At 42.2% G+C, this 129,059-nt stretch overlaps 4 protein-coding genes and 1 long non-coding RNA gene across 9 annotated transcripts; 4 read left to right on the top strand and 1 right to left on the bottom strand.

Annotated features, from left to right (window-relative positions):
• The first annotated feature begins 9,144 nt into the window (after positions 1-9,144).
• LOC115205256 (solute carrier family 25 member 43) lies at positions 9,145-17,504 on the top strand. Its single transcript, XM_029771033.1, has 5 exons — positions 9,145-9,788; positions 13,215-13,456; positions 13,835-14,007; positions 15,553-15,687; positions 16,156-17,504. Exons 1-5 carry the CDS (start codon positions 9,517-9,519, stop codon positions 16,357-16,359), a joined length of 1,026 nt encoding a protein of 341 aa, XP_029626893.1. The 5' UTR covers positions 9,145-9,516; the 3' UTR covers positions 16,360-17,504.
• A 1,075-nt stretch (positions 17,505-18,579) lies between these two features.
• Positions 18,580-21,316, top strand: LOC115205255 (ADP/ATP translocase 2). Its single transcript, XM_029771032.1, has 4 exons — positions 18,580-18,806; positions 19,967-20,450; positions 20,573-20,713; positions 20,847-21,316. The coding sequence occupies exons 1-4, from the start codon at positions 18,696-18,698 to the stop codon at positions 21,002-21,004; spliced, it is 894 nt and encodes a 297-aa protein (XP_029626892.1). The 5' UTR covers positions 18,580-18,695; the 3' UTR covers positions 21,005-21,316.
• Positions 21,317-33,991: 12,675 nt separating this feature from the next.
• Positions 33,992-52,567, top strand: LOC115205254 (uncharacterized). Of its 5 annotated transcripts, none has more exons than XM_029771026.1 (17): positions 33,992-34,582; positions 38,893-38,998; positions 41,211-41,424; positions 41,840-41,982; positions 43,758-43,920; positions 44,043-44,098; positions 44,300-44,475; positions 44,765-44,875; positions 45,026-45,151; positions 45,634-45,738; positions 45,834-45,983; positions 46,825-47,449; positions 49,492-49,555; positions 49,683-49,867; positions 49,999-50,087; positions 51,742-51,778; positions 52,471-52,567. In XM_029771026.1, exons 1-17 carry the CDS (start codon positions 34,394-34,396, stop codon positions 52,530-52,532), a joined length of 2,601 nt encoding a protein of 866 aa, XP_029626886.1. In that variant the 5' UTR covers positions 33,992-34,393; the 3' UTR covers positions 52,533-52,567. The 5 variants fall into 5 exon arrangements, with proteins under 5 accessions (XP_029626886.1, XP_029626887.1, XP_029626888.1 ...); XM_029771027.1 differs by having other exon boundaries at positions 51,742-51,795; XM_029771028.1 differs by lacking the exons at positions 46,825-47,449; positions 49,492-49,555; positions 49,683-49,867; positions 49,999-50,087.
• Positions 52,568-53,375: 808 nt separating this feature from the next.
• LOC115205253 (uncharacterized) lies at positions 53,376-124,179 on the top strand. Its single transcript, XR_003880565.1, has 4 exons — positions 53,376-53,601; positions 80,058-80,212; positions 119,167-119,263; positions 124,097-124,179. It is a non-coding gene; the product is annotated as an uncharacterized LOC115205253 (long non-coding RNA).
• LOC115205251 (transmembrane protein 121-like) lies at positions 83,673-88,784 on the bottom strand. Its single transcript, XM_029771025.1, has 2 exons — positions 88,057-88,784; positions 83,673-85,207 (listed from the first exon to the last, which is right to left on the bottom strand). Exon 2 carries the CDS (start codon positions 85,203-85,205, stop codon positions 84,141-84,143), a length of 1,065 nt encoding a protein of 354 aa, XP_029626885.1. The 5' UTR covers positions 85,206-85,207; positions 88,057-88,784; the 3' UTR covers positions 83,673-84,140.
• Positions 124,180-129,059: the final 4,880 nt, after the last annotated feature.

Raw genomic sequence — 129,059 nt, 5'->3', positions numbered from 1 at the left:
GTGTGGAGTCGTTTCAACAGACTCTTGGTGTGTGGAGCCGTTTCAACAGACTCGTGGTGTGTGGAGTTGTTTCAACAGACTCGTGGTGTGTGGAGTCGTTTCAACAGACTCGTGGTGTGTGGAGTCGTTTCAACAGACTCGTGGTGTGTGGAGTCGTTTCAACAGACTCGTGGTGTGTGGAGTCGTTTCAACAGACTCGTGGTGTGTGGAGTCGTTTCAACAGACTCGTGGAGTTGTTTCAACAGACTCGTGGTGTGTGGAGTCGTTTCAACAGACTCGTGGTGTGTGGAGTTGTTTCAACAGACTCGTGGTGTGTGGAGTCGTTTCAACAGACTCGTGGTGTGTGGAGTTGTTTCAACAGACTCCCGGTGTGTGGAGTCGTTTCAACAGACTCGTGGTGTGTGGAGTCGTTTCAACAGACTCGTGGTGTGTGGAGTCGTATCAACAGACTCGTGGTGTGTGGAGTCGTTTCAACAGACTCGTGGTGTGTGGAGTCGTTTCAACAGACTCGTGTGTGTGGAGTCGTTTCAACAGACTCTTGGTGTGTGGAGTCGTTTCAACAGACTCGTGGTGTGTGGAGTCGTTTCAACAGACTCGTGGTGTGTGGAGTCGTTTCAACAGACTCGTGGTGTGTGGAGTCGTTTCAACAGACTCGTGGTGTGTGGAGTCGTTTCAACAGACTCGTGGTGTGTGGAGTCGGCTCCTTCTTTTCCTTTTTCTTTTTCAAAATCCTCCATATAGTTTTTTTTGTCCACTTCATTTATACCGCTTCTTGAATTCAGTAAATGAGCAGTTCCTGTATTGATCACCAGTGCCTCTGAGTAGCAACAGCACCCTTTGCTGAGTGAATTGCTTTTGAAGACCTAAAAAACAGTGTAGTCATTGTTCATGCAGAGAAGTTAAACTAGACTGTATAAAGTCATGTGCATACTGTTTAACCATAATCCTTTTAGTGCATTGAGCCCCTAAAGAGTTTACCGTCACCCAGATTGTGTATTATGAGAGAGAAAGTTGTGTAAAACCTCCATCTCCTGAATTTGACCAGTGACCCACCCAACAGTCTGACCTATGTAACTGTTTGCTGTCTTCAGAGCCCTCAGAGTCCTTGTTTGTACCTGCCGTGTCGCTCTGCTCGTCCGCCCAGTTTGACACTCTGTAACCCCTTATCAGCCTCTCAGAGATCAAAGGCCCAGGGGGATTGTTCAGGCAATATCCCTCTCCTCCTTCCCTCCTCCCTTCTCAAGGCAGCCTCCCTCACAGCACTATGTTGACCTGAACTGCCCACACTGCTCCTGGTGGCACATTGGACTTTCCTCCTCTTATCAATATCAAGGGCTTGCCTGGATAAGGTAGGCTGCCTAAGGACAGAGTTAGCCAGTGAGGGGTGCTGTTTTCTACCCCTTACCTTTCTCAGCCTAATAGCTGGGCCTATTATTAATGTTATCTGAGAGGTTATCTTCGACTGCTAAGTCTGGTTGTATATTTTACACTCTATTAGTACTATTAGGGCTTGTGACATGTCTCTCACTTTGACCGTGCAGACTCCACTGTCACACTGCTGGGACCTATTGACCCAAGAGGTATTCAACCATTTAAGTTATGACCCACAGGTTTATTCAACCGTTAAGGTCATCCTGTCAGTGGTTGACCTCCTAAATGCTTTCAGAAAAGCATCCAAGTTATCCATGTTACTTGACCAGTACCTGTGTTCATACCTCTTCTCCTCAGTCTTACAAGGATTTAAATAGTTACTTTTCCCAGTAAGGTCACAACAGTCCATCTGGCTAACGTTGCATGTATTTATTGGCGTGCAGACAGCACAGTCAGACAGGGAGGACTTGTGACCAAAGTCACGACCTAGCCCTGCCCTGGATGAAGGAAATGGTCACGCTGCTCAAGCAGGTTGGGGAGAGTCTGAGGGGCTGGGCGGTCGAGCTCTAACAATGGGGGCTGCACACTCAGACTTTGGTCCACACAAAGGCCAGGGCAGACCCCTCCTCCCTGCTCACACATTGCAATAGAGCTGGAATTTCACACTGGCCTGTGAACAGCCATTCAATCAAACTACTGTTTAACCTGACTGACTTACACAGAAATCAAGATGAGTCTGGCGGGATGCGTTTAGGAAGGTGACCTCATCGACGATCCTCCTCCTCCCACCCCCGCAGCCTATACCCTATCCACTATCTCCGCTAAATGAATGAAAGGTTCAAAGAAGCCAGTTGTTTTGACCCTCTCTCTCCTTCTCTCTCTCCCTCTCTCTCTTTACTGCACCTGCTGTCTCGACCTCTGAATACTCGGCTATGAAAAGCCAACTGACATTTACTCCTGAGGTGCTGACCTGTGGTAGTGGTGGAGTAAGGGCCCGAGGGCACACAGTGTGTTGTGAAATCTGTGAATGTATTGTAATGTTTTTAAAATTGTATCAACTGTCTTAATTTTGCTGGACCCCAGGAAGAGTAGCTGCTGTCAAAACAGCAGCTAATGGGGATCCATAATAAATACAAATACAAATACCTGTTACACCATCTATAACCACTGTGATTATTATTTGACCCTGCTGGTCATCTATGAATGTTTGAATATCTTGAAGAACGGTCTGGCCTTAATGGCCATGTACTCTTATAATCTCCACCGGGCACAGCCAGAAGAGGACTGGCCACCCCTCAGAGCATGGATCCTCTCTGGGTTTCATCCTAGCTTCCTGCTTTTCTAGGGAGTTGTTCCTAACCACTGTGCTTTTACATCTGCAATGCTTGCTCTTTGGGGTTTTAAGCTGGGTTTCTGTATACGTACTTTGTGACATCTGCTGATTGATTGAGTTGTCATGGTAACTGAGTATCAGACAGGCAAAGAGTAGGGTACCTTATTCATTTAGTATAAAAGTATTGGCTGAACAGTCAAATGAGAGCTGTGGATACATAACTCGTCTGAATATGGCATCTACAGAGGCATGTACAATTGAAGTCGGAAGTTTACATACATCTCAGCCAAATAAACTCAGTTTTTCACAATTCCTGACATTTAATCCAAGTAAAAATTCCCTGTTTTAGGTCAGTTAGGATTACCACTTTATTTTAAGAATGTGAAATGTCAGAATAATAGTAGAGAGAATTATTTCTTTCAGCTTTTATTTCTTTCATCACATTCACCGTGGAACAGAAGTTCACATACACTCAATTAGTATTTGGTAGCATTGCCTTTAAATTGTTTAACTTGGGTCTAACGTTTCATGTAGCCTTCCACAAGCTTCCCACAATAAGTTGGGTGAATTTTGGCCCATTCCTCCTGACAGAGTTGGTGTAACTGAGTCAGGTTTGTAGGCCTCCTTGCTCGCACACGCTTTTTCAGTTCTGCCCACAAATTTTCTATGGGATTGAGGTCAGGGCTTTGTGATGGCTACTCCAATATCTTGACTTTGTTGTCCTTAAGCCATTTTGCCACAACTTTGGAAGTATGCTTGGGGTTATTGTCCATTTGGAAGACCCATTTGCGACCAAGCTTTAACTTCCTGACTGATGTCTTGAGATGTTGCTTCAATATATCCACATAATTTTCCTCCCTCATGATGCCATCTAATTTGTGAAGTGCACCAGTCCCTCGTGCAGCAAAGCACCCCCACAACATGATGCTGCCACCCCCGTGCTTCATGGTTGGGATGGTGCTATTCGGCTTGCAAGCCTCCCCTTTTTCCTCCAATCATAACGATGGTCGGAAACAATTGGAAACAATTGTTGGAAAAATTACTTGTGTCATGCACAAAGTAGAAACTATAATTTGTTAACAAGAAATTTGTGGAGTGGTTGAAAAACAAGTTTTAATGACTCCAACCTAAGTGTATGTAAACTTCTGACTTCAACTGTATGTACTCAACAGGACAGCCTTACATAGCTTGAGGTAAGTATAAGGGGGCCAATTGCACCCTAGGGAAAGATAGGCACCGCCAGACCCCTCGTCTGGGTCAACTGCCCTTTGGCCAGAGTTGTGGAGACACCACAAGGCCCCCATCTTCTCAATGGACTACTCCTCCTCTCTCTACCTGTCCATGGAATGGATCAAGGTGTGGGGCTGAACATCAAACAGGCCTGAGCCTTTGATGTGGATGGAAACACAAACACTGATTTGACAAGAGTCGTAACAGCTTATTTGTCCCCTTTAGTTATTCATGGGATCCTTGTTGAATGTCTATGCCTTCAAAGGGCTTGCTGCCATGGCTGGTTGTACAGTAGCCATGGTGGTTCTGAGAGGGCTCTGACCTGCTAGGTCGAGGAGGTCTGGGGGCAGGCCATCTGGCTTCCTGTTCCTTAGATTTGATATTGATTTATTGGTCGTACATGTGAAGATAGGAGGACACCAGCTGCCAGGAGGAGCCCAGAGCTGTTAGCTCTCCCCCTACCCAGCCTCCTCCTCACAGACAGACAATGGACTACCCCTTCATCTGCATCCTTGAAGTCACAGCCAAGTCTCAGAGTGTAGTGAGTTACACAGTAATACATTCTATCTAGTATTCTTCAAAAACAATATATGAATTGTTTTGCTTAATAGGCAAATGGACTCATTTCTTCAACCAGGAGAGGAAAACACTGTTTGACATGTAATTTCTCATTGAATGTTACCAAAACAAAATAAAACAAAAAAACGTTCAGGAAAGTCAGCCAAGGTTATATTTGATTTTAAAAAGCTATTACAGTTGAAGTCGGAAGTTTACATAGACCTTAGCCAAATACATTTAAACTCCGTTTTTCACAATTCCTGACATTTAATCCTAGCAAAAAATCCCTGTCTTAGGTCAGTTAGGATCACCACTTTATTTTAAGAATGTGAAATGTCATAATAGTAGAGAGAATTATTTATTTCAGCTTTCATTTCGTTCATCACATTCCCAGTGGGTCAGAAGTTTACATACACTCAATTAGTATTTGGTAGCATTGCCTTTAAATTGTTTAACTTGGGTCAAACATTTTTTCTTCCAGGTAGCCTCCCACAAGCTTCCCACAATAAGTTGAATGAATTTTGCCCAAACAGTTATATTTTTGTTTCATCAGACCAGAGGACATTTCTCCAAAAAGTACAATCTTTGTCTTCACGTGCAGTTGCAAACCGTAGTCTGGCGGTTTTGGAGCAGTGGCTTCTTCCTTGCTGAGCGGCCTTTCAGGTCATGTCGATATAGGACTCATTTTACTGTGGATATAGATAATTTTGTGCCTGTTTCCTCCAGCATCTTCACAAGGTCCTTTGCTATTGTTCTGGGATTGATTTGCACTTTTCACACCAAAGTACGTTCATCTCTAGGAGACAGAAAGTGTCTCCTTCCTGAGTGGTATGGCGGCTGCGTGGTCCCATAGTGTTTATACTTGCGTACTATTGTTTGTACAGATGAATGTGGTACCTTCAGGCGTTTGGAAATTGCTCCTAAGGATGAAACAGACTTGTGGAGGTTTACAATTCTTTTCTGAGGTCTTGGCTGATTTCTTTTGATTTTCCCATGATGTCAAGCAAAGAGGCACTGAGTTTGAAGGTAGGCCTTGAAATACATCCACAGGTACACCTCCAATTGACTCAAATGATGTCAATTAGCCTATCAGAAGTTTCTAAAGCCATGACATCATTTTCTGGAATTTTCCAAGCTGTTAAAAGGCAAAGTCAACGTAGTGTATGTGAACCTCTGACCCACTGGAATTGTGATACAGTGAATTATAAGTGAAATAATCTGTCTGTAAACAATTGTTGGAAAAATGTATTGTGTCATTCACAAAGTAGATGTCCTAACCGACTTGCCAAAACATAGTTTGTTAACAAGAAATTTGGGGAGAGGTTGAAAAACTAGTTTTAATGACTCCAACCTTAGGGTATGTAAACTTCCGACTTCAACTGTATACTTTGTATATTTATTAATATCCACTGGCTGATGTAAAATATCCTATATCTGAATTTGAACACTTCATTAATCACAACTGAATTGCAGTGGTGTGTGGGTCATTGCTAACAATCAGCGGTAAGCTTTCACAGTTAACCCATTACTGAAACCATTAATTTAAAAGCGGGCTTCTGTGCATAACAACTCTCTCTCCTTCCTGTGAAGTGGGTCAGAGTGTGTCCTGAGTCTCTCTACTGTAAACCGGAGGTGTTGACACAGTGCCTGGGTTATGCTTATCCCTCATCTCTCCCACTATTTCATCCCCCACCCCTCCCCACCCCTCCGTCCCCACCCCCCATCCTCCCTTTCCCACCCTCCCCAACACAGGCCTGTGATGTGGCTGTACATGATAATGAGGTGGGAACTGTATTGCAGTAGTCTCTGGACCTGGCACCAGTCTGTGAGGAGAAGGGGGAACCCAGGTCTGTTTGCACGAGCGCTGGTCACAGGTGCCCCCTACAGCCTAGTATAATTCCCCAGCAACATTCCAAACCACAGTTGCAGTTCCCCCAGCACTCCCACTTCAACGTGGAAGATCAAGAGTACATTTGCGCGTGACATGCATGGCATGACAATGCCCCACCCAGCCTCCTCCTGCTGCTATATATCAGGCCCTTGGACATGGAGACGGTGGAGAAAGAAAGGCTGGAGGCTCCTGCGCCTCAGAGGAGAGGAAATACCAATTCAGGGAGAAGGCTGGGCAAGCAGGAGGGCACAGGATAGAGCTACTGCTCTATTCCTGTCTCATACAAAGTGCTGTGGGTGATGACATTGTGATTGAAGGGGACAGTTGACACTGAGGTCCAGACAGCGTAGATCGTGTGGCAACACATACCTTGGGTGTCTTGTTAAATCGCTCAGGCAGCAAACTGATAAGATGCGGCACACACACGTGCACACTTCACACCACCTGTCTTTCAAGACGTCCAGCTCATTATCTTGTATTAGGAACCGCATGCATATGACAGTGAGATCAAAGGGGTCTTTCCTAGCACTTTCAAAGGAAGCACTGGGTCTTTTATTGCTCTTGGGACCAGGGGAAATTCTCATTCCCACTCTGACATTCTTCAATTAGAGAACGGTGACAGAGTTAAGAGGAGTCTTCTGAAACCGAGCGCCTTCGCACGCCTAGACGTTATTAGAGTGTTCAATTATTTTAAGCCTGACTCCTGTCTATCTCCAACAAAGGCAGTTACTGCATGTAGATATAAAAAGTGTTAACTTCAGAAATGCCTTTGGTGACTTGTTATCGGTTCCTGACCGAATATGATACATTATATTTAAGTCTACAAAGTTTCCATAGAAATATGAAACATTTTAATTAATTGATCATTCATAATCTAGGCCAATCCTCTTTTCCCCCATTTTCATCAAGATCAGTAGCTCAGCATTTAGTGGTAAAACCTCACCCGCCCGCCCACCCACCCACCCACCCACACCCTCCCCCACCTCGGTGAAGCCCCAGAGCAAGGAGGATCGAGAAGGGGGGAGAAACCTCTTTTGAACAGGCTGTCATTTCCTCTGGAGGGCTCTGTTATTCCAGTAGCCTTTGTGAATGAGCCAAGTGGCCACAGACAGGAGGTGGCTCTTCACAGGCAGCTGAGGTTGTCTGCCCAGCAGGGGAGGGAGGTGCTCCAAGCAGACAGACACAAGCAGAAAACAAACATGGGCCTTAACAGGAAAGGAACTACAAGATAGGAGAGAAGGAATTGATGAGAGAGGGGATACATGTATGGCTAACTTATAGATGTTTCAAAATAAATATGACAACGTATGTCATTCACATGTTAATCACTTTTCACCCTTAATTCAAAGCATTCCTACCTAAACCCAAATAAGAATTACTGAATGAGTAGGTGTGTCCAAACTTTTGACTGGTACTGTATATATGTATATATATTATAATTATTTTAATTACGTTTTTTATACTCCGGACTCCGACATTGCTCGTCCTAATATTTCTATATTTCTCAAATTCCATTCTTTTACTTTTAAGATTCGTGTGTATTGTTGTGTATTGTTAGATATTACTGCACTGTTGGAGCTAGGAACACAAGCATTTCCGCAATAACATCTGCTAAATATGTGTATGCGACAAAAAAAATGAATTTGACTTGATTTACCACTGCATAAAGTTACTGGGCTTAGACTACCCCCTAGTGGTCTTTACAATAAGTGGAATACTTGTAATAACTGATCATTAGTCGAAGCTGAACGGCTTCATCAACTATTTGTATCTGGTGAACAATGGAGTTTGTGGCTAATTTAAATAAACACAAATCATCCTCGAATTATTATTTGGAAGATATTTAAATCTATGAACCTCTTAGCTTGACAGATCTTTTTGAGGCAATTGGGGTCATGACTCATGCATAGGAGGCTGTAACATAAGTGAATAATTTATAAATAGGCCTATGACCTACTACTAGGTGCTCGTGCCTTTTTTTCATTATACCATATAGTAAAGTCAAAGACAGTACAGTATGAACATAAGATAAAACTGCTTCTACAATAGAAATACCTCATCACGCTTGTAGGCGATGTCATGGCAACGTTGGCGAGCGAAACTCATGCTTGGAAACACGTCATCCGGTCTAACGTTCGTCACGCGCCGAACTGCGCATGTGCATGCCGTCATATCGAACGCTCTACTTCGATGTACAGTAGTTTTTGACGAAAATACAAACTTGTCAGTTTTTCACTTTCACGAGATTGGAGAAATAATACGTTCAACGACATAATACATTGGCTCCAATCTAGGTTGTGCCTTTGCATTTCGATAAAATTAACACCATTTCATTTCTCAAATCCCGGGTTGGTCTGCTTGGTCTGTTTAGCAAGCGTTCCCAGATTTCTCGCGATGTTGCGCTTCTGGGTTTAGAAACTCTGCGGTAAAGTACAGTACGTTTTGGTCTCCCGAGTGGCGCAGCTGTCAAAGGCACTGCGTCACAGTGCTAGAAGCGTCACTACAGACCCTGGTTTGATTCCAGGCGGTATCACAACTGGCCGTGATTGTGAGTCCCATCGGGCGGCGGACAATTGGACTAGCGTTGTCCGGGTTAGGGTTTGGCTGAGTTAGGCCATCATTGTAAATACTAATTTGTTCTTAATTGACTTGCCTAGTTAAATAAAAAAATAAAAAACGTTAGTACATTAAATAGCCACCAGAGGACACACTTTTTCCTGGAAGAGAACCTTGATGTCCTCACGCCTGCCCAGTGCATTCAGTATCGGCCATGTCAGGTTGCTAGACAGAATACAGCTTTTGTCAAATGTGATGTAAAAAGTATGTTTGTTTTTTTGCATTTTAGCTAACCCTTAACCTTTTACAAATCGTAACTTAATTATCCTATCCTGCTGCGTAAATTCTCATGAACCTGATATAAAAAGTCAAATTTGACAAAAGCTTTATCCCTTCTAGACAAAACCCCCTCCCCTCAGACCAACGTGACAGGAATCAGAATTGCGGATGACGGTGCCACTGGGTCTTGTTTTCAGTTGGCCTTAGATAAACAAGCGGTGCTGCTGGTCCTACTGACAATCTACCGATGAGGTAGTAGAATCGGCTAGGGAAGTCGGTTACATACAGAACTAGAGTAATGGCAACAGTTAAACCAGATGACAGACTGACAAGTTCTCAGGGCTTTATGTGCGTTGGTTTTTCGGGAGTTTTCAGTAAAACTGTCACGTCGCCTCTGGAGTTGGTGAAAATCAAGAGTCAAGTAGGCACATTTCACTGTAAAAAAGGCTTTCTGCACAGCTTTCTTGTCGTCTACCAGAATGAAGGCCTACGAGGATTTTGGAAGGGAAACCTCGTCTCCTGTCTTCGCCTGTTTCCTTACAGCGCCGTCCATTTGGCAACATACAAACAGTGAGTGAATAAACAATGTGTTGTTTCTGAGTTATGATAAGTTTATTTTAGACAACTATCTATAACGTTAGAGCAGGTGTGGGCAATTGGTGTCCGTTATCCCCCCGCCAACACACCTGACTCAAACAATCAGTAGCTTAAGTTTTAGAATTTGATTATTCAGCTGTGTTTGCTAGGGGTGGAGAAAAAGTGCGACACAAATCGGGCCCCGAGGACAGGAGTTGCCCACCCCTGCGTTAGAACAAGCCGGATCAGCGCTGAGACACACGCATTTGACGCTCTCACGGCACACCTCTTATCTAACGCATTGAAAAGTACAGCTTTTATTAGTCCATTGTGTAGTCAGCGCTTTAACTGTGCTCCAAATCATTTTGAAATCCGAGCGCCTGCAATTTAAAATCACGAGTGGAATCTCAATGTCCTGTCTTGTCGCGGCACATTGAAGCATATGATTGGTCTAGTTATGTAAAGGATAAAGGGGATTGGATTCGCGTTTTAAAGAAACGCCCCTCAAGATTAAAGTGGAGTTGAATGGAGATAACGTTTTCCACTGAGTTTATAAAAATGTCAAGTTCAGTTGCGTTTTATGTACAATGTTGTCAGCAAAATTAGGTTGCTGTTACTCCCGTCCCTATTGCAGAATGCAGTCTTTTGACAGCATGTACTAGAGTCGATTTAATCCACTCTTGCATTAGTCCCCTCGTTTGGTTATTGGCATTTATGCTGTTACAACGAAAAAGCAGCAGAAAGACCTACAGTATGTTTTAGCAGGGAAGTTTGGTAGGGTGACCTGATTTGTAACTATGGAAATCATTTTGTTAGATTGTAAACCTAAATGTGTACATTTGATACTAGAGGGGGTACAATAAATAAAACAATTTGGGTAGAGTAGTGAAGGATTTATGTAAAATTTTATGAACTAGATTTTATTAGCTATTTACTTTATTTAGTCTGATCAGTGGAACAATTCTCATTCTTAACAAAGGGATAAAATATAGGGTAATTACTGTGCTTGTCAGCAAGAACATGGCTCTTATTCTCCATACTTAATTTATTATTCTACTTCTTCCCAATTTTTGCCAGAATAACCACATATTTGAAATCTGATATCCCTACTTGTTTCTTTGAAAGTTAATTATGAGGATATGGCTTCAAAAATGTATTCATTGACAGTTTTGACTAAATCATACAAAAAGCATTGGATATTAAATGCTACAGGAATTAAATATAATTTGACAATTTAGTATTGTGCAAATGCAAAGCAGAGATGGTAGGGGGACTCAACTCAAACGCATCATTTCCTGTCTATGTAGACTAAAATGATGGCAAAGATCTTCAACTATTATAGTAGGCATAAACCACATGAATATTGATATTCATTTGATTTTTCTTGAAGGTTGGATGATCTTGAGACATTGTTATAACAAGAACATTTTCAAACACCCAGCAAAATGTTTGTGTCCTGGTCCTGGTCTGATGAGTACAAATTAGAGATTTTTGGTTCCAACCTCCATGTCTTTGAGACGCAGAGTAGGTGAACGGATGATCTCTGCATGTGTGGTTCCCACCGTGAAGAATGGAGGAGGAGGGGTGATGGTGTGGCGGTGCTTTGCTGATAACACTGTCAGTGCTTTATTTAGAATTCAAGGCACACTTAACCAGCATGGCTACCACAGCATTCTGCAGCGATACGCCATCCCACCTGGTAAGTGCTTAGTGGGACTATCATTTGTTTTTCAACAGGACAAGGACTCAAAACACACCAGGCTGTGTAAGGGGTATTTGACCAAGAAGGAGAGTGATGGAATGCTGCGTCAGATGACCTGGCCTCCACAGTCCCTTGACCTCAACCCAATTGAGATGGTTAGGGATGAATTGGACCATAGAGTGAAGGAAAAGCAGCCAACAAGTACTCAGCATATGTGGGAACTCCTTCAAGACTGTTGGAAAAGCATTCCAGGTGAAGCTGGTTGAGAGTGCCAAGAGTGTGCAAAGCTGTCATCAAGGCAAAGGGTGGCTATTTTGAAGAATATTAAATATGTTTAACACTTTTTTGGGTTAGTACATGATTCCATATGTGTTATTTCATAGTTTTGATGTCTTCATTATTATTCTACAATGTAGAAAATAGTCCAAATAAAAACTCTTGAATGAGTAGGTGTGTCAACTTTAGGCTGGTACTGTATTTGCAAAGACTGATAGATTATATGATTACTTAGCTAGACGTAGTTTGAAATGAACACATCTGCGGAACCGGTATTATTGTTGCTCTACCGTGGAGCATTATAGTTAAATCCAACTCACTTCCGCTGTTTGTAGATTCCTTCTATTCTGACCAATCAGATGGTTTTGAAAACTCAGCCAACTATGGTGTCACTTCAGAGAAAAACACGCTGGTTTTAGTTGTGTAATCCCACTTGACCATTCCACTTGACATACCCAAATCTAAATGCTCAGGACCTAAAGCAAGGATATGCATATTCTTGATTCCATTTGAAAGGAAACACTGAGGTTTGTGGAAATGTGAAATTAATGTAGGAGAATATAACACATTAGAACTGGTAAAAGATAATACAAAGTAAAACCAAGAGATGCAAGGGAAGCCATAATGTATTATTCTAGCCCAGGTCACAATTAAAATTTTGGCCACTAAATGGCAGCAGTGTGTGCAACGTTTTAGACTGATCCAATGAACCATTGTATGTCTGTTTTGTATAAAGACTGCCCAAATGTGCCTAATTGGTTTAATAACTTCAAGTTCCTAACTGTGTACCTTCCTCAAACAATGGCATGGTATTCGTTCACTGTAATAGCTACTGTAAATTGGACAGTGCAGTTAGATTATCAAAAATGTAAGCTTTCTGCCCATATCAGATATGTCTATGTCCTGGGAAATGTTCTTGTTACTTACAACTTCATGCTAATCGCTTTAGCTTACGTTAGCTCAACCGTCCCGTGGGGGACCCACCGATCCTGTAGAGGTTCAGTAAGTCAGGTGTTAACAAAAGGCACATATGACATGGCACAAGGGGGAGCTCAGAACTAGTTTTTACCCTTAATTGTGTATATTACTGTATTTACACTTGGAATATCGCTTTTCAATAGCAAATGTTCACAAATCGCTGGAGAACGTCTTTAATATTCTGTTATGGTGGATTCTCAATGGAGAACGTGATATTTGCATAGTATGTTTACTCTCTATGAAAAATTAAAGCTGTTCTTGAATTAGATGCTCTGTTAGATATGTAACACAGTTACGATACTTCCAGAAATTATAGAAATAAGTATTGATAAACATGAAGCCATAATCATACATATATTCACTGGCTATACCTGCCTCACATGCATTGATGAAAGTAAATACATTTTCAAGATAAAAATGATTTTAGAACCAAAACGTTGACCTCTGTTTTTTTGGCTTTCCAGTATCGTCCACCTCCACATGGATGAATTGGGCTACATCTCTCAGTGGAGGGCCATTTTGGCTGGTGGGCTAGCTGGTGTAAGTGCTGCACTGGCCACGTACCCTCTGGAGGTGGCAGAGACACGCCTCATAGCTCAGAACTGCAGAGAGCCCACATACAGGGGGGTGGTCCACACGCTCTCCAAGATATACCAGACCGAAGGCCTTCGAACACTCTACAGTGGATTCTCTCTCACAGTCCTAGGTACACACGTCTGTATACTACAGGAATGTGGAGAAAGATCTTCCTAAGAAAAGCCACATAATGATTCAGTATAACTCAACGTTTCCCAAAATCGGTCCTGGGGACCTTAAGGGGTGTACGTTTTAGTTTTTTGTCCTAGTACTACAGAACTGATTCAAATAATCAACTCATCAAGCTTTTTAGTTTGGGAAATGCTGGTATAACTATAAAGTGTCCGGAGTCTGCTTACTTGTGAAACACCCTTTGCCCCTCTTACAACCTCTTGAGTTTTCATTGTTTTTAAATTTAGAACAGCCAAACAAATCATATTTATTTCAAGAGTTTATTTAGGTTGTTCTATGGGGCATGGCTAGTAACTGTGGATCTATTCTTCTGCAGGTGCGTTTCCCTTCTCCATTGGTTGCTATGCAGTCTACGTCAACTTGGATAAGCTGTGGCGGGAGCCCCAATTCCAGTTCACTCCACTACAGAACTTCATAAATGGCTGCTTAGCGGCAGGAATAGCTCAAACCTTCTCCTACCCCTTTGAAACTGTGAAAAGGAAAATGCAGGTAAGGGCCATTTTATGAGATGTAACCAGATTGGTAATACCACATCTGTCCATAAGGTGGCGGATTTGTACTGGTACCTCTTACCGGTACATACTGGTAGTAAAACACTTGTCCTTGATAAAATAGCCCTCGAGTGCATCTGTTTTTTTCTACTTTATAAACAAAATGCAACATAGAAGCTTAGAAATGATCCCCAAAATATAATTACACTTTCAGAGTTTCTAAAATAAGATTAGGAAGACAGTTTCTTTGTACACTTTATAAACAATAACTTACAAAAGTTATTGAAATGTAAGTTACCATAGTTTGAGCCCAAGTATAAGTTAATGTCTCTCCTCACGTGGCCTTCTCTCTATGTATAAGAGGGTTCAGTAGGACTTTTATGAAGGACAGAATACTACATCCGTTTTCATCAACGTGTTGTTAATGACCTCAAGGTGCTCCGGCAGCTGAGAATGTGAACGCTGTTCAGGGTCTGCCTGCAATATAGATAAGTTCTCTAAATATAGCTGGTAGCTATCACACAGTGGACAAGCACACTCCTAATTGAGAAGCCAATAAAACAAACTGAACCTCTCTTTAATCCCCTCTGCCTAGTTTCAGACATACAGAACCAACACAACTACATGTATTCAAATGAATCTAAGGCTGCAGCCACGAATAATTTTTATTCACATGTTGCATAGAAGTCTATCTGATGATTAGGGCAAAACAAGAAGTGTCAAGTAGAAACAGATGACACAACCCATAAGCGAGAATGTTTTTAAAGGAGCTTGCTTGAGGCATGGGTGCAGTTATTGTTTCACTCAGCAGCCAGTATAGCATTTCCTTAACAAACTCAGACTTTGAAATCTGTAAAGGACCTGTGACTGGGACTGTTGTCTTTGGGGGAAGTTCTTCTCTTGGATTGAAGTGCCCTCTAAAATGAGGATGCATCCAGTGCCGAGCCAGTTAAGTGGTTAATGCTTGACAAAGCGAGAGAACATTTTGTTTTGGGATGTGCATATATGGACATCCGGTGAGAATACTGCCTGAGACCACACCCACATTTGCTCAGTTCATTTGCTTATATCAAAATATTGAGTCATGCGACATCCAAGTTACAAATGTCCCTTAGCACAGATCCCTGGTCAGTTCGCGCAATTATCAAACATTTGAGGAATTTCCATTCATGGAATAATTCCATTCATTCCCTAGTTTCTTACTACTTGGATCACACACACGCTTTTATGAAGGTCAGTGCTATCCGGGATCCTTGGGACATCCGTACCATAAACCTTACCCTTACCATTTTCAATGTCAACTTCAATTGAAGTTGACATTTAAAATGGTAAAGGGGTAGGGATGTCCCAAAGATTCCAGATAGCACTGACCCTTTTATGGGTTGGTCCCAAATATCTGTCATTTATTGATCCTAAATGTATTTATATTGGTGCTCTCCGGGGTCACTTTCCTAGTAACTGGTCTAACTGTAAAACGCTCTCATTACATAATGAAGTGTCATAACTCCTCTAATCAGGAATTTTTGTCCTCGTTTATCGCCAGGCCCAGAATCCTCGGCTCCCGCATTACGGTGGGGCCGATGTCCACTTCACTGGAATGCTGGACTGCTTCAGGCAGGTGATCAGAAACAAGGGCATCCTGACGCTGTGGAGTGGCATCACGGCCAACATGGTCAAGGTATGACAACCTAAGTCATGTTCCCATTATTTATTTTTCCATTAGCCTATTATCGTACTGATTTCTTGTGCTCTAACCCCCACCCCTCTACTAGTCCTCCTCTGTCCTGTCTGCTGTAGAGATGGTAATATACAGTCAACACACCTATATCAAACCGAGGGAGAGATGCTTTGTTGGTAATTCACAAAAGGGATATTACAAGTTGGCTGACGTGGGTCTGTTTCTGGAACGGCATGCACTGCGCTCATTTTTCATCTCCAAATGGCTTTTCACGATGGCAGTGAAGTTGTTTGGTTTACTGGTGTAAAATCTCCTCTCATGAACAGTCTAACAATTCAATTGTGGACAAGATAATTATAACCAGGCCCTACCATCAGGGCAGATTCTAACCTACCTCTTCACATTCTATACAGAGATATTTCAAAAGCTATTGAGCCCACTGACATTTTCCCTGTTTTTCCTCCTTAGATTGTCCCTTACTTTGGCCTTCTCTTCAGCTGCTTTGAGATGTGCAAGCAGGTCTGTCTGTACCGCAACGGGTACATTGTGTCTCCATTGAGCTATAAGTTGGCACCAGGAGTGGACCAGAGCATGGGTCCCACTGAGGTAGAAGAGGTGAAACGGTACCTGAAGAATAGGAGTTTTCAGTCACAGCAAGGAAGTCGCTGGTAAAACTGGTGGAGCAAAAACGTCTGGATTTCTGAAGGGGATGATGATCATTAGTATAGGAAAGTGTCTGAATGATTGTGGAAAGGAGTCAGGAATATTTGTTGGAATGCTTCAATGCTTTGAAGATGACAATTTGGTTGATGTCAGGTCTTTTACAGCTTTGTGTTTGTGTATTAGCAACCATTTCAGAATCAGAGGTAGATCCATTGATATTTGAAAGTTGCAATGCAATCATAGGAATTGCACTTCTATACTTAACACATGGAAAAAACTAAGTTTGTTCAGCAATTCCTCATTCAGAGTTAAAGTATTATTTTTTTTTTATGAAAGAGTTTTTTGACAGTTCTCTGTGTTATAACTACAGTTTATTTATGCTTATGGGCTGCAGGTAGCCTAGAGGCTAAGAGCTTTGGGACAGTAAGCGAAAGGTTGCTGGTTTTAATCCCTGAGCTGCCGATGTGCCATTGAGCAAGGCACTTAACCCTAATTGCTCCTGTAAATCGCTCTTGAACAGTGTCTGCTAAATTACCATTTTTAAACGTTACGGCGCTGACCTGGTTCTAACAATGGTCTTGGCCTTACGTAATGGCCATGAAGTGGAACACAAAGCACAAACCTGTTTATAAAATGGAATTATCTTACAATGCAAATGAATGCTTTTTTTCATTATATTTGTAATGTAGTAATGACTATTTTAACAGACTTGGGTATATCATGTTTATGTGCCTCAAGGTTTCCTTTATTGATTATAGGGCTTATTTTGACAACTGTTTTAATTATGATTGGTAGTTATGTAATTATTCACACAAGTATCTGAGTCGAAGCCATTAATCAGTTGTTAACTTTCATAGCACATACTGTATCGTGTGTTGTGAACCTAGCAATAAAATTGTAACTGAAGCACTTCAGTGTCACTGAGAATTAAAGGGGAAAGGAAACACTAGGCTTTAGAATGCCAGTTCACTGTAACTCCTAAAGTGTTTCCATTCCCCTTTAAGATTACATGCATATGGTATGTAATACATTTGATGGATGAAACTATGCAAATGTATAATGAATTATTTTAGATTGAGATGATTCAGAATCATTGAAGTAAATTTTACTTGAACAGTCATTGTAATGCACAAATAAACTCATTTGCTAAGCAAGGTGGTGTGGCTGTCCTGAACATGGGTTGACAATGTATGGATGACAACACAAATTCCATTTGTACTTATACAAAGGAAATGAATGGAGCAATTTCTCCCTGAGTATCATATTTGTCAGGACACTACATTCAGAAGAATGTCTCTGATGGAAATGTTGAATACAGATTACAGAATGGGTGTACACATGTGGTTCTCTCCATGATTTCTATCTCAAAGGCTCTTAAAGGTGCACCCTACAGAGAACACCCTAGTCAGGAGACTGTAACCTGATCAGCTACTGTTCCCCCAGTGCGAGCTGACCCCACCACCTTATTACAGTAGGCCTGTAGACAGCAGAATTTCATTTTCCCAAAAGATGTAATGGATATTTGAGGAGCAGATACATATTTTTTTTTTGTCCCAAGGAAGTTTGATCACAGGACTGCCTATCATTGTCACTTTGTAGGACTGTAAGATAAGTTGTGTCAATGTCATAATATAACATATCAGATCTGCTTGACCATGGCATTTTATCTAAAAGGAATTTTGAGAAACTGCAGAGTCAAGGACATTTTAACCTGGTAGTGAATGGGATGACCTTTCCCCCTGTATCTAAGTGTCCTCTGGCTCTCACAGCTGATGATTAACACAGAGTAGTAGACAGGAGTTTCAGCTGCTCCAAGCTGCCATGCTTTTCACATGACCTTGGGTCCAGAACTCAACCTAAAGTTGGTAAGGCATAAGCAAGTTTTGATGAGTGTTATTCACTCCGCATCAATCACGTAGGCGTACTGCACCTACAACCTATTGAATGACATGAAAGCAAAAAGTACTATTTTAAACTTTGGATATAACTTTTATCACGTTTATTATTATAGGCCAACCTTTCATGTATGATATTAATTAAATGTTTATTTAGAAATACTTTTGAGCAGAGGCCAACAACGCAGTTTAATTGAAATCCACGAAGACTGGACAAATCTCATCTTTCAGCCGAGGGGACAATCATTAAAATAGGTTCCGCCCACTAAATCCACTAGCGCACCAATGGCAGGCCGCCTTCCAGCTCCCGTTTTGTCTCGCGAACACAGTGGTATTAAATCCTCTCTCAACTAAATGGATCGGCCATTTCGACTGAGCCGGTATACCCCAGCAGTCCTTTCGTTGAACGGGAAGGTTTCCGTGTAACAACGTCCTCGATAACAACCGAAAATGAATGAGACCGTCATCTCGTTCGGCAAGGACTTCTTGGCTGGTGGTATTTCCGCTGCCATCTCCAAAACAGCTGTAGCCCCTATTGAAAGAATCAAGCTGCTTCTTCAGGTAAGTTTGACTGGCTTTTCAGAAATGTAATGGACTGATGTTAGCCCTTGACTCTGCAGTTTTTCTCAAGATCACGATCTCCTTTCAAATAAAATGCAATACCCTTTCAGATCAAATGGCATGGTCAAACAGATTTATCAATTATCATGTCAGTTATAATAATATATCTAACGTTAATGTTATTAGTGACATTGACAGTAAGTTAACTAGTTAGCGAGCTCCTAACGTTAATTTAACTAATGACATTGGTGCGTTGCGAAGATGCGAGTGACCCTTCCATTTTGGTCCCTCTTCGCGTGCGGTGAGATCACTTGAGACTGTCAGTTCAGTAGTAGACCGGTGTCTTGGTATTTGGCTTAACTAGCTTGAAACTTACTTGTTGCCAAGGACTATTTCGCAACCACGCAAGTTAAGTTGACTTATAAGAGACACCGTGTTCGTCTTATGATCACTGTCATCCCTACTACTCAAATTTGTGTCCTTGCCCATTGTCATCAAATATGGCGCAGCTGGTAGTTACTAGGCCCTAGAAATGGCCAAGGTCGCAACAAACGGAGGCTTCATCCTGTGTGAACTGAGGCCTAGCGAGCACCAAGCTCGTGCGGAGGCGGGTCCTTCTGCATTGTGAATGTTGAACGGCGAGATGTGATTGGTGCTGACTAGTTCCTGGATTTTAGCTACTACTATCTATGTACCGGTATCCACAATGTTGCCCTAGGGGTGGCAGGTAGCCAAGCGGTTAGTGTTGGACCAGTAATCGGAAAGTCGCTTCTTCTAAAACCCGAGCCGACAAGGTGAAAGATCTGGTGTGCCCTTGAGCAAAGCACTTAAACCTAATTTGCTCCAGGGGTGACCCTGTAAAACACATTTAGCTCTGGTGTATGTGACAAAACATTTTGTTTGCCCATGTTTCATTACCATGAGAAGCATCGACAGGGGTGTTGGCTACTTGTCTTTGTTTATTTAGTTGGTAGTTGTCAACTTTGCTAAGAACATTGTGCAATGATTGAAGGGCACACAATGTGTTGAGCTCCCCATATAGCTAAGCCTTTTTGACATATTTGTCATTAAACAGTTTTCTTTTCTCTTCAAATGTTTTATATTTTGTAAATGTATAGTATAAGCAGAGGTGGGATTTTGATTTGTCTTTTTGATTACAGGTGCAACATGCTAGCAAACAGATCACCGTTGACAAGCAGTACAAGGGCATCATGGATTGCGTCGTCCGTATCCCCAAGGAGCAGGGCTTCCTGTCATTCTGGAGAGGGAACTTGGCCAACGTCATCAGATACTTCCCCACCCAGGCCCTCAACTTTGCATTCAAGGACAAATACAAGCAAATCTTCCTGGATGGCGTGGACAAGAAACAGTTCTGGAGATACTTCGCTGGTAACCTGGCCTCTGGCGGTGCTGCTGGAGCCACCTCCCTGTGTTTTGTGTACCCCCTCGACTTTGCCAGAACCCGACTGGCTGCTGATGTCGGTAAGGCTGGTGCTGGGCGTGAGTTCAACGGCCTGGGTGACTGCTTGAAGAAGATCTACAAGGCTGACGGTCTGAAGGGCCTGTACCAGGGCTTCTCCGTGTCTGTCCAGGGCATCATCATCTACAGAGCTTCTTACTTCGGCGTCTATGACACAGCCAAGGGTGAGTCCATTCACTGCTCTGAGCACAGGCCTCAATCATCATATTTGAGTAGAGGATCTGCAAGTGTCTGTTTCAAAGAACATTAGAGCCTGCTTTAATCCTTTTGTTTTTTTTCTCTGTAGGCATGCTGCCAGATCCAAAGAACGCAAGTATCCTTGTCAGCTGGGCCATCGCGCAGTCTGTGACTGCAGTCGCCGGTCTTACATCCTACCCCTTTGATACCGTCCGTCGTCGCATGATGATGCAGTCTGGGCGCAAAGGAGGTAATTGTAAACTTTTGAACACTTGTCAGTTTTATGTTGTCTTCAGTCATGCTATCCACCAACATTGAGCTACATCTTGTGCGTACCATTCAGCCAAGGCAGAGGTATGACCTATTTTCCATGTGTTTTGCAGGTGACATCATGTACACTGGCACCATTGACTGCTGGAAGAAGATCGCGAGGGATGAGGGTGGCAAGGCCTTCTTCAAAGGAGCCTGGTCCAATGTTCTCCGAGGCATGGGTGGTGCCTTTGTGCTAGTTTTGTACGATGAGTTGAAGAAGGTCCTCTAAACTGTTTTTGTCCACCATAAATGTTGTGAGATGTTTAAACTGTAACATATCTTGTACAGTTGGAAGGACGGTCAAATTCCACCTTGTTTATAGGGACCAACTAGTATGTCGGTGCTAGTTGTACTGGGAAAATCGGTTCTGCACTTTTTAATTGGCCCATTGTTTGTTTTGTTTGCCCCCTCACCAGAATGTCATTCCCATAAAACAAAGGTAACTATGCCAGATCTTTAAATATCAACCTGTTTCATCCAGATGGTCTGTTTTTTAGTCAATACTGTAACAATAAAGGCAACCTACTGAATGAACCTACAATTAGCTTTTTACTTTGTGTCTGGAAGTAGCAACCCTGAAGGGTGTGTAGTGATTCTCTTGGCTTCCCTTCAGTGTGGTTTCTCTTGGGAGCCAGCTGGTGTCTTATTCCTGGAGGTGTAACCTTACTCTCTGGGTTGTCCTCACAGGTTGTTGTTGGACTCCTGCCAAAGTCAGCTGACGAACTTGGACTGGCTCGGTGTAATCTATACAAACCGGTGATAAGGTTCCAAATACTGGCGACCTGAAAGAAAATGTTGCAGAGGGATTTATGACAAGTCGGTTGCTTAAGTCTTTACCTAATCAAAATGCATCTTTGAACGCAGTTTACAAATTAGTCAATTAAGTGGCATCCGGTGCTGAGGAATCCAGGATTACCTGGTGAAGTGGATTACGTCAGGCTTCTAAACATTTATCTCCCATCAAGCCTCTTCTGACTCGGAACTGGTGAGATGCTGGACCATAACGTGTGGCCAACTGTGTAGATTAACCAAAATAACAACCCTGCTCAAAGTTGTCCATTTTATTGTTTAACCTGTGAGTTTGGGTGCCAATCCACATTGTTTCTCTGCAGTGTTAATTCACTGGATCATACTGCAAACACCCTTTTCCCTTCAGACAAGATGGCAGGGTAACTTGTAATGGTGGAAAACCTGAATGGAATAAAGCACTACTAGGAAATAAAATCAGTGGGTGCTGACATGTTTGAACTCTTGAGACGTGGCTGAGATTCTTCCAGATATGTGATAGGAGCAGGTGTAAGGACCACTTGGTGCCTCTCCAAACTCGCGTCATCAAGAAGAGTACAGATGCTCCTTTCCCTTTTTTATATCAACTACACTGTTACATCAGTGCTGGCTGCAATATATTAGGTCATAATCCCTGTCCTTGGGATACCTTCACTAGTGTAGAGGAGACAACTACTGAAGTAGGCCTGTCACGAACTCTGTAGGTGTATTGTGTCTAGGATGCTCTTCAATGGCAGACACCCTTAATTTAGCTCACGATGCCTCAGATTACATGTGCTTTACCCAGCAGGGTATGAAGTATCTGTAATCTTCCTAACTCCTGCGTGGGACTTTTAGGATGTAATCCTTTGCATCAGGGTCTTTGCTATTCGGGATCCTTGGGACATCCCTAGCCAGTTGACGTTTAAAATGGTTAGGTTAGGGCACATGTCAAACTCATTCCATGGAGGGCCAAGTGTCTGCGGGTTTTCACTCCTCCCTTGTAATTAATTAAGGTCACCAATTTAGTAAGGAAATCCCCTCACCTGGTTGCTGGTCTTAATTGAAAGGAGAAAAAAATAAAACTCGCAGACTCTAGGCCCTCTATGGAATGAGTTTGACACCCCTGGGTCAGAGTAGGGACATCCCAAGGATTCCAGATAGCACTAACCATTGCGTCAGTGTCACGCCAGAAATGGTCTGGACTGGTGATCTACCTACAACTTTGGCTGGTAACTTTAATGTTTCAGCATGTCCTTTCCACCTCTGCGTCATTACAACTGAATTAGGAGGCATTAGTGAGTCACTTAGTAGTGGGGCTCAGTGGCATTCAGGCAGATTTATGCTGTGTCCACGTGAGTCATTAAGCAGACATCCATTTGAGGTCATAGGAGAGAGCTCAGACTGGCACCCTTTCAGTGCCACACCTTTGGACTGATGTGTCATTTTTTTGCCCATGTCCCAATTTGAAAGATGTCATTAAAATAAAAAGGGACAAAGGCCAATATTACAATTACTCACAATATTAGTCTGTTTTCAGGTTTGGAGTGTTATTATTTACTGATCACATTTTTCAAAAGGTGAAACTGGTTTGATCTGCCCTTAACTGGTGTAAAACCAATGTCAAAGAACATATCGTGCAGATGGATTACATGGTTTTAGCAGATTACTCATCACCACTGGGGGCATGCGCCGGAATCCATTCCTGACTGCGCTGCTGTTTCATAATCCTGTCCTTGCCTGGTGAATGACGTAATAGGCTACACACCCCAAATCCAGCCGCGTCTCTGCTTAGTCAGTGATATGAAAGTAATGTGATTATTGGACGGCAACATTGAGTTCAAATCGGGGCCGGTTTTCCCGATAGTGAAGAAATGTAGGTTTACCAGTGGTTTAATGATGCATCTTTCCCAAAACACCACGCAGAGAGAACGGTCGCTAACTGCATAGTTGGAACATGTGTCGATAGTGAAAGGATCAAAAGAAAGGACGCTGCTCTCGGATCAGCTTTCTCCATTCATCATTTTCCTTAACGTTAGAATTATTTCACAATACTGACGACGGATCAGTTCCTAGAGAGATATTACTGCCTACGGTTGCACATTTTAAAGTGGATTATTATAATGTTTACCCAATGATGTGCCAAATCCAATGAAAATATAATGCGTACCCAATGATGTGCCAAATTGGTGATTTAGTTCATTTTCATTGGTTAGTAAGTATTATAATAAACCGCCTCAATATTTGCAAGTGTAGGTGGTAATATCTCTCTAGGTGCTGATCCGTCAGTTGCTCATTTAGGCAATGCTTATTTCATATTATAATTATATTCCATATTTTAAATGGTATTTGGGATCTGTATTTATTTTTATACACTGTTGTTTAACCACCACCAGTGTGATTTATGGTTCACCTGCCAGTCGTAGAAATGCATAGAGTGCCATCCTGTGGTGAATGTATGTTACTAGCATTTTATCTATCCTTTGCACACTGTTGGCATAGCACCAAAGCGTGGGTCACCAACAACATACACGTAAATGATGGATCAAATGCGTTCCTTGACATGTCTACACAAATCTATAGTGGTTAATAAATTACATTCCATGAGGGAAACATTTTTTTTTATCCAAACATGATTTACATAATTTGATTACAAAGTCTCATATGGCAAAGAAACTTAAACAATGTTTTTTTGTTTATAATAAAGTAAAAGTTGTGCTAGTGGGGTATCTTATTGAGAAAGGCATAGTTGAAGTTTGACAGATTCCCTGGATTTGAACTTGTGTCCACAACAATACATTGATTGCAGCCACAAAGCATACAATTTCTTTTTAAAACATGGCTATTTTGGTTGGCCTGGGGAATGAGTGGCCTCCTTCAGGTGTCCAGAAACTGCACTTGTACAACAATGTTCTTGTAGCCATGACAAGTAATTGTTTTCATGGGTCAGCCTGTCTATAGAAGAGGAGGCTGGTGGAAGGCGCTATAGGAGGAAGGGCTTATTCTAATGGCTTGAATGGAATCAATGGAATCGTATCAAACAGATCAAACATATGGAAACCACATGTTTGACCTCGTTCCATTTATTCCATTCCAGCCATTACAATGAGCCCATCCTGCTATAGCTCCTCCCACCAGCAACATCTGGTCCATAAATCAGACCAGTGTCCACCTCAGGCAGCACATCCTGAACAAGCTCTGTCTCAGGTCTGTGTTTGGCACTACACTTGCAACTTGCGGACCAACTGGCATGTGTCTTCACTGACATTTTCAACCTCTCACTGACCGAGTCTGTAATAGCTACATGTTTCAAACAGACCACCATAGTCCCTGTGCCAAAGAAAGCGAAGGTAACCTGCCTAAATGATTACCGCCCCGTAGCATTCACGTCGGTAGACATGAAGTGCTTTGAAAGGCTGGTCATGGTTCACATCAAAACCATAATGCCAGAAACCCTAGACCCACTACAGTTCGCATACTGCCCCAACAGATCCACAGATGATGCAGTCTCAATCGCACTCCACACTGCCCTTTCCCACCTGAACAAAAATAACACCTATGTGAGAATGCTGTTCATTGACTACAGCTCAGCGTTCAACACCATAGTGCCCACAAAGTTCATCACTAAGCTAAGGACCCTGGGACTAAACACCTCCCTCTGCAACTGGATCCTGGACTTCCTGACGCTCCACCCCCAGGTGGTAAGGTAGGCAACAACACATCTGCTACGTTGATCCTCAATACTGGGGCCCCTCAGGGGTGCGTGGTTAGTCCTCTTCTATACTCCCTGTTCACCCACAACTGCATGGTCAATTATGACTCCAACACCATCATTAAGTTTGCTGATGACACAACAGTGGTAGGCCTGATCACCAACGATGAGACAGCCTATAGGGAGGTCAAAGACCTGGCAGTGTGGTGACAACAACCTCTCCCTCAATGTCAGCAAGACAAAGGAGCTGATCGTGGACTACAGGAAAAGGAGGGCCGAACAGGCACCCATTAACATCGACGGGGCTGAAGTGTAGAGGGTCGACCGTTTCAAGTTCCTTGGTGTCCACATCACCAACGAACTATCATGGTCCAAACACACCAACACAGTTGTGAAGAGAGCACAACAACACCTTACCCCCTCAGGAGACTGAAAAGATTTGGCATGGGTCCCCAGATCCTCAAAAAGTTCTACAGCTGCACCATCGAGAGCATCCTGACCGGTTGCATCACCGCCTGGTATGGCAACTGCTCGGCATCTGGCCGAAAGGCGCTTCAGAGGGTAGTGCGTACGGCCCAGTACGTCACTGGGGCCAAGCTTCCTGACATCCAGGATCTATATACTAGGAGGTGTCAGAGGAAGGCCCCAAAAATTGTCAAAGACACCCAAGTCATAGACTGTTAACTCTGCTAGCGCAGGCAAGCTGTAAGACTGCTGAACAATTAATCAAATGGCCACCCCTGACTATATACATTGACACCCCCCTTTTTTTTTTTTACACTGCTGCTACTCGCTGTTTATTATCTATGCATAGTCACTTTAACCCTACCTACATGTATAAATTACCTTGACTAACCTATACCCCCGCTCATTGACTCGGTACCCCCTGTATATAGCCTCGTTATTATTATTTTATTGAGTTACTGTCAGGTGCGTCGTAAAAGGTGGACCAAATCGCAGCGGGTATATGCATACTCATCTTCCTTAATTAGAAGAAAAAAACAAAACACAAAAACAACGACGAAAAACAGTCCTGTAAGGCTCACAGCTATACACGGAACAACTACCCACAAAACCCATGGAAAAACACCCCTACTAAATAGGACCTTCAATTAGAGGCAATGAGGAACAGCTGCCTCCAATTGAAGGTCAACCCAATAAATAAACATAGAAATAGAAGAACTAGAACAAACAGAGAAATATATTAACATAGAACATAACCCAAAAAAACCAGAAACACAAAAAACCCGAAACACACCCCTGCCACGTCCTGACCAACTACAATAACAAAATGACCCCTTTACTGGTCAGGACGTGACAGTACCCCCCCCCCCCCCAAAGGTGCAGACCCCAAATGCACCTGAATTTTTTTTTTACCAAAACAATAAACCCAAACTAAAGGGAGGGAAGGGAGGGTGGCCACCGTCACCGACGGTTCCTGTGCAAACACCCCTCCTTCCCCAAACACCCCCCTACGGAGGTGGCTCTGGTTCTGGCCCTAGTCCCCAACCTAACCGCTGAAGGCTCCGGGCTGAGGAGCGACTCTGGCTGCGCCGGACTGGCGGGGCGACTCGGGCTGCGCCGGACTGGCGGGGCGACCTGGGCTGCGCCGGACTGTGGGACGTCGTCGGAAGCTCTGGACAGGGCACTGTCGCCGGAAGTTCTGGCGGGGCACTGTCGCCGGAAGCTCTGGACGGAGACTGCGTATTAAAGGCCTGGTGCGTGGGGCTGGCTTTTGGAGGCTCCAGACTAGGGACGCGCACCACAGAGCTAGTGCGAGGAGCAGGAACAGGACGTACTGGACTGGGCAGGTGCACTAAAGGCCTGGTGCGTGGGGCTGGCTTTGTAGGCACCAGACTAGGGACGCACACCACAGGGCTAGTGCGAGGAGCAGGAACAGGACGTACTGGACTGGGCAGGTGCACTAAAGGCCTGGTGCGTGGGGCTGGCTTTGGAGGTGCCAGACTGGTGACACACAACTCAAGGCTAGTGCGAGGAACAGGAACTGGATACACGGGGCCTTGACTACACACTGGCGGTCTAGAGCGCACAACCTGCACAACCCGTTCTGGCTGGATTGTTACCGTAGCCCGGCATGGGCGGAGTGCTGGCACAGGGCGAACTGGGCTGTGCTGAGGCATGATGGCTGCCGTGCGTATTTCCGCATAGCTCAGTGCCTTCATGATCCGTTGCTCCCCATAATAAGCACGGGGAGTTGGCTCAGGTCTACGACCTGACTTAGCCATACTACCCGTGTGCCCCTCAAATTTTTTTGGGGGGGGGCTGCCTCTTGTACTTGCCCATCCTTGCGTATAGCGCCTCGTAATGGCGCCGCTTCGCCTTAGCTGCCTCCAGCTCCTCCTTAGGGCGCCGGTACTCCCCCGCCTGGTGGCATGGTCCTGCCCCATCCAGGATCTCCTCCCAAGTCCATGACTCTTTATAGCTCCTCTGCTGCTCCTTCCTCCGCTGCTTGGTCCTGGTTTGGTGGGTAGTTCTGTCATAAGTTTCATCGTCTGAGGAGTAAGAAATATCGGACCAATACGCAGCGTGGTAAGTGTCCATACTTAACTTTTATTTTTTTAAACGTGAACACTAAACAAAACAAGAAAAACTAACGACAGTCCTGTAAGGCTCACAGCTTTACACGGAACAACTACCCACAAAACCCATTGAAAAACACCCCTACTAAGTAGGACCTTCAATTAGAGGCAACGAGGAACAGCTGCCTCCAATTGAAGGTCAACCCAATAAACTAAACATAGAAATAGAAGAACTAGAACAAACATATAAATATATTAACATAGAACATAACCCAAAAAACCCTGAAACACACAAAACAAACACACCACTGCCACGTCCTGACCAACTACAATAACAAAATGACCCCTTTACTGGTCAGGATGTGACAGTTACTTTTTATTTTATCTTTTACTTTAGTGTATTTAGTAAATATTTTCATAACTCTATTTCTTGAACTGGTTAAGGGCTTGTAAATAATCATTTAACAGGTAATGTTGTATTCGGTGCATGTGACAGATAAAATTTGATTTGATCCACCTATGTGTGGTACAATTGATGCACTCAACCATGAACCCCTGGATTAAGCCCATCTGTTCATAGTTTGTGGAGAGGCGAATGGTATTAAATGTTTTTCTATTTACATTTTTTGCATTGGCCTCTGGAAAAATGTGGTGCATGCTTCCTAAGGTTTTGTCCCTTTTCAGTCGTTTGAAATGTTTTTGTATTTTGACAAATTTAAGCAAGCTCAGTTGATCCAATGATGGGCTATAGACAAAAGTGTGCAACTGCAACCCTTAATTCGGGGCATTCCTGCATCTGCATGAACGCCCGCCCCCCCTCGAGCATCCCATTGGTTTCTGAATGAACGCCCGGAATGAAGGGCTGCAATTTTTCGCCCCTGCTTAGACAGTGTCCTTCGCTCCTGCCTGCCGAACACCTGCCCTCACTGTCATTAAAAGAACTGCGGGTAAATCAGTGCCCGACAGGCGGGGGTGAAGGACATTGTCCGCTAGCAAAGCAAGCGGAAGACTGGGGCAAAACCGTGTGTGAGCTAACTAGCTAGTTAACAACAGTGTGTGCTTGCTTGCTAGTTAGCTAGCACACGGTCGTCGCCTCCGCCTGCTGTGTACTGGAGAAAACCGTGCCTGACAGGTGGGGGCGAAGGACACAGTCTTCCGGTCGTCCATGCCTCACACTAGCACAGCATACAGAAGACTAGGGCAACACTGTGTACTAGCTAGCTTGATAGTTACCGACACAGTCTGCTTGCTAATTAACTAGCACACGTCATCCCCACCTTCTGCCTGATGTGTACCATTGTCCTCCTTAGGACAGGCTGGCTAAGCTAGCACACAGTGTACTTTGCTCCTGCCTGCCGATCAACTGCCCTCGCCGTTGTTAACAGAACTGCGGGAAAACAGTGCCCGACAGGCGTGGGCGAAGGACACTACCAGTGAATAGAGCCTAGCCCCCGCCCCTTCTGTGGGGTTTATTGGCGGTTGGCATCCAACGTTATTGTGGATTAATGACACCTATTGTACTGGAGCGCCACCGCCTCACGCCTGTCCTAATTTTATTTAATAAAATGTTTTACTTAGGGGGTAGATCAGCTTTAATATTGCAGATAGATTCTAACTTCCATCAATGTAATTGTCTACCTCATGTACAACCACCCATATATATATATATAAAAAGTATATACAGTACCAGTCAAAAGTTTGGACACACCTACTCATTCCAGGGTTTTTCTTTATTTTGACTATTTTGCCAGATGGTCCTAAGGAGGAGAACATGACGCACCCCACTCATATCTTTCCCAGACACAGGCAGGAACCAAGGATTGCTTATGACACAAAGACTGTTTCTTCACAAAGTCAAATTTCCTTCACATTCCATCCTTTTAACACTTGTGTGATAATAATCATTACATTTTAAGGTAAGCATTAGATTTTAACTTCAATATCCTATTTCTATTAAAGTAAGGGAAATCAACACATAAAACCAGAACTTCATAATTTCAGGCCCTTCATTCTGGGTTATACAATGTAATTAGTATGGTAATATTATCATCATAATAAAGGTTATACTTCTATTAATGAAAGTGAATTCATCAAAAATACACACACATACACAACATGTTAAGTAACATTGTTTAGACAAACTAAGAAAAAAAACACGCTGCAGCCCATTTGGCAATTTGGGATCCCCAACTTCCGAACAGGGATTCCAACCAAGTCGTAGGTGTCCACTCTGGTTGTGGGGAATTATTCTTAGCAACAGCGGCAATGTATTCGGTGAGATCAGTCATATCAGAAGAGTGATCTGGGACAAAAGTGTAGCTTTCATTGCTAATTATTGCACAAGTGCCCCCTTGACCTGCTAAAAGATAGTCAAGAGCCTCTCTGTTTTGCTGAGCCAATTTACGTAATTCTTTTAGCATTTCCAATTTTCTCTATGTCTCTAGAGATCACTTGAATTTGGTCTAGGGCACATGCATATTGACTTTCACAGGGAAGAGAGAGAGGACACATGTTATAACAGTTTCACACCAACCTTGCTACAATCTAATGGCTCTCCTCATAATTTAGGGACATAGCTCTGTCACTAGAAGCCACGCCTTTCCAAATCATAATTATAACTATTGATAAGTTATCCAACCCAAATTTAGAATGACAGTCCTTAGTGCTTCACGTTGGTTCTATCACTTTACTTTAAAACCCTCAACTTAGTACACGCCTATACTGGCAGAATGTACATTTACATTTACATACAGTATATTCATCTTATATTTCAAGCATGAACTATTCTCATCACTTCCGGTAATGACATATTGGTATCTCAATGCACTCTTAGTCTAAATTACTTTACATTTTGCAGTGTGCAGACCTCCACAATCAACCTGATACCTCAAATATTTTGGGGGGGATAAGCCTAAATCAATTACGGGCACGGTTGACCACCCCCCTTCCTCCGGGTACTTATCCTTCTGGCATTTCTTCATTTTATTCTTCAAATAGTGTTTCAATTCGTCCTCCCCATTGCACATGTTCAAAGTGGATGGCCCTTGATAATGTCTCTCACCTGAGCCACCACTGTCCTTTACAGTCCATTAAGTCTTGTCTATTTTCCTACCAGTACAGCAAGTTTGGACGGGATCTCTCTCTCCATGCTCACTCCACGTGGAGTCATGTCGCACTCCTGAGCGAAAAGGCATGAGAGAAAAGGCAGTTGATAGCTTCGACTGGATGCTGTGTACAGGTTGCTGGCTTGGACTCAGGTCTCACGGTAGAAGTGGTGAAGGACCATACTGAACGCCATTGTCGCCATTACTTAAGCCGGTTGAGGTTCACACTGTTCTTGGTCAAATTATCCCTTCCATGCATCTAGATACCATCTGGGGCCACCTTCACCCATAACCCAGAGAGAGGACAGACCAGAACAACAGTTTAGTTTAGGGCATTTCTGATTCAGGAAATCCAGACAAATTATTTACAATATGACAAATTATTACTACTACCTGATTGAGTAAATCCAGAGAAACGATTTACTGTATGACAAATTATTATTACTACCAATATTCTTAATACAGTTTTCTAAAACAAATGTCAAAGAGAATAACAACACACAGTTGAAACCATTTTTTTATACTCCCCTATCATCTTGGCGATCTCACCACAGAGTTACAGGGTCAGGGAGTTAGAGGGCTAATCCTTAGGGAGAAATCCTGACTACACTGTCAGATATTTATTTACAATTCAAGGCACACTTAAACAGCATGGCTACCACAGCATTCTGCAGCGATATGCCATCCCATCTGGTTTGCGCTTAGTGGGACTATCATTTGTTTTTCAACAGGACAATGACCCAACACACCTCCAGGCTGTGTAAGGGCTATTTGACCATGACGGAGAGTAATAGACTGCTGCGTCAGATGACCTGGCCTCCACGATCACCCGATCTCAACCCAATTGAGGTGGTTTGGGATGAGTTGGACCACAGAGTGAAGGAAAAGCAGCCAACAAGTGCTCAGCATGTGTGGGAACTCCTTCAAGACTGTTGGAAAAGCATTCCAGGTGAAGCTGGTTTAGAGAATGCCAAGACTGTGTAAAGCTGTCATCAAGGCAAAGGGTGGCTATTTTGAAGGATCTCAAATATCAAATCAAATTTATTTATATAGCCCTTCTTACATCAGCTGATATCTCAAAGTGCTGTACAGAAACCCAGCCTAAAACCCCAAACAGCAAGCAATGTTTGTTTAACTTTGTTTAACTTTTTGGGTTACTATATGATTCCATATGTGTTATTTCATAGTTTTGATGTCTTCACTATTATTCTACAATGTAGAAAATAGTAAAAAAATAAATAAAGAAAAACCCTTGAATGAGTATGTGTGTGTCACGTCCTGACCCTAGTAAGATGTACTTTTCTATAGTAGAGTAGGTCAGGGCGTGACAGGGGGTGTTTTGGGTTTTTCTATGTTTTCTATGTTTTAGTTCTAGTTTTTCTATTTCTATGTTGGGGTTGTTTGGGTTGATCTCCAATTGGAGGCAGCTGATTCTCGTTGCCTCTGATTGGAGATCATATTTAAGTAGGGGTTTTTCTTCCTGGGTTTTTGTGGGTAGTTGTTTTCCGTTTTGTCTGTAGTACCTGACGGAACTGTTTTGTTGTTTTCTGTTTTAAGTGTATTCATTAAAGGAAATATGAGCCCTTCACACGCTGCGCCTTGGTCCCCTCTATACGACCCACGTTACAGTGTGTCCAAACTTTTGACTGGTACTGTAAATAACACCCTGTATTCAAAAACACCTTGTGTTATTTGTAGTGGCTGCAGACCACAAAAACACTTCTCTTCTAAATGCCTACAGACAGCTGTCAGCGGGGCTTTCCATGGTACTGTTACGCCCTAACTCTAATCTTCTCATAAAACTAGTGAATAGCCTTCTCTCTATAAGACTATGGGTACCTTTTTATGCATTACTCGCCTTAAATGTATTTTTTATCATTTATTTTTATACAGATTCATTGAAATTGACTTACTGGAATCAGTTGCCGTTCCGCAATTGTTTACGGATGATGTGTCTCCTCCTGGGCAGCTCACAGTAAGGGTCTGGTCTGGGTGGGTCTCATCCTCTTTTGGTCAGACAGGAATTTCCCCCACGCTTTATAAAATGTGCTTCCGGTTTTCCTCGCAGACCACCACTGGAAAGCTCCGCAGGCAGAATCAATCGTCCTATTCGTGACGCCAAAATGTTCCATCCATTCCAATAAAGCAAGGTGGGCAAGTCCAGATATTCGCTACACTCGCAATAACATCTGCTAAAGACTTGTATGTGACCAATACATTTACATTTTTTCGATTGTCCTTCACAGTTCCATTGATGTATTTAAAACCGTATTATAATCTGCCACCATAATAATAGTCTTGTATTACTTAAAGGTTTGATCAATTAGTATATATGTATATACGTGTATATCCATCAACTTGGGGATCGTTTTGGACAATTTGCACATTCTGATGAAAATTGTTGTTAATTAATATCATCACCCCTTTTGAATTTCTTTGCCCATGGGAGAAGTATATTTCACCCCCCCCCCTTTTCTTATTATCTGCTAAGCCATTACAATTATAACTGGCTATACTTATTTCACCATTTACCATAATGAGATACAAGTTTCAATTCCATTTATCATAAGATATGTTTGTAAGCTTACCATTAAAAAGTCATGACTGAGTGTCCATATAGCTGTTCCATGATATTTGCATTGCTACGAAGTAAGCCTCCAATTGTTCTCTACTTTTGCATATACTAAAACCTCCTCCCATCCCAAGTTGGGTTGTCATTCCAGTGACTGGTACACCACCCCATCCCCCCGGATCCCAGGGCCCCCGAGAGACTGGGACCCATCCTTCAAAAAGAGCACACAGTGCCACCCACAGAACGCCTGTCCTAACTTAATAATGGACCAATAAAAGAATAAAGAGGGGTTTCTGCAGATGCAGGAATGCCCACATGCAGGAACGCCCCCAAATTGCGGTCCTCAATTGCACCCTTCTCCCAACAGATGGCCTGCCATACCATAATCAGTTGCATACCCAACCAAAAAAACTCACTCTGACCAGAGCCCTCATATACAGCCAAAGCAGTAGGTGGCGGCATGCACCTATAGCATTTGTTTGCCGACAGCCATAATATCAAAGAAGAAGACCCCGTACTGTAGGTGGCGGCAATATGGAATGTTTTTTTTAGTTTTTCTTATTCAATACCCCGTGCAGCTGGTGGCGGTAATGCACCATTAACATTGGATGCCAACCGTCGTTAAACCCCATCGAAGACGAAGAAGAAGAAGAAGAAGAAGAAGAAGTGGTGGCGGCGGCAATACACCAGTATGTGTAGTCTGCCATAAAACTTTGAAGAAGAAGAAGCGCACGAGCACTTCTCAGGGTGTTTAATTATTTTCTTTTAATGTTTTATCAAGACAAGCAAGTTGAAAATGACCTTTGCCTTTCCTCTATGAAGGAATGTTTTTATAGATGAAGATCTAGACTAAAACGTTGAATAGCTAACTGAATGGAAACTTAATAGTTGAATGAATGAGACTGGCGTCTTGAAAAGATAGAACATGTACCTGTTGCACTTCTCTATTGCCATCATTCTTGGGTTTGTGTGGTATTTATTTGACCGCGGACAAGTAGCGGCTCAAATTGTTTTATGTTTACTATTTTGGCAATCAACCCCAAATGTTTTAATAAAGACCAGACGGGAAAGCGGCACTCAGACAGACGATGTGGTTGAAGAAGATTTATTCCAGGTAATTTAAATATTCTATGCATTTGTTATGACTGACGATTCAATTGCGGTAAGGTGTTACTTTTTCATCTGCAGAGATCATCATTGCTACAATGTAACGCTCATAATGAGATTCAATGTGACAGGGCAAGTGAGCCATGCACGTTACTTTGTTTCTGTCATTTTGTAAACAAATGTAACCAGTTTATGAATAATGTCAGTGATGTCAATGTTCACTCATTAATACCACCAAACATTTTAATATTTCAACTGAATGCCTGTCTGCAATCTAGTAAGTCGTTAGCCAATGAAACATTACTGTTGTAGTAGTTGTGGGGTCAAATGAAACGTATAAAATTATAATGGAAAGTTATTGACACGGACCTCCTCATGTCCTATATATAGCTGGTGGCAAATTGCCCATATTTTTACAAGTGGAGGGGAAAATAAGGTGATACATGGGTGATGAAAGGAGCGTTATGATAACAACCGCGAAATAATGGTGTGTCCCCTAGCCCAGTAATCCTTGTACCATCTAAATCGCTGTGAAATATATTTTCAATAACACCACCTGTTTTAAGCTGGTGGGCGGTTTTGCTCCACCAGCTTCAAACATCTGTGAAAACTATTTTGCGATTTAGATGGTACAATGCTTCCCTACTCGATTCAGTGCTTGTTTTTTTTAATTTTTTACATGAACTGAAATTGAGCGAACAGTATTTTAGCAACCAGGAAATGACAGAGCGATTTTTGCTAAATAACACAACCACAAAGTCAGAACATTTTTGACAACAGATGCCGCTCCAGAGAATATTGATAAAAGTCCCCTTGTCTGAGAGATTTACATGGTTATCAAAATGTCACACCAGGGTAAACCTAGAAGAAACACAGCCCTTATTTTATGTGTTTGTAAAATCTCCTATGGGAAAAATGAATGGTGAAAACCGATTGGAATCATTTAAATCTTTGACCGCTAGGTTTTATGGGTGTTAATGACACCTCCACTGTTGGGCTTTATTAGCGCCCGATATATTATGGACAAATAAAAAATGCTATGCATAGCACCTTTTTAACTTAGCTAAGTGTAGTGGATTGACACCTGGTAATAGACTTGCGGAAATGTAATTTCATCATGGGTCCCTGATATGTACTACACAGAAATGCATAATTATGGATACGGAAGTCGTTCTCTTCACTGTGATGTATCCAAAACTTCTACCTGTTACGCAAAGGTACAAATATGCAATATCCTTCTTTGCCTATTTGGGTATTATTCTACAGACTGGTTATTATTTTAAAGCTGCACTATGCAGAAATCTCTCCGTCATTTCCTGGTTGCTAAAATCCAAACAGTTTCTTTTAATTTAAGTTTATGTGACAAAACAAGCAAGTATAGTGTAGAGAATCATTGTACTCCAAACTGCTGTAAAATATATTTTTCATAACCAAAAATATCGTATTTTCAGCAGTTTGAAGCTGGTGTACAACAACGAAAGTAAAATAAGCAAAACGAAACTTAACCTGTTTAGGATAGGGGACAGTATTTTCACGGCCGGATAAAAAACGTACCCGATTTAATCTGGTTATTACTCCTGCCCAGAAACTAGAATATGCATATAATTGTTTGATTTGGATAGAAAACACCCTAAAGTTTCTAAAACTGTTTGAATGGTGTCTGTGAGTATAACAGAACTCATATGGCAGGCCAAAACCTGAGAAGATTCTATACAGGAAGTGCCCTCTCTGACCATTTCTTGGCCTTCTATAGCCTCTTTATCGAAAACAGAGGATCTCTGCTGTAATGTGACATTTTCTAAGGCTCCCATAGGCTCTCAGAAGGCGCCAGAACGGGGAATGATGACTCTGCAGTCCCTGGCTGAAAAACAGTAGCGCATTTGGATAGTAGTCGATCTGAGAACAATGAAACGGGTGCGCGCGTGCACGTGAAGAGTCCATTTTACATTTTCAGTCTTTGAACGAAAACGACGTCTCCCGGTCGGAATATTATCGCTATTTTACGAGAAAAATCGCATAAATATTTATTTTAAACAGCGTTTGACATGCTTCGAAGTACGGTAATGGAATATTTTGACATTTTTTGTCACCATACGCGCCGACACGTCACTCTTCGGATAGTGTCTTGAACGCAAGAACAAAACGCCGCTATTTGGATATAACTATGGATTATTTGGAACCAAAACAACATTGGGTGTAAAGTAGAAGTCCTGGGAGTGCATTCTGACGAAGAACAGCAAAGGTAATCCAATTTTTCTTATAGTAAATCTGAGTTTGGTGAGTGCCAAACCTTGATGGGTGTCAAAATAGCTAGCCATGATGGCCGGGCTATGTACTCAGAATATTGCAAGATGTGCTTTCACCGAAAAGCTATTTTAAAATCTGACATAGCGATTGCATAAAGGAGTTCTGTATCTATAATTCTTAAAATAATTGTTATGTTTTTTGTGAACGTTTATCGTGAGTAATTTAGTAAATTCACCGGAAGTTTCGGTGGGTATGCTAGTTCTGAACGTCACATGCTAATGTAAAAAGCTGTTTTTTGATATAAATATGAACTTGATTGAACAAAACATGCATGTATTGTATAACATAATGTCCTAGGAGTGTCATCTGATGAAGATCATCAAAGGTTAGTGCTGCATTTAGCTGTGGTTTTGGTTTTTGTGAAATTATATGCTAGCTTGAAAAATGGGTGTGTGATTATTTCTGGCTGGGTACTCTCCTGACATAATCTAATGTTTTGCTTTTGTTGTAAAGCCTTTTTGAAATCGGACAATGTGGTTAGATAAAGGAGAGTCTTGTCTTTAAAATGGTGTAAAATAGTCATATGTTTGAAAAATTGAAGTTTTGGGATTTTTGAGGAGTTTGTAATTCGCGCCACGCCCTATCATTGGATATTGGAGCGGTGTTCTGCTAGCGGAACATCTAGATGTAAGATTAAGAATGGGAAGCATAGAAATAGCACACACAGAACAGATCTACCGCTTCTTAAACTTGCTTTCAATGAGAATGACGGATGTATAACATACATTTCTATGTGAATTTGGTCAGGTTGCCCAAAAAGTTACATATTGCAGGTTTATTTGAGCTCTGCCACCAAACAAGAACAAATGATGTTGGTCCGGACTGGGCCAAATCTTAACCTATAATAGACTATCATGTTTCACAAGTCTTAACATCAAAGTAAAGCTCAGTAGGGTATTGTAGAGTACAGTACATTATAGTGTATTCAACTGAAGTGTGCTCTACTGTGCACTGTACTGAACTCTATTCTACTCTACTGAACTCTACTCTATTGTACTATACAGTGGTGCCCAAACTTGTGAAACATAGACATCTATGGTTGCTTCAGATTTCCCGAACCAAATCTGAACCTATCATGGACGTCTATGTTAGGGCCAAATTTATGCTGGTCCAGGCGTCTGTGGGTGTTGAAATCTGCTTGTCAACATCCATCAGGCGTTGACTACTGTGATTTCCCATTGTAGCTCAATTGCAGAGATTCCGTTACCGATTTTTTTCGAAATTCTGTTAGCGATTTGGTAACAGAATTTCTAGTTTTAATCATTTAATAAATTATCAACAAAATTGATATCAGTGACAACACTATAACTAATTGATAGGTCTACCTTGTTACTTCTGTGAACTTTCATTATCATCCCTCATGACGGAGAGAAATTAGAAAATATCTTGAAGGTATGTGGGTTTTTGGTAACAGAATTAAGGCACAAGGCAACATGTCTTAAACATACGGAAGGCAGAAAAAAATGTTACTAAACTAAATATGTGTTGATTTTAATTGACAGCGGTCTTTACTTCAACATTGTAGTGTTTGATCACAGGAGGTTGGTGGCACCTTAATTAAAGGGAACAGGCTCGTGGTAATGACTAGAGCGGAATAGCTGGAATGGTATCAAACACATCAAACGCATAGTTTCCATGTGTTTGATGCAATTCCATATGCTCTGTTGCAGCCATTATTATGAGCCAGGCTCCCCTCAGCAGCCTCCACTGGTTTTGATGTATTTCTAATACCTTTTAACCTTTTTTTTCCTGGTCGATGTTTTCTAGACCCCTTTTTAAAATCAGTTTTAGAAGAAGTCAATCTGACACCCAGTCATTTGACACCCAATTTCACATATTAGTGCTCATGGGTCCTTTTACATGGAAAATGAACTTATGCTGTCTTTCTACTTAATCTACATGGTAAGGAATGAATGATGTCCAAACACTATAATCACCTCTTTACTGTGCCCTGTACTGTACTCTTTATTGTACTGAACTTTACTGTAATGTATCTGAATTGTCTTACAGGAAACCACTGACCATTTAGGTTGTGATGTGACTGATACAACAAGCACTAAAGCTGAAACATCACAGGAGAGACAGTTTCCCCATGTGAAGAGGTCTCTTCAGCAAGGTGTGCAATTTTGCTCTGCATAATTTGAGATCCTGCCAGAATGTTCCTAGACATTTTTTGTAAGTAATCCTGTCAGGCTTTCTGCCAGGGTAAGAGATTTGTAAAGCGGAGTCTATTGTTAAGATCAAGGACGAATAACGAAAACATTTTGAGCCAATATTCTGCCCTTTTCCTTAGTGTACTTGGTCAGCCAAATGTAGTTCTTCTGTATTCTGTGACACAGTTGAATAGGATAGCAAATGCAGCTGCAGACATATCTCATGTTACATGATCTGGGGCTTGTGTGACAAAGATGTTGAGGCAATAGACACAAAAATAACTCTTTCAATGTGCTGTGCTGTGGATTATGGAAAGCGGGTGGTGCGTTACCAAGCTCTGCTTGTAAATGGAACGAGTTGGTTGGCATATTTTGTATAAGGCATGCTCAGACCGGTTTGGACTGTTTTCTGTCGGGAAGTGTTTTTGAAAATCCTGCTAAAATGAATTTCCCAGCTCACTTCAACCTACACTTATAAATAAATCATAAGTACAAAATGTAGCCTTTCACTTACAATACTCAGGGCTCGTTTGAAGTGCATTCAGAAAGTATTCAGATCCCTTCACTTTTTCCACATTTTGTTACGTTACAGCCTTATTTTAAAATTGGAATAAATAATTTCCCCCCCTCAAACTACACACAATTCACCATAATGACAAAGCAAAAACAGGTTTTTAGAAATTGTTGCAAATGTATATAAAAAAAACCCTGCAATATCACATTTACATAAGTATTCAGACACTTTACTCAGTACTTTGTTGAAGCACCTTTGGCAGCAGTTACAGCCTCGGCTGTTCTTGGGTATGATGCTACAAGCTTGGCACACCTGTATTTGGGGAGTTAATCCCATTCTTCTCTGCAGATCCTCTCAAGCTCTGTCAGGTTAGATGGGGAGCGTAGATGCACAGCTATTTTCAGGTCTCTCGAGAGATGTTCAAGTCTGGGCTCTGGCTGGGCCACTCAATGACATTCAGAGACTTGTCCCGAAGCCACTCCTGCGCTGTCTTGGCTGTGTGCTTAGGGTTGTTGTCTTGTTGGAAGGTGAACCTTCACCCCAGTCTGAGGTCCTGAGTGCTCTGGAGCAGGTTTTCATCAAGGACTTTGCTCCATTCATCTTTCCCTCGATCCTAACTAGTCTCCCTGCCGCTGAAAAACATCCCCATACACTGCCACCTCCATGTGTCACCGTAGGGATGGTATTGGCCAGGTGATGAGTGGTGCCTGGTTTCCTCCAGACATGACACTTGGCATTCAGGCCAAAGACACTTGGTTTCATCAGACCAGAGAATCTTATTTCTCATGGTCTTAGAGTCCTTTAGGTTCCTTTTGCCAAACTCCAAGCGGGCTGTCATGTGCCTTTTACTGAAGAGTGGCCTCCGTCTGGCCACTCTACCATAAAGGCCTGATTGGTGGAGTGCTGCAGAGATTGGTTGTCCTTCTGGAAGGTTTTCCCATCTCCACAGAGGAACTCTGGAGCTCTGTCAGAGTGACCATCGGGTTCTTGGTCACCTCCCTGACTAAGGCCCTTCTCGCCGATTGCTCAGTTTGGCCGGGCGGCCAGCTCTAGGAAGAGTCTTGGTGGTTCCAAACTTCTATTTAAGAATGGAGGCCACCATGTTCTTGGGGACCTTCAATGCTGCATATTTTTTTTGGGTACCCTTCCCCAGATCTGTGCCTCGACACAATCCTGTATCGGAGCTCAAGCTACAATTCCTTCGACCTCGCTGCTTGATTTTTGCTCTGCAATGCACTGTCAACTGTGGGACCTTTTTATATAGACAGGTGTGTGCCATTCCAAATCATGTCCAATCAATTGAATTTACCACAGGTGGACTCCAAGTTGTAGAAACATCTCAAGGATGATCATTGGAAACCAAATGAACCTAAACCAAATTTTGAGTTACGCAAATAAGGTATTTCTGTTTTTTATTTTTAATACATTTGCAAAAATGTCTATAAACCAGTTTTGGCTTCGTCATTATGGGGTATTGTGTGTAGATTGATGAGGGATAAACAATAAAATAATCACATTTAGAATAAGGCTGTAATGTAACAAAATGTGGAAAAAGTGAAAGGGTCTGAATACTTTCCGAATGCGCTGTAAATGTATTATTTTTTTTTGTCTTCGTCAACTATTTTGCCTTTGTGTTGATTTTGAGTGTGCGTTTTCTCCAGTGTTTGAGTGTGCCTACGCCCAGCTAGTCCTCCCCTGGTACAGCGTCCCTGAGCCCTGTGACAGTCAGCTCCTGCACCAGGTGCTGTGGAGGGAGTTTGACCAAGTCATCGATCAAGTCATCAGCAAAGGCAAAGACTTTGACGTCTGTGCTGCAAGTGTGGGCTGCATTCGCATCCTGACCCAGCACCTCCATAATGCCAAACAGTCTCATAGGTAATACAGCTCTCCTGAAGTCGCTAGTAGAATATCAATAGAAGCCATAGATTATGTCATCACCCATATTGAGTTGCCGTTCTACAGCTGTATCGCTTACCTATACTGTTGAAGTGGTTTATGTATATTTGATTGTTTTGGATAAATCATTAACATCTGCAGTTCGGCATTTCAAACTTTTTTATTGGGTGTAATGCACTTTGACCTAGGGTACTATGCAAGTTGTCACATGATGGAAGAATGGCCTGTATTACGTATTGCAGGGATAGAATGTCTCGCTTATCAATGTGTTATGCTCTGTCATAATATCATCAATCTAGGTATTATTGCTCACTTTGTCATTATTCCAAATAGACTATTTTTATTAATTTTGTCTGTCTGTTTTGTTCTCTCTCTCTCTCTGTGTGTGTGTCAGAAAACCATTGTTCCGCTCTAGAGGAGAGGAGGTTGAAGTTCTCCGAGTGTTCTCTGAAGTACTGGTGCGAAACCTTTTACCCCAGTCCCTATGGGGACTGGCAGTCAGCCACTGTGCCTTAAATGAGATAGTTGCCTTAAAAGGTAAGCCCCACAATATAGGCCTATCAGTGCCTTTTGTATTCTCTCAGCACATTGCTGAAGTTTTGAAAAAAGAACAAATTAGCATGAAATCATTATGTTTCTTATCATGATGAGTAAAGGATAGAGGTTAGAAATACTGCACATACCATGCTGTAACTAAACTAGGGCTCTCCTTAGAGGAAAGCTAACATACTGTGTTATTGAAACCTGCAGATAATGTAGAACAACACATTTCACTGCACCTATGTGACAATAAAACATATATATTTTTTAATAATGATCACAGGAGCCAGTGAAACGGCTTGGATAATTTACATTTATGGCTTTGTAATGGTAAGAGTTTTTACTGTTGTAGATAAAACATTTAACTTCTGCACCTGTAACCTTAATTGAGTCTCAATAATGTTCAGTGAAACTTGACCGTTAACACCATTTTGTTTTGTTGCCTGGGAGACGTGGATACTGGAGGTGGACATTGGTATAAAAGTGAAACAAGTTGGAAAGGCTCTCCGTAAGGGTCTGTTATTCTGAGCCTAAGTGTGTCTGCTTTTTGCCTATGTATACTGAGCAAAAATAGAAATGCTACAATTTCAAAGATTTTACTGGGTTACGGTTCATATAAGGAAATCAGTCAAATGAAATAAATTCATTAGGCCCTAATTTATGGATTTCACATGACTGGGAATAAAGATATGCATCTGTTGGTCACAGATACCTTAAACAAAATGTAGGGGCGTGGATCAGAAAACTAGTCAGTATCTGGTGTGTCCACCATTTGCCTCATGCAGCGTGACGCATCCCCTTCACATAGAGTTGATCAGGCTTTTGATTGTGGCCTGTGGAAGGTTGTTCTCTTCAATGGCTGTGCAAAGTTGCTTGGTATTGGTGGGAACTGGAACTCGCTGTCGTACACCTCGATCCAGAGCATCCCAAACATTCTCAATGGCAGACATGTCTGGTGAGTATGCAGGCCATGAAAGAACTGGGACATTTTCAGCTTCCAGGAATGATGTACAGATCCTTGCGACATGGGGTAGTGCATTATCATGCTGAAACATGAGGTAATCGCGGCGGATGAATGGCACGACAATGGGCCTCAGGATCTCGTCATGACATCTCTGTGCATTTAAATTGCCATCGATAAAATGCAATTGGGTTCATTGTCTGTAACTTATGTCTGCCCATACCATAACCCCACCGCCACCATTGGGCACTCTTTCCACAATGTTGACATCAGCAAACCGCTCGCCCACACGAGTTTGCGGTTGTGAATCCAGTTGGACGTATTGCCAAATTCTCTAAAACAACGTTGGAGGCGGCTTATGTTAGAGAAATGTACATTTAATTATATGGCAACAGCTCTATTGGACATTCCTGCAGTCAGTATGCCAATTGCACGCTCCCTCAATTTGAGACATCTGTGTCATTGTGTTATGTGAGACAACTGCACATTTTAGAGTGGCCTTTTATTGTCCCCAGCACAAGGTGCATCTGTGTAATGACCATTCTGTTTAATCAGCTGTTTGAAATGCCACACCAGTCAGGTGGATTGATTATCTTAGCAAAGGAGAAATGCTCACTAACAGGGATGTAAAAAATTTGTGCACAAGATTTAAGAGAAATAAGCTTCCCAAATAAGATATTTTATTTCAGCTCATGAAACATGGGGCAGTTTATATTTTTGTTTAGTATTTATTGAACATGGTTTTGTCCCACTACCATGTGGTTTTACTCTGTAGTCAGTATCACATTGACTTTGTCATCCATGCCCTCAGCACTGGACCTGCTGGTGCGGTGGCTCTCAGACCCTGACAACCTCAACCAGCTGGTGGTGAGTCAGCTGGATGGAGCGACCCGTAAGAGCTCTGTGGAGGAGCTGTGTGAGTCCCACTCTGACAGGGCCTCTCCCGTCTCCCTGGAGAGCCAGGCCAGTGGAGCGTGAGTGGACCTTTTCCTACCAGGCCGCCTCTCTTGTCTTTAATAAACACGCTTCAGTGCTGCAAGGGTGCAGAGAACACAGAAATAAATTGTGCTTTGGTTTTGTTTGGTGGCCATTTTAGGATGCAGGAAGAAACAGAGGATGCTCAAACCAGTGACAGCAAGTCCAAAAAGAAAGGTGAGGGTATTTGTGTATTTGAAACCATCACTAAGCTAATTAAAATGTCCAGTTTATTCTGTGTGACCCATGATGATTTTTTTCATGTTTGTTTTCTTTCTCCTGCCTTAAAGTTATCATAGTTGCAGTCAACTTGTGACATAGAAAAGGGCCATGAAAATTGTCGACACTTAGCTAATCAGATATGTGTGGTTTATCCAGCCAACAAATTGAAGGAAGGCTGGTCTAAATTCCTTGACAAGATGAGATTGAAGAAGGCTAAAAGGGAGAAGATGAAGAAAAGGGAGCAGGCGCTGGTTGTCACGGCCATGTCTATCCAGGGTCGTCCATCAAACGAAAATGAAGGGAGTAGCCGGAACCAGCAGGACTCTGACAGCGTAAGGACACTGCACCAGAAAGAGCGGCTCTGCAGTCATCACTGCACTATTCACCCTGTTCTAGTCTTTTTTTTATAGCAATTCTATTGATTTCTAAAGACAGTGCATACATACAGACAGTACATGTTTTGCCATCTATCCAATAGAAGATTATTTCATATTATTTCTGAATGTCCTCTCTCCTCCCCAAACATTGTTCTATTTATAGTCTGGTAACATTAAGTATCAAACTGAGGATGAAATATAACACAGCTGACATTTTTATTTTGTCATTGGTTTGTTTCACCAGGAGGACAGTGATCTGGAGAGCTACTGGAACAGTGTACAAGAGGATATGATGGAATTCAAGCTGTCGTATGAGCTGTGGCGGGTTGGCCACTGGGCTGTCAGCGTCCCTTGTGTAAGTCACTAATCGCACACAAGTCACTGGAATGCTTTGAATGCAACTACTGTTAGTTATGAAACTGAACTGTGTGAAGACATGTCCTTGGTCATTCTGTTACCTGTTTGTGCCAGAATGGTGTGTAAAGTAAGATGTTACTGTCTGTAGGTGGAGAGGGAAAACGAGGAACTGTGTTTTACAGTTCACCTGGAGGAGAGGGACAACCCTGAAAATCTTCACTGGAACGTGAGGAAGACCCAAACAGACATCATCCACTTCCGCAACCTATGGCAGGTTAGGGAATTATGAAGAGGGAGATTGCATTGCTGCTATTGTGTTGCACAAGGTACCATTTCACTATGTAACCTCATGGCCAATGAAATGAGGTAAAGCCACTATGCTGTTTGGTATTGAATTCAGTGTAAAAGGTTTTTGAGAAATGAGACCAATGGTAACTTCCTTATTTTGTTGGGTCTCAAGATGACAAAACCACAGCACTGTTGTCAAAACAGACCGCTGCAGGACTTGTGAATGTAACAGATACCGTACTGTTTCATTTATCTCTGACATCTTATGGATGTTGCACAATTAGATACAACCATTGCTAATAGTCTGAGTGTATAGTCTCTTTTGACACTGGTCTCCCTTTTGCATCCTCAATATGGGTCCAGATTTACATTTGAGTCATTTAGCAGACGCTCTTATCTACAGATCATACAATTTATCTTTTATTATTATTTTTCCCTTGTTTGGATTGTTTTTTTTGTTTTTTTTAGGACTCTGCTACTTTACCCTCCCTATACATGTTAGAGGAGAGCACTGAGGTGAACATCAATGAGGATTTCAAAGAAGCCAGGAAGTCCATCAAGCTCTTCTTACAGGTACACTGGCACACTTCATGCATGAGCATAAATGCACGAGCATAAATGCACACAGATAGGTGATCTGATATGATAAAAGTAAATGTCCTCTCCAGGAGCTGGTGTCTGATGTTCTAGTGGGCCACACTCAGCCAGTATTTCAGTTTCTGTGTCCTCTGGAAAAGCTGCTGGTTGAAGAGGATCATGTGTGGGGCCTCTTCAGTGGCCTGGCCTACTTCCTGACTCCGGGCCAAGAGGAAGATGAGGTAGGCATTTTAATAACCTGTTGAGCAAGGCCTGCAAGCCAGGTCGTCTTGTATCATGTCAGTGTCACCACAAATGGCAAATGATGCCCTCTGCTTGTGGATTAAGAAACCAAACCAGTAGTGACTCTCCAGCAGTCGGTCAATATTTGTGATAGTGTTTCAATGCACGACTTTCAAAGACATTTGGAAGTAAGTATTTGGGTATTTATATATATTTTTTAAGCTAAATACCTGGCCTCCCGAGTGGCACAGTGGTCTAAGGCACTGCATCGCGGTGCCAGAGGTGTCACTACAGACATTTGTTCGAGCCCAGGCTGTGTCGCAGCCGGCCGCAACTTTGGTCGCCAGTTGTACGGTGTTTCCTCTGACACATTGGTGCGGCTGGCTTCCGGGTTAAGCGAGCAGTGTGTCAAGAAGCAGTGCGGCTTGGCGGGGTCGTGTTTTGGACGATACATGGCTCTCGACCTTCGCCTCTCCCGAGTCCGTAAGGGAGTTGCAGCGATGGGACAAGACTGGAACTACCAATTGGATACCACGAAATTGGGGAGAAAAAAGGGGTAAAAAGTTTAAGAAAAACAAAATACCATGTATTTTCAAATACTCTCGTGCATTTGAACGTAGGTCTGTTTGGTATTTGAAATAATGTATTTGGAAATATTTTCTAATAGTAGGGTTTTTATGGGAAATGATTAGAAAATACTTTCAAATACCTCAAACAGAAGTAGTAGCTAGTTGATTTGGGCCACATTATTTAAACATACTCATACCAAAAACAAGAATTTTAATAATCAAATGTACATGTATGTGAACCCAGGTCTGCAATGCACAATGAATTTTTCAGGACAAGCACAACAGCCTTGGAAGAGGGACCAAACCAGATGATTCCAACACAACGGAGGCTGCAGAACCAACTGCAACTGAGAACCTGGATGGCGATACAAGGGATGACCTGGCCCGGGGCCCATGTATCATCATCTCCCAATGTGATGAGTATTCTCCTTCAGAACCCAGTTCCATTGAGTGCTGCAGAGATGACGAGCCCGAACCAATAGAGAAATCTGACATTTTGGTTAAAGCAGACAAAACCGAGGAATCTGAGAAACCCATAACTTCCCAACTAAAGATGGCAATCAAAGGACTATCTAGATCAGAGGAGTGTCTGGCCCAAACAAAATCAGACACACCTGAAGACCAGACTGACTCTTTCTGTAGACTGCGACGTTCCAGTGAAAATGGAGGCTCGCAATTTTACCTCGCTGACAGTCCATCACATCCTTTCGGTGGAAAGTCGAATAAAAAGGAGAAACTCACTTTCAAAATGTCAGGAGGTATCCCCAGGAGTAAAGGAAATGAAATGGGGAGTCAGCCAAAATTAGAAGACTCACGGTGTTTGAAAAAGGAACAATCCAGCTGGGAGCAAATGGAAGCAACCAAAGCCCTTTTTGATTTGTTGAAAGCAATATCTGGTTAGTTCTAACTTCCTAATTTGTTTGAAATTGTATCCTGGGTTCAAGTCCAGGCTCTGTCGCAGCCGGCCGCGACTGGGAGACCCATGGGGTGGCGCACAATTGGCCCAGCGTTGTCCTGGTTAGGAGAGGGTTTGGCCGGTAGGGATGTCCTTGTCCCATCGCGCACTAGCGACTCCTGTGGCGGGCCGGGCGCAGTGCACGCTGACACGGTTGCCAGGTGACTGTTTCCTCTGACACATTGATGTGGCTGGCATCCGGGTTAAGTAGGCATTGTGTCAAGAAGCAGTGCGGCATGGTTGGGTTGTGTTTCGGAGGACGCACGGCTCTCGACCTTCGCCTCTCCCGAGTCCGTACGGGAGTTGCAGCGATGAGACAAGACTAACTACCAATTGGACATCACGAAATTGGGGAGAAACATGAGGTTATCTTTTTTTTATATAATAAAAAATAAAAAATGATAAACTGAACAAAAATATAAATGCAATGTGTTGGTTTCATGAGCTGAAATAAATGCTCCCAGAAATGTTCTATATGCACAAAAAGGTTATTTTTCTCTCAAATTTGTTTACTACCCTGTTAGTGAATATTTCTCCTTTGCCAAGATAATCAATCCACCTGACAGGTGTGGCATTTCAAGAAGCTGATTAAACAGTATGGTCATTACACAGGTGCACCTTGTGAGAAGACAATTAAAGGCCACTTTAAAATGTGTCGTTTCGTCACACAACACAGTGCCACAGATGTCAACATTTTTGAGGGAGTGAGCAATTGGCATGCTGACTGCAGGAATGTCCACCAGAGCTGTTGCCAGAGAATTTAATGTTAACTTCTCTACCATAAGCTGCCTCCAATGTCATTTTAGAGAATTTGGCAGTGCGTCTAAGCGGCCTCACAACCGAAGACCACTTGTAATCACACCAGCCCAGGACCTTCACATCTGGCTTTTTCACCCGTCTGAGACCAGCCACCCAGACAGCTGATGAAACTGTAGTTTTGCACAACTGAAGAAATTATGCACAAACTGTCTGAAACATCTCAGGGAAGCTCATCTGCGTGCTTGTCGTCCTCACCAGGGTCTTGATTTGACTGCAGTTCAGCATCGTAACTGACTTCAGGGGGCAAATACTCACCTTCGAATGGCCACTGGCAAGCTGGAGAAGTGTGCTCTTCACAGATGAATCCTGGTTTCAACTGTACCGGGCAGATGGCAGACAACATGTATTGTGTCGTGTGGGTGTGTTTGCTGATGTCAACGTTGTGAACAGAGTGCCCCATGGTGGGGTTATGGTATGTGTATGCATATGCATTGGACAATGAACACAATTAGCATTTTATCAATGACGATTTGAATGCACAGAGATACCATGATGAGATCCTGAGGCCCATTGTTGTGCCATTCATCCGCTGCCATCACCTCATGTTTCAGCATTATAATGAATGGCCCCATGTTGCAAGGATCTGTACATAATTCCTGGAACATGAAAATGTCCCAGTTCTACCATGGCCTGCATACTTACCAGACGTGTCACCCACTGAGCAGCTTTGGGATGCTCTGGACCGACGTGTATGTGTTCCAGTTCCCGCTAATATCAAGCAACTTCGCACAGCCATTGAAAAGGAGTGGGGCAACATTCCACAGGCCACAATCAACAGCCTGATCAACTGTATGTGAAAGAGATGTGTCGTACTGTATGAGGCAAATGGTGGTCACACCAGATACTGACTGGGTTTCTGATCCACACCCCTATTTTATTTTTATTTTTAATGAAGGTGTCTGTGACCAACAGATGCATATCTGTATTCCCAGTCATGTTAAATCCATACATTAGGACCTAATGAATTTATTTCAATTGACTGATTTCTTATATGAACTGTAACTCAGTAAAAAAAAAAGAATTGGTGCATGTTGCGTTTATATTTTTGTTCAATGTAATTTTAGATGTTTATATTTTAATTAAAGAGTCACCTTTTGAGGATGGTTATGAATATTAATTACATTTAATAGTATGTAATAATCAGCGCCCTACTTTGCCCTCCAGGCAATTCCATCCTTCTGAACATATTTGATGCGATTCTGAAACCCGTCATGCCGATATTGAAAAAGTAAGAACTGTGAAATATTGTCCCATTTTTCCACTGCAGTCCTGGTTCGTCATACTGACAGAGTAATAGGATGATCTACATTTGTCCTTTTGAGAATCCCAGCATGACGTTCTATAATATTCTCTAGGAAAGTGAACCGCTTCTTGAATAATATGAACCCAACGGAAGCACAGATTGCCTCCTATATCGACAACCTGCGTGAGAATCAGTGGCCCGAGGGCTTGCCGGAGATGACTTGCCCCATACCCCATCGCAGCAGTGAGGAGAAGCATGAGACCAAAGACAGAGCTCACCACCTCATCAATGCCAGATGTACGTGATATACACAGTGTTTTGTTTTTTTTGTTCTTGTTCTATCTAAATGTTTGGAATTTTGCTTTTCATGCTTGGACAGAAATTTGAGAAGTTTTTCACAGTTCACTAACCACATGATCTCATTTTAGATTCAAACTATTTAATCTTGAAGAAGACAGATATGGAGACAGTGTTTAAGCTCTTCCAGGACTGTGAAGAAAACAAGAAGCTGATCTATGTGCGTATCTAGCCTCTTGAGTTTCTGTAGAGAGCACTGGAAGAGAGAACTCTGACGTCAAGATCCTAATGTCCTCTCATCAATGTTGCAGTTCTGTCTCTCTATATTTGATATCTGTCGAATGTCCTAAAAATATACAGTACCAGTCAAATGTTTAGACACCTACTCATTCCAGGGTTTTTCTTTATTTTTACTATTTTCTACACTGTAGAATAGTAGTGAAGACATCAAAACTATGAAATAACACATAGAATCATGTAGTAACCAAAAAAGTGTTAAACAAATCTAAATATTTTAGATTCTTCAAAGTAGCATTGATGACAGCTTTGTACACTCTTGGCATTCTCTCAATCAGCTTCACCTGGAATGCTTTTCCAACAGTGTTGAAGCAGTTCCCACACATGCTGAGCACTTGTTGGCTGCTTTTCCTTCACTCTGTGGTTCAACTCATCCCAAACCATCTCAATTGGGTTGAGGTCGGGTGATTGTGGAGGCCAGGTCATCTGATGCAGCACTCCATCACTCTCCTTGGTCAAATAGCCCTTACACAGCTTGGAGGTGTGTTGGGTCATTGTCCTGTTGAAAAACAAATGATAGTCCCACTAAGCGCTAACTAGATGGGATGGCGTATCCCTGCAGAATGCTGTGGTAGCCATGCTGGTTAAGTGTGCCTTGAATTTTAAATGAATTACATTCAGTGTCACCAGCAAAGCACCATCACACCACCTCCTCCATGCTTCACGACTGGAACCACACATGCGGAGCTCGTCCGTTCACCTACTCTACATCTCACAAAGAACCAAAAATCTAAACTTTGGACAGATTTCCACCGGTCTAATGTCCATTGCTCGTGTTTCTTGGCCCAAACAAGTCTCTTCTTCTTACTGGTGTCCTTCGGTAGTGGTTTCTTTGCAGCAATTCGACCAGGAAGGCCTGATTTCACGCAGTCTCCTCTAAACAGTTGATGTTGATGTCTGTTACTTGAACTCTGTGAAGCATTTATTTGGGCTGCAATCTGAGGTACGGTTAACTCTAATGAACTTATCCTCTGCAGCAGAGGTAACTCTGGGTCTTCCTTTCCTGTGGCGGTCCTTTGCGAGCCAGTTTCATCATAGCGCTTGATGTTTTTTGCGACTGCATTTAAAGAAACAATCAAAGTTCTTGAAATTTTCCGGATTGACTGACCGTCATGTCTTAAAGTACTGATGGACTGCCATTTGTCTTGCCATAATATGGACTTGGTCTTTTACCAAATAGGGCTATCTTCTGTATACCACCCCTACCATGTCACAACACAGCTGATTGGCTCAAATGCATTAGGAAGGAAAGAAATTCCACAAATGAACTTTTAACAAGGCACACCTGTTAATTGAAATGCATTCCAGGTTGAGAGAATGCCAAGAGTGTGCAAAGCTGTCATCGAGGCAAAGGTTGGCTACTTTATAAAATATATTTTGATTTGTTTAACACTTTTTTTGCGTTAATGCATGATTCCATATGTGTTATTTCATAGTGTTGACGTCTTCACTATTATTCTATAATGTAAAACAAAACTTGAATGAGTGGGTGTCCAAACTTTTGACTGGTACTGTATGTCTAGACTGTCTTGTACAGTTATGTTGATTCATCTTTTGCTTCTCTTTATTTTCAATAGATGCTGCTTTCATTCCTGTTGAGAGAGCTTCTGCCAGGTGAGGATGCCCTTAATGTGAGTGCCATAACCCTGCAGAAAGTGAATGTCAACTAACTCATTTTTAGATGTTCTCTGGTGAATCATGCTTTTAAATTATCTTTTGTTCAGTGAACTGTCATTCTGACGTTTTAGAAAATGTTAATATTTATTTGATTGGTTGTCAGGCCTTACAACAATCCCATTTAGTAGCATTTAATCCATATGACTACACTTGGAGTATTATAATAAATACATCTTATGATACATTTCCAGGAAAATCTATTTTACCTCATGCATTAAACATTCTGTGAATCATGCCTATTATTTAAAATGTATCATATGTTGACTATGAAATAAGTTGATCTTGATTATGTATTTAGCAACATGGACAAATTAATGTGTGGTTATTCAAGTTCAAATGTCCTTTACCAGTGTAGAAAATGTAAATATTTGCTATCGAGATGGTAACAATGTCAAACTCAGAGGGACCATAAATGCACTTCTATTTCGATGGGTTGAAGGAAAAACTTTACTGGTAGGAACAAAGACCACTGTGAATAAAATGTTCAAGTTTTGTCCAAAACGTTTATGATCACGATCAGTTGATGGGGAGATGTGTTAAATGATCAGAAGCATTTGACTGAAGTTGTTCATATTGTATTTGGTTTGGAGAATAGCCAGTAATTACACATGCCTTTATCTGTGCTTTAGGTTTTACCATGACTTGCGAAGCAACTGAATGTGACGATGTTGGTGTCGATGTGCCTTCTTAATAAAGTCATTTAGGTTTTTCTTGCTTTTTTTGACATATGCCTGTTATGCTTTCATTTTTTAAATTTAACTAGGCAAGTCGGTTAACAAATTCTTATTTACAATGACAGCCTAGGAACAGTGGGTTAACTGCCTTGTTCAGGGGCAGAAGGACTGATTTTTACCTTGTCAGCTCGGGGATTCGATCTAGCAACCTTTCGGTTACTGGCCCAACGCTCTAAACACTAGGCTACCTGCTGCCCCTTTAGATTGTGTGGTAAGTATTTTCTGTTTTCTGAATATGGATTCATCCTAATCCAATGGGATTACTGAATTTTAACTGTCTTTCTCTATGTTGATCATTATTAAAGTTCACAGACAAAAAAAAAAGATAATTAAAGTGGCAATATGTAACTTTTTGGGTGACCTGACTAAATTTACATAAATGTGAGCTATAGATTTATCATTCTACTTGAAAGCGAAACGATTTCGGCATAGTGCAGTTTTAAGAGATTAATTTGGATTTTGTAGCTATGCTTAAAGATACCCAAGATAATAGATGCTGGTGGGAGGAGCTATAACACAGACTGATTGTAATGGCTGGAATGGAATTCTTGGAACTGAGTCAAATGTGGTTTCCATATGTTTGTTTTTGATAACTTTCTAATTATTCCATTCCAGCAATTACAATGAGCCTATTCTCCTATCAAATTGTATTAGTCACATACACGTGTTTAGCAAATGTTATTGGGGATGTAGCGAAATACTTGTGTTTCTAGCCTCAACAGTGCAGTAATATCTATAATTATATCCTATAGTTCTTTTTTGAATGAGAAGGTATATGAAAATACTTATATATTCTTGATTTGATAGCACGTATTGTTGAGCTCAGTGATCATGCTCAGCTCAAAGTAACACGTTTAGCGTTCCTCTGCTCTGCTGAATGCTCTTGCCTGCAATGCTATCCTTCAGTTTCCCTCCAACACATTGGGTGGCAGCATTGTTGGTGTTTCAGGTTAATTCAAAATGGCTGCGCCCTGAGCATTAGGTAAAGTGTGAAGGTGTCTGCTTTGGGCATTGAATAACGGAAAGGTACGGTAAAGGATATATTTTTTCTTTCTTACATCCGTGTCTGCTAGCTAGCTTAGTCTTTGCAGTTTGTTTTAATGTGTATACGATTTACATAACGTTAGTTAGCTAACGCTAGCTCCTATTCTGCAATGTAGCTAGTACGAGCTCACACTAACTAGCAAAAAGAGGATATTAGTTAAATGTTGTGTGCGTCTTTGCACAGATGCTCAAACTGTATTGTAATCATCTTTCTATGGTCGGTGTCGTGTGTCGGACAGAAAGTAGAGGGACCACCGTGTTTCAGTTGCTTTGACGAGTAGCTAAGTGCACGGTTTGCCAATCAAATAAAACACAACACTTTACAGACGTCAAATCTTCTATCGCCGTGACGTCACTCGAACTCTCCAGTACCTTAATGTACTAGTTATGTCTTCCGTCTATGAAGAGCTGAAGGGAATACAGAATGGCATTTGCACAATAACGAACCACCTCTCCCCGTCCTCAGTAACTGCCCCTGTCTTTTTTCCTTCATTCTGTACTCATCTGATAACACTGGCAATCGTTGATGCCTATTGGGAATGAGCTTTTCTCTGCTTCCATGCTCATTCTCATCAGTGTAAATGAGGAAAAGGAGACGAGGAAGCCTGGGGTGTTTCCATTAGTCGGATTCCATTGCAAAACATTTGGTCTGTTAAACGTTTTGCAACAGAAACCGTTTAACTTTTTAGGAACCAAACGAAACGGGGACGGACCTACCTGAATTTGTCCTATAGAAACTCGTTTTCTTTGCTAAACGTTTTCCGTTTGGAGTAAACGGTTTCACGTGAAAAACATTTTGCAACAGAATCCGGCTAATGAATACACCCATAATGTGCACCCCTATTTATAATATTAAGTCTGAACAGGACCCCATTGGCTTGTTCAGGTAATTGAAACAACATGCACAGCGTTGCAGATGCCAGCTGGAGCTGCCCCTGAGGCCTCATTTATAACCGTTGAGTAAATTTCGCACTAAACTTCTGCGTGCACCTTTTCAGAAAAGTCTGCGCACCTACCAAAATATTGAGATTTATAAACTTGGCGCACGCCATTCATACGCATGTTTCCCGTAATAAATCAGACATGTTGTAAAACTGTGTGCGTGGGAATGAGCATTGATACTCCACCTTTGATGGTGACAACGGCCTTTATTTGCGGTATAATTTGGAACTATTGACTTTATGCCATGACACGCAAAATACGAATTAAATATTTCCAGTACCTACACATTTTGCTGTGGTACAGTTTGCATAACATTTTATTTCACCCATGTACACACAATATCCCAGAATGACAGGGAAAACATGTTTATAGACATTTAGCAAATATATTTTGAAAGAAATACAAATCTCATTTACATAAGTTTTCACACCCCTGAGTCAGAACTTTGTAGAAGCACCTTTGGCAGCGATTACAGCTAAGTCTTTCAGGGTAAGTCTCTATGAGCTTACCACGTCTTTCAAAATTGTTCAAGCTCTGTCAAATTGGTTGTTGATCATTGCTAGACTACAATTTTCAGGTCTTGCTATAGATTTTAATGTAGATTTTAAGTCAACTGTAACTCGGCCACTTGTCCTTGTGTTTTAGGTTACTGTCTTGCTGAAACATGAATTAATCTCCCAGTGTCTGGTGTAAAGCAGACTGAACCAGGTTTTCCTCTAGGATTTTGCTTGTACTTAGCTCCATTCAGTTTTTTTTTTTATCCTGAAAAAATTCCTGGTCCTTAACGATTACAATCATACCCATAACATGATGCAGCCACCACTATGCTTGAAAATGTGGAGAGTGGCACTCAGTAATGTGTTTTTTATTGGATTTGACCCAAACATTTTGTATTCAGGACAAAAGAGGGAATTGCTTTGCCACATTTTTGCAGTATTACTTTAGTGCCTTGTTACAAACATGATGCATTTTGGGGATTTAAAAAAATGATGTACAGGCTTCCTCCTTCACCCTGTCAATTAGTATTGTGGAGTAACTACAATGTTGTTAGAGCTTAAATGGCTGTGATAGTTTTAACCTAACTGTTTTAGTCACCATTGGCCTCATGTTGAAATCCCTGAGCGGTTTCCTTCCTCTTCGGCAATTGAGTTAGGAAGGACACCTGTGTCTTTGTAGTGACCGGGTGTATTAATGCACTATCCAAAGTGTAATTTAATAAATTCACCATGCTCAAAGGGTTATTCAATGTCTGCTTTTTATTTTATGTTCACCCAACTACCAATAGGTGCAAGTCTTTGATAGGCATTGGAAAACCTCCCAGGTCTTTGTGGTTGAATCTGTTTTAAATTCACTGCTCGACTGAGGCTCTTTACAGGTAATTGTATGTGTGGGGTAAAAACATTTTAGGTAGTTGTTAAAAAAAAGTCATGTTAAACACTTATTGAGTCCATGCAACTTGTTAAGAACATTTTTACTCCTGAACTTATTTACGCTTGCGATTACAGAGTATGAAAATGTATTGACTTAAGACATTTCCACTTTTTATGGGGTAGTGTGTGTGAATCTTTAGCAGTAATTTATGCTGTATCTGGATGAGGGCCGTTTTCTCTTTCAAAAACTGACAATGGAAAATGTCGTGGACCTGTTAGCAGAACGTTTGAATTCAATGTTTTGCATCGACTATTCCCCCCCAACCTAAATATAATGGATTGCCCGCGAATTCTGAAACATTGTAGGCGACTCCAAAAAAATGCTATTAGAGTACTTACAATAGCATACATAGCCCTAGTTCAATGTATACTGAACAAAAATACAGTATAAATGCAACGAGCAGCAATTTAAAAGATTTTACTGAGTTACAGTTCATAGAAGGAAATCAGTCAATTGAAATAAATTCATTCGGCCATATATGGATTTCACATGACTGGGCAGGGGCGCAGCCATGGGTGGGCCTCGGAGGGCATAGGCCTACCCATTGGGGAGCCAGGCCCAGCCTGGTCTGTGGTTGTTTTGAGTACGGTTGGACGTACTGCCAAATTCTTTAAAACAACATTGGAGGCGGCTTATTATGGAGAAATTAACGTTAAATTATCTGGCAATGGCTCTGGTGAACATTCCTGCAGTCAGCATGCCAATTGCATGCTCCCTCAACTTCAGTGGTGGCGTGTGACAAAACTGCAAATTTTAGTGGCCTTTTATTGTCCCCAGCACATGATGCACCTGTGTAATGATCATGCAGTGTTAATCAGCTTCTTGATATGCCACAGCTGTCAGGTGGATGGATTATCTTGGCAAAGGAGAAATGCTCACAAACCGGGATGTAAACACAATGTTACAGAAATATATATTTTTTTTGCGTATGGAACATTTCTGGGATCTTTTATTTCAGCTCATAAAACACGGGGCCAACACTGTACATGTTACTTTTGGTCATGTAGTGTATAAATGCATGTTAACACCTGCTCATCGAACATCTCATTCCAAAATCATGGGCATTAATATGGAGTTGGTCCCCTGCCTTTTGCTGCTATAACAGCCGGCAGTTATGTGGGAAGGCTTTCCACTAGATGTTGGAACATTGCTGTGGGGACTCGCTTCCATTCAGCAACAAGAACATTAGTGAGGTCGGGCACTGATGTTGGGTCATTAGGCCTGGCTCGCAGTTGGCGTTCCAATTCATCCCAAAGTTGTTTGATGGGGTTGAGGTCAGGGCTATGTGCAGGCCAGTCAAGTTCTTTACACTGATCTCGACAAACCATTTCTGTATGTACCTCGCTTTGTGCACAGAATTGTCAGTGCTGTAGAGTAAAGATTTCCCTTCACTGGAACTAAGGGGCCTTGCCCGAACCATGAGAACCAGACCATTATTCCTCCAAACTTTACACTTGGCACTATGCATTCGGGGGGTAGAATTCTCCTGGCATCCGTCAAACCCAGATTCATCCATCTGACTGCCAGATGGTGAAGCGTGATTCATTACTCCAGAGAACGTGTTTCCACTGCTCCAGAGTCCAATGGTGGCAAGCTTTTTACCGCTCCAGCCAATGCTTGGCATTGCGCATGGTGATTTTAGGCTTGTGTGGAGCTGCTCGACTATGGAAACCAATTTCATGAAGCTCCTGACGAACAGTTCTTGTGTTAACGTTACTTCCAGAGGTAGTTTGGAACTCTAGTGAGTTGCAACCGAGGACAGACGATTTTTACGCGCTGCGTGCTTCAGCACTCAGCGGTCCCGTTCTGTGAGCTTGTTCTGTGAGCTCAACCACTTCGCGGCTGAGCCGTTGTTGCTCTTAGACATTTCCACTTCACAATAACAGCACTTACAGTTGAAAGTCACTGAGCTCTTCAGTAAAGCCATTCTACTGCCAATGTTTGTCTATGGAGTTTGCATGGCTGTGTGCTCAATTTGATACATGTCAGCAATGGGTGCGGCTGAATCCACTAACTTTTTGAACGGATGTCCACGTATTTTTGTGTGTGTGATATATATATATATATATATATAGTGTATTTTTGTTCAGTGTAGATAAGCTGTTAAATTCGACTGTATATCAGTATTTATAAACTGCGCTGCCTATGATATTAAATTTGGAAGTAAATATAGGCTAGACCTATTTACTAGGCTACTAGGGTCCAATTAAATGAGAGATGCATATGGTAATTTGTTGAAGGCTATGGCTTCTTTGGGAATGTGAACCCATCACAGCCAGAAAAGGTGAGGAATATATTCTGCAATGGTTATGAAAATGAAAGGAAAAAGATTCCTATGTCTAATTATTTTAGATTTTCGCTCTTCCCACTAGTGGTAAATTGCTGCGTTCTTGTTTTTTTTGTATGAATAAGCTTTAGAACCCCATTTTGCACAAAGTACTTACTTTCCAGCTTGCAATACAATATTTCAACCACTAGCAGATGTGAGTACTTATGGTCTAAAGTTTGCTGTGAGGTGAGCACATTCTCATATCAAGTAAAATTTGTATAAATGGCAACTTTTGCATGAACTGGCGCACACACACATTTTGGGGTATATTTGTACTTAAGCATGGTTTATAAATGAGGCCCCTGGAAATGATCAGAGGCCCGTCAGCCCAGTTTCTAGCTAGTCTATTAACAGCAGCTGCCTGACATGATCACTATTTTGAGATTTCAGCTTTATCAATATTAGAGGTCGGCCGATTATGCTTTTTCAACGCCGGTACCGATTGTTGGAGGACCAAAAAAAGCCGCTACCGATTAATTGGCCAATTGTTTGTAATTTTTTTTTTATTATTATTTTTTTTTTTTTTTACAATTTTTTTTAATATATTTATTTTTATATATCATTTTTTCAAATTTATTTAGATTTGTTGGGGGGGGACTTATTTTTTTACAATTTTTTAAATGTATTTGTAATAATGACAATTACAACAATACTGAATGAACACTTATTTTAACTTAATATAATACATCAAAATCAATTTAGCCTCAAATAAAATGAAACATGTCCAATTTGGTTTAAATAATGCAAAAACAAAGTGTTGGAGAAGAAAGTAAATGTGCATTATGTGCCATGTAAGAAAGCTAACGTTTAAGTTCCTTGCTCAGAACATGAGAACATATGAAAGCTGGTGGTTCCTTTTAACATGAGTCTTCAATATTCCCAGGTAAGAAGTTTTAGGTTGTAGTTTATTATAGGACTATTTCTCTCTATACGATTTGTATTTCATATACCTTTGACTATTGGATGTTCTTATAGGCACTTTAGTATTGCCAGTGTAACAGTATCGCTTCCGTCCCTCTCCTTGCTCCTACCTGGGCTCGAACCAGGAACACATCGACAACAGCCACCCTCGAAGCAGCGTTACCCATGTAGAGCAAGGGAAACAACTACTCCAAGTCTCAGAACGAGTGAAATTTGAAACGCTATTAGCGCGCACCCGGCTAACTAGCTAGCCATTTCACATCGGTTACACCAGCCTAATCTTGGGAGTTGACAGGCTTGCAATCATAAACAGCGCAATGCATTGCGAAGAGCTGCTGGCAAAATGCAGTAAAGTGCTGTTTTGAATGAATGCTTACGAGCCTGCTGCTGCCTACCACCGCTCAGTCAGACTGCTCTATCAAATCATAGAATTATTTATAACATAATAACACACAGAAATACGAGCCTTAGGTCATTAATATGGTCAAATCCGGAAACTATCACCTTTTATTCTTTCAGTGAAATACGGAACCGTTCCGTATTTTATCTAACGGGTGGCATCCCTAAGTCTAAATATTCCTGTTACATTGCACTTCAATGTTATGTCATAATTATGTAAAATTCTGGCAAATTAGTTCAGGCGGCCCAAACTGCTGCATATACCCTGGCTCTGTTGCAGAGGTGACACATTTTCCCTAGTTAAAAGAAAGCAGGCAATATTAACTAAATATGCAGGTTTAAAAATATATACTTGTGTATTGATTTTAAGAAAGACATTGATGTTTATGGTTAGGTACAAGTTGGAGCAACCTTTTTCGCGAATGCGCAACGCAGGACAGGCTAGATAACTACACATGGTTGATGATATTACTAGTTTAACTAGTGATTATGATTATTTTTTTTATAAGAAGTTTAATGCTAGCTAGCAACTTACCATGGCTTCTTACTGCATTCGCATAACAGGCAGGCTCCTCGTGGAGTGCAATGTAAAGCAGATGGTTAGAGTGTTGGACTAGTTAACCGTAAGGTTGCAAGATTGAATCCCCAAGCTGACAAGGTAAAAATCTGTCGTTCTGCCCCCGAACAAGGCAGTTAACCCACCGTTCCTAGGCCGTCATTGAAAATAAGAATGTGTTCTTAACTGACTTGCCTAGTTAAAAAATATTTATAAAACCCCCTCCCCCCAAAAAACGGCAAATCGGTGGCCAAAAATACCGATTGTTATGAAAACTTGAATTCGGCCCTAATTAATCGGCCATTCCGATTAATCGGTCGACCTCTAATCAGTATTAAGTTTGGACTTGGTAGAGTGATCTACTGTATAGCCTTGTCTAGACATTGTCAGTTAGCATTTTGTGAGCATTTCTCCAAGACTTTACTTATTGAGTTCTTTGTCTGGCCTTCAGAATGCCTGACACATGACGGCAATCGATATTCAGCTACGGGGCTGCGGAGTTTTAAGGACTGAATGCTAATGTGTGAAAAATGCAAACCCGAATAGTTGTCTTCTAACTAGACATTATAAGACATTTATACCATAATAGTTTGACAATATCAAGGCCTTACAGCATATGCTAGGTGCCATCTCATTTGTTTTACATGGCAGATTTGTTTCAGATAGACGATGCCATCTGTGTCAAATAGCTGTCTGTTTTCAGTTGAGTGTGGAAAACCGCTGTGCAAAATTTGGAGTTGACATGGATAGACCATGGCAGCTCTGGTCACTATTTCAATGTAATTTCCTGTCCTAGACAGGAAATGCTTATTTAGGTTCCACAAAATGGCGCTGACAGAGATGGTCGCCTCGCTTCAGGTCCTTAGAAAACTATGGAGTTATTTTTTTTTTTTATATATATTATTTCTTACATTGTTAGCCCAGAAAATCTTAAGTGTTATTACATACAGCCGGGAAGAACTATTGGATATAAAAGCGATGTCAACTTACCATCATTACGACCAGGAATACGACTTTCCCGAAGCTGATCCTTTGTTCGGCACCCCCACCCTGGACAAGCAATCTTATCCCAGAGGCCGACCCAAAACAACGCGGTCGCCGTAGGAGAGACAGACGGAGCGCCTACTGGTCAGGCTCAGAACGGGAGCACACCATGCTCCACTTCCGAGCATATTACTCGCCAATGTCCAGTCCCTAGACAACAAGGTGGACGAAATTAGGGCACAAGTTGCCTTCCAGAGAGACATCAGAGATTGTAACATTCTCCGTTTCACAGAAACATGGCTCACTCGGGATATGTTGTCAGTCGGTACAGCCACCCGGTTTCTTCACGCATCGCGCCGACAGAAACAAACATCTCTCTGGTAAGAAGAAGGATGGGGGTGTATGCCTTATGATTAACGACTCATGTTGTAATCACAACATACAGGAACTCAAGTCCTTTTGTTCACCTGACCTAGAATTCCTTACAATGAAATGCCGACCGCGTTATCTCCCAAGAGAATTCTCTTCAATTATAGTCACAGCCGCCCCAAAACCGCCATAAAAAAGCCAGACTACGGTTTGCAACTGCACATGGGGACAAAGATCGTACTTTTTGGAGAAATGTCCTCTGGTCTGATGAAACAAAAATAGAACTGTTTGGTCATAATGACCATCGTTATGTTTGGAGGAAAAAGGGGGAGGCTTGCAAGCCGAAGAACACCATCCCAAACGTGAAGTACGGGGTTGGCAGCATCATGTTATGCGGGTGCTTTGCTACAGGAGGGTCTGTACACTTCACAAAATAGATGACATCATGAAGGAAAATGATGTGGATATATTGAAGAATCAGGGCTCCGGGCAACCGAGCGGAAATGGAGGAAAACTCGCCTCCCTGCGGACCTGGCATCCTTTCACTCCCTCCTCTCTACATTTTCCTCTTCTGTTTCTGCTGCTAAAGCCACTTTCTACCACTCTAAATTCCAAGCATCTGCCTCTAACCCTAGGAAGCTCTTTGCCACCTTCTCCTCCCTCCTGAACCCTCCTCCCTCTCTGCGGATGACTTCGTCAAACATTTTGAAAAGAAGGTTGACGACATCCGATCCTCGTTTGATAAGTCAAACGACACCGCTGGTCCTGCTCACACTGCCCTACCCTGTGCTTTGACCTCTTTCTCCCCCCTCTCGCCAGATGAAATCTCGCATCTTGTGACGGCCGGCCGCCCAACAACCTGCCCGCTTGACCCTATCCTCTCTTCTCCAGACCTTCTCCCTTACCTCACCTCGCTCATCAACTCATCCTTGACCGCTGGCTACGTCACTTCCGTCTTCAAGAGAGCGAAAGTTGCACCCCTTCTGAAAAAACCTACACTCGATCCCTCCGATGTCAACAACTACAGACCAGTATCCCTTCTTTCTTTTCTCTCCAAAACTCTTGAACGTGCCGTCCTTGGCCAGCTCTCTTGCTATCTCTCTCAGAATGACCTTCTTGATCCAAATCAGCCAGGTTTCAAGACTGGTCATTCAACTGAGACTGCTCTTCTCTGTGTCACGGAGGCTCTCCGCACTGCTAAAGCTAACTCTCTCTCCTCTGCTCTCATCCTTCTAGACCTATCTGCTGCCTTTGATACTGTGAACCACCAGATCCTCCTCTCCACCCTCTCTGAGTTGGGCATCTCCGGCGCGGCCCACGCTTGGATTGCGTCCTACCTGACAGGTCGCTCCTACCAGGTGGTGTGGCGAGAATCTGTCTCCGCACCACGTGCTCTCACCACTGGTGTCCCCCAGGGCTCTGTTCTAGGCCCTCTCCTATTCTCGCTATACACCGTCACTTGGCTCTGTCATATCTTCACATGGTCTCTCCTATCATTGCTATGCAGACGACACACAATTAATCTTCTCCTTTCCCCCTTCTGATAACCAGGTGGCGAATCGCATCTCTGCATGTCTGGCAGACATATCAGTGTGGATGACGGATCACCACCTCAAGCTGAACCTCGGCAAGACGGAGCTGCTTTTCCTCCCGGGGAAGGACTGCCCGTTCCATGATCTCGCCATCACGGTTGACAACTCCATTGTGTCCTCCTCCCAGAGTGCTAAGAACCTTGGCGTGACCCTGGACAACACCCTGTCATTCTCCACTAACATCAAGGCGGTGACCCGATCCTGTAGGTTCATGCTCTACAACATTCGCAGAGTACGACCCTGCCTCACACAGGAAGCGGCACAGGTCCTAATCCAGGCACTTGTCATCTCCCGTCTGGATTACTGCAACTCGCTGTTTGCTGGGCTTATTGTGGGAAGCTTGTGAAAGGCTACATGAAACCTTTGACCCAAGTTAAACAATTTAAAGGCAATGCTACCAAATACTAATTGAGTGTATGTAAACTGCTGACCCACTGGGAATGTGATGAAAGAAATAAAAGCTGAAATCCTTCTCTCTACTATTCTGACATTTCACATTCTTAAAATAAAGTGGTAATCCTAACTGACCAAACACAGGGAATTTTTACTAGGATTAAATGTCAGGAATTGTGAAACTGAGTTTAAATGTATTTGGCTAAGGTATATGTAAACTTCCGACTTCAACTGTATATTCTGTATTCTTCACCATCTACTGCATCTTGCCTATGCCACACACCATCGCTCAGCCATATATTTATTTGTACATATTCTTATTCATCCCCGTGTGTGTGTGTGTGTGTGTGTGTGTGTGTGGGAGTCGTTGTGTATTTGTTAGATTGCTTGTTAGATATTACTGCATAGTCGGAACTAGAAGCACAAGCATTTCACTACACTTGCGTTAACATTTGCTAACCATGTGTTTGTGACCAATAAAATTTGATTTGATCTCTGAAAAATAAAGGCTACTTATAAATCTTCACGAATTGGTTATGGGAATTTCCATGTGGAGTTGATAAACATCAACACATAGGGCACTGACACCTGTCAGTGGAGCTAGCTAGCATGATAGCTAACCTCATCTACACAGATGGAGCATTAAGACATGTTTCACCGGATGTATAAATGTGAAGCATCCGCTTGACGTTTCCACTCACTACCAAATATGGTGTTGAGAGGAAGCCCAGTGGCCAGCAGTTGTAGATTTTTATTTATTTAACCTTTATTTAACTAGGCTAGTCAGTTAAGAACAAATTCTTACATACAATGCCGGCCTACCAAAAGGCCTCCTACGGGGACGGGGCATGGGATTAAAAAATAAATACAATATCAATTTAGGACAAAACACACAACACAATGAGAGACAACACAACACTACATAAATAGTTTTGCCATCATTCTGCAAATGTTCTCATCGACAAAACATTTGATCTCAATACAGTTGTCTGTTCCCAAAACTAAAATCTGTTACGCACAGAGTGGACTGTTTTTTTTTTTTAGACTTTACTCTTTGCCAAAGTTATTGCACAAGTGCACTTCACAGATTAGGCGTTCCCTAATGGAAATATACAAATATATGTTAGAATGCGCCAATAGGATCTCACCAGCTCATGCTTGGCTCTGCCCCCCTCCTTGCTTGTTCTGCCCACTATGACTAATTTGTTCCATTGGAAGACCACACCCTGTTGTTCTTTGGTTAGTTATGAACATGTTTGATGTCTAGCTAGCTAATGTAATGTTGCTGTTTTTGTTTTAACTACACTATATTCAAAAGATTAGCCAGCTGGCTCTATGGCTGGTTCTGTCATAAGAATTAATTTAGGGAAAACCTCGCTCCAGATGGAAACCACTGGCCTATTTAAATATATATATATTTTTTAAAATCTTTTATCTAACTAGGCAAATCAGTTAAGAACAAATTCTGATTTACAATGACTGCCTACCAAAAGGCCTCCTGCGGGACGGGGGCCTGGGAATAAAATAAATAAATATAGGGCAAAATGCATCACAACGAGAGACAACACAACACTACATAAAGAGAGACCTGCCTAAGACGACAACATAGCAAGGCAGCAACACATGAAGACACAGCATGATAGCAACACAACAACATGGTACAAACATTATTGGGCACAGTCAACAGCACAAAGATCAAGAAGGTAGGGACAACAATACATCACACAAATCAGCCACAACTGTCAGTGTCCACAATTGAGTCTTTGAATGAAAAGATTGCGATAAAACTGTCCAGTTTGAGTGTTTGTTGCAGCTCTTTCCAGTCGCTAGCTGCAGCGAACTGAAAAGAGGAATGAACCAGGGATGTGTGTGCTTTGGGGACCTTTAACAGAATGTGACTGGCAGAACGGGTGTTGTATGTGGAGGATGAGGGCTGCAGTAGATATCTCAGATAAGGGGGAGTGAGGTCTAAGAGGGTTTTTTAAATAAGCATTAACCAGTGGGTCTTGCGACAGGTATACAGAGATGACCAGTTTACAGAGGAGTATAGAGTACAGTGATGTGTCCTATAAGGAGCATTGGTGGCAAATCTGATGGCCGAATGGTAAATAACATCTAGCCTCTCGAGCACCATTACCTGCTGATCTATAAATGATGTCTCCGTAATCTAGCATGGGTAGGATGGTCATCTGAATCAGGGTTAGTTTGGCAGCTGGGGTGAAAGAGGAGCGACTACGATAGAGGAAACCAAGTTTAGATTTAACTTTAGCCTGCAGCTTTGATATGTGCTGAGAGAAAGACAGTGGACCGTCTAGCTGTACTTATATGAGGTGACTACCTCAAGCCCTAAACCCTCAGAGGTAGTAATAACACCTGTGGAAGGAGGGGCAATCTTCTTACCAAACCACATGACCTTTGTTTTGGAGGTGTTCAGAACAAGGTTAAGGGTAGAGAAAGCTTGTTGGACACTAAGAAAGCTTTGTTGTAGAGCCTTGGGGTACTCCCTTGGTGACAGGCAGTGGTTGAGACAGCAGATTTTCTGACTTTATACACTGCACTCTTTGAGAGAGGTAGTTAGCTAACCAGGCCAAAGACCCCTCAGAGACACTAATCCTCCTTCGCCGACCCACAAGAATGGAATGGTCTACCGTATCAAAAGCTTTGGCCAAGTCCATAAAAATAGCCGCACAATATTGCAATGGTGACATCATTGACGACCTTTAAGGTTGCAGTGACACATCCATAACCTGAGTGGGAACCAGATTGCATACCAGAGGTGGGACCAAGTCATTGTTTTTCAAGTCACAAGTAAGTCTCAAGTCTTAGCAGTCAAGTCCCATGTCAAAGACAGGCAAGTCCGAGTTGTCTCAAGTCCTAAACAAGTCATAATGTGCTCTTCACCAAATGTAATACCATTTTATATTTAACAAGAGTAATAGTATATTACATTATGCAAATCATGAATGCTTCTAAAAATATATATTTATTACTTTCCAAATGAACGTTATATTTCCATGGAAATACATGGGTAGCCATGAGAAAAAGACATCAATATGACAACAAAAAAACTAAATATTGTTGTGTGCTCTCTCTCTCTCCAGGTATACTCTAGACACCTAAAACAATCCTGCCATAAAGTTACAATCGTTTATTAAAAGGTACATCAAAACAACTGATACTGAACTTCAAGTAGGCCTACAATTTGAACACTGGCCTGAATGTCTGAGAAAAAAAATACAGATCCCAAAGATGGAAGATAACATGGAGACTACGTTTGTGTAATGCATAAAGTTTCATTTTTTTCTCTTATTTCAGGGCCCTATGATGCATTGCATTTGCAAAAGACCAAATTGGATAAAAGTCTGTCAGTCATTTGTGCGCGATGAGGCCGCAGTATGATGCCACCATGGCTGAAGACATGCTCCACCGGAGCACTGGAGACAGGCACTGCCAAGACCTTGATTGCCACTCGGGACAGTGAAGGAAGAGCCTTCCTGTTCATTGCCCAGAACAAGATGGCATTCTGTCCTTCACATATGTCAAGGTAGTGACTTAACTGTAGTGCTTGGAGTGGTCCCAGCAGTTTTCTTCTGCCTCTTACAGTATGCTGCAAACAGCCCTTCTTCTTGTCCAAGACTATGGTCCTCTCGCTCTTCCTCATCAACAAGAGGCACAGCTTGCTCAGTCCCTGTAGCATCTTGCAGAATCAGTTCTGGCAAAACATGTAAAAGCAGAAACAAAAAGGCCGGTATTGGCGATGCAGTGGGTTAAACTGAAAGTATTATTGTTGCAGTCAATTTGATTAAATTATGAGAAGTTACATTAAACTCAATATTTACCTTTCACTCTTTGTGCCACCTCCTCCTTGACCATCACATGGTGCTCCACCCACATCAGAGAAAAAGCCGGCTCCAAGGCAGCTGCTTTGAGGTAGACTGGGTATGAAAAGGGGGTGGTGATTCCATCTTGTGTCCTGGTCATTTTCACATTGATGAAGATTCCGAGAAATCTTTTGTTCAGTGATGCCTGGAGACTTCTGACCAGGCCGCTCAGGAAATGGACTTGAGGCTTCCGCTGCTCCAGGTGGTGATTCAGGGACAGGACCGAGGGAACAACAGAACTGATTGTGACTATCTTCTCCCCCTGTGTCATATCTGTTGCTTCTCCAAATGGCTTCAGGATGTCCACCAACTCCTTCAACTTATTCCACTCCCGTACTGTGAACAACAACTCCTTGTGCCCAGCCTTTTCTAGAACATGACTGAGTTTTCTATGGTCACATTGGATAACTGCCTTCACTTGTCTGTGTTGAGTTCCATCTTGTGTTGACAGCAGCAGGGATGCCTCTTTCCCCAAATTCAGCCTCAAACACCTCTTTGAATGTTGTGCTTGTATATAGCAGTGAGCAGATTTTCGATAACTTTGAAAGAGAAGGAGTCATCACTTTTCTTTCTTTTCAAGCCATCTCCCACCACCAGCTGGAGAGTGTTGGCAAAACACTGCAAGCACTGTTTTTTTTGCAATAGCAGCATCAACTGTTTGCTGGTCTTCCAGGGTTAGCTCATTCCAGAGCTCTGGGTCATCAAGGTGATCTTACATTTACATTACATTTTAGTCATTTAGCAGACGCTCTTATCCAGAGCGACTTACAGTAGTGAATGCATACATTTAATTTCATGCATTTTTTTTGTACTGGCCCCCCGTGGGAATCGAACCCACAACCCTGGCGTTGCACACACCATGCTCTAACAACTGAGCCTTCATCTTCTTGTTCAATGGGGAAGCACACCGTGAATGCTTTTCTTATGTTCGCAGCATTGTCACTAATGATATAGTCCAATTTATCTTTAATGCTGTACTCACCACATATGGCCTCAAATTGCTCACAGATTCTTTCGGCCATGTGTGGGCCTTTTGAAGCGGTCACAGGCCAAGAGATTGGACTTGAGCTGTATCCTCTCGCCATCTTTCTCCATACAGTTCACAGTGACACCAAGGATCCCCCTCGTCTTTCGGTCGGACCAAATGTCCACTGTGACTGAAACGTGGTTTGTCTTCAGTTTTGAACGTCTCTCTGTAGCGAGGTTCTCTACTTTTTGATGTCAATGTTCTACGACACACTGGGCTGTACTTGCTGTCAACCACTGACAGAAAGTGACAAACTCTTGTTTTCCACAATAGACAGGCAAGTTGCAATCGATAACCTGGTCGGACAGTATTGCATTGTTGAAAGCTTTCTGCTGTTGATGATTCATGCTGTGCTGCCCTACACGGGTCTCCATGAACTGTGAGATTGGAGACTTGTGGTTCACTTAAGACACATTTGTTCATCTGGTTTTGTTCAAATCTGTAAGCATATAAAAAATAAAAAAAATTGAGCGGGGCAGTAGCAATCTTGGGTGTAATGATCGCATTCCCGCACTGGCTGGCTGACTGTATGGAGGCTCATTGATTTAACGTTATGTTAGCCTACATGCTATACTAGCAAAGTTAGATATAGCTGTCGGCTATATTAGCCACAACTTACCATTCTTGGTGCAGCTTCAAATGTCAAACAAAGTTGGAAGTTGTTGCGCCTCACTCTGTATTTTCTTCCCGCATGTTTTGCAAGTTGCAATCTGTTTTTTGTTGGCTACTGCGTAGTCTGTATATCCAAAAATAATCATTTTGGGTATCATCTTGCTAATGGTTCAATCTGAACTCACCCGCTGACGTTCCTCTGCACTGCCACGCTCAACTTTTTCTCTGCTGGCACAATTTTATTGGCTGCTGTCCGATTCAAACTTAAATCTGTTACATGAAGAGTTGATGCGCTGCACACTTTTTCTTTAATAGCATAATTTTTTATATTTGGCCTTGCGGAGGGTGTCAGGTCGAGTCATAAGGCTCAAGTCCAAGTCAAGTCACGAGTCATTGGTGTTAAAGTCAAAGTTGAGTTGCAAGTCATCATATTTGGGACTCGAGTCCAAACCTCTGGAGAATACTATAGACATCAAGAAAGCCAGTCAGTTGATTATTGACAAGTTTTTCCAACACTTTTGATAAACAGGGAAAAATAGAAATAGGCCTATAACAGTTAGGATCAGCTTGATCTCCCCCTTTATTTAAAGGATGAACTGTGGCTGCCTTCCAAGCAATGGGAACCTCCCCAGAAAGGAGAGAGTGGCTTGGCGTTGATAGGGGCAGCAACCTTAAAGAAGAAAGTGTCTAATCCATCTGACCCAGATGTTTTTTTGGGGTCAAGTTTAAGGAGCTCCTTTAGCACCTCGGACTCAGTGACTGCCCGCAGGGAGGAACTTTGTAGCGGGGCAGGGTGAGAAGCATCGGGGATAGTTGCATGAGAAGGGGTGGGAGATGAGGAAATGTTGGACGTGCAAGGAGGCATGGCTGAGTCAAATAGGAATCCTGACTTAAAATGAAGTGGTGATTTTAAAGAGCTCAGCCATGTGCTTCTTGTCAGTAACAACCACATCATCAACATTAAGGGACATGGGCAGCTGTGAGGAAGAGGGTTTATTCTCCAGGTCTTTAACCGTTTTCCAGAACTTGGGGATAGATCCACAGAGGGAGAACTGCTCCTTTGAGTAACTAACTTTGGCCTTCCGGATAGCGTGAGTGCACTTATTTCTCATTTGCCTGAATGAGAGCCAGTTCATGAAGGAAGGCTTGCTCATTAAAGGTTTTTAGCAAGCGTCTATGACAAATCAGGACAGGTAGTTTGAGCAGCCATTACGAACACAGGCTGTAAAACAATGATCACTAAGGTCATTACAGGAAACACCAGACTGATACCTATCAGGATTATCTTTGACTTCGCCATCAATTGTCATCTGAAGTTTTGGCGTCTTCCATAAATTGTGGCTGTGAATCCGCCATATAAATAGTTAGAAAGAATAAGATGACCCTCCGCCCGGAAATTTGTATAACTATTGAAAGATGGCGTATATGCATTTTCTGTTGTTATGGAAACAGTGCAGCCTCTGGTAGGTAGGCGGCTGGCAGGCTTCGGCTGCGGTACAGCAAAGCCAAGTGCTTATGGTTGAAGTGAAATGATAGGCTACAAGTCATTGCTCATGACCATGCATGCTGCAAATTACATGTAACTATAAATTCCATGAATGTTCTTTCGGGGTGCATTTTCTTTATCCGGATAGACACTTGTGGTTTCTAGCTAACGTTACCCCAATCAAAGCAGTGGTGCGTGTAGTGAAGAAATGTTAGTGGTCAAAACCATTGCTCTGTGGGCAATGGGGGGGAGCAGGTTAACAAAATGCTATCATATCACACAATTATACCATTTATAAAATGGTCATATACACTCATTGGCAAGTTTATTAGGTACACCACCCCGTTGAGGAGTGGAAAAACATTGCCTGGTCCGATGAATCCTGGTTCCTGTTGCGTCATGCTGATGACAGAGTCAGGATTTTGTGTAAACAGTATGAGTCCATGGCCCCATCCTGCGTGATGTCAATTGTATAGGCTGGTGGCGTAATGGTGTGGGGAATGTATTCCTGGCACACGTTAGGGTCCCTTAATACCAATTTAGCAATGTCTGAATGCCACACCGTATCTGAAAGTCGTTGCTGACCAGGTGCATCCTTTCATGGCTACATGGGGGTCCGACTCGTTACTAGATGGGTGTGCTTAATAAACTGGCCACTTGAGTTTTTATTTTTATATATATATATATATATATATATATATATATATTTTTTTTTTAGTACCTCTTAAGGATCGGCCCCTTTTTAAATTTTCGCCTAAAATGACTTATCCAAATCTAAATGCCTGTAGCTCAGGCCCTGAAGCAAGGATATGCATATTCTTGGTACCATTTGAAAGGAAACAGTTTGAAGTTTGTGTAAATGTTAAAGGAATGTAGGAGAATATAACGCATTAGATCTGGTAAAAGGCAATAAAAAAAACAACCGTTCTTTTGTATTTTCTTTACCATCATCTTTGAAATGCAAGAGAAAGGCCATCATGTATTATTCCAGCCCAGGTGCAATTTAGATTTTGGCCAATAGATGGCAGCAGTGTATGTGGAAAGTTTTAGACTGATCCAATGAACCATTGTATTTCTGATCAAAATGTTGTATCAAGACTGCCCAAATGTGCCTAATTTGTTTATTAATAACTTTTCATGTTCGAAACTGTGCACTCTCCTCAAACAATTGCATGGTATTCTTTCACTGTAATAGCTGCTGTAAATTGGACAGTGCAGTTGGATTAACAAGAATTTAAGTTTTCTGCCAATATCAGATATGTCCATGTCCTGGGAAATGTTCTTGTTACTTACAAACTCATGCTAATCGCATTAGCCTACATTAGCTCAACCGTCCCGCAGCGGACCCACCAGTCCTTTAGAAGTTTTAGCTAGGCAAGCCAGTTAAGAACACATTTTTATTTACAATGACTTCCTACCCCGGCCAAACCCTAACCCGGACTATGCTGGGCCAATTGTGCACCGCCCTATGGGACTCCCAATCACGGCTGGTTGTGACACAGCCTGGAATCGAACCAGGGTCTATAGTGACACCTCTAGCACTGAGATACAGTGCCTTAGACAGCTAAGCCACTATGGAGTGTGTGTATACATTATATAAATAGACTAGCAAAAAATAATAAGTGAACATTGACAAATGTTCGGGTAAAAAATAAGTGGAGGTGCAAAAACACAAGTTTCACCCCTGTTTTTCATTTTCTCCAGGCAGCCAAGTGAACACAAGGCTTTAGCTCATCTCAGTTGTGAAGAGGAATAACTTTGCCGCTGTTTCTGATTAACGTTTAAATTAAAACCCAGCCCTGAAATGAAATTTAGGTTGAAAAATAATTTGTATGCCGTATCATAGGAAAAGACACTGCATTCACACGGATTTGCAATGAAGTGGGCAGTTCAGATTTCTCACTTCATGCCCAAATATATCATACTTTGACTAAAACGAAGACTCATTGATTTAAACCGTTGTGAAACCTCATGGGTAAGCTCTGGCCATAGTCTTTCAGTTTGAAAAGGTGAATTTGTAAGTCAAATTTTCTCTGTGAACGTGTCGGCTTTAAGTATGACATGTTTAACTTTGTTCTTTTCTTCATCTTGTCCATGTTCCTATCAGTATTGATCAGAACTTCAAGACCTCCTTAGCATTTGATTGACGGGCTAAACTATATTAATCTCATTCAGACCTATGGTGTGATTCATTGGGGTTCTATTGACTTTGGTGGTGACAATTCATTGCTCGGCATAACATCACAATGTTTGACAGAGGACATGTAAGGCCTCTGTCCCTTGACTGATTACTAAGGCTGAGGGTACAAGGCCCCGAGCCTCTGGGTGTTTGCAGAAATGTCTTCAAATGATGTCCCAATTTAACTGTTGTTCAATAAGAGGTTGATGCTTTCTTTTGTGACCGGTGTTTGGCTAGGAAAAGAAAGTCGATTCCTAATTTGTTATTGATTATCCAGTCTCAAGTGTTTTAGCATGCTCATCAATGGTAGGTTGGCTCTAGAAGCACAGCAGGTGCAAAAATAGCAGTACACATATCACCTTCAAATAATGTATCAGCTACATATCTCTAGAGAATATTGAGTTACAAAGAGGGGTATGATTTAGGAATGCAAAATGCAGTATTGTGAAATGTTGTTGCTGTTATCTAGGTCAGTGCTTCACGAGCCCTCTGTGCTTGGCCTTCTGATGAACAATTTAATTTTTAGCGGGAACTGCTGTTTTCATTATTCATACTCGGGCTTGGGTCGTGGTGCATTAAAGCATGACACGGTCACTTCCTCACACTGCTAATGTTATTCCCGAACTCTCATATTTGGAGTACTAACTCCACATTTGATGCCATTTCAAATTATTGTCTAGTGTATTTTACCATAATTCCACATCTTGCCTTGCATGTCTGCGTTTGTGTTAGGATGATGGTCCATTTATAAAAAAATAAAACATAAAAAAGGAATATAACTCTAAGGTAGCTTGTCAGTTTCTGCAGTTTTTTGTTAATTTATTTTAATTTCTCTGTGCTTTTTCTTTGATCGTTGCTTTTTTCCCCCACCTGAAATTGGGCAGATTACCTTGCTCATCTATGAATACTGGACTCCTCTCTTTCTGACTCGCTCCCTAATCAATTTCAACTGCTACATGATTATTTTACAGTGGAATTACACGTTATGGGAGTAATATGAAATTGACTGCCGAAAGGTAGTGGCTGACCTGAGGGACATTTTCAAGGGCTAGAGTAGAGTTCTTAAAACCCAAATAATATTTGTGTTGCCCCACGCCTAGCGACCCAGTTTTAATTCCGTTAACATTCTTACTAAACCCCATAATTGCTTTTCATTTAAGGACATTTCCGTGGATAAGTCAACCTAGACATCCACAAATAAAGTTAGCATTTTCCAAATGAAACCACGTTCATAATTGTCCTTAAGGTACAGTTAGAATTCAGGCTTTATTTTAAATGTTTAAGTTGGATATTTTATGGATTTTGACCATTAATTAAAGAGTAGGAAACTTTCTATGTAAAGCTGGCTTTCATCAATGTTATAATATGGTCTATAATTGTTTTCTCTTTTTTTTTCAGCAAAATGTTCATTCACCACATTTTGTGTGCTTGTTCTGAAATGTATTCATCAGACCTTTACTGAAGCAACTGAAAAGATTATTTTGGGAAATGTATCCTGAAATGAATTATAATTTCTCATACGTGGCAGTACTAGATAAGTATCAACGATTTGGGAATAGTCCTGCAGAGTCTTTTTAAACTGAAAGCCCCACAAAATATATTGACTTCATCCAGTGTCCAGAAAAGTGGATTGGTAGTGTACAGCACATGTACAGGGGGTTGAAATTAGGGACTCCCTTAACAAAGATGAGCAATAATGACTGTATAAAATAAATGATTCCAATACTGAGCTATATTGTATGCTCAATTGTTGGGAAATTATATGTGGTTATACTAATACAATTGCTCAGAAAGAGATTTTGTTTAATAGGTAATACTTTTGTCCCTCAAAGGTAGGGGTCAAAATTATTAACACCCCTAAAAGTTGAAAAGTAGTCAAGTTTAGTATTTGGTCCCATATTCCTATAACGCAATGACTACATCCATACAGAGGGTCAAAGATCATACACTCAAGACATGCTAATCTCCCCTGTTATTGGTAATGGTGAGAGATTAGCATGTCTTGGGGGGTATGATCTTTGAACCTCTAACTTTCTCACTCATCCGTAATCATGGTAGCATCCACATTAATGTAGAGGTGTTTAGAAATAGCCTGTCTATAATAAAAGTGACTCCAAAATGACACTATTTTTCATTTCTATTGGGCACAAATGATCTGAAACACAATCAAAACAAGCTGCAAATGCTTCCAGCAAGTTTGTAGTCACACACTTGATGTAGTCATTGCATGCTACTGTAGGAATATGGGACCAAATACTAAACATTTTCTTATTTTCTAATAATCCTTTAGGGGTGACCCCTACATTTTTGAGGAAAAGTATTATTTGTTAAACAAAATCTCTTACTCTGAGCAATTGCTTTAGTATGAAATAATATAATTTATGGAAAAGAATGGGAAAATTATATCTCAGTATTTGAATTATTTTATACAGTCATTATTGCTCATCTTTATCAAGGGTGTGAATAATTTAGGATCCCACTGTATATTGTCTAATTTGTGTAATTTGCTACAATATTTCAGAAAAATCGTCATGCAAAAAAGTCGTATTTGTGTCTAGCTTCAACTGGTAAAGGTTCATTTTTATATGTATAAAGATAGAAAAAGAAATACCTGTAAGGGTGTGGTGTATGGCCTTGTATACTATTCCGGCTACCTGTAATTATGCAATCCTAGGTACTATACCATCTGCTGACCATTTTAAAAACCTTCCAAATGACAAATGTGTTATGATATATTTTGACCAAGACATTTGAATGTCCATTGCTTTTGAAATTGCTATCCATGGTTTGATCTAAGACTTACAACCTCAGACTTTTGCTAATGTGTTCAGTCTCCCCAAAAAGCCTATCCGTTTCATGTAACGTCTATAATGCTTATTATTTGCTTAATTTCTCCAATATTTAGAAGTCTGCTTATTTGGGTATACTGTACACAGTGCCTTCAGAAAGAATTCACACCCCTTGACTTTTTCCACATTTGGTTGTCTTACAGCCTGAATTGAAAATTGATTAAATAACAAAAAAATGTGACTGGCCTCCATGACAAAGTGGCATTATGTCGTTTGAAGTTTTTACAAATTAATAAAAAATTAAAAGCTTAAATATCTTGAGTCAAGTATTCAACCCGTTTGTCATGGCAAGACTAAATAAGTTCTGGAGTAATAACGTGCATAATAAGTTACACGGACACACAGTGTGCAATAATAGTGTATAACAGAATTGTTTAATGCCTACCTCATCTCTGTACCCCACACATACAATTATCTTTAAGGTCCTTCAGTCGAGCAGTGAATTTCCAACACCGATTCAATCATAAATCATAATCTCCGCTATGTAATCTGGTTTCAGAGCTGGTCATGGGTGCACCTCAGCCACGCTCAAAGTCCTAAACGACATCTTAACCGCCATCGATAAGAAACAATACTGTGCAGCCGTATTCATTGACCTGGCCAAGGCTTTCGACTCTGTCAATCACCACATCCTCATCGGCAGACTCAACAGCCTTGGTTTCTCAAATGATTGCCTCGCCTGGTTCACCAACTACTTCTCTGATAGAGTTCAGTGTGTCAAATCGGAGGGCCTATTGTCCGGGCCTCTGGCAGTCTCTATGGGGGTGCCACAGGGTTCAATTCTTGGGCCGACTCTTTTCTCTGTATACATCAATGATGTCGCTCCTGCTGATGGTGAGTCTCTGATCCACCTCTACACAGTTGACACCATTCTGTATACCTCTGGTCCTTCGTTGGACACTGTATTAACTAACCTCCAGAGAAGCTTCAATGCCATACAACTCTCCTTCCGTGGCCTCCAACTGCTCTTAAATACAAGTAAAACTAAATGCAGGCTCTTCAACCGATCGCTGCCTGCACCTGCCCGCCCGTCCAGCATCACTACTCTGGACGGTTCTGACTTAGAATATGTGGACAACTACAAATACCTAGGTGTCTGGTTAGACTGTAAACTCTCCTTCCAGACTCACATCAAACATCTCCAATCCAAAGTTAAATCTAGAATTGGCTTCCTATTTCGTAACAAAGCATCTTTCACTCATGCTGCCAAACATATACCATCGTAAAACTGACCATCTTACCGATCCTCGACTTCGGCGATGTCATTTACAAAATAGCCTCCAATACCCTACTCAATAAATTGGATGCAGTCTATCACAGTGCCATCCGATTTGTCACCAAAGCCCCATATACTACCCACCACTGCGACCTGTACTCTCTCGTTGGCTGGCCCTCGCTTCATACTCGTCGCCAAACCCACTGGCTCCAGGTCATCTACAAGACCCTGCTAGGTAAAGTTCCCCCTTATCTCAGCTCGCTGGTCACCATAGCAGCACCCACCTGTAGCACGCGCTCCAGCAGGTATATCTCTCTGGTCACCCCCAAAGCCAATTCCTCCTTCGGCCACCTCTCCTTCCAGTTCTCTGCTGCCAATGACTGGCACGAACTACAAAAATCTCTAAAACTGGAAACACTTATCTCTCTCACTAGCTTTAAGCACCAGCTGTCAGAGCAGCTCACAGATTACTGCACCTGTACATAGCCCATCTATAATTTAGCCCAAACAACTACCTCTTCCCCTACTGTATTTTTTCATTTATTCATTTTGCTCCTTTGCACCCCATTATTTCTATTTCTACTTTGCACTTTCTTCCACTGCAAATCTACCATTCCAGTGTTTTACTTGCTATATTGTATTTACTTTGCCACCATGGCCTTTTTTGCCTTTACCTCCCTTATCTCACCTCATTTGCTCACTTTGTATATAGACTTATTTTTCTACTATATTATTGACTGTATGTTTGTTTTACTCCATGTGTAACTCTGTGTTGTTGTATGTGTCAAACTGCTTGCTTTATCTTGGCCAGGTCGCAATTGTAAATGAGAACTTGTTCTCAACTTGCCTACCTGGTTAAATAAAGGTGAAATAAAAAATAAAGACCAGGAAGGTTTTCCCAATACCTCGCAAAGAAGGGCACCGATTGGTAGATAAAAAAAATCTAGCTATCTATCTATCTATCTATCTATCTATCTATCTATCTCGTCTGTCCTCTGTTGCAACACTCACTACAAAGTTCCAAATTACCTCTGGAAGCAACGTCAGCATAATAACTGTTTGTCGGGAACTTCATGAAATAGGTTTCCATGGCCGAGCAGCCACACACAATCCTAAAATCACCATGCGCAATGCCAACGTTGGCTGGAGTGGTGTAAAGCTCGCCGCCATTGGACTCTGGAGCAGTGGAAACACGTTCTCTGGGGTGACGAATCACGCATCACGAATCACTCACTACAAAGTGTTTCGGCCATGGAAACCGATTTCATGAAGCTCACGACAAACAGTTATTGTGCTGACGTTGCTTCCAGAGGTAATTTGGAACTTTGTAGTGAGTGATTCGTGATTCGTCACTCCAGAGAACGTGTTTCCACTGCTCCAGAGTCCTACTGGCAGTCAGACGGACCAATCTGGGTTTGGTGGATGCTAGGAGAACGCTACCTGCCCCAATGCAAAGTGCCAACGGTAAAATTTGGTGGTGGAGGAATAATGGTCTGGGGCTGTTTTTCATGGTTTGGGCTAGGCCCCTTAGTTCCAGTGAAGGGAAATCTTAACGCTACAGCATACAATGATAATTACATTCTACACGATTCTGTGCTTCCAACATTGCGGCAACAGTTTGGGGAAGACCCTTTCCTGTTTCAGCATGACAATGCTCCCGTGCACAAAGCGAGGTCCATACAGACATGGTTTGTTGAGATCGGTGTGGAAGAACTTGACTGGCCTGCGCAGAGCCCTGACCTCAACCCCATCGAATACCTTTGGGATGAAATGGAATGCCGACTGCGAGCCAGGCCTAATTGTCCAACATCAGTGCCCGACCTCACTAATTCTCTTGTGGCTGAATGGAACCAAATCCCGCAACACTTCCAACATTAGTGGAAAGCCTTCCCAGAAGAGTGGAGGCTGTTATAGCAGCAAAGGGGAGGGTTCAACTCCATATTAATGCCCATTATTTTGGAATGAGATGTTTGTCGAGCAGGTGTCCACATACTCTTGGTCATGTAGTGTATATTAGTGGGTTTTTTTTTTCAAATGTTTAGAATTTTTCTTCCACTTTGACATGAGAGTATTTTGTGTAGACTGTTGACAAGAAGACAATTAAATCCATTTAATCCCACTTTGTAACACAACAGAATGTGGAAGAAGTCAATGGATGTGAATACTTTCTGAAGGCACGGTACACTTCCCTCAAGGGGTACTATGGACACACATCAGAGTTTCATTTCTATTTTGTCTAACCATTCCGTGAGACATTAAAGTTTAGATTTTGCGTGCAAATGTAAAGTCCATAACGCTGAAATTGCCCTTAAACAAACCCAGCTGCAGTACATAGAACGACAACTTCTCATTGGTAACTTCTACTTTGGATCACCAAAAGTGCCAGGCTGTGTCTTTTTTAGATTGTCTGCTCTTGTTGATCTCATTTTTTGCCCAAACGGAATTGTTTTTACGTCTCCTCTCCACTCCTTCGAAGTTCTAACTTTTATTGAATGCAGGTCTCACCCAATTTCACCCGGCTAAACCTTAGCTCCCTACTTGTCTCTTGTGTACACCCATTGATCTTTGGGTTTTACACCTGTGGTCTTTTCCAAGTGGGTATTACAGTCTACAGGCTTGCTATTTATGTGTTCTGGCTCTTTCTGCGAAGCAGGGCAAAGAGTTCAGCTCACTCTCCCCACTCCACTAATTGACTGGTAATTTGGTAAATGCATTTGAAGGTGGAATGAAAAGGAAGACCCTTCTCTGCCCTTACTGTAGAGTGACGATGCTTATCCACCTGACCTTGCCTTGGCTAGGTTCCAAATGACCCCTTAACCTCTGCTGATGGGATCAGTACAGAGACACATGATGGTAATGAGTCATACAGCTTACTATGGTTCTATACTGTGTACTGATTTCGGTGGTGGTATCAGATTAGATACAGTGGAGACATTTGGACTGCAACCCATGTTTCATCTCAGAATCCCTAAATCCAGCCAGTACCAAGGGTCCTTCTCCCAAGGCCTTGCTTTTCCCCCAGACACACTGATCCACACAACGCCCTCCGGGTGACTTGCAGTGAGATCGAAGGCAAATTATTTTTGAAATTACTAGACTGCTATGAAGTAGAAACCCTCGGGCTAAACCTGGGTGTCTTCTATCGATTAGACTGTGTGATATTTTAATGAGCCCATCATGTTTGTAAATGAGTTGTTTTAAGGTGATGTCTTTTGAAGCTAATAGCTTTTTCTGCTCAAATGTCTTACACTGTAGTCTCTCTCTCCTTACAGACGGACGGATAGGCGGCGTTCCATACAGAACGGGATGTCCAAGATGTCTCCAAGGCCGTGAAGAAGGTGGACATGGGGGGGGGGGCTTGATCCAGGCTATCATGAGGTTAGGACAGGCGACTCCCGGACCTCCTCTGGGTCCTGTCCTGGGACAGGTAAACTTACTGCTCAGACTCCACTTCCTGTCTCTCCTATTCTATTTCCCTTCATACAAGAAGAGAAACTCTGTCAGATTCTTAACATGTCTTCTCTTGAATGTCTTGGAGTGTCAAGCTCTTGTGCATCAGTTGGCGGTTGCTCTTGAAATATACTTTGGAAGTTCCTGCCAAAAAAGAAAGTGTTGGGTCCTTTTGAGGGCTGAGCTATGATGAATGATTTAGACTTCCTTCGGTTAAGTTTCTCCCTCTCCCACACTGTGGGGGGTTGGAGAGCTTAGGAAAATATGCCTTTGTGTGGTAGAGAGCGCAGTAATGAGGTGGGATGAGTTGCATCCAGGCAAAGCCGAGCCGTATGTTTGTCTAAAGGTACCCTCTTAGCGGTTTCGTATGCCATATGTCAGTGTTGCGGCACGCCATGCCAGTGTGTTTTTCTTTGCCTCTCTCTTTGCTCCCTTGCTCCATCAAGCGCTGAGTGAGTGTGTGTGTGTGTGTGTGTGTGTGTGTGTGTGTGTGTGTGTGTGTGTGTGTGTGTGTGTGTGTGTGGTAAACGGTAAATGAGTGCCAGTCGGCAGCCACTAGGCTTTAGGCACCGGCCTCGGCCCTTAAATTTCCCTCTCTCCTCTTCCCTTGCCCTTCTGACTAACCGCCCCTGACAGGGAGAGCGCAGAGAGGTAGGCTGTCGGCTGCGGGGCAAATTTAAACAAACGAGAGAAATAAAAGGGGACGCAAGATACAAAAGGGAAGAACTGACAGCTTTGGTGGGGGAGAATAATTACAGTCCATAGTGAAATTGGCACACTCCAATGAAGGACAAGAATGGAGGGGTGGAGGGGAGGAAAAAGAGCGGGACCACTAATATCTCTTCAGGACCTCAGGAAGATGATGAGGATTGTACATGGGGCTTAACAGGTGTAACAAATTCAAGAAAGTAGTAATTTTCTGCAGCTGTTGCCGATGCAGTTACTGCTTTTTATATCAGAAATATGAGAGACGTTGGCCAACTGGGAGTGCATCCAGAATGCGTAGTTTAGAAATGGAATGGGAGTGAGGGAGCGAGAGATGAAAGAGAGAGAGAGCGAAGCGGACTCCCGGTCTACTGAACTGAACAGATCCCCGACGTTTCCCCGTCTCTCTCAAAACTACAGAGAAACTCCCTGGAGGAATGGCTTTACTGGTAACTGTGTGTGTGTGTGTGTGTGTGTGTTTAGTCTCTTAGCGCATCCTGTAAATCAAGCATAAAGCTGTGTGTATAAGCTCTTAGCATTTAGACAAATGGGTCCCAATTTCAGTGAATAGGAGCATTAATGGTTAGAGGAGGCAGAAGCGGTGCGGAGTGCATTAGGAACCACTGATGGAGATTGAATAGACCCTTTCCTAGCCTAAAAACAGCACTTCCTCTCTCTCACACTAGTGCTGAGCGATTAGTGCTTTTTGAGGTCGGTTTTGGTTCGATCATTTAAATAAAATAAAAAAGTTGTAAAAAATGAATTACGAAATCATGATGTTACTATGATTTCAGAGCTTATTAATGGAACTTCCAAAGCCCCAAATGGTGAGCATTCAAAATATTGAAAATATTCTATTGTCTCTGATCAGGTAGACCTCAATAGGTAGACCTCCCACCTGTAGCACTCGCTCCAGCAGGTATATCTCTCTGGTCACCCCCAAAGCCAATTCCTCCTTTGGCCGCCTCTCCTTCCAGTTCTCTGCTGCCAATGACTGGCACGAACTACAAAAATCTCTGAAACTGGAAACACTTATCTCCCTCACTAGCTTTAAGCACCAGCTGTCAGAGCAGCTCATAGATCACTGCACCTGTACATAGCCCATCTATAATTTAGCCCAAACAACTACCTCTTCCCCTATTGTATTTATTTATTTATTTTGCTCCTTTGCACCCCATTATTTCTATTTCTACTTTGCACTTTCTTCCTCTACAAATCTACCATTCCAGTGTTTTACTTGCTATATTGTATTTACTTTACCACCATGGCCTTTTTTGCCTTTACCTCCCTTATCTCACCTCATTTTCTCACATTGTATATAGACTTAGATTTCTACTGTATTATTGACTGTATGTTTGTTTTACTCCATGTGTAACTCTGTGTTGTTGTATGTGTCGAACTGCTTTGCTTTATCTTGGCCAGGTCGCAATTGTAAATGAGAACTTGTTCTCAACTTGCCTACCTGGTTAAATAAAGGTGAAATCAAAAAAATGAAAAATAGGAAATTACTATGACATACAATATTTCAGTTGTTTATATTACTTTTGTTTTATTTGACTGCTTTATTCTTTTTAATTCCTTTCATTTTTAATCTCATCTCTGCTCAGGCAATAGCAGTCAGCCAGCCAGGCCATCTGTTATGTTCTCCTCATACTGGACTGTCTTTAGTCATCCTATTTTAGCCTGCCTAAGTATGCTACAGAGCTGTCTGACAATCATTTTACTACTTCTTCAAAGTAGATGAGGCATACTTTCCTGAACTGTCTCTGTCCCTCTCCTCGTTGTGTACATTCCTCTCTCATACGGTCTGTGTATATCTAACATAACGTAGCAGGCGTAAAACTGTATCCGTCCAGAGATCTGTATATAATGGTGATATGCTCATGTCGCCGCCCAAACAAGGGGTGGTGTTGTCCCAAAGGCGGGAAGGCAGGTTGCAAGTTTAGCTTCAAAATAAGCCCATAGAAATGCATTGGGCTGAGTTTGGCGAGTGAAATAAATTGCCGCAGTGGATTATGGTCAGTGTAGTTAATTACCACATTTCTGTGCTGAACTAAGTTAAATATTTGCTTAGTGAACACTACAACACCCTTCAGCCTAGCATCCCACATAGTTCTTGACTCGATTTCTTTCGTGAATGATTTGAGAAACAGCGTGTTGGGCTCACACAAAAAAATACATGGAATTCAAGTAATTGAACTGATGTCGCTCAATTAGTTGTTTAATAATTGAAAAAAATATATGATGATTAATTGCTCAGCACACACACACACACACACACACACACACACTTTAGCACATCTGCAGGCTTTAAGGTTTCGACAGTGAAGCCGGACCAGCAGCCAGACGGCTGGCTGAAGGATCACTGCACGCCTATCAGGCAGGTGCTGCTAGTCTAATTGTGATAAATGATAGCTGTTCCGCTGTCTGTCACTCTCTCTTCGCACATTGCACCGCCTGCCTCAGATGTGTGGCGGGCTTCACCCCAGCAGCTCCCGATCCATAACATCGGCCCGTATCTTCAACAAAGAAATGCTGAAGTTTTCACTGAATATGTAAAGGGTAGACACATTTGCTTTGATGCAGTGGATGTTTTGAAAGTTAGTGCCATCTAGTATATCCCTGAGGCCCTCTAACTGTGAATGGTCAGCCTCTGATCCTGTCTTCTCCAATGTTGTGGTGACAGCCTGCCAATACCCTCCCGCACATGGCCAATAAAGTGTCCGAGCCTGTGAGTATGAAACACTTTATTACAGTTTAGAAGCTGTCCTGGAGGTGTAGCTGACGAGAGCTGTGGAAGAGCTTTCACAGTACACACACTGACTCACACCATGGTAATATGTCTGAGTGGAACCAGTACTGAGGATTGTAGCTCCTTGAAAAGCGAGGCACTTCTTCGCTGTACATCTCTCACTCCGCCCCAGCCCTGAGCCTTCTCTCTCCCTCAGATAACCAAATACTACAGGCTGCCAGGACCCAGGGGTGGATAAATCCTCCCTTTAACCAAAGTGAGCTAATTGAATGAGTTACTGATGTGATTGCCTTCGCTGGTTCACAGAGCATGGGGTGTACGTGTTGTTTTTAGTTTGTTCGTCTGTGTGAGGCCAACGGTCTTCACTCTTCAGTGCTAAATGCTTCCCTGACTGGGGAGTTCCGATAGCTTGGCTTCAGCTGTTAAGCTGTCTCAGTCTGGACAGTTTCTAGAGTTCATGGGAGATGAAGGAAGGGCCCAGAGAGGTCTCTGTGGGATCCAGACTGACGTGTGACACGGAGTGGCCGTGGCTGTGGGAGCGGGACATTGTGTGGTCGCGAGAGGGCGGCCTGGGGGTGGTTTTGCCTTGGGCTTGGACTTCTGTCTGCTCTGAGCTCTGGGTTGCCAGGGTGGAGTCCATACTTGACTCTACTCCCGCCCCGGCCCCCATCCCTGTCCCCCTGCTCCCACCCTGCTTGTGCCTCTCCCAGGCAGAGCTCAGCTTCACAGCCAGGGCCAGTAGGTTCTTCCCCAGGAACACTGTAGAGACCCGGGGGTCCCTGTACCACAGCATGCCTGTGCCCCTGAGGGCCATTGTGAACACGTTGATGGTGACCAGGCTAAGCCAGGGGTACAGGGCCTCCTTACGGGGCCCCCTCTGTCCCGGCAGGGCAGCGGCCCCCAACTCTGTGAGGGCCACGCAGGGCAGCAGCAGCAGCAGGGCGTAGCAATAGAAGAACACGAGGCCTTCGGCCCACAGGGGCACCCCCAGGTCAGTGGCCCCTGTGTGGGCTTCCCACAGCCCGGCCTGCAGGTCCAGAACATCCAGCAGGTCCACCACCACCCAGAGCAGCCTCCCCCGCACTTCCTGCTTCCTCCGCAGGGGCGTCATGTTGTCAGCCCCAGTCAGGATGAGGAACAGGGAGGGCAGGCAGACCGACAGCAACAAGGTGAGCGTCTTCCTGGCCAGGGGGTCGGGCGGTCGGCGTTCCGTCCGGTAGTTCTGGCAGACAAAGAAGAGTTTGAGCTGGAGCAGGGACAGGAAGAGGAACCAGAGTGCGTTGGCAAAGCCTCGGCGAGGCGAGCGCGCTTCAGACACCACTCCCGCCGACACGAAACGCAGAGCCAGCAGGAAGCCCAGGTCACCTAGCAACACAGCGGTGCACGGCCACACGCCGGGCCCGGCCTTGCCACGGGCTCCCAGCATGCTCTGCTCCAGCAGGTAGAGGTCGACCACTGCCATGGTGCTCACCGTGACCAGGGTTGATACGCACACCTGGGGCGTAGGCACCATGCCTGGGAGAAGAACACAGAAACATCACAAAGCTGAGAGAAGGGAAATAATACAAAATAGAGGAACTGTTTTGTTCCCGTCTAGACTCTGACCTCATTAATTTACCAAAGTGAATTTCACTTGCATGATAGACAAAAGCTTTCTTCACGACTCGTGTCACCTTAAGTGATGCTAGTCATTCTTTTTTGCTTGTTGCTATGGATAAAGATAATTTTGCTGGCAGTTCAGCAGTGAGCTTTGGGTCAGAGATCGTTCTTCCTGGTCATACATCCTGAGGAGAGGTGTTAGTTCTCACTCCTCTGCGGCTTTTTCATTGAAATTAAGCTCTTCAACTATGAGTTTCATTCAACCCCTCCCGGACACCTTGGCTAAAACTCTTGAGTATTACCCAGGTTTCCTTCCATGGTGTTTTGCTTGGGTGGTCTTACCTTATTCATTATTAATTAATTGTGTTAAAGTGCAGTAAATCTTTTTTTCCCCCCTTCCTGTTTACTCGGCCTGTTTGATTCTCATTGTTGCTGCCTGCCGCAGTCTTAAATTGGCAGAAAATTGCCTTCTCATTTGGGCCGAATATTAATAACGTCTCTTATTAATATTTGTTCTGAGATGTTTTTGACGGTAATTGCTTGTGTGTTCATGAACACACGTGTGTGTGTGTGTGTGTGTCTGTAATCCATTCTAATTGGCTAATTTTGTGCCATATTTCAGCAGTGAACAGTATAAAACCCCAGTGTTGATTGGGAGTGTGAAATTATCAGACTTTACGGTGAAATCAAACATGCCTTTCCTTATCGTATTGAGGAGCCAGGAGAGCTGAGGGGTGTCGGCCATCTGACTAGCACGGCCGAGGGTGTCAACCCCTCCGTGAGATCTGGCATTTTAATATGAAATCATTACCACCTCAGATATCCCATAATGGCAACATTTGAGTGTGTGATCGAGCAAAACGATTGTGGGCTCCGCGGCCATAAGGGAACAAATGAACAGAGCTAATAACGTGTGTTTATGTCTGCTTCTGACTGACGACAGGCATCAATCTTTTCAATGCACCACTCATCTGAGCCCTGTCATCCACTGAGCGAGAGGGACTGTCAAAGGGTCGGCAGGAGAGGCTTGGGAGAGGGGATTGAAAGTAAGAGATATGCTCTTGGCTGTCTACATGCCTAATAAAGTATTACTGCATGATGGTAATAGTTCATAAATTAACTCTGCTTGGAGAGAGTTGGAGGGGAGATGAGATGAAAGCCAAAAGTGATGAAGAGGAAGCTGCAGACAGAAAGATGTTGACGCAGGCAGCTAAAAAAGACACGGCATCTTACGCCTGCTCTGTGTATGAATAGATTTAAATGTATTCATCACCAGGGATCAGAAGAAATTAAACACTTTAATATCTGGAACAGAGGAGTGAAAAATGGATGGGTGAGGAAAAGACCTAGACTAACTGACTAATCCTCCTAGGGGCATGGTGAGGAAACGAAGAGGAGGGGCACAAATGTCAGCTTCACTAATATCTGATTATCATACAGGGCTTTTTTTGTTTCACTGCGACCTGATTATCAGTGCTGGAATTGAATGGATTCTAGTGTACCAATCCGTTGACTGTGAGAATATTGGAATTGAAAATGGTGTTTTATCTGAACAAACCCCCCCTCCCCCAACTGCAGTCAGTGGAAGGAGAAAGGTAGTCTGCCAACCCAGACAGTGTGTGTTTGCCTTTCTCATTCCCAACACGCCTGTTGGCAATTCTATATGCGTCTTAAATTGTACCCTGGAACCTTGGCGTTCCTCTGTCAGCCTGTGTTTGTGTTGTGACGGCTTGTCAACGCACATTGATTTTGTTCTGAGTGAGCGGCCCAGATGACTGCCGTATGTCCACTCTGCTCATCCATAATGACCAAATTCATCATCCCCGTCATTAGAAAGGCGTACTGTAACTGACAGGCTGATTCAGGGGATCCCACTGCAAGTGTAAGGAACGGGCCTGTAAAGGTGGACAGGTAAACATTTTGTTTGTGATTTTTCAGCCGAAGGTGTACAAGGACAAAAAGACTTCCTTCTTGTTTGTTATGCGTGACGTGTGCATTGTGAAGAAATAAGTGTTTTCGCCAATCACCCAGGTAATCTGTTATGGCTTTCAAATGAGCTCCCTTACACACACGGAGACACACACACCTCGTCTGTTTGCCTCTCTAATATTGGTGGTCTGCCAGGTGCGCTGGGAGGCAGGTAAGAGGAAGATTAATTGCTCTAGACTTATAATTCATATAAAAACATCCCTTGGATATTTGTCTTAATACAATCTAAATCCAATGTAATCTTACCCAGCAGGAGGGGAGATGGCTAGACTGGGCTAAGTTGTACAAGGAAAGGGTATATAGGGCTATGTGTGTGAGAGAGAGAAAAAGGGATTTGTCTTCAATTAAACTAAATTCATTTATGGAGGTAAACCCTGGAGGGGAAAAAAACGTCCAACTAATGGAATAGTATTGGCAAATCGTGTCTCATCCAGGTGACCGAGTTGCCGTCCAGCAGTAACATCTGAAGTCTCGAGGCATTTGTAGCCTATGGGAACAGCTATTACATGTGTAGGGGTTGGATAGGTATTGGAGCTTGTACCTCAAATTGATTCCCCCCCCCCCCAAAAAAAATGATAATTTCAACAGAAATCTGTTTTAAATGCCCTCTCTATGGCCGATTGTATCTACCATTTATGTTGGAGCCACACACTTAACACCTAGTCACTCATTTATTTATGGTACATTTTAATGGTGCACCACCTGTTACATAATCACACTTTATTCATACGTGCATACATAATTCAACTCTTTCAAAGTGATGGATAGCTAGTTACCCAAAGCATGCGTTCTTCGCTGCTCCTCTTGGCTTGGTTGAGATCCACGTCGCCTATTAGTCGAACTCGAACGGTCCCTGGATAAACATTAAAGGCCAAAATGTATAATCTGTGACTCCTAAATTAGTCTTCACATCGGTTGCTTTGTGTTAGTCCTATAATGCTGTGTGTCTGTCGGAATATTTGAATAAACTCCCACTCTGCTATGACGATCTTATCGTACTGATAAAATAGGGGGAAAGTAATTGTCCATCTTCGAGTTTGTAAGATTTAAAACGTCAAGCCGCTTTTTCGGTCATCAGATAATCGTGTCATTTTGCACAGTTATCCCACTGTCATCGTGGGCGCAGAGTTCTCCATCTCTTGGTATGTTCGCATTGAATTTGACACCTTGGCTCTCCGGTCTGGCAGCCGAAGATCCAGTTATTCGGGAAGGAGCTGTGCGGGCTTGTTCGCCGGGCTCGGTCTTCTGTGAGCTGTCGAAGTAGCTCAGAAGTAGACGGCTGCTTGACTCGGAAAGATGATCAGGAATAGACGGCCAGATAAGTATCGACAGTAAGGCAAACCTCGAGGACACGAGAGAGAAACATGAGGAAACTCGCCGCTAGAGTTTATGATTGCGGTGTTAATTTGTAGGCAGGTTACATACTCTCGGCTCCCCGCCTCGTCCTCTCTCACTGGGTGAGTTCGTTTTGCATCGCCCGGTGCCCCGTGTGGGCGGAGTAAAAAAAAAATAAAAAAATCAGACCATTCCATTGGTCCTTAAGTGAAATCATAACACACCGAGGGCACCGCTGCATAAATGTAGCTGCCCACAGTTATGTCCATCGGTTATGGTAATCATCATTATGCCACTTTGATGAAAACTAGCGTAATGGATTGGTGTTACATGGAAGTAGGTTACAGCCTTTATTGCCCTTCCAGTGCCGCCCTCAATGAAATATATACGGAATGCACTCAGATATACGGCGCCAAGTAGAGCGAGAGATGCCTGTAGCCTATGGACACATCTCAAAGCACAGATGTTACTACTTTAATTAGACCCCTTCTGTTTCTTACCGTCTTTAGTTCCACAACAAAACCATCCTGTTTCTTGTTGTACTGTAGATTTAACAGTCCCAGCCGGCTGCCTTATGGCCTAAAGGGTTTAGGAATGCGCGGGGTTTTGATGTTTGACATTATTTTGATAGTCAAGGAGCATGCATTGCTTCACCTTGTCATTGTGTGTTCCGTTAAGTGGATGCATATGCATATCAATCTCCACCTTCTTAGCGTTACATCTAAACTCAAAGGCTCTCTCATTTAACCATCTCCCTTTTTTTATTATCTCGTCTCTGTGTGTGAGAAAGGGGAAGGAGAGTCATCATTCTTGTCACAATCAGCTTCTCGCTCCACTGGCTTCCAGAGGTTTTCCATTCCCTTGGTTCAATTTGTTTGTTTTTCTCTCAGCCCTCCTCTTTCTCTCCCTTCTCATGCCTTCCAGTTTCATTCTCTCTGTCTCTCTTCTGCCTTTTTTTCCTTTGGTTCCCTGTGGGTGTGGTTGAAGGTCAGTCTGCACTGGCTCTCTTTCAGCATGAAAAGGGGGAGCAGACATAACGGGAGAGAGAGGGGGACAGAGGGAGGGAGAAAGGGAAGGCAGACTGTCCACAGCACTGCACAGTCATCGCTTTCCCTCCTAAACATGAGTGGGTAGGAAGTTTGGAAGGACGTGGGGTAAGAGACCGTCCAAGAATGATAAGGACTGATTGGTTCCAAGCTGATGTCCACCAGTGGCAGAGGCCAACCACCACAGAGCCAGAATAGAATAGCAATCTCCTCTCCACCATCTGCTCTCACCAGTCTCCTTTCCGTCACATGTATCAGAGCTCTACCCTCTGCTGCTATTCATGCACTGCTTTACCTACCACACTGAATAATTTAGTTTAATGTGGCAATTGGAATGCTTTCTAAATTGCACAAATGAGAAAGTCACTTTAATAACTCTACCTACATGTACATACTACCTCAACTAACCGGTGCCCCCGCACATTGACTCTGTACCGGCACCCCCCTGTATGTTATTTTTTTTTTACTGCTGCTCTTTAATTACTTGTTACTTTTATCTCTTATTCTTATCTGTATTTTTTTTAAACTGCACTGCTGGTTTGGGTCTCATAAGTAAGCATTTCACTGTAAGGTCTACACCTGTTTTATTCGGCGCGTGTGACTAATAAAATTTGATTTGAAATGAAATGACAGAACCCTTCACAACCATAATACCACACTACCACTCTGTTGTTGCTACGACTACTACTACACTACTATTACTGCACTCCAATGCAACACTACCAAATCAATACCACTGTGATACAGTTCCTAGCTCTCCCACTAGCTCCTCCAGAGTTCCTGAGGTGTCTGGTTGATGCCTCCAGTAGGCCATTCAGCTGCTGCTGCCTCTACACGTGATTAATCATGAAGCACAACACTGTCGACACTGTGAGGGGAACTTAATGGAGTCGAAAATACCATGTTTTCTTTGATATGGTGTAATCACTTGTTTTCCTGCACTGCTTGCTGATCTGATTGGGCAGGTTCTCTGCTGTGTACACTCTTCTAGAGCAGATGGAGCCAGTATACACCCTTGGAGCAGAGCTGTGCTGCTGGTTGTTCCTCACCCGTTTCGCTTGTTATGGAAAGGAGTTTTTTTGGGAGTTTGGCCGGCACTGTCCGTTGTCATCATCCTGGTCATTTGGAAAATGTGCTTGAAGTACACTTATTTCAGTATAATATGTGAGAGTTGACTGTGGGCTCAGAGGACCTGAGCTGACCTGCTATTCTGTGGCAGACAGGCGTGCCTTGCAGGGGTAAGACGGGTCAACCCAATCAGCCGAATGACGTCCTGATAGGGATGAGTGATAAAACGGCAACATGGCAGCAGATGAAATGAACAAGATAACGAATGAGAGTGTTTCACCGGAGTTTAATTAACCCCGGCCGCACCCCCCCGCCCCCACCGCACGGCTCACACCCCTCTGTAACTCCTCCCTTCTCCCTATCCCACCCAACCACCACACTGCCTGCCAGGGCAATTTATCCCCTGTCCTTCCTGTGTGCCAGGGGCAATTAATCCTGCCCCAAGGCCCCCTCCTATGTCTGTGTCCTCTACCTGCATGTCTGCCACACTTGCTTACACACATTCTCTTTTTCTTGCTGTCGCTCTCTCACGCACACATGCTTCTGAGACACCTGTGAACTGGAGGCCCCTTACACTTCAATGATGTGATGCAAAAAAAATTGCAAAATTCATAGAATTAAAAAGTTATTGTCGGATATTATTCATCCTAATCAGACAGGTTTTTTACATGGAAGATACGTAAGAGATAATAGAAGACAAGTATTAGAAACAATAGAACACTATGAAAAATCTGAGAAACCAGGCCTGGTATTCATAGCGGACTTTGAAAAAGGCATTCGATAAAGTATGACTAGAATTTATATATAAATGCCTGGACTATTTTCATTTATACAATGGGTTAAAGTTGTGTGGTAAATAATGAATACTTCTCAGAAAGTCTTCAACTGTCGAGGAGTGAAACGATGTTGTCCACTATCGGCATATCTATTTGTTAGGGCCATCGACATAACAAATAGATATTAAAATGAGCTCCAACAATAATAAGGGTCTGGAATCCAGGGCTTAAAATCAAAGGCGTCAATGTACGTGGATGATTCATGTTTTCTTTTATATCCACAACTTGTATCCCTGCACAAGCTCATAAAGGATCTAGATAATTTGTCTAACCTCTGGGTTACAACCAAATTATGATAAGTGTACCATATTCTTTTTTGGATCGCTAAAAAATACAACTTTTACATTACTGTGTAGTTTACCAATAAAATGGTCTGACGGCGAAGTGGTCATACTCTGTATTCATATCCCGAAATACACTCACACTACATTTAATCAGAAAGTTGGCAAAAATAGATAAGCTCTTGCTACCATGGAAAGGTAAATGCCTGTTTTTTTATGGAAAAATCAACCTGATTTTTTTTTATTTAGTCATATCCCAGTTTACCTATTTTTACTTATGGCCCTGCCCACACCTATCGACTTGTTTTTTAAAAAAATTTATTATATGAGCAAAACATATTCCACTTTATTTGGAACAGCAAGCCAGACAATATTAAACAGGGTTATTTATATAATTAATATGAATTCGGAGGGCTGAAATGATTAAATATGAAAGTATTGAACCTCTCACTAAAGGCTTCAGTCATACAAAAGTTAATTCCAAACTCATTCAAAAATGGCCTTTTTCCCTTTATTCCGATTACAACCTTTCACTTTAAGTTATTTGAAAATGAAATGTGACCGACCGGCTTGATTTGATATTATGTAGCAAAATTTGAAATTGTGTTTTTTATATTGGATAAATGAATAGACTCGGAGCTAGAAAATTGTATATCATACACTACAATTGCGGAAAAATGGGGAAGTAATTCTGCTTTGAATTACTTTTTTAACTTGTAACCCCGCTTTTGGCTCTTGAATGTTTTGGTACACCTACTGGAGAGCTCTTCTTTGTCTACACCCATTCTGTAAGTGAGGACTTGGTGGACTGTATATTCTTTAGGTTAGGTTTTACTTTGTGTTCGCTCCCATGTGCTGGTAAAGGCACATGACAGACCGGTAGGATTCCAGTTGAGGGGGTGTAATAACGCTGAAGATGCACGGAACAGCACCGCACAGTGTATATAGTATGGATCTGCTAAGGTACTTAGTGGTCTGGCAACTTGCTTCAACCTGTGTGTGTGTGTGTGTGTGTGTGTGTGTGTGTGTGTGTGTGTGTGTGTGTGTGTGTGTGTGTGTGTGTGTGTGTGTGTGTGTGTGTGTGTGTGTGTGTGTGTGTGTGTGTGTGTGTGTGTGAAGAGAGAAATAAAGATGGTGAATGACAGAATACAATCTCTTATAAGCAATTTGCATGGCAATAACATACAGCGCAATAAAACGTGACTCTAAGTGTACTAATCTGAGATCAAAAGGGTGCTGCCGCACTTGTACTACAAAGCATAGCACCATCTTCAGTACAGGGCTACAATGAACTTGAATACCTCTAAACAGTGAAATGCAATGTTATACCCATATAATGATTTACCCTACACGTATACAATTACAGGGCATATAAACAACGCACTTGGGGACATTATCCTATACAAATACAGGGTTAAATGTCCAAAATTATATGGGGGGAAAGGGGGATACCTAGTTATTTGTACAACTGAATGCCTTCAACTGAAATGTGTCTTCCGCATTTAACCCAACCCCTCTGAATCAGAGAGGTCTGAGGGGCTGCCATAATTGACATCCACGTCTTCGGGGCCCGGGGAACAGTGGGTTAACTGCCTTGCTCAGGGGCAGAATGAGAGATTTTTACCTTGTCAGCTCGGGTTTCGATCCAGCAACCTTTCAGTTACTGGCCCAATGCTCTAACCACCATAACAGAGCTAGCCAGATCACAATAGCTAGCTCTCAGTAGAATCTACTAATTAGTGTAACCATAAATATGACATTGTCGCAGAGACATAAACACCTGAAAGATATGTAATAAGGACGCACACTGACCTTGGCTAACACAATGCAACTAACTGGTGGGAAAACACGGGTGGCTGGAGCTTTCTCTCACTTGACTTCTCTCTAACTTATCTTCTTCTCTGCGCTAGAGATCGCCCAGCATGCTCTGCTCCACTTCACCAGTGGGCGGAGCTACATCTCAGATATGATGAACTAACATTACCGATACCGTTAACTACAAGTACTTCACAGCGTTTTGTACACGTTCAGCATCGTTCACACCCTCTTAAGCCTTAGCCCCACCCATCTCTGTAAGGATTCACATGTGAGGCCATGTGCTAAACAGAGTGAGTACAGTAGTGTATTAAACAACCAAAGATTTGAAGATTAAAAGCTGGTTTATACTACGTCTATCGACATGTCTGTAGACAGTTGTTGCAGTGACATCATGAACATTCTATTGTCGTCAAACTTGTCATTGTTGTTATGAAAAAATATAAACACAAAAACTACAGGCTGCATGATATCAGCAGCCTGGTGGTCCAAAATAGCATAGCTGGTGTATTTTTAACGCCAACTGTGTAGTGTAGTACACAGCGTTGTACGAGATCTTTACTTTCTTGGCTATTCATTTCTCAGAATAAGTTTAGACTGACGAGTTTCAAAGAAAGGTCTTTGTTTCTGACCATTTTGAGCCGGTAATCGAACCCATAAATGCTGATGCTCCAGATACTCAACTAGTCCAATGAAGGACTTTTTTTTTATTGCTTCTTTAATTAGGACAACAGTTTTCAGCCATGCTAACAAAATTGAAAAAGGGTTTTCTAATGATACATTAGCCTTTTTAAAATGATAAACTTGGATTAGGTAATACAACGTGCCGTTGGAACACAGGAGTGATGGTTGCTGATAATGGGCCTCTGTATGCTTATGTAGATATTCCATATAAAATCAGCCGTTTCCAACCACAATAGTCATTTACAACATTAACGATGTCTACACTGTATTTCTGACCAATTTGATGTTATTTTAATGGACAAAAAATGTCATTTTCTTTCAAATACAAGGACATTTCTAAGTGACCATAAACTTGAACGGTAGTGTATGTATGTCTATTTCACCAAATATCTCGCAATGTGTAATTTAGTCGGACACCATTTTTAATCATGAGAATCTCCTCTTTCTAATTATGTAAGGCTGGGCAGTGTATTCCGTTGTCATCAAACGCTAGTCAACTTCTGACTATTTCTGGACTTTTTTCCCCTACATCCTCGTTATGCAGACATAAGCACACTTGGCATAATTGAGGTGCGGATGTTTTACTTTCTACACAAGTTATTTTTCAGTTTTGTCCTAAGAACAAATGGTAGTGGTAAACAGAAAGGGATGCATTTTTTTTGTGCCATTTAGGCAAAATGGAATTCTAAGCGTCACTCCAGTCAAAACAGGCTTTGCGAACGTTTGATTCCATTCATTTGCTATGGCCTCGTGCTAGTGTTCCAGCTTAGCTAATGTTCTTTTGCCATTTTTCAGCCTAGGGTTAATTTTGACTCATTCAATTGTCCAACCTTCCATAATCCCAACTCATAACTTTAATACCCTGCATGAATCTACAGGTAGCTCAAGCTAACCAACTAGCAATGCAACTGGCTCTGAGATACAAATACTATTATACACAATGCTAGCTAGCTAGCTAACAGTACGCTTTAACTTCCAATGAAAACAACTTTCTGACAAAATTAGAAACATATATCTTATGTAACTAGCTAAACTCTCTTACCCTTATACATGGATAAACTCTTCTCCCTCTCTGTCGCGGATGCAATGGTTTCCCTTAGTTTGAAGATGTAATCTGGAGACAGATGTTTTATACAATAGCCTTCTGTGACTTCTGTAACAGACTGTTCTCTTTTCGACTCCCTCCGCATATTTGCAGTCAAACACCAGAATTTTCTCCATCTGTTAGCTATCATACTTTGCTTCCATTGGGAATTCCGCTGATTTTCAAAACTCTGTCCTCCAGAAAGTGGAGAGCAACACTTTTGCAGTTCTTCGTGATATCTATCAAAAAAGCTGCGTTAGAAAGGATTACCTACTCATACTGAGCAGCTCATGTTATAGACTGAAGCGTGCTACATGGCAGACCAATCCGAACTCATCTCAGCATATCCAGCCCATCCATTTATCTCAGCCAATCATGGCTAGCGGGAAGGCTCCTGTCTTTCCGTGCCTAAAGCAACTAGACTCGCAATTTCACAATTTTATTTGAATTTACAGATGGCATACAAGTTTGTTATTAAGGCACATGAAAATTCATGTTCCATAAGGTATTTCTGCACCCAAAAATGCTTTTTGATTAAAAAAAATTGTTTACGTTCAAATCCCTAGTTTGCTGAAATGAGTCACTAATTTCCAAAATATCCCCATTTTTAAAACAAGCCATAGAAAGCTTGTTGCAATTTCAGATTAATCCACCAGAAAAGACAGAACAAATATTATGGTTAAACACAAATATACTACTTGATAAAACATTTTTTATATTTTTTGAGAAAAATAAAAACGGCAACCGTTTGTTAATGATATCATCAAATTGTATTGGTCACATACACATGGTTAGCAGATGTTAATGCGAGTGTAGCGAAATGCTTGCGCTTCTAGTTCCAACAGTGCCGTAATATCTAACAAGTAATCTAACAATTCCCCAACAACTACCTAATACACACAAATCTAAAGGGGTGAATGAGAATATGTACATATAAGTATATGGATGAACGAGGGCCAAGCGGCATAGGCAAGGTGCAGTACATGGTATAAAATACAGTATATACATGTAATGTAAGACATGTAAACATTATTAAAGTGGCATTGTTTAAAGTGACTGGTGATCCATTTATTAAAGTGTCCAGTGATTGGGTCTCAAGCATGGTCTCCTCTCTTCGCGTTCTTAGGAAACTATCTCTGTAGGCACCATCTATCATAAATAGGACGGGGGGAGTTGTCACACATGCAGCTAACAAAACTATATGGAAATGTCTGCTCTATAAAAAATTACAACCAAGTGATTGCAGCATTACTGGGAAAATGGAAAAGGCAAGTGGAAGGGGGAAAATTAAGGAACTTATGTTGGACCTACATTAAATACCAAAATTGGTTAAAGAAAAATTATGATAAATAAAACAAGTATACCGGTTTAATTTAAGGACCCAAAAATTGGCAGCTGCACCATACAGGTTACAAAAATAGTTGGGAAGAGATTTTCAATGTGCCAATTCTACAGCACATACAGTTGAAGTCGGAAGTTTACATACACCTTAGCCAAATACATTTAATCTCAGTTTTTCACAATTCCTGACATGTAATCCTAGTAAAAATTCCCTGTCCTAGGTCAGTTAGGATCAACTCTTTATTTTAAGAATGTGAAATGTCAGAATAATAGTAGAGAGTGATTTGTTTCTGCTTCTATTTCTTTCATCACATTCCCAGTGGGTCAGAAGTTTACATACACTCAATTAGTATTTGGTAGCATTGTCTTTTAAATTGTTTAACTTGGGTCAAATGTTTTGGGTAGCCTTCCACAAGCTTCCCACAATAAGTTGGGTGAATTTTGGCCCATTCCTCCTGACAGAGCTGGTGTAACTGAGTCAGGTTTGTAGGCCTCCTTAATCGCACACTCTTTTTCAGTTTTGCCCTCAAATTTTCTATAGGATTGAGGTCAGGGCTTTGATGGCCACTCCAATACCTTGACTTTGTTGTCCTTAAGCCATTTTGCCACAACTTTGGAAGTATGCTTGGGGTCATTGTCCATTTGGAAGACCCATTTGCGACCAAGTTTTAACTTCCTGACTGATGTCTTGAGATATTGCTTCAATATATCCATATCATTTTCCTCCCTCATGATGCCATCTATTTTGTGAAGTGCACCAGTCCCTCCTGCAGCAAAGCACCCCCACAACATGATGTTGCCACCCCCGTACTTCACGGTTGGGATGGTGTTCTTTGGCTTTCAAGCATCCCCCTTTTTTCCTCCAAACATAACGATGGTCATTATGGCCTAACAGTTCTATTTTTGTTTCATCAGACCAGAGGACATTTCTCAAAAAAGTATGCTCTTTCTCCCCATGTGCAGTTGCAAACCGTAGTCTGGCTTTTTTATGTCGGTTTTGGAGCAGTGGCTTCTTCCTTGCTGAGTGGCCTTTCAGGTTATGTCGATATAGGACTCGTTTTAGTGTGGATATAGATACTTTTGTACCTGTTCTCTCCAGCATCTTCACGCGGTCCTTTGCTGTTGTTCTGGGATTGATTTGCACTTTTCACACCAAAGTACGTTCATCTCTATGAGACAGAACGCGTCTCCTTCCTGAGTGGTATGACGGCTGCGTGGTCCATGGTGTTTATACTTGTGTACTATTGTTTGTACAGATGAACGTGGTACCTTCAGTCGTTTGGAAATTGCTCCCATGGATGAACCAGACTTGTGGAGGTCTAAAAAGAAAATTCTGAGGTCTTGGCTGATTTCATTTGATTTTCCCATGATGTCAAGCAAAGAGACACTGAGTTTGAAGGTAGGCCTTGAAATACTTCCACAGGTACACCTCCAATTGACTCAAATAGTGTCAATTAGCCTATCAGAAGTTTCTAAAGCCATGACATCATTTTCTGGAATTTTCCAAGCTGTTAAAAAGCACAGTCAACTTAATGTATGTAAATCAATCAAATTCAATCAAATGTATTTATAAAGCCCTTCTTACATCAGCTGATGTCACAAAGTGCTGTACAGAAACCAAACCTAAACCCCAAACAGCAAGCAATGCAGGTGTAGAAGCATGGTGGCTAGGAAAAACTCCCTAGAAAGGCCAGAACCTAGGAAGAAACCGAGAGAGGAACCAGGCTATGAAGGGTGGCCAGTCCTCTTCTGGCTGTGCTGGTGGAGATTATAACAGAACATGGCCAAGATGTTAAAATGTTCATAGATGACCAGCAGGGTCTAATAATAATAATAATAATAATAATAATAATCACAGTGGTTATCGAGGGTGCAACAGGTCAGCACCTCAGGAGTAAATGTCAGTTGGCTTTTCATAGCCGATCATTCAGAGTATCTCTACCGCTCCTGCTGTCTCTAGAGAGTTGAAAACAGCAGGTCTGGGACAGGTAGCACGTCTGGTGAACAGGTCAGGGTTCCATAGCCGTAGGCAGAACAGTTGAAACTGGAGCAGCAGCAAGGAGTCATCAGATCAGGTAGTCCTGAGGCATGGTTCTAGGGCTCAGGTCCTCCAAGAGAAAGCGAGAGAGAATTAGAGAGAGCATACTTAAATTCACACAGGACACCGCATAAGACAGCAGAAATACTCCAGATATAACAGACTGACCCTAGCCCCCCAACACACTGGAGGCTGAGACAGGAGGGGCCACAGGAGACACTGTGGCCCCATCCGACGATACCCCCGGACAGGGCCAAACAGGCAGTATATAACCCCACCCACTTTGCCAAAGCACAGCCCCCACACCACTAGAGGGATATCTTCAACCACCAACTTACCATCCTGAGACAAGGCTGAGTATAGCCCACAAAGATCTCCGCCACGGCACAACCCAAGGCTGTGCGCCAACCCGGACAGGAAGACCACGTCAGTGACTCAACCCACTCAAGTGACGCACCCCTCCTAGGGACGGCATAGAAGAGCACCAGTAAGCCAGTGACTCAGTCCCTGAAATAGGGTTAGAGGCAGAGAATCCCAGTGGAGAGAGGGGAACCGGCCAGGCAGAGATGGCAAGGGTGGTTCGTTGCTCCAGTGCCTTTCCGTTCACCTTCACACTCCTGGGCCATACTACACTCTATCATAGAACCTACAGAAGAGATGAGTCTTCAATAAAGACAAAGGTCGAGACGGAGTCGGCGTCTCTCACATGGGTTGGCAGACCATTCCATGAAAATGGAGCTGTATAGGAGAAATCCCTGCCTCCAGCTTTTTGCTTAGAAATTCTAAGGACAGTAAGGAGGCCTGCGTCTTGTGACCTTAGTGTACGTGTAGGTATGTACGGAAGGACCAAATCGGAAAGATAGGTAGGAGCAAGCCCATGTAATACTTTGTAGGTTAGCAGTAAAACCTTGAAATCAGCCCCAGCCTTAACAGGAAGCCAGTGTAGAGAGGCTAGCACTGGAGTAATATTGATCACATTTTTGGGTTCAAGTCAAGATTCTAGCAGCCGTGTTTAGCACTAACTGAAGTTTATTTAGTGCTTTATCCAGGTAGCCGGAAAGTAGAGCATTGCAGTAGTCTAACCTAGAAGTGACAAAAGCATGGATACATTTTTCTGCATCATTTTTGGACAGAAAGTTTCAGATTTTTGCAACGTTAAGTAGATGGAAAAAAGATGTCCTTGAAACAGTCTTGATATGTTCGTCAAAAGAGAGATCAGGGTCCAGAGTAACGCCGAGGTTCTTCACAGTTTTATTTGAGATGACTGTACAACCATCAAGATAATTGTCAGATTCAACAGAAGATCTCTTTGTTTCTTGGGACCTAGAACAAGCATCTCTGTTTTGTGAACTTCTGACCCACTGGAATTGTGATACAGTGAAATAATCTGTCTGTAAACAATTGTTGGAAAAATTACTTGTGTCATGCACAAAGTAGATGTCCTAACTGACTTGCCAAAAGTATCATTTGTTAACAACAAATTTGGGGAGTGGTTGAAAAATGAGTTTTAATGACTCCAAACTAAGTGTATGTAAACTTCCGACTTCAACTGTAGTTTATTAACTGATACACAAAACGACGGTGAAATTCAAAACTTAGTTTTTCAGTTTAAATTATTATACAAAATTCTTGCAACCAATTGAATGTTATGTACAGTGGCAAGAGAAAGTATGTGAACCTTTTGGAATTACCTGGATTTCTGCATAAATTAGTCATAACATTTGATCTGATCTTCATCTTAGTCACAACAATAGACACACAGTGTGCTTAAACTAATAACACACAAATTATTGTATTTTTCTTGTCTATATTGAATACATAATTTAAACATTCACAGTGTAGGTTGGAAAAAGTATGTGAACACCCAGGCTAATGACTTCTCCAAAAGCTAATTGGAGTCAGGAGTCAGCTAACCTGGAGTCCAATCAATGAGAAGAGATTGGAGATGGTTAGAGCTGCCCTGCGCTATAAAAAAAACTCTCAATTTGAATTTGCTATTCACAAGAAGCATTGCCTGATGTAAACCATGCCTCGAACAAAAGAGATCTCAGAAGACCTAATATTAAGAATTGTTGACTTGCATAAAGCTGGAAAGGGTTACAAAAGTATCTCTAAAAGCCTTGATGTTCATCAGTCCACAGTAAGACAAATTGTCTATAAGTGGAGAAAGTTCAGCACTGTTGCTACTCTCCCTGGGAGTGGGCGTCCTGCAAAGATGACTGCAAGAGCACAGTGCAGAATGCTCAATGAGGTTAAGAAGAATCCTAGAGTGTCAACTAAAAACTTACAGAAATCTCTGGAACATGCTAACATCTCTGTTGACGAGGCTACGATACGTAAAACACTTAACAAGAATGGTGTTCATGGGAGGACACCACAGACGAAGCAACTGCTGTCCAAAAAAACATTGCTGCACGTCTGAAGTTTGCAAAAGAGCACCTGGATGTTCCACAGTGCTTCTGGCAATATATTCTGTGGACAGATGAAACTACAGTTGAGTTGTTTGGTAGAAACACACAACACTGTGTGGAGAAAAAAAGACACAGCACATCAACCTCATCCCATCTGTAAAGTATGGTGGAGGGAGCATCATGGTTTGGGGCTGCTTTGCTGCCTCAGAGCCTGGACAGCTTGCTATCATTGATGGAAAAATGAATTCCCAAGTTTATCAAAACATTTTGCAGGAGAATGTAAGGCTATCTGTCTGCCAATTGAAGCTCAACAGAAGTTGGGGGATGCAACAGGACAACGACCCAAAACACAGAAGTAAATCAACAACAGAATGGCTTCAACAGAAGAAAATACGCCTTCAGGAGTCCTGACCTCAACCCGATTTTTAAAATGCTGTGGCACGACTTCGAGAGCGGTTCACACCAGACCTCCTAAGAATATTGCTGAACTGAAACAGCTTTGTAAAGATGAATGGTCAAAAATTCCTCCTGGCCGTTGTGCAGGTCTGATCCGCAACTACCGAAAACGTTTGGTTGAGGTTATTTCTGCTAAAGGGGTCAACCAGTTATTAAATCCAAAGGTTCACATACTTTTCCCACCCTAAACTGTCAATGTTTACATGGTGTTCAATAAAGACATGAAAACGTATAATTATTTGTTATTAGTTTAAGCAGACTGTGTTGTCTTTTGTTGTGTCTTAGATGAAGATCAGATCAAATTTTATGACCAATTAATAAAAATAATGTAGAAAAATATTTCACCTTTATTTAACCAGGTAGGCCAGTTGAGAACAAGTTCTCATTTACAACTGCGACCTGGTCAAGATAAAGCAAAGCAATGCGACAAAAAGAACAGAGTTACACATGGATTAAACAAACTTACAGTCAATAACACAATATAAAAATCTATATACACTGTGTGCAAATGAAGTTTTTTATTCATTTTTATTTCACCTTTATTTAACCAGGTAGGCTAGTTGAGAACAAGTTCTCATTTGCGAGCTAGCCAAGATAACGCATAGCAATTCGACACATACAACAACACAGAGTTACACATGAAATAAACAAAACATACAGTCAATAATACAGGAGAAAAAAAGAAAACAAAAAGTCTATATACAGTGAGTGCAAATGAGGTAAGATAAGGGAGATAAGGCGATATATAGGCCATGGTGGCAAAGTAATTACAACTTATCAATTAACACTGGAGTGATAGATGTGCAGATGAAGATCTGCAAGTAGAAATACTGGTGTGTAAAAGAGCAGAAAAACAAAAACAAATATGGGATGAGGTAGGTAGTTGGTTGGATGGGCTATTTATGGATAAATCCAGGTAATTCCAAAGGGTTCACATACTTTTTCATGCTACAGTATATGGGGGGACAACCATCCCAGCTTTGCAGATTTTGCTGCGAGGAGACCAAATCATTTGATCACTTGTTTTGCTACTGCCCATGAGTTGCTTGCTTTTGGTCGCAGGTTCAGGAATGGCTGAAGAATTGCAACATTTACCTGGAGCTAACTCTTGAAAAGCATTAGTCAATCAATCAATAATGTAATAATATTTTTTGTAAAAATGTTTCTTTAAATTACAATCTGTAGAAACAATGAGAATTGAAAAGTTCAGAACTTTTGTGAAAAATTACAACACAGTTGAAAAATATATGGCAATTATCAAAACTGGATGTTTGCAGTGATGGATGGGAAGGATTGAGGGTAGCTGATGTGTGGGACTAAAAATGAAAAAAATTAAAAGATAACTCATGTAAAATATATTGTCTGTAACATGTGTGTGTATAAGCTGGAAGTAGAAGCCTAAGTATTGTTGTCCATTATTTTACTCCAATTAGGGGAAGGGTGGTAGTGTTAGGGGAAAATGTCTAATTATATTTGAAAGAAATATATATGGGGGATTGGAAATGATGCAGCAATTACATTGACAGAACCCACAATCTATCTGCAATATTAAAGCTGATCTACCCCCTAACAAATAAAGGCACCTGTGACCATACAAAGAGAGAGGGGAGACGGAACACACACCCCGCAGAGCCTTCCTCCTCAATATCTTTTCATGTCAACGTTTTGTTTCTGAAAGAATATGGGAACACATGTTTTCTATCTCCATCTGATATTCTTGTCAGACTTAAATGTGTGTTTGCGTGAGCACACATTCATGAGGATCTCCTGTGGTGCCTCTCTGTACTTCTGTTTTCTCTCCTTGTTCACCTTGGTCAAAATGAACCTTCCCTTGTTCAAATATTAATCCTGATGATCACGGTTCACGCTGAACACTCAACTCTACCTCCCGGCTATCTCTCCCTCTTCTTTTTCTCTCTTCTTTCATTCTCTCTCAATACACATTCACAGTTACCCTTTCTCTCTCTCTCTCGCTCATGTCAGTGCTCGCTATATCTTGTTAAAAAGAGTTAGTGAAGCTGAAAGGCCAATCACATTAACATGAGGAGTGACAAGCACAGTGGAGAGAATATGGTGTAAGGGTCAAGTCAGACGGACACTTCCAAGATTTTAATTGCATATGCCTAATTGCGCTCTTAATTATTATATATAATAACCCTCGGATCTGGAAATAAATTGGAGCAATTACTCACTACTGTCGCTGTGGCGTCTGACAGCTAAAATATCGCCAAAGATTAGTACTTAATCCTGATGCACAGACAGGATCTCAGAGAAACTCTTTGAAGATGAGGGAGTTAAATATCCCCTTCACTCGACAATGTGTAGGCTCGCCTTGGGTGCCATTTTGCACTCTGGAGTCTAATCAGTCATGGTACAGGAGGAGAGAGAGAAAGCCGGCCGCTCATCTCGGACTGTGGGATGATTTGAATGTTCAGATGGAGAGGGAGCGTGGAGCAGGGTTGGCTATTTGGCCAGGGTGCAAATGCTCAGCGTCGCTCGCTCTCACTCTCTCTGCTCTAAATGTCATGGGAAGTCAGGGAGCCAAGTTAACCTTGCTTTCATGGCATGCCAGCCTCCACTGCCAGTTTAAAGAGTCTCATTTACAATTACAATTACCAACACGGCTCAATCCAAATAATGACTTCAATTAGGCAATTAAAAAGGGCCGGGGTGACAAGGAGACTCACCCTGTCATCTTCAAACGCCCCAATGAGTGGTATCCTCAGGTAATGTTTTAATTAAAACGATGGTGACTTGTCTGTTTGCCTGATATAGGTTGTGTTTTTTTCTTTGTGCCCATGTTCACTGTCTGGCATATCATTGTCTGTTCACTGCTCTACGTCTCCCACTATCTCTCTGCATCTCGTGCTCTCGCTCTCTCAAAATTCAGTTCAAGGGGCTTTATTGGCATGGCAAACATGTTTACATTGGCAAAGCAAGTGAAATGGATAATAAAAAAATAAAAACGAACAGTAAAAATTACACACGTTCCAAAAGAATAGACATTTCAAATGTCATTGTCTATATAGTGTTGTAATGATGTGCAAATAGTTAAAGTACAAAACATACATATAGGTTGTATTTACAATGGTGTTTGTTCTTCACTGGTTGCCCTTTTTCTTGTGGCAACAAGTCACAAATCTTGCTGCTTTGATGGCATACTGTGGTATTTCACCCAATAGATATGGGAGTTTATCAAAATTGGATTTGTTTTCAAATTCTTTGTGGGCCTGTGTAATCTGAGGGACAGTTTAAGTTGGAAGTTTACATACACCTTAGCCAAATACATTTAAACTCAGTTTTTCACAATTCCTGACATTTAATCCTAGTAAATATTCCCTGTCCTAGGTCAGTTAGGATCGCCACTTTATTTTAAGAATGTAAAATGTCAGAATAACAGAGAGAATGATTTATTTATTTCAGCTTTTATTTATTTCATCACATTCCCAGTGGGTCAGAAGTTTACATACACTCAATTAGTATTTGGTAGCATTGCCTTTAAATTGTTGACTTGGGTCAAACGTTTCAGGTAGCCTTCCACAAGCTTCCCACAATAAGTTGGGTGAATTTTGGACATTCCTCCTGACAGAGCTGGTGTAACTGAGTCAGGTTTGTAGGCCTCCTTGCTCACACGCGCTTTTTAAGTTCTGCCCTCAAATGTTCTATAGGATTGAGGTCAGGGCTTTGTGATGGACACTCCAATACCTTGACTTTGTTGTCCTTAAGCCATTTTGCCACAACTTGGAAGTATGCTTGGGGTCATTTGTCCATTTGGAAGACCCAATTGCGACCAAGCTTTAACTTCCAGACTGATGTCTATTGTGAAGTGCACCAGTCCCTCCTGCAGCAAAGCACCCCCACAACATGATGCTGCCACCCCCGTGCTTCACGGTTGGGATGGTGTTCTTTGGCTTGCAAGCCTCCCCCTTTTTCCTTCAAACATAACGATGGTCTTTATGGCCTAACAGTTCTATTTTTGTTTCATCAGACCAGAGGACATTTCTCCAAAAAGTACGATCTTTGTCCCTATGTGCAGTTGCAAACCGTAGTCTGGCTTTTTATGGCGGTTTTGGAGCAGTGGCTTCTTCCTTGCTGAGCGGCCCTTCAAGTTATGTCGATATAGGACTCGTTTTACTGTGGATATAGATACTTTTGTACCTGTTTCCTCCAGCATCTTCACAAGGTCCTTTGCTGTTGTTCTGGGATTGATTTGTACTTTTCGCACCACAGTAGGTTTATCTCTAGGAGACAGAACGCGTCTCCTTCCTGAGCGGTATGATGGCTGCATGGTCCCATGGTGTTTATACTTGCGTACTATTGTTTGTACAGATGAACGTGGTACCTTCAGGCGTTTGGAAATTGCTCCCAAGGATGAACCAGACTTGTGGAGGTTTACCATTTTTTTCTGAGGTCTTGGCTGATTTCTTTTGATTTTCCCATGATGTCAAGCAAAGAGGCACTGAGTTTGAAGCTAGGCCTTGAAATACATCCACAAGTACACATCCAATTGACTCAAATTATGTCAATTAGACTATCAGAAGCTTCTAAAGCCATGACATCATTTTCTGGAATTTTTGAAGCTGTTTAAAGGCACAGTCAACTTAGTGTATGTAAACTGGAATTGTGATACAGTGAATTATAAGTTAAATAATCTGTCTGTAAACAATTGTTGGAAAAATTACTTGTGTCATGCACAAAGTAGATGTCCTAACCGACTTGTCAAAACTATAGTTTGTTAACAAGAAATTTGTGGAGTGGTTGAAAAACGAGTTTTAATGACTTCAACCTTAAGTGTATGTAAACTTCCGACTTCAACTGTATGTGTCTCTGTGGTCATACATCTGGCAGGAGGTTAGGAAGTGCAGCTTAGTTTCCACCTCATTTTGTGAGCAGTGTGCACAAAGCAGTCTAATCTTGAGACCCAGGTCTGCCTTCGGCGGCCTTTCTCAATAGCAAGGCTATGCTCACTGAGTCTTTACATAGTCGAAGATTTCCTTAATTTTGGGTCAGTCACAGTGGTCAAGTATTCTGCCACTGTGTACTCTCTGTTTAGGGCCAAATAGCATTCTAGTTTGCTTTGTTTTTTTGGCTAATGCTTTCCAATGTGTCAAGTAATTATCTTTTTGTTTTCTCAAGATTTGGTTGGGTCTAATTGTGTTGCTGTCCTGGGGCTCTGTGGGGTCTGTCTGTGGTTGTGAACAGAGGCCCAGGACCAGCTTCCTTAGGGGGCTCTTCTCCAGGTTTATTTCTCTGTAGGTGATGGCTTTTATGGAGGTTTGGGAATAGCTTCCTTTTAGGTGGTTGTAGATTTAACAGCTCTTTTCTGGATTTTGATAATTAGCAGGTATCGGCCTAATTCTGCGCTGCATGCATTATTTGGTGTTTTACGTTGTATTTTTACAGAATTCTGCATGCAGTCTCTCAATTTGGTGTTTGTCCCATTTTGAGAATTCTTAGTTGGTGAGCAGACCCCAGACCTCACAACCATAAAGGGCAATGGGTTCTATAACTCATTCAATAATTTTTTTTGCCAGATCCTAATTGGTGTGTCGAATTTTGTGTTCATTTTTATGGCGTAGAAGGCCCTTGCCATGTCTCTCAGATCGTTCACAGCTTTGTCGAGGTTACCTGTGGCGCTGATGTTTAGGCTGAGGTATATATCATTTTTTGTGTGCTCTAGATGGAATTTGTGGTCCTGGCAACGGGACCTTTTTTGGAACACCATTATTTGTTTCTTACTGAGATTCACTGTCAGGGCCCAGGTCTGACAGAATCTGTGCAGAAGATCTAGGTGGTGCTGTAGGCCTTCCTTGGTTGGGGACAGAAGCACCAGATCATCAGCAAAAAGTTCTGTGGTGGATGAATCAGAATGTATCCCTTTGGACTCTGGTGTTGGAAGCCTGACTTCTTCCCTTAGCTAGGGCTCAGTCACTTGGGGTCCAGAGAGGGGAGAGGTCAGGCTTGTCTTTCATATGTCCCTGGTGCTATGCAGAATATCAGAAAGGGAAGAGGACCGAATGGAACATTGTCTACATATGTGTGTGTGTCTTACTGAGGATGGGCCTCTATGAGATAGCACTGACAGAGGAGATTTACGATGTCTTTGGGTAATAAAGCCTAAAGAGCATTCCAGATAACATGAGCTAATGGTTCTGTTCTATACCGTACCAGGGAGAGACGGTTCCAGTTTGGAGTAGGAGGACCAAACACTGGTCTATACAATGAAAACTGTTGACACAGCAGTTGCTCTCTTCTATGTTTTATAGATATCTTTCATACAAAACGTAACCTTGTGACCCATTCTATGTATCTGTGGTTCGTCATGTACGTTGAGAGGGGTGTATCTTGGCTATAAAAGCTCTTTGTACTTTTGTGTTGACACTTTCAATGGTTCATTAGAGATAGCGCATCATTGAAAGTCAAGTGCTTTTGCAAAGCTCTTATTATTAAAGATGTAGTTTAAGTATAACTCTGACTGGTGTGTGAAGTTTAACTCTCCTCATTTGGTAATACAGAAATTAGCCACCACACTTCTGATTCTAGTACGGTGAGGCCGGGTGCTGCAGACTGTTCTAGTGCCCTCGGCAATTCGTTGATATATACAGTACCTGCCAAAGGTTTGGACACACCTACTCATTCAAGGGTTTTTCTTTATTTTTACTATTTTCTACATTGTCAAATAATAGTGAAGACCTCAACTATGAAATAACACATATGGAATCATGTAGTAACCCAAAAAGTGTTCAACAAATAAAAATATATTTTAGATTCTTCAAAGTAGCCACCCTTTTCCTTGATGACAGATTTGCACACTCTTGGCATTCTCTCAACCAGCTTCACCTGGAATGCTTTCACAATGGTCTTGAAGGAGTTCCCACATATGCTGAGCACTTGTTGGCTGCTTTTAGGTTCCAACACGGCGACTGGAACTAAAAATCTCAAATTTGGACTCCCGATTAAAGGACAGATTTCCATGATCTAATGTCCATTGCTTGTGTTTCTTTACCTAAACAAGTCTCTCTTCTAATTGGTGTCCTTTAGTGGTTTCTTTGCAGCAATTTGACCATGAAGGCCTGATTCACGCAGTCTCCTCTGAACAGTTGATGTAGAGATGTCTGTTACTTGAACTATGTGAAGCATTTATTTGGGCTGCAATAGCTGATGCTGGTAACTCTAATGAACTTATCCTCTGCAGCAGAGGTAACTCTGGGTCTTCCTTTCCTGTGGTGGTCCTCATGAGAGCCAGTTTCATCATAGCGCGTGATGGTTTTTGTGACTGCACTTGAAGAAACGTTCAAAGTTCATGAAACTTCATGTCTTAAAGTAATGATGGACTGTCATTTCGCTTTGCTTATTTGAGTTGTTCTTGCCATAATATGGACTTGGTCTTTTACCAAATAGGGCTATCTTCTGTATACCACCCCTACCTTGTCACAACACAACTGATTGGCTCAAACGCATTAAGAAGGAAAGAAATTCCATTATTTAACTTTTAACAAGGCACACCGGTTAATTGAAATGCATTCCAGGTGACTACCTCATGGAGCTGGTTGAGAGAATGTTGAGTGTGAAAAACGGTCATCAAGGCAAAGGGTGGCTACTTTGAAAAACCGCAAATGTTTTGATTTGTTTAACACTTTTTAGTTTACTACATGATTCCATGTGTTATTTCATTGTCACGTCCTGGCCAGTATAAGGGTTAATTGGTATTGTAGTTTGGTCAGGACGTGGCAGAGGGTATTTGTTTTATGTGGTTAGGGGTGGTGTGTTTGTTGTAGGGGATTTGATTTGTGTATTCCGGGGTTTTGGGGCACTGTTCCTTGTTATGTATGTCTATGATTGATCTAGCTGTTGTATGTCTATGTGTGGTCAATTGGGGTTGGGACTCTCAATTGAAGGCAGGTGTTGTCCATTTGCCTTTGATTGAGAGTCCCATATATTAGGGTGTGTTTGTATGTGTCTTTTGTGGGAGATTGTTGATTTTGCACTGCGTTTTTGGATAGCCTGCAAAACTGTTACCGTTGTAAGTACTGTTTATTGTTTTTTTTGTTCAAGTGGATGCTTTACATGTTTTCTTCAATAAACATGAGTGTCCACAATCCCGCTGCATTTTGGTCCTCCTTTCCTCAACACAACGAAGAACGTGACATTCATCGTTTTGATGTCTTCACCATTATTCTACAATGTAGAAAATATTAAAAATAAAGAAAAACCCTTGAATGAGCAGGTGTGTCCAAACTTTTGACTTGGTACTGTATGTTGAAGAGGGTGGGGCTTAAGCTGCATCCCTGTTTCACCCAACGGCCCTGTGGGAAGAAATTTGTGTTTTTTGCCAATTTTAACCTCTTGTTTATGTACATGGATTTTATAATGTTGTATGTTTTTCCCTTAACACCACTTTCCATCAACTTGTATAGCAGACCCTCATGCCAAATTGAGTAAAGCTTTTTTGAAATCAATGAAGCATGATAAGACTTTGTTTGTTTGTCAATTAGGGTGTGCAGGGTGAATACGTGGTCTGTCGTAAGGTAATTTGGTAAAAAGCCAATTTGACATTTGCTCAGTACATTGTGTTTGCTGAGGAAATGTACGAGTCTGTTGTTAATAATTCAGAGGATTTTCCCAAGGTTGCTGTTTACGCATATCCCACAGTAGTTATTGGGGTCAAATTTTTCTCCACTTTTGTGGATTGGGGTGAGCAGTCCTTGGTTCCAAATATTGGGGAATATGCCAGAGCTGAGGATGATAAAAAGTTTAAGGATAGCCAATTTGAATTTGTGGTCTGTATATTTTATCATTTCATTTAGGATACCATCAACCCCACAGGCCTTTTTGGGTTGGAGGGTTTGTATTTTGTCCTGTAGTTCATTCACTATAATTGGAGAATCCACTGGGAACTGGTAGTCTTTAATAGTTGATTCTAAGATTGTGTATATGTTTTTGCTGTTTGTTCTTTGTCATCGAGCCAAAACGATTATAGAAGTGGTTTATCCATACATCCCCGTTTTGGATAGATAACAATCTGTGTTTGTTTAGAGCTTTCCAATTTTCCCAGAAGTGGTTAGATTCAATGAATTCTTCAATTACATTGAGCTGATTTCTGACGTGCTGTTCCTTTTTCCGTAGTGTATTTCTGTATTGTTTTAGTGATTCAGGCTGTGGTTTTCTGGGTCTTTTTGTTTTTGGTTGGATAGGTTTCTCAATTTCTTTCTTAGGTTTTTGCATTTTTCATCAATCCATTTGTTAATTTTATTAGGTTGTCTGCTTTAAATGTTTAGATTTGATAGGGAAGCTGAGAGGTCAAATATACTGTTTAGGTTTTCTACTGCCAAATTTACACCTTCACTATTACAGTGAAACATTTTGTCCAGGAAATTGTCAAGAAGGGATTGAATTTGTTGTCTAATAGTTTTTTGGTAGATTTCCACACTACATTCCTTCCATCTATAGCATTTCTTAATATTCCTTTGGCTTTGATGCCTCATGATTGTGCAAAGCTCTGTTCAAGTATAGTGTGATTTTGCTGTGGTCTGATAGGGGTGTCAGTGGACTGACTGTGCACTGACCTCAACCCAGAGTCAGTTCAAAGGTTTTCTACAACTATAGGTGTACCTACCATAGGAGGTCCCTTAGCATAACATTGACCATGTACATACCGTCCGACAGAGCTGCAGGAGTTGTGACCCGTTTTTGTTGGTTATGTTGTTGTAATTGTGTCTGGGGGGCATATGGGGAAGGGAATGCTGTCACCTCCAGGTAGGTGTTTGTCAACCTGTGTGCTGAGGTTGTCTGTCGGGTTCTTGTCCAGTTCTGGCATTTAGGTCGCCACAGACTAGTACATGTCCTTGAGCCTGGAAATTGTTGATCTCCCCCTCTAGGATGGAGAAGCTGTCATCGTTAAAGTATGGGGATTCTATTGGGTTGTCGTGACGTGACTATCATTAATGTGATGACTGTTATTCATTGAATAATTACCTACTACGTTTTAATTGTTATTAGATTAAATTAATCATGTAACAATTAACTCATTAGGAATTTGGGACACCACGGGAAAAGTTGTTTAACGAGTTACTGTATCCCGAATTAAACTCAAGAATATATAGATATAACAGTCACTAATTCATCATTTCCTCATATCAGTCTCATTCTGAACGTTGCAGACTTCGTGAATCTGCACAAACCCGAGTCTCATTGATCATTCCGTACCACACAAATTGATTTGATTATTTTACGAACAAACCAAATGATAACATAGGATACACACACACACACGGTGTAGATTATTGATTAGTAACTTAATACGATGACAACAGGTCCCTAGCGGACTAACACAATATGACACTTGTTACATAAGATGGAAAGTTAGAGAGAAAGAGAAGCAACACTTGGATACATTTGGAAACTATGCTTTCAGTAGCCCTAATACCTTGCCCCGAACTGCCACTCTTTGGGTAAGAAGTCATGTATGTATTTACGTGTTGGAGGTCTTCGTTGGGCTCAGGACTTCGTGGGCAGGGTTCCGCTTTGTGAGAAGGGTTCGATTGGGCCTCAGTTCTTCGGATGACCTTCACCTTCGTTCTCAGGTGTAAGTCTCTGATTGTTCACGAGGTCACAATGTCCTTCTTAGTTGTCTGTTTACTTGCACTCGTTCTGGAAGAGGGGTCTTCTGAGGACTGCTAATCAGCCATGTCGATGATCCCGGAGTGGGGATGAGAGCAGTGCAGGCAACAATGATTTGAAGAAAATAACCGGATGGTCCTACATAAATTCACCCCACCTCTTTAAGGAATACCTGGGATAGGATTAAGTAATCCTTCTAACCCCCCTACCCTCCCCCCAAAAAATATATAGATGTACTATTGTAAAGTGGTTGTTCCACTGGATATCATAAGGTGAATGCACCAATTTGTAAGTCGCTCTGGATAAGAGCGTCTGCTAAATGACGTAAATGTAAATGTACTTAGAACAGCTACTCAACAGTAGCATTGGATTGTTAGAGGTTCTTTTGTCTTCAATCTTGTGTTGCGTTCCGGGGTTGTGACTAATGTGGACCAAGCTGCAGCTTGTGGTCCGTCTAGTTCCATATGTTTATTCTTAACTTGATCCTGTATACCCTCGGGTAAAAAGGGGCGTTTACGTCATGCTGACACACTGCCTGGGCTCCCTGGGGCGTGGCTAGTTACGAAGCATGGTATCATCATTTACTATGATCTCGTTAGAGAACTAAAATCACAATCTTATCGTCACAAAAACATTCTCTTTGTCCTTGATATTTTCTACACAACGTAAAGGATGTAATCCAGATGGACACAGTGTAAAACTCTTCAAGTTACAATGTTTTCGTTATAAAGTCTTCGTACAACTTTTAATGACATCACAAAATAGACATTCATTTTCCATATTCAATCTCTCATCATTCCCAACATTCGGATGTTGAAATATATTGTCCCATTGTTAGACGTTGAAGTTTTGGGCGGCAAACTCTTCTGTAACAAAGTGGCATTCCATTCACCCAAACTAGAGACCAGGATGGAGTTGGTCTGCTGCATTATAATTTACGATCGACGTGAGGTGTCATAAAATCCCCAATCTCTCTCTCCTCTCTCTCTCTCTCTCTCTCTCTCTCTCTCTCTCTCTCTCTCTCTCTCTCTCTCTCTCTCTCTCTCTCTCTCTCTCCTCGCTCTCTCTCTGCATCTCTCTCTCTCTCTCTCTCTCTCTCTCTCTCTCTCTCTCTCTGCTCCTCTCTCTCGCTCTCTCTCTGCATCTCTCTCTCTGCATCTCTCTCTCTGCTCTCTCTCTCTCTGCATCTCTCTCTCTCTCTCTGCATCTCTCTCTCTCTCTCTGCATCTCTCTCTCTCTCCCTCTCTGCATCTCTCTCTCTCTCTCTCTCTCTCTCTGCATCTCTCTCTCTCTCTCTGCATCTCTCTCTCTCTCTCTCTGCATCTCTCTCTCTCTCTCTGCATCTCTCTCTCTCTCTCTGCATATCTCTCTCTCTCTGCATCTATCTCTCTGCATCTCTCTCTCTGCATCTCTCTCTCTCTGCATCTCTCTCTCTCTGCATCTCTCTCTCATCTCCTCTCTCTCTCTGCATCTCTCTCTGCATCCTCTCTCTGCATCCTCCTCTGCATCTCTCTCTCTCTCTGCATCTCTCTCTCTCTCTCTGCATCTCTCTCTCTGCATCTCTCTCTCTGCATCTCTCTCTCTCTCTCTGCATCTCTCTCTCTCTCTCTGCATCTCTCTCTCTCTCTCTCTGCATCTCTCTCTCTCTGCATCTCTCTCTCTCTGCATCTCTCTCTCTGCATCTCTCTCTCTTCATCTCTCTCTCTGCATCTCTCTCTCTCTCTCTGCATCTCTCTCTCTCTCTCTCTGCATCTCTCTCTCTGCATCTCTCTCTCTCTGCATCTCTCTCTCTCTGCATCTCTCTCTCTGCATCTCTCTCTCTGCATCTCTCTCTCTGCATCTCTCTCTCTCTGTATCTCTCTCTCTCTGCATCTCTCTCTCTCTCTGCATCTCTCTCTCTCTCTGCATCTCTCTCTCTCTCTGCATCTCTCTCTCTCTGCATCTCTCTCTCTCTGCATCTCTCTCTCTGCATCTCTCTCTCTGTATCTCTCTCTCTCTCTCTCTGCATCTCTCTCTCTGCATCTCTCTCTCAAATTCAAATTCAAGCTGCTTTATTGGCATGAAAAACATTGTGTCAATATTGCCAAAGCAACAATGTATACAATATACATTGTAATACAATTATAAACAATAACAAATAATAATATAAAATGGCTGTAAATAATAATACAAAATTAAATATAAAAATAATAACAATAAAATAGTAGTAAAATAATAGTAAAATAGTAGAATGTAATAAATATAAAAATCTAAATATCTAAATATGGAAAATGAATCTATAACTAACTTATAACTAAATAACGGTCATCTTCACCATTACATCAGTACTACAACTACTATCATCATTACCACTACTACTACCACCACCATCACTAAACTGCTATCATTACCATTACTACCCATACCACTACTATTTGGAATGATAAACAACAACAATAATAATAGAAATAACAATAACAGTAATAACAATAATAGTAATAATAAGTAAGTTACTGCTTACTATGCAGATGTTATTATTCAGTGTCTCTCAGAGGAGAGGAGCCATTGCTCTTTCGCCCATGAGTATTTTTAGTTTTTCCTCTGGGTTTAATAAGTTCAAATTTTGAATAAATGTAGTCATTTCTGTGAATAAGGAATCTCTTTGTGAGGAATATTTATCACAGTAAAGGAGAAAGTGCATCTCTGTCTCTACCTCCCCTGTCGTGCAGTGACCACATACACGCTCCTCTTTGGGTAGCCATGTCTTTTTATGTCTGCCGGTTTCTATTGCCAATCGGTGGTCACTCAGCCTGTACTTGGTAAGGATCTGTCTCTGCCAGGTGGTCACTCAGCCTGTACTTGGTAAGGATCTGTCTCTGCCAGGTGGTCACTCAGCCTGTACTTGGTAAGGATCTGTCTCTGCCAGGTGGTCACTCAGCCTGTACTTGGTAAGGATCTGTCTCTGCCAGGTGGTCACTCAGCCTGTACTTGGTAAGGATCTGTCTCTGCCAGGTGGTCACTCAGCCTGTACTTGGTAAGGATCTGTCTCTGCCAGGTGGTCACTCAGCCTGTACTTGGTAAGGATCTGTCTCTGCCAGGTGGTCACTCAGCCTGTACTTGGTAAGGATCTGTCTCTGCCAGGTGGTCACTCAGCCTGTACTTGGTAAGGATCTGTCTCTGCCAGGTGGTCACTCAGCCTGTACTTGGTAAGGATCTGTCTCTGCTTCGTATCTCTGACAGAGTAGAGATAATCAGCCAATTCATATTCTCTGTTTAGGGTCAGATAGCAATTTAGTCAGCTTTGGGATTTTGTTTTGTTTTTCCAATGTTGTAAATATGAGTCCTTTGATTGGTTCATGATTTTGTTTATTTGAATTCTTTCTTTTGAAGCAGTGCTGGTGTCAGCTTGGTTGGTGAGGTCCAACACCAGCTGACTGAGAGGGCTCGTTTCTGGGCTCAGCTCTTGGGTTTGGAGTGCTTTAAATTGCAGAGTTGAATTTGGAATTGAATTTAGATGTAGCCAAAATTGTAATGATCTTTTCTGTATTTTCATTATTACTGGAAAGCGGCCCAATTCTGCCCTACATGCATTAGTTGGTGTATTTCTCTGGACTTGTAGGATTTTCCGACAGAATTCTGCATGTAGGGCTTCAATTGGATGTTTGTCCCACATTTTAAAGTCCAGTTTATTGAGTGGCCCCCAAACCTCACTTCCGTAAAGAGCTATTGGTAGGATTACACTGTCAAATATTTTGGTCCAAATTCTAATTGGGATGTTGATTTTGAATAATTTCATTTTTATTGCATACAATGCTCTGCGGGCTTTTTCATTGAGTGCATTCACTGCCATATTAAAGTTTCCCGATGCAGATATGGTCAGACCAAGGTAGGTGTAATTTTTAGTGTGCTCAATTATGGTGTTGTTCAGGGTGAATTTATATTTGTGTTTCTGACATCTGGGTTTCTTTTGGAAAATCATGATTTTCGTTTTTTTTTTTTTTATTTACTGCCAGGGCCCAATTATGGCAATATTGCTCTAGAATATTAATGTTCTGTTGAAGACCTTCTTTGGTTGGTGATAGAAGTACCAAGTCATCAGCATATAGCAGGTATTTCACCTCTGTCAAATAGTGTGAGTCCTGGGCCTGGAGAATGGTCCAACATGTCTGCTAATTCATTGATATAAATGTTGAAAAGATTTGGACTCAAACTGCAGCCTTGTCTCACACCTCGACATTGTGAAAATAATTCTGTTCTTTGGTTTTTGATTTTTATTGCACATTTATTTTCTGTGTACATACAAATAATTTCAATATTTGTAGGAGCTCATTTTTTCAGCAGCTGCTGCTCAATTTGGAACTCCGGAACTCTCTCTCTCTCTCTCTGCATCTCTCTCTCTCTCTCTCTCTCTCTCTCTCTCTCTCTCTGCATCTCTCTCTCTCTCTCTCTCTCTCTCTCTCTCTGCATCTCTCTCTCTCTCTCTGCATCTCTCTCTCTCTCTCTGCATCTCTCTCTATCTCTCTCTCTGCATCTCTCTCTCTGCATCTCTCTCTCTCTCTGCATCTCTCTCTCTCTGCATCTCTCTCTTCTCGCATCTCTCTCTCTCTGCATCTCTCTCTTCTGCATCTATCTCTCTCTGCATCTGCATCTCCTCTCTCTCTCTGCCGCATCTCTCTCTCTCTCTATGCATCTCTCTCTCTCTCTGCATCTCTCTCTCTCTCTCTATCTCTCTCTCTGCATCTCTCTCTGCATCTCTCTCTCTCTCTCTCTCTCTCTGCATCTCTCTCTCTCTCTCTCTCTGCATCTCTCTCTCTCTCTCTCTCTCTCTCTCTCTCTGCATCTCTCTCTCTCTCTGCATCTCTCTCTCTCTGCATCTCTCTCTCTCTGCATCTCTCTCTCTCTGCATCTCTGTCTCTCTCTCTGCATCTCTCTCTCTCTGCCTGCATCTCTCTCTCTCTCTCTGCATCTCTCTCTCTCTCTGCATCTCTCTCTCTCTCTCTCTCTCTCTCTCTGCATCTCTCTCTCTCTGCATCTCTCTCTCTCTCTCTCTCTCTCTCTCTGCATCTCTCTCTCTCTGCATCTCTCTCTCTGCATCTCTCTCTCTCTGCATCTCTCTCTCTGCATCTCTCTCTGTTCTTTTAATCTGTTTCTAACACCATGGGACAGCATCTCCGCTGGTCTGTGGTCCTTTCATGTCATCCTCTCTTTAGCATAATTGGCCGTCCGTTTGTCTGACTGCATACGTGTCCCTCTGTCTGTGCTTAAGCACTTTATAACGGCATTAGACCCATCTCCTCTAGTCTCTGCTAGTCTGTGTGGCTTTTCGTGTCATTGTTCATTGGCCGTAGCGTCTCCGACAGATCATTATCTTATGGTGGTGAACAGAAGGAACGAGGAAGAGAGAAGGGGAGCCCGGATCTGTGTGCGGGGAGCCCAGCCTTTATATTAAGCCTTATTTAATTAGACATTTTCTTTCTGTCCTCCCCTCCTCCCCATTTGTTTGTTTAGCTCTGTTGTTTTATGGGAAGGAGGGGGGAGGGAAGGCAATAGAAATGAGGTTGACATAGGATTACTGTTAATAAGCAGCTGAGGGACAGGGGGGGATGGGCTCCGGGGACTTTATGGCTTTTCATTACTGAGGTTGTATCATTCAAATGGGCCTCATCTGCTCTGAAACCATGTGAGTCGTGACGACACACGGTGTGTTGTAACTTCAGTCAGGTTGGGTTTCTATAAATGCTGAGATGCATGGAGAGCACAGGAGGTTGGTGGCATCTTAATCGGGGAGGACGGGCTCGAGGTAATGGCTGGAGCGGAATCTGTGGAATGGTATCAAATACATCCAACACGTGGGTTCCACACGTTCGCCATTCTATTCACTCTGTTCCAGCCATCATTATAAGCCATCCTCCTTTCAGCAGCCTCCTGTGATAGAGGCAGTAAGATAGATGGATGGGATTGACAGATAAATGGATGGATCGATTCACATTCATTAGTTGTTGTTTTTTTCTCACACAGAGTGAAGATGTTAAAAGAGCTTTTCTGCTCCGTTAGTCCCAAATAAAGGTCCTCCTCATCCCCCTGTCATTGAGTAATGTCTGCTGGGATGAATGGCTTTTCATTAGCGACATAATTAGGAACTGCAGGCAGTGTTCAACATGGTCCATCACGGCAGCACAGCTCAAAGCACCATTAGACTGTGGTCAAAAATCTGTTTCTCGCTCTTTGCTTATTCTGAGAGAAACATTTCAATCAAACCGTGTCCAAAGCCTTAGGGGAAAGATGGCTGTCGAAGGTCAGTTTAAATTTCAACGGCAGTAATTAGATTGCTGATTAGTCAGTGCCTCCCAATGCAACTCTGACGAAATGGCTTATTGTGCTATGGGTGTGTGGCGGTAGGCTAGACGAGAGAGGGGAATGCCAGTGGCGCGTGTTGACTTAATGTCACCCATCCATTTAGCTTCTGCTCTGGTTGGCCTGGCAGGCACTGGAAACGCCAGGCTCATTCATCTCAGGTCTCCCACTCAGCGGCCACACACATGGATTCTGTCATACACCCCTGACACACACACACACACGTGTGCACTTTAACACAGACAGACGGACATAAACAACCACCCACACACACACTACAGAAACAATGACACACACACAACCACACACACCTGCAGATGCTCTCACTCCCCAGGGCGGTCATGCGTGCACATACACTCAGCCCACTCTGAAAAGCCCTGTGATTGATTGACAGACCCCAGCAGTTATTGGTATTCCAGCAGCGAGCTGCACCCACTATGAGTGACAATCGGATGGATGTTTTTGCAGGTCCAGACTCCTCATCCATTTTAAAACATTTCACCCGTCTCTCTGTCTTCTCTCCTTCTGTCTCCATCAGAAGGGCATCCCTATCGGCCAGTTCTGCAAGGACTTCAACGAGAAGACAGAAGAGCTCAAGGAAGGGAATCCCTCTGCTCATCAAGATTCATGTTAAGGTGTGATAAAAAATACTACTCACTCAGTGTACCCAGCCCTGCCCCCTACAGCTAACCCTTTCAGAGATCCTGCCTGATTTCACTGGCTGCATACCATTACCCAAGAACCTCCATTATTCATACTGTTCCACTGAAGTAAGCTTTTCCGTTTGCATTCATTAATCTAGCGTTGTCCGGGGGGACGTAAAAGTCTCCCAGAATGTAGCGCGTATAAAAGGATAGAATCATCGTAAAGAGGATAGAATCATCGTAAAGAGGATAGAATCATCGTAAAGAGGATAGAATCATCGTAAAGAGGATAGAATCATCGTAAAGTGGCTTTTATGATTTTTTTCATATGGTATTCATTTTTCATATCTCATACAGCAGCGTTTTTCTGTTAATCAGTTTTCGAAGTCCTCTAGCCAATTATACATGCATTGATGTCAGTGCATATGTGGAATATCTAATGAGGGAACAGATTAAGCCTTGTAAACCCCATAGGCATTGACTGACAGAAAGACTCAGAACTTTGTCCAACCCACCTGCAGCCTCGCTCTTACTCACGGGCTCCATCTGCTGGGCACTACAAGCATCTCCTCACTACCCAAATGTCCTTTTGTGTATATAAAGGAGGATACCTAGTCGGTTGTACAACTGAATGCCTTCAACTAAAATGTGTCTAACGCATTTAACCCAACCCCTCTGAATCAGAGAGGTGCGGGGGGGGGGGCTGCCTTAATCGACATCCACGTCTTCAGCGCCCGGGGAACAGTGGGTTAACTGCCTTGATCAGGGGCAGAACGACAAATTCTTACCTTGTCAGCTCGGGGATTCGATCCAGCAACCTTTCAGTTACTGACCCAATGCTAGTAGAATTTCCCTTGCCGTGTCGATCTACTGAGTATTGTTTGTCATGCTTTATATAATACACTATATATACACCCGTATGTGGACACCCCTTCAAATTAGTGGATTTGGATATTTCAGTCTCACCCATTGCTGACAGACAGAATTAAGCACACAGCCATGAAATCTCCATAGACAAACACAGGCAGTAGAATGGCCTTACTGAAGAGCTCAGTGACTTTCAACGTGGCACTGTCATAGGATGCCACCTTTCCAACAAGTCAGTTCGTCAAATTTTGGCCCTGCTAGAGCTGCCCCGGTCAACTGTACGTGCTGTTATTGTGAAGTGGAAACGTCTAGGAGCAACAACGGCTCAGCCGCGAAGTGGTAGGCCACACAAGCTCACAGAACGGGACCTCCGAGTGCTGAAGGGCACAGCGCGTAAAAATCGTCTGTCCTCAGTTGCAACTCTCACTACAGAGTTCCAAACTACCTCTGGAAGCAACGTCAGCATAATAACTGTTCATCGGGAGCTTCATGAAATGGATATCCATGGCCAAGCACAAGCCAAAGATCACCATGTGCAATGCCAAGCGTTGGCGTAAAGCTCACCGCCATTGGACTCTGGAGCAGTGGAAACGCGTTCTCTGGTGTGATGAATCACGCTTCACCATCTGGCAGTCTGACTGACAAATCTGGGTTTGGCGGCTGCCAGGAGAACACTATTTGCCCCAATACAAAGTGCCAATGTAAAGTTTGGTGGAGGATGGTCTGGGGCTGTTTTTCATGGTTCGGGCTAGGCCCCTTAGTTCCAGTTAAGGGAAATCTTAACGCTACAGCATCCAATGACATTCTAGACAATTCTGTGCTTCCAACTTTGTGGCAACAGTTTGGGGAAGGCCCTTTCCTGTTTCAGCATGACAATGCCTGGCCTGCATGACTGGCCTGCACAGAGCCCTGACCTCAACCCCATCAAACACCTATGTGATGATTTGGAACGTCGACTGCAAGCCAGGCCTAATTGCCCAGACTTGGTTTAGCTAGTGTAGTGGAAGTGTCTCTCTCGCTGGCATGCCACAGGGCTGTTGGAACCTTGCAGCCTCGATCAGTCTTGTGTTCATTGTTCCTTCATTTCTTTCTCCCTGTCTCTGACTCATTCTGTTCAACAAAAGGATAGGAGCAGTAGCAAATCTTCCTATTTTACAAAGTCACCATCCCTAAATCAAGAGTAATTCTCGGATGTTGCTATTGTCCGCCAGATCGATGCCAGGAGATTTAGGCCATCCCAGCGAATGGCTATTTCATAGAAGACAAATGGTGTCATTTCATTGTGAGGTCACTGATGATAGATAATTCCATTGACAAGTTAATGCAGAACAGAGACTGAGAGCAACTTCCACTTCATACAGCGTCCGTTCCACTTTGATCAAACCTTGATTGATGGATTAAAACACATCTAAAAGGAACTCTCTCTTCCCTACTGTCTCTCTCGATCTCTCTTTCTGTCTTACTCTTTCACACTGCAGCCTGACAGGACGTATGACCTGAAGATCGGCCAACCCACAGTGTCTTACTTCCTCAAGCAGGTGACTGGCATCCAGAAAGGGGCCAGTAAAACCGGCAAGGTTTGGACATTGTTGGCTGGTTTCCCCCCCTCACTCCATCTCTGTAGCTGGCTGTCTGAGGCCAGGCCCGTACCGGACGGGCCGATGCAGACGTCTCACACAGGGCTTTGAGGCGGAGATTGGACTTCTTTGATTGATGATATATTTATGATCGGGGGGGTGCTTTGAGCCAGGCAATTACAGGCAGGAGGAAGGTAGTGGGAAAAGTGGTGGGCTAAGGAAAGAGAATTATGGATTTCCTCTTTCCGCGCCAGCTCCTCCCTTTGATCACTTCCTCGTTTTTCCCCCACTCTCCTCCACACTCTGCCCTCCTTTTTGCTCCTTACCCTTTCTCTTTCTTCCGCCCTCCGCTCCCCTCGGTTTCTTCATCCTATTCCCACCTTGGACTCTTATCTCTTTCACCATCTCTAGGCTATGAGACAGCCGGAATGGTGTCTGTGGAGGGCTGTGTATGAGATCGCTCAGTTCAAGGCCCAGGACGAGGCCTTCAACATGCAGAATGCTTCCTTAGAGACGGTCGTCAAGAGCATCATCGGTTCGGCTCGCTCGTTGAGCATTGAGATCGTCAACGAGTAGGACCCTTGTCTCAAAGTGCCCAGTGTCATTAATATTGTAACAATACTTGGCATTGAAAAACGCATTCTCTGTTGTACACTACCGTTCAAAAGTTTGGGGTCTCTTAGAAATGTCCTTGTGTTTTTGAAAGAAAAGCACATTTCTTGTCCATTAAAATAACATAATTGATCAGAAATACAGTGTAGACATTGTTAATGTTGTAAATTACCATTGTAGCTGGAAATTGCTTTTTTTTATGGAATATCTACGTAGGCGTACAGAGGCCCATTATCAGCAACCATCAGTCATGTGTCCAATGGCACGTTGTGTAAGCTAATCCAAGTTTATCATTTTAAAAGGTCATTAGAAAACCCTTTTGCAATTATGTTAGCACAACTGAAAACTGTTCTGCTGATTTTAAAGAAGCAATAATACTGGCCTTCTTTAGACTAGTTGAGTATCTGGAGCATCAGCATTTGTGGGTTCGATTACAGGCTCAAAATGGCCAGAAACAAAGACCTTTCTTCTGAAACTCGTCAGTCTATTCTTGTTCTGAGAAATGAGTCTTTTCGATGCTAGAAATTGGCAAGAAACTGAAGATCTCATACAACGCTGTGTACTACTCCTTCACAGAACAGCGCAAACTGGCTCTAACCAGAATAAAGAGGAGTGGGAGGCCCCGGTGCACAACTGAGCAAAAGGACAAGTACATTATTGTCTAGTTTGAGAAACAGACGCCTCACAAGTCCTCAACTGGCAGCTTCGTTAAATAGTACCCGCAAAACACCAGTCTCAACGTTAACAGTGAAGAAGCGACTCTGGGATGCTGGCCTTCTAGGCAGAGTTGCAAAGAAAAAGCCATATCTCAGACTGGCCAATAAAAATAAAAGATTAAGATGGGCAAAAGAACACAGACATTGGACAGACAAATCTAAGTTTGAGGTGTTCGGATCACGAAGAACATTCGTGAGATGCAGAAAAAATGAAAAGATGCTGGAGGAGTGCTTGATGCCATCTGTCAAGCATGGTGGAGGCAATGTGATGGTCTGGGGTGCTTTGGTGGTGGTAAAGTGGGAGATTTGTACAGGGTAAAAGGGATCTTGAAGGAAGGAAGGCTATCACTCCATTTTGCAACGCCATGCCATACCCAGTGGACGGCGCTCAATTGGAGCCAATTTCCTCCTACAACAGGACAATGACACAAAGCACAGCTCCAAACTATGCAGTCTATTTAGGGAAGAAGCAGTCAGCTGGTATTCTGTCTATAATGGAGTGGCCAGCACAGTCACCAGATCTCAACCCTATTGAGCTGTTGGGGGAGCAGCTTGACCATATGGTACATAAGAAGTGCCAATCCAAACTTGTGGGAGGTGCTTCAGTAAGCATGGGGTGAAATCTTTCAAGATTACCTCAACAAATTGACAACCAGAATGCCAAAGGTCTGCAAGGCTGTAATTGCTGCAAATGGAGGATTCTTTGACGAAAGCAAAGTCTGAAGGACACAATTATTATTTCAATTAAAAATCATTATTTATTATCTTGTCAGCATCTTGACTATTTCCTATTCATTTTGCAACTCATTTCATGTATGTTTTCATGGAAAACAAGGCCATTCTAAGTGACCCCAAACTTTTGAACGGTTGTGTATGTGTTGATAGACTGGAATTAAGTGCCATTCTCATCATTGGCAAATGGTACTGTCGTGACGCACCATTATTCAGTTAGGACCACTGTATCGTTGATAAAATAGTTGTTCCATTTTATTCACTTTTTTCTTATTTTCTCCTCTCTCTCTCCCGGTCTCTCTCACCCTGTCCACCTTCAGTTTATCGGCAGAGGAGTATAACACTTTCCTGGAGGAGAAGGAGCGGTTGAGAGCTGAGGCCGAAGCAGTCAGTGAAGAAGAAATGAGGACCCCCCCCAGCCACCCCATATCCTACATATGCATTTATACTGACCCTGTACTGTACACATACCACTCACATCACACATTCTGTCGAAATGTCATTTGCAGTAGCTCTGTATTTCTTAGCAAAATAAACTTGTATGATTTTAAGTGTAGTTGAGTGTGTTTTACGCCAATTTTCTCTCAAGGAGATTCATGTTTTCTTTAGAGTTTATTAAATACAAACGATGTGCAGAAGATGATTAAAGGAATGCATCTCATCTCTCAATATTGGCATCAAACCAAGCTGTATTAAAGGAATTTGTTATACAAATTGCTGCATCTTCTTTCATTTGCCATCTATCAAATTAAAAAACGGTTGAGTGGTCCCGGAGAAGTGGTTTTCCTGTGCTTTATATACACCAAGTATACCAAACATTAACACCTTAATATTGAGTTACATGGCCCATGTCTCCAATGCTTCCCAAAGTTGTCAAGTTAGCTGGATGTCCTTTGGGTGGTGGGCCATTCTTGATACACAAAGGAAACTGTTGAGCGTGAAAAAACCCAGCAGGTTTGCAGTTGTTGACACAAACCGGTGCCCCTGGCACATACTACCATACACTGTTCAAAGGCACTTAAGCCTTAAAATCCTTCTTTAACCTGTTTCCTCCCCTTCATCTACACTGATTGAAGTGGATTTTACAAGTGACATCAATAAGGGATCATAGCTTTCACCTGGTCAGTCTGTCATGGAAAGAGCAGGTGTTTGTAAAGTTTTGTATACTCTGTGTATATTCCCACACAATGAGGTTGGAATAATACTGTGAAAATGATAATTACATTTTAGTATAATGGCTGTTTGAAAATGTTGAGTTTTGGGGGTTGGAGTTTTGGCCTGCCTGGTGACATCACCAGGTGGTATAAGTTAATAGACCAATAACAAAGAGTTTCAAACCTCTGCCAATAACAGCTAGTTTTCAGATTGTATATCCCTCCCATTAGGTTCGTCCAATTAAGCCCATCACTCAGACCACTACCAGACAGTCCTAGCAAAATTCTTGCTTGAGAAATTGCTCTTTGCTAAGAAGCTGTTTTTGTCTTTTTTTACAATTTAAATTGTGAATCAAAAGCTAGGTACTTGTTAACCAGAAATTAGTTTATATTAAGATTATAAGGCATTGGGCCTTTAATACCACCACACCTGTTTTGAATCAGCATTTTTTTTTCTCAAAGGAGCAAAGCATGCATACACTTAACAAATATTTACTACTTATCCTTTTACTATAAAATATATTGCACAACTAGTTAAATAAGTTTTTATAACTTTACACATTTACTTTATGATTCCACCCTTATAAATGTAATTTGCCTGATGATGTACAAGTGGAGAAGGACCATAGAGAATGATAGAGGCCTCTAGTGGCCAAAAAGGTCGTTTTAGCATGGGCAAGGCCATTGAGGGCTTCCACCATTTTAATGTAGTCAACTGGGTGGGACTTCCAACTTTATTGGTTGATCCCTCCTGGTGACCCTGTTGGAGTCATGTCCAACCGGATTATCAGGAGGGATCAGCCAGTCGTGAAGAATAAAATGTACTACTTCAAAAGAGAGAGCCTCCATGGTTGCTCATGCTGTCACAGACGCTATAGATGCCGCGTTCAAAACAACTGGGACCTCGGAAATCTCAGACTTCCGACCTCAGTGCATTCAAAACAACTGGGAACTTGGGAAAAAACTATTTGAACAGTCATCCTACTCTGAATTCCAACTTGGGAACTCAGGCCTCTTTCTATAGCTCCGACTATAGAAATGAATTTACTCATTTTTTTTATACCATGGTTATTATCTTACAGACACCTTAAAGCTTCCTTTTAAATTAAATTATGTGAGCTAAACAGTAACATGAAAAAATATATACAAATATTTTCCTTAAAGCGTAAGTTTTAGAAAGTTCTAATGTTAATGTCCCCACTACAAAACAAAATACTTAAATACATGTAATTTTGTCCTTTAAACATTTAAATGAAATACTGTATAATTCCATTAATTCTTATGGTGGACTGCTTTTCTGAGGAGTGCCAATATGACCGACCTCTCATTGGCCAAAAAATAGCATCAGCGATCCAGGATTTATATACCTCATTGGCTGAATGGCACCATAAATCGCTATGGATCATGGTGAATGTGGTTGTAACTAGCAAAGGATCATGGTCAATGTAGTGGTTTTCATCCTGCCTGCTTGCTAGTACTACAAGCCAATCTAGCCAAATTTAGCTAGCTAGCTAGGTAGCTGTGTTTGCTATACCTAAAATGTACTCTAATCACAGGCGGCAGGTGGCACTTTAATTGGGGTGGACGGGCTTATAGTAATGGCTGGAACGGAATCAATGGAATGGTATCAAACGCATCAAACATTTTATCCATGTGGTTAATACCATTCCCTTCACTCCATTCCAGCTATTATTATGAGCTGTCCTCCCCTCAGCAGCCTCCTGTGACTATAATCTAACGTTATACCTAGTTAGTTAGCTAGCCTCTGTGTCTCTCATTAGGAGCCAAACTGGAGAAGTGTTTTGATGATGATGATGGCTGAGGGTAAAGGAATGACTGGCTTTATGACTCATATTTGCCTGGGAGGAACTATACCTGTGTTGTAGCTAGCTAGTGTTAGGATTGAACTGGTTATTTGTTTGCATAACCTATATAATATAACAGAGAAGCTATGCTACAATATTTGAAATGTACATACAAGGGGGTGTAGGGGTTTTAGAGAACTGTGCATTGTGCAGTCACAAGATAAGTCAACTGCTAAAGACAATAACTACACCCGGCAACAGGAAGTGCGTCACGAGGCTGGGACCAGCCTGCACGCCAACGATAGGATGAGTAAGTTTAAACCATGCTCATCCTCCCTCTGACAGGCCAGCAGTGAGCAGGAACTATCTGTCGTGTCTTTGGCTATGCCGGATTAAGTGATATGACATGCTAACCTATAAAATTCTTTCTCTGTAATTAATATTACCTGATTAAGCTAATCATGTAAATGTAATTAACTAGAAAGTCGGGACACCACGGAAGAGTGTTTATAGAGCCGTTATCTTCCGAATAAACTCTTAATTAAAGACCTATTTATATTTTACATCGATAGCAGTCAATATTAACCCTTATCTTATTTTCAGTCTCATAATGAAAGTTATAAATTCTTGGCTATCTTCACGAACCCTGGCTAACAAGTTGAATCAGCAATACAAAATTGGGTTTAATTATTTATTTACTAAATACCTAAACTAATCACACAGAATTACAAATACACAGAATACAAATGATGTCATACAGAAAACGTCCCTGGTGGACGAAACAGATATGACGGCTGGTTACACAAAGGAAAGGGGGTTGGGCTTGAATGAAAGAGCGGGAAGACTTAGGAACAGAGAAACAGCAGCTATGCTATCGTAAATACATTATCTTATGCATTCTAAATTACCGCCCATTTGGAAAAGGAAAATGCAATAAATATTTACTCTGAGCTGCGCTTCGGTATATTGGTCGTAGATGCTGGCCGGGTTGGCCAACAGATCTTCCTGTCCTCGGAAGAATGTCAATGGTCCGTCTTTTCCTAGCCCACGTCTACAGCGGCCGCTGCTAACTCAACGGCTAGGAAGTATCACTTCTGTAGTGAATAAGCTCAAAGTTCATACCATTCGCCACCAAAGCTCACGCCGAGGTTGGCTTAGTTCTGTATTTGACATGTGTGTCCTTATAACGCAGAGGCTGCAGACCTCACGTACTGGAACATGTGGTTATCTTTTCGTCAAAGGCTTATATAGTGGAGAGGGGGAAGGATGTGTTTCATCGTTTATAACCCCTGTCTCTTCACAGGGGCTTGCCACTGATCAAGCAGGGCACTTTCCTTATGAAAACCCAATTCTCTCATTTGGAAGCTAAAATTACATTTAATCTCCTAACAAACAATTTCAATATCAAACATTTCAATTGCATAACAATTCCATGTGACTCTGATAACTAGAGGGTGTATACTTTCCCAAGTAAAGTTTATGTCGTCCTGTCATCAGTCATAATGTCTCAGATGACAACCGAACTGACATCCATACTCATTACGTTCCAAAGCATATTTCCAACTGGTTTTATTACCATTATATGGTTCCTTTTCCCCATTTGTTTGATGTTCCCAGACTCTCTATATTTAACACAGGCTATTCAACAGTCCTTCAGTAGGGTCAGAAAGAGAGGGGAAGGGAGAAAGGTATTTATGGGGGGGTCATAAACCTTACCCACAGGCCAACGTCATGACATATCTCTGTCAGAGTATTTAAGGGAGAACAAAGGATGTGTAGTTCTCTTCTCTGTCTGCCCTGCGTGGTGTTACAGTGAGACCGTATATACGAACATCATATTTACCATTCAAGTGTTTGGATTAATTAAAGTACAAAGAAATCAGAAGTTACTCTGTGCTAACTATTTTGTTCTGATACCAGATTTGAATTGACGCGACCCGACACTAGCTAACGTGTGTCTGTGAGATGTCTCATATTCTACACCATGCTGCTACAGTAGGAATACAGACAGTACACAATGATTGTCCATGACTGTGTAATAGCGATTTTGTCTTTCACTCACAGACAATGCCGCTTGGATACAAAGAAGTTGATGAATCTCAAGAGGAGATGTGAAAGGTCCCAAAACAATCTCCCCTTGTATCAAAGTGACTCCGAACACTTCACTGCACCACCCAAACACACCAACCCCAAGAATTCCCTTTGTAGAACTCTAGTATTTATTATAAGCGTTAGTAGTATATTTTGATTCTATTGTATATACACTGAGTATGCAAAACATGAAGAACACTTGCTCTTTCCATGACATAGACTGACCAGGTGAA

The sequence above is a fragment of the Salmo trutta genome, chromosome 13 (assembly GCF_901001165.1).
Source record: "Salmo trutta chromosome 13, fSalTru1.1, whole genome shotgun sequence".
NCBI classification, from domain to species: Eukaryota; Metazoa; Chordata; class Actinopteri; order Salmoniformes; family Salmonidae; genus Salmo; species Salmo trutta.
This window is presented reverse-complemented; position numbering and strand designations above follow the sequence as displayed.

Coding starts and splice junctions, on each gene's coding strand:
- LOC115205256 (XM_029771033.1), top strand. CDS start 9,517: ATGGCAACAGTTAAACCAGATGACAGACTGACAAGTTCTCAGGGCTTT. Junction 13,457..13,834: donor ATTCTCTCTCACAGTCCTAG/GTACACACGTCT, acceptor ATTCTTCTGCAG/GTGCGTTTCCCTTCTCCATT. Junction 15,688..16,155: donor TCACGGCCAACATGGTCAAG/GTATGACAACCT, acceptor TTTCCTCCTTAG/ATTGTCCCTTACTTTGGCCT.
- LOC115205255 (XM_029771032.1), top strand. CDS start 18,696: ATGAATGAGACCGTCATCTCGTTCGGCAAGGACTTCTTGGCTGGTGGT. Junction 18,807..19,966: donor GAATCAAGCTGCTTCTTCAG/GTAAGTTTGACT, acceptor TTTTGATTACAG/GTGCAACATGCTAGCAAACA. Junction 20,451..20,572: donor CGTCTATGACACAGCCAAGG/GTGAGTCCATTC, acceptor TTTTCTCTGTAG/GCATGCTGCCAGATCCAAAG.
- LOC115205254 (XM_029771026.1), top strand. CDS start 34,394: ATGTACCTGTTGCACTTCTCTATTGCCATCATTCTTGGGTTTGTGTGG. Junction 44,876..45,025: donor GGGCTGTCAGCGTCCCTTGT/GTAAGTCACTAA, acceptor TACTGTCTGTAG/GTGGAGAGGGAAAACGAGGA. Junction 51,779..52,470: donor GTTGAGAGAGCTTCTGCCAG/GTGAGGATGCCC, acceptor TCTGTGCTTTAG/GTTTTACCATGACTTGCGAA.
- LOC115205251 (XM_029771025.1), bottom strand. CDS start 85,205: ATGGTGCCTACGCCCCAGGTGTGCGTATCAACCCTGGTCACGGTGAGC.